The 144,179-nt window shown below is 41.0% G+C and overlaps 2 protein-coding genes and 1 pseudogene across 7 annotated transcripts; 1 reads left to right on the forward strand and 2 right to left on the reverse strand.

Moving 5' to 3' along the window:
• Window positions 1-2,306: 2,306 nt before the first annotated feature.
• On the forward strand, window positions 2,307-26,899 carry SRPX2 (sushi repeat containing protein X-linked 2). Of its 2 annotated transcripts, none has more exons than XM_007181454.3 (11): window positions 2,307-2,649; window positions 4,336-4,568; window positions 8,870-8,950; window positions 16,727-16,918; window positions 19,027-19,203; window positions 19,481-19,607; window positions 19,767-19,888; window positions 21,389-21,568; window positions 22,648-22,781; window positions 25,049-25,170; window positions 26,258-26,899. In XM_007181454.3, exons 2-11 carry the CDS (start codon window positions 4,487-4,489, stop codon window positions 26,436-26,438), a joined length of 1,398 nt encoding a protein of 465 aa, XP_007181516.1. In that variant the 5' UTR covers window positions 2,307-2,649; window positions 4,336-4,486; the 3' UTR covers window positions 26,439-26,899. The 2 variants fall into 2 exon arrangements, with proteins under 2 accessions (XP_007181516.1, XP_007181517.1); XM_007181455.3 differs by lacking the exon at window positions 2,307-2,649 and adding an exon at window positions 2,769-2,879.
• Window positions 26,900-29,692: 2,793 nt separating this feature from the next.
• Window positions 29,693-109,278, reverse strand: SYTL4 (synaptotagmin like 4). 5 transcript variants are annotated; one of them, XM_057538445.1, is made up of 18 exons: window positions 107,367-109,278; window positions 106,962-107,111; window positions 69,658-69,840; window positions 69,191-69,406; window positions 68,939-69,048; window positions 68,604-68,706; window positions 45,830-45,931; window positions 45,267-45,342; window positions 44,827-44,917; window positions 44,611-44,678; window positions 44,004-44,096; window positions 42,039-42,217; window positions 41,643-41,745; window positions 40,952-41,113; window positions 36,279-36,387; window positions 34,319-34,418; window positions 33,352-33,560; window positions 29,693-31,363 (listed from the first exon to the last, which is right to left on the reverse strand). In XM_057538445.1, exons 3-18 carry the CDS (start codon window positions 69,765-69,767, stop codon window positions 31,215-31,217), a joined length of 1,980 nt encoding a protein of 659 aa, XP_057394428.1. In that variant the 5' UTR covers window positions 69,768-69,840; window positions 106,962-107,111; window positions 107,367-109,278; the 3' UTR covers window positions 29,693-31,214. The 5 variants fall into 5 exon arrangements, with proteins under 5 accessions (XP_057394428.1, XP_007181512.2, XP_057394429.1 ...); XM_007181450.3 differs by having other exon boundaries at window positions 44,611-44,714; window positions 107,367-109,276; XM_057538446.1 differs by lacking the exon at window positions 40,952-41,113 and having other exon boundaries at window positions 44,611-44,714; window positions 107,367-109,277.
• Window positions 109,279-143,188: 33,910 nt separating this feature from the next.
• Window positions 143,189-144,179, reverse strand: part of LOC103015391 (uncharacterized) — a 5,818-nt pseudogene continuing 4,827 nt past the window's right edge.

Genomic DNA, 144,179 nt, shown 5'->3' on the forward strand with positions numbered 1-144,179 from the left:
CACACACACACACACACACACACACTCATTTAATAGATTCACTATTTCCTAACACATAACTTTAATGCAAACTACTATATCTGATTTCAAGGGCCTCACAATCTGGCCCTACTGTATTTATTCAACTTTGTTTCCTACTGCTCCCCTGAACCCATCTCCCCTCTGAGCTAACAATGAGCCCTTGTATATGTCATTTCCCTGGCCTGAGAGCAGACCACGGCCCATGTCTTCCCACAGAGACCTCACAGTGTATTCCGTAGCTTTTGGAAATTTATATGGTCTTGTACAATTTTCTAATTCTTTGTGTCCCCCTTCTCTCCCGTACTTAACATAAACCCTCTGGGAGCTGGAGAGTAAGCTCCATCAGATCAAGAATCAAACAGTTTTTACTCATCACTGTCCTCCGGTTCTTAGCTTATAGTAGATGTCCAATGAAGGTTGGTCCACTAAACACACACAATTGTAGTTCAGAATGTTTTTGTTACAGCCACTATGGAGAGCAGTATGGAGGTTCCTTTAAAAACTAAAACTAGAACTACCATACGACCCAGCAATCCCTATACTGGGCATATACCCTGAGAAAACCATAATTCAAAAAGAGTCATGTACCACAATGTTCATTGCAGCTCTATTTACAATAGCCAGGACATGGAAGCGATCTAAGTGTCCATCAACAGATGAATGGATAAAGTAGATGTGGCACATATATACAATGGAATATTACTCAGCCATAAAAAGAAACGAAATGGAGTTATTTGTAGTGAGGTGGATGGAGTTAGAGTCTGTCATACAGAGTGAAGTAAGTCAGAAAGAGAAAAACAAATACCGCCTGCTAACACATATATATGGAATCTAAAAAAAAAAATGGCTCTGAAGAACCTAGAGGCAGGACAGGAATAAAGACGCAGATGTAGAGAATGGACTTGAGGACACAGGGAGGGGGAAGGTCAAGCTGGGACGAAGCGAGAGAGTGGCATGGACATATATACACTACCAAATGTAAAATAGATAGCTAGTGGGAAGCAGCCGCATAGCACAGGGAGATCAGCTGGGTGCTTTGTGACCACCTAGAGGGGTGGGATAGGGAGGGTGGGAGGGAGACACAAGAGGGAGGGGATATGGGGGTATAAGTATACATATAGCTGATTCACTTTGCTATACAGCAGAAACTAACACAACAATGTAAAGCAACTATACTCCAATAAAGTTGTTAAAAAAAAAGAACATTTTTGTTGAATGTGTGTCTCCTCCAATCCATGAGGGCAAGGATTATCTCCAGTTTACACACTGATGTCTATCAAGTATTGATACCTCGAACAGTGTATGGCACATAATAGATGCTCAACAAATATTTGTTTAATTAATTATGGATTAGGATGTCAGGGATTTTGTCCACCATCCTTAACACAGTAGATGCTTGATAAACTTATTAAATGAATGAGGCCAAGACCATGTCTTTGCCTTCTTTATACAATGATCACACTGTTGAACACATGGTAAACACTCATTACATATTTTTGATCAGTGGATGGGAAATGAAATGGGCTTGCTAATGAACTTTTTATTATTGTAAACACAATTCTTCCCTTCATAACTGAGAAGGGGGTACCAATTTGCTTACACACACAAGGAAGAAATCATTTCTACAGCAGCTAAACACATTTCTTCCAGGACAGTGCATTTAAAAGGTTGGAAGTGAAACTGTAAGGGGAGGGAAAGTATCAGGAGCTGTTCTGCACTGTGGTAGAACAGTCTCATTATCAGATACTAAAGTGAACAAAGCTTGCTTAGTGAAGAGAAACACAGCCCTCCACAAGAGATCATCGGGAAACAGCTTAGCAATGGCTATAACCTTGCCATGCACAGATAGATCATCTCAATTGGCTTAAACAACCTTCCCCTAAAGCTTCTCTAAGCATGCTTTCTCTCCACTCTTATTACAGGAAATCAGTTTTGATTCTGCAGGCTAGAAGTGCATGGTATTTTTTTGTCAGCAACATAATCTTATCAGAAACTGAAGTCCATAGGAGTTAGGTCATCAGAGAGGGTTTCCAAGTGGATCTGACCCTGTGCATAGGGATGGCAGGGCAACTTGGGGATGGAGAGTACTAAGGAATTACAGGGGAAATCTGCAGGGAATGTCAAAATCAGCTCCACTCTTCCCCTCTCCTAGGAGTTTGTGGAATTCCTTTTCATTCAATCCTGAGGTCATGCTGAGTCATTTAAAAAAAAACAAAAAGTGTTCTTCAGTGCACCACATCTCTGGAAGCCCTTTAGCCAGCCTGTTAGTCATTACTATACTCACAGGCTTGGGGCCAGCGCCATTCACACTTTCCTCTGCTCTGCAGCAGACGGATTGAGCTCCTCTCATCCTTGAGTTCCTTCTCCCCCGCCTCTCTAAAACTCTTTTCTGAGGGAGGAACAGCTATAGCTTTGGGGATAATATAGCTTTAAGGAAACTTTTGGCAGATGCTGATGTCCTAACATCTGGGCAGTGTTAACAGAATCCCGGAGGCCCGGACAGACCAGGAGCCACTCGTTCTAGGAATGTAAAGAAGTAGAAGTTTTTCCGACTGATGAGAGAAGCAGAGAGGAAGGAGAAAGAGAAAGAGAAGGAGAGAGGGAGAACACAAAAAAACCGTACAACAGGTAAGATCTGCTGCTTCATCCATCCACACCACACTACCCCCATTTCACAACCCGGGAGGGTAACAAGACCCAGGTCTTGGGCAAAATGGCTTGGAGGTGGGGTGGGGGAGGAAGAAGTTCTTTTATGAAACTGGACCACATGCTGCTTTCCATTTGAGCCGTGACCTGGCTGCAGACACAAGTTCCCACTACCTTCCCGGCCTACAGCAGAGGGATGGCTGACCCCGGTGGTGAGTCAAGTTTTCAGTCTGAGATTGGGGAGAAGGGGGGGCAGGGAAGGGGTCACAGACTCAGAGCACTGGGTCTGCAAAGGAAAGCCCCTGCTCCCAAACCAAGGAACTGGATGGAAGCTGCATGTGGGAGAGGGGTCGATGATTAGGGCATCTAGCTGTTCATTTTCCTGAATCTTCTTGAATCTCCTCTCTCTCATCCTTTCGTTCCCTCTTTCTGCTTTTATCTCTTGCCTTCAGCTCTGGCAGATTGTCTTTTCTTGCTAAGTTTCCTTTCCACATCTTTCCATTTTCCTTGCCTCCCCCGCTTGCTCTTACTTCTTCTCTATCCTGCTTCCTTGCCACTCTCTAGACAAAATCTGAAGCCAGGGAGTAATGAACTGGAAAGTGAATTTTTGCCATTCTTGGACTTCTCACGCCCCTTAGGGAGCCTGGCCAGAATCTGCCATCTTTTTGTTCTTCCATTTCTGGGACTGACACCTCCCCCGAGCATGGTATTTCATTGAAAGCCTGTGGGTGCTTGCTGAGAAGTCCAGCGGCCAGTTTATACCAATGGGTAGCAAGTTTTAATACTGTCATTTATGAAGTATTTGCCTACTGGGAACCACACAACTCTCATCCCATTAGAGTGAGGACAGGACGGGAAGTAAGAGGGCAGTGGGAGCTTGCTTACCCTCTCCTCACGTACCTCAGTAGGTTCTTTCCAACCCCACTGACTTCCTGCTGGTTCAGCAGGGTAAAACTAGAAGGTTAGGCTGGACTTGAAAGCCAGAAGCCACTACTAAACCACTAAGCCTCAAAACCCAAAGCTAAGAACAGAGCCAGGGTATAGTCACCGACTGAGAGACTGCAGAAAGGAGACATCCAGTCCTGTTCAAGATGGAGTTGGTAATAATAATATCTAATATACATGGATTGCTTCCCTATGTGCCAGGCAATAGTCTATTCTGTAAGGTAGATACTATTATTATTCCCATTTTATAGATGAGGAAACTGAGGCTCAGAGAAGGTAAGGAATTTGTCCAAAGCCCCATAGCTAATAGGGACAGAATTGGATACACATGCAGATCTGTGTAACTCTAGAGTTCAAGTTCTTAGTCCATATATGCTAACACTTCCCCAGATTTGTGGTTAGGAAGTACTAGTTAAGTGGATAAAACCATCAACTGGTGCCTTTAGATTGCAGGATTCCCTCTTGGTTCTATATGACTTAATGTTAGCCCTTTCCTGGTCTTGGTACCTCACTGTCCCTCTCTGTAACTTGGACCATGGAACATTGGCATCAGATATCACCAGGGTCAATTGACAACTGGTTGTTTTATGTCCTCTTCCTCCTGGGAGGAAAAAAACAAAATTAACAAACAGAGTGTTGTTACTCTATAAAGTGGAAGATCCTTACAAGGGGGACCATATAACAGGCATTCATTAATTTAAAAATCTCTCTTCTTCCTTGCAGATCCTGCATTTCTGCTTTCTCTCACTTTTGGAAGTTCATTGATGGCTGATTTCTGAAAGTCATCCTCCTTTGCCCTGGTGCTTCTGGCCACACACCTCTATTCTTGTCTGCCTAAACCACCCTCCCACTCCCCCTTCTCCCCCTTTCAAGGATGGCCATTCAACTAACTCAAAGAGGAGCTCTCTCTCTGCTGCTCTTCCTCACTCCAGCAGTGACGCCAACATGGTATGCAGGTAAGCTCTAGGAGCTGTTGCCCATTATTTCCAGGAAGGGCAGGGCTTAGAGCAAGTGTTAGAGAAGGGAAGGGTTAGACCACAATAGGAGACACTTAAATTAGATACAGAGAAGAACTATCCTCAACAACAAAGATGGTTAAACATTGCAAAAGGCTACCGAGGGAGGTTTTTGAGGCAAACTGATAAGAGATTTTTGAAAACAGGCTGCACCAGCATAAAAATGATGTTGGTCAATATATCCTTGTAGCTTATTTGTACTACACAGGGAATATGGCAAATATTTTATCATAACTATAAATGGAGTATAACCTTTAAAAATTGTGAATCACTATATTGTACACCTGTAATTTATATAATATTATACACAACTATACTTCATAAATATAATAAATATAAATAAATATTAAAAAATAAGTTTGGTCAACATGGCTTTTGGGGCCACTATCCTACCTGCTTCTCCACTTACTTTCTCTCTCTTTCTCTCTCCCCTCCCAGACCTTGTTTATAGGATGAGATTTTTATAGCCCTTTTCTGCCAAAGATTGTTAATGACAATTCAGACCACATTCTCTTAAACAGGAATCCCTCAGTTTCTTCTGGCTTGTTTCTTATTTCAGAAGGGATGGGCATTTCTAGATCCCTGAGTGTTTCATCCTTTGCCCCTGGGGAGACATAGGGAGCTCAAGAGAACAGACCCAGCGAGGAGATGGGAGAGGGGAAGGGGAGGAATGAAGGAAGGATAATGAGGTGCCAGACAGGGGTTCTTGATGGGGCCCAGCTGGCATTCCAAGTGCTAAGAATATTCTGTGGCCTGCAGCGTGTGCCTTCACAGGGGCTGGGGGGGGAGTAGGGGCAGGAGACAGGCCCAACTAATGGAGTTAGAAAAACATCCAGAGATGAGTAAATAAGAAACTGCTTCCATCACAGCTGCAGTCATTGTAGCTAAAATTTTCCACATGCCCTTAGCTCCTGGTGGAGGCTTCTGGCAGTAGCTCTGTTTGGAACAGCTGCATCAAGCTTGCAAACAAATATGCGCACTTCTTCCCCTCCTTGGCTTAACCTGGCTCTGTAGGGGGTGAAGCATAAGGGCTGACACTGAGATGAAGAAATTCAAGTCAAGCCCTTGGCAGAGTGCACACTGCTTGGGGTTAAAGGAGCCCCAAGTCCCCAGGAGATACCATGTGCAGCCGTCCTCCCCAACCTCCCCCCAGCTTCAGTTCAAGTACATGAGACCAAAATCCGGCCAAAGACCATGAGGCTATGGAGTGGAGGTTAGATGGCTCAAGTCCCATTTTGAATAACTATAAGACGCCTCATGGCACACAAAGGCCTTGACCTTTCCCAAGGTGGAAGCCTGAGCTGTTGGAGTCTTAAGGACAGTGCAGTTTTTTAAAGACTTGGATTCATTTGAAACTCTCAAAGGGCTGTTTGCAAAGGTGTCTACTCCCCACTTCTCACAAGAATCACTATGGTCATCACTCCTTCTCAGGAGCCCAGGCTGGTGAGGTCTCTGACAGCCCTGCAAACCCACTCATTCTGCCTTTCTCTTTTCTTAGGAGGCTACGTGATGAGAGAAATTTGGAAATTTCCCAATAATCCTCCCCTACATCACTAGCTCCTCCCCACTCTCTATGCATTCAGCACTGTTTTGTTCATGACTATAGCCTTGTCCTCCAATGGGAATAGTACAAGGAAAGCAGCCAAGTGTGGATTCCTGGCTAATCAGAAAAAGGATCCAAGAATGATCAGCAGCGGGTGGGAAGCGTTAAGAATATAAATCAAGCCAACCGTGGGTTAAAAGTGCATATTGGCATATCTGTGCAGTTCAGGAAGTCAGAAAGTATTTCTTATCATAATCCAAGCATTAGGGGGGGATCTTAAAATTGTCATCAACTATCAGTTACATTTGCAACCGCACTTTTGTGAAGGGTAGTGCTTAGAGGGTCTGACTGTACTATGGAAGTTGGAGGAACCCAGTAACAGACAGAGTAACCACTGATCAGCATAAAGGAACCAAGGAATGCTGCCCAAAGCTCTCCCAACCAGGGCTGAAGAGGGACAAGCAGATAGAACAAGGTGGGAAGGGGGGACCCTCTGGTTTCCCTTATCTCATCTCAGTATCTCAATATTTGCCAAAAAATACCCAAAGACAGGCAAAGAGGGGAAATGGAAAGGCTTAAAGTGGTAAGGTGGCCCCAACTTATTCCTGTCACAAAGCAGACTTGGCACTGGGCCAGCCACCTCTGTATCCTGGTGAAGACTGTAATTATCTGACTGAGTCTTCCCCTCAGCTTTCCCACATCCCCTGTAATTCTGGAATGATGTGAAATGCTTGGTGGCCTTCGATCCCACATGCGTAGAGTGAAAAAAGGCTGAATTGCGAGAAAGATTTTGGATTTTTATCCCTGTTGGGCGTTGTCCAAAGCTCTCCCCTACCGCCATCTTTAGTGGAGTGTCTGAGTTTGGTCTCGAGGGGATCAAACCACCCTGGGCTGGAATGCCCATTCTGCTCCTTACTAGCTGGGAGACCTTGGGCTACTCCCTGAATTCCTCTGAGCCTGTTACCTCAACTGTATATGAAAGCAATATGGGTGTTTACCTCACTGAGATGTCAGGGTGATCTAATGAGATGACGCATGTAACGCGCTGAACCCAGAGTAGGTGTTGAGTGATGTTAGCCGTCGTTGTTGTTAATTGTGGCTGTTGTTATCCAGCCACAGGCCTTGGACACTCCTGTCTGCTCTTCTGGTAAACAGAGGCTTGCTCCCTGCTGCCCATTTCTTCACAAGCAAGCTCTGGAACAAGGGTAGGGGGACCAAAGCGTTTAGAGAATCGTGCACATCTGTCCTCCTGTTTACAGGCGCTGTAAGGCTTTGATACTAAACTGAAACAGCTGACAAGAATTCTGTTTCCCAGCCCCCCCAACAAAGAAATTTCCCAGGTGGGGAAAGAGGGAGCAAGGGAGAGGAGGCCTAAGGAGAAATAAAGGAAATCCAGGAGAAGACGCGAAATGGGAAACCAGGAAAAAATAAAGGGAAGCAGAAAAAATGAACTCTTTCCTCTGGAATGAGGGCAAACCAACGAGGACATGATTTCATAAGGCAAACTTTCAGTTTGATTCATTCGCTTGTTCATCAAGCTGGACTGGTTTCCCAACACCCCCGACCCGCAGCCTATGCCTGTGGGGACTGGAAGAGCCTCATCATCTGCGCTGTGCTCCACCCTTGAGTGCAGGGGGTCTTGTGCCTCTGCGCAGAGAGGAGGCAGGCGAGCTTGTGGTCGGAGTGTTGACACAGGCCGAAGGGCTTCAGCACTAAAACCCAGCCCTGTCCTGGAAGCAAACCCTCTCCTGGGAATGCAGAATTGTCTTCTGACTCCAGCACGGCTGGCTGCTCTATTCCTGTGTGTGCTTTAGGGCTCTGGGAGGCTGGAAAGAGAGCTTCCGGCAACTTCCCTCCGGAAAGGACCAAGTTGTATACCAATTAGTTCGTATTCATGACCCATTTCCTGCCGTCTGGTGGAACACACTGTTTAGTCTCCCGGACAGCCGTAGACTGGCCTCCACCGGGGAGTGGCCCACTTAACGGGATGGGGGTGGTTGTGGAATGTTCTCTAGCTCAGCAGCCCCCTACTAAGGCTCCTGCTGACTAGAGGAACTAGATATCTCTCCAAAGCAGGACAAACTGCTCAGGAAGTGAAACTCTTCTCGTGCCCCCTCGCCTTTTGAGCCCTCCCTCTTTGCCTTCGCATGCCACCCCTAGCCCTGGCAACCAGGTGGCAAAAGGCTGGTGCCCTGTGGGCTGGTGGGAGCTTGAGGAATTATTTCCCTCTGAGGATTGTGAGACGGCTCATCACTAGTGGAAAGACCCTTGTTCAGGCTCTATGTTCTCCTCCTACCTGGGACAACAACTGTCCATCCTCAGAGCCTGGTCATCAGCGTCTCACCAAAACTCATGTGTTACATCAAGGAAATGGGTCGTTTCTAGTCCAGATGGGCAGGATTGATGGCTGGTCAAGAATTTTGATTTTTTTCTTTTGAATGGAGGCTTCTAGTGCTACCAGTAAGCCACCCACCTCTGCCCCAACATGAGTTCACCCTCTGTGCACCTGAGGTGTGGACGTTTGCCCACAATAGTTCTGCTGCTTCACAAGGCAGGATTTTCCCCACTAAATAACCACCTAGCTCCCCACCTATGGAGTGTCATGTCCTCAGAAAGGGACCAAGTTGGAAAGGGGAAAAGGTTGGGAAGGACTTGCGTAAGAAACCAATATGTCATCTTGATGTATTCTTCATTCTAGGTTCAGGCTACTACCCAGATGAAAGCTACAATGAAGTATATGCTGAAGAGGTCCCACAGGCCCCTGCCCTAGACTACCGAGGTAATCCTCACTGCTTCTCAGGCTCAGGAAGGGCCTTATCTGGCCTAAGGCTTAGGCCCTGCCTGAAGCATCTTCACCCAGCTTGGCTCACTTGTGCCAAAGTTGCAGCTCAGGGAAGCAGGGGCTGTGGTTTCCAGTCATGAATTTGGTTACTGACTTGCTGTGTGATCTCACCTCTCTGGAATTAAGGTTACCCATCTATAATTAAGTATTGACTGAGTACCTACTGTATGCCTAATCCTGTGTAACAAAAGCCTTGGGTGATATAAAATCTAAGGTAGGGTTTTGTCCCCCTCAAGAAGCTTACATTCTGCTGGGGGATATGGGTGAGGGCGCAATAAAATTAGCAGGCATAGGGCAAGTAAGCGTGAAACTCTGTGCTAGCAGTAAATGCAACAGGAGTTAAGAAAAAGAAGTCAGGGGAGGGGTCATGAAAGATGACATTTAGACTAGGCCTTGAATGATGTGTGGATTTGAGAACTGGAAAGGGGATGGGAGGGCCTTCAGCAAAGCAGATGGCCACAGATATAGCGGTAAGAACAAACATGTAAGAGGAAGGAGCTAGGAAGAATCCAGCCTGACTAGAGGAGATGGGATGTGGAGGGAGTAGTAGGAGATAAAGTTAAATATAAAGAGTGAGACCAAATTTGGAAAGGCTCCATGATCTAGGGACCCTTCTAAGGAGAGGCAGGAGGACTATCTGTGAAAAATGCTGAATAGCGATTCCTGCATTAGAAGGAAATTTAGACCACGCAATGTCTGATATCCCTTCCACTTCTAAGATTCTTTGTTTCTGTGCTTTGCAAGCCATGCTGAAGAGTTTAGCTGTTGTGCTAGAAGCTATAAGGAGTCATCATATGTTTTTGCAGAGGGGAGTGAGATTGTAAATAGTAATTTCAGAATATCAACCTCATTACTGTGGACAGAAAGTAGGAGTTTGGGAGGGATAGAGCCTGGGTCAGGGAGATTCTCCAGGAATCAGTAACAGTGATGTTGGTTAGAGATGACTGAGGCTAGTGGAAAAGAAATGGAGAGCAAGGATGAGCCCCAGAGATGTCTCAAAGAAAGAGATGACAAGACCTAGTACAGATTTGATGTACCAAGAGGTTAAGAAACAAACGACTCTCTGAAAGCATCCAGTCTGAACACCTGGGAGAACTGTAAGACCCCTCTCGCAGAGACAAGGTTAGAAAAGAAAAGTGGTTTGTACCCTATAGACAGTGGGGAGTAGAAAGATGGAGCTTCGTGAGTCAAGTCGTTAGCTTAGATGGATGAGCTGTCTGAGGGAGCAGAGGGCCAAGGTCAGAGCCTTAGAAGACATCTACGAATGTGAGCAGGAGAAGAGGAACCAACAAGAAAAAAAGAGATCATTAGTGGTCAGCCATGTAGGAGGAGACTGGGGGTAGCACCTATCAAATTACAGAAGCTATGAGGGAAGAGAATTTTAAGGAAGGGGAAGGGATAAGAGATCTACTGTTTCAAATATTGGAAAGAAACAAATTGAGGGTATAAACAATATATTTGTCAATAGACAAATGATCGGAGTTTGGGGTTCCTCTCTGCTCCTTTCTAGCTACCTTCTACCTATCTTCTCACTGCCAAATTGTCCACACCCACTGCCTCTCTGTCCCAGCACCTGCTAACTCCCCAACTCCCTACAGTCTCTTTCCCACTCACCCACAGATTTCCATGCTGAAGTGACAGCCCTTGAAGATCAATCACAATTCTCTCCCCAAGCCCAAATCATATGGCCCCTTCTTGAGCTCAACCTCCCCCATCTCTCAGTAACAGTGAACACCATCCCTCTCTTCTCACCCCGCCCCCTTCCTTGGGCTCCACGACGTTTCACTCTTCTGGCCGTAGTTGAAGCCAAGAAAGGAGATGGGTTCTCCAGTGGTGACAAGAGGGAGTGTGAGGCATGGATCTGAACTTTGAGTGACCCTGACCTGTCCCCTGAGCTTCTGGACTACATCTCCAAACGCTGCTGGACACTTAAATTTGGAGATATCGAAAACTAAATTCTTTCCGCTTCCCTGAAAAAGGTTTGACATCTGGCCTTCAGACTTTTGATAATGATACCATCATTCTCTTAAAAATACCTTAATGGCACCTTTAATAGCCCCTTTTCCTCATCACCTCTCACCATTCACCAAGAATTGTCATTTGTTTATTAATCCATGGGATTAAAACTTTTATTACCTCACACATTGATAATGACAATTGCCTCCTAACTGGATTCTCTGACTCATGTTTCTCCCTTCCCCAAACCTAGTGGCCCACTGTGATCATTTCTAACAGAATTTGGTCTCAGTCTAGCTGCCTGGCCTAACAACTCATTACCCCTTCTCCCCACATGAAATCTATGAGTAGCCAGATTAGTGGAGCTCTACTCTGTTCCCTAACTGCTTTGGCCCACGCTGAACTCTCCCTCATCCATTCATTCTTTCATTCATTTATGCAATGACTATTTGTTGAGTACCTAGTGTATACCTCTTCTGAAATAAATGTTTATTGTCTGGACCACTCGTTCGGCATTCATTATGTACTGCCTCTTCGGTTTACTTTTTATTACCCTCAACAAAATAGTTACCTATTTAACAGAAGGAGCCACGTATGACACCCCATAGAGCTATGTCAAAAGTAGATGCTCAAGAAATGTTTACTGGCTGGTTGGCATTCTGGGAGCAGAAGCCAGACTGTAGGAGACTGTAAATGGGAGAAGTAGATAGGAAAAAGCAACAGGTGCAGAAGGTACTTTCGGGGGGGAGGGTCCAACAGCCCTATGATTAATATTAATCTGCCTCATTGGTTATTTTTAAATGTGTATAAAGCCATTTAAAAAAATAAGCCACATGGTGGCCTTTGGCCTTGGGGTCAAGTGTCTCACGGCTATCTTTGGGACTTAGTCTCAGGGCATAAAACTAATTCAGTACGGTTATCTATGTTGAGGGGGGAGGGGTGGCCAGGAAAGTACAACCTGAGGCCCCAGCATTCCTTGTAAGGTCTTGTGACCTCATAATCCACAGCTCTACAACCGTAGTGCTTAAGAGACTTTGTAATTTGGCATCTCCAGATGGCAGCAGCGTTTTGTTGCTTGAGACGGGATGAGCCAGTGGCTCAAACCCAGACACTGATTCAGGGAATATCATTCCCATTCCCAGGACTACATATATTTTACACACGCATTTTTATTTGATTCTCAAAACAGTCCTATGAAACTGGTTTATTATCCCCACTTTACAGATCAGGAAACTAAGCTCAGGGAAGTTCAGTTTAGAGAATCATAGAGCTCAGGGGTGGCAGAGCAGGAATTTAAGCCCAGGTCTGTCTGACTTCAAAGCCATGCTTATTCTATCATCTCTTTCATAAAAAAGGTAACCCTTTTTTTTTTTTTTTTTGCAAAGAAGGTTTAAAAAAAAACAAAAACAAGAGTTAACCAGTAAAAAGCAGATCAATATTTTAGAGCAAAGTGCACATGTACTTTGGTACCATTTTCACTAATCTTGAACTTTCTTTCATTCCCTTAAACTGACTCCCAGCTTGGAGTCAGAAACCCTTCTCTGAGGTATGTCCCAATCCTCTGGGCCACCGCTTGCTCCCAGATTTCTACAGCTCCGGGCAAGCTGGTAACTCTGCCTGAGTTATCTGAAGGTAATCACGAAGAAGGCGCTTTCAATCCTGTTGTCAGCACATTGTTTTCTTTATAATCTCTAGAAAGAGATAACGTGGATCACAGAGGCCACAGGCCTGAATTCAAATCCCAGCTCCTCCACCTTCCAGCAGTTTTGACCCTGGACAAACACGTATTATGTGCCAGTCACTGTGCTATGTATTTTATAAATGTTATTTCATTTAAATACATTACATGCTTGCTCTGGAGTGATAGGGGAAGACCTCTAAAACACATTGTTAAGTTTATTTTAAAAAGCATTGGTGGGAACAGTGGACGTAATATGCTACTCTATGTGATAAAGTGGAGGGGAAAATAAGATTCGCTTTATATGTGTAAAGAAACTATTAACAGTGTTTCCTGATGGGGGGACTTAGTGGGGGTAGGTGTGGGAGCAGGAGTGGGAGGGAGAATTTTACTGCATAACTTTTTATACTTTTGGGGTTTTGAAACATATGGCTATAGTACCTAATCAAAAATGTAAATGTATACTTCAAAACAGCAGCCTAACATGCTGCAACGACAGATATTGTAGTTAGAAAAAAAATGGCTTTTAGAGCCAGACAAACCTGGGGTTCAAATCCCAGCTCTGTCCCTTACTTGCTGAGGGATCCTGGGCAAGTTACTTCCTCATCTGCAAAATAGGGATAAACATCTACATATTGTACCTTACAGAGCTATCGGGAGAACTATATGAGATGATGGGAAAATGAAAATATAAAGCATGGTGACTAGCACACCATAGCTACTCCATAATGACTAACAATTTTCCTACCACGTTCTTAGTTTCAATTTCCCATCAGTACTCTTTTGTTCAGCCAGTTATGAATCTCCATAACTGTACTGTCACCTCTCCTATGTGGATGTATTTCTTCATCTCATCCAGATCAATGGCATGAAAGGCATTGTCACATGCCTCACTGACTTCCACATAATGTACCTACCATTTCCCCTGCTCTACTAGTCTGGTGACCATACCCAAAAAGGAAACAAGGTCAGTCTTGAATTACTTGTTTTGGGGGTCACTTGGAGGTCACCACTTCTTCTCCTAACTGCTCATAAGTCTATGTTTAACTGTTCTAGAACACTTTGCTATCAGTGCTGTCAGTCTCACCAGGCTATAGTTCCCAGAGGCTGCCTTCTTCTTCCTTCTGGGGCTCTAATGTACAGCATGGTGACTATAGTTAATAATTCTATGTTTCATAGTGGAAATCTACTGAGAATACATCTAAAGTGTTCTCACTACAAAAAAAATGGTAACTATGTGAGGTGATGGATGTGTTAATGAACTTGATTGCAGTAATCATTTCACAATGTATACATATATTAAAACATCACATTGTTCACCTTCAATATATACGATTTTATGTGTTGATTATACCTCAATAAATCTGGAAAAAAAGAAAATTGGGATAGTGTTTTTGCTCTTTCCAGCCTTCCAACATGTTCTTTTTTTTTTTTCTTTTGGTCAACTGCTGTGCCTCGTGGTTCAAGTCTTTTTTTTTTCTTCCAGTTTTATTGAGATATAATTGACATATAGCACTGTATAAGTTCCAGGTGTACAGCATAATGATTTGACTTACATACATCATGAAATGATTATCACAATAAATTTAGTGACCATCCATCATCTCGTATAGATACAGCATTAAGGAAATAGAAAAAAATACTTTTCCTTGTGATGAGAACTCAGGATTTACTCTCATAACAACTTTCACATATAACACACGGCACTGTTCATTGTATTTATCATGTTGTACATTACATCCCTAGCACTTATTCATCTTATAACTGGAAGTTTGTACCTTTTGACCACCTTCATCCAATTCCCCCTCCCCCCACCCCCTGCCTCTGGTAATCACAAATCTGACATGTTCTCTTTATGCCCGTATTCCTCAAGGCCAGCAAAGTTGGACTTATTTACAATAGCTAGACCCTCTATTACTGTCTCAGCATTTATCCTGAGGTATATATTTCCCTTTACTATTGCTTGCTTGTTCTATCCATTCCAATTTTATGTGTATTTTCCTTGACAGAATATGGGTGAAAAATAGGACGAGAGTGATTGTTGAGGTCCTGGCCTCAAATGTAAAGTCTTGATGATATGTGTTGTGACCATATAATCAACAGCTCTGCAACTGTAGTGCTTAAGAGATTTTCTGTCATTTGGAGATGGTGTCTCCAGATGGCAGCTGCGTGTCACAGCCACAGGCTCAAAGCTAATGCTAGAAGCCACAAGGCTGTTGTGGCTTAAAGGCTAGTTTTCTCACTGTCATCTGTCTCCATTCTCCAGCTGCCCTCAAACAGAGGCTCTAGCCTTTCTTTGTTCCTTTAGCTCCTGTTGAGCTTTTTTTCAAAGCCCCCCTTTTTTTGTCTCTTAGGATTTGGGAACCAAATTAGCTCATATGGGGCTTTAGCCTTCCCAGCCCCAGGCTAAGAAATCTGTGTCAGCCTATGTATGCATCCTTGGGCAGGTGGCCCTCTGCTTGTTTATACGTTCCCCTTTAAAATCTGAACCCACTGAAGAGTCATTTATTTTGTGTAGCAGATGAGGCATCTTTATGATAGCTTTATGATTTAACAGCCTTATTACCTTTTGTGCTCAGTATTGAACTGGGATCGGACTTTCATTCCTAAGCAGCCTACTTTGACATGGCATTCCCTTCCTCTCTCTAGCTTACATCTTTGTGTTATTTTTAACAGTTATTGTAAATGTACACACTGTAAAAATTCACTCTTTTTGGTGTTTTGACAAATGCAAAGAGTCAGGTCACCAGTACCACAGTACCAAAAATTTGCCCAGGGCTGCCCCTTTGAGGTTATCCACCCCTCTACCCCTGATCTCTGGCAATCATTGATCTATCCCAATATTTCTGCCTTATCCAGAATGTCACATACATGGAATCCTACAGCCTGCAGCCTTTTGATTCTGGCTTCTTTCATTTCACAAACTACATTGGAGATTCGTCCAAGTTGTTGCAAGTATCAGCACTGCCTTCTTTCGTATGGATAAACCACAATTAGTTTAAACATTCACCCTCAGAAGGACATTTGAGCTGTTTCCAGTGCTTGACAATTATGAATAGAATACTTTAAACATTTGTGTACAGGATTTTGTATGAACACGGGTTTTTATTTCACTTCGGTAAATACCTAAAGTGGGACTGTGGAGTCACCTGTCAAGTGTACATTTACCTTTCTAAGAAACTACCAAATAATTTCCCAAAGTAGCTGCATCATTTTGTATTTCCCCCAGCGATGTATGAGAGTTCTAGTTTCTCTCCATCTTCACCAACACTTAGAATTGCCTTTTTTTTTTAAGTTTAGTCATCCCAACAGGTGTATAATGGTATCTTTTTGTAGTTTTGATTTAGCATTTCTCTAATGACTAATGATGCTGAACATCTTTTCATGTGCTTATTTGCCATCACTATATCCTCTTCAGTGGCATATCCGTTCATATCTAAAGCTCATATTCTAACTGGATTGTTTGCTCTTTTTACTGTTGAGTTTTCCAAGTTCTTTATATAGTCTAGATACTAGTCATTTGTCCGATATATGGTTTGCAAATATTTTCCCCCAGTTTGTGGTTTGTCTTTCATCTATCAACAGTGCTTTCCACAGAACAAAAGTTTTTAACTTTGACAAGTTTCAGTTTCTTGATTTTTTTTCTTCTATGAATTGTGCTTTTGGTATCATGTCTAAGACCTCTTTGCCTAGCCCTAAATCCTAAAGACTTTTCTCCTATTTTTTTCTAAAAGTTTTATAATTTTACTTTTTTCTCTGAAGTCCATGAGCCATTTTGAGTTAATTTTTGTTTAAGGTATGAGACACTTAGGTCGAGGTTCTTTGCTTTGCTTTTCCTTTTTTTTTTTTTTTTTTTTGGCCTATGGAAGTTCAATTGCTCCAGCATCGTTTGTTCAAAAGGTTATCTTTCCTCTATTAAATTGCTTTTGTACCTTTGTCAAAAATCATTTCAGTATATTTGTGTGAGTCTGTTTCTGGGCTCTCTGTTCTGTTCCATTGATCTATGTGTCTGTCCTTTCACCAATACCACGCTGTCTTGATTACTGTACTTCTAGCTTACTTTTCTTCTATTGCTACAGTCCCCCGATGGTGTTATACATTAAATATCCAGGATGGAGAAGCCACATGCTACTCACCGAGAGGAGGAAATTATCACAGCAGCCTGGGCACTCGCTGTGAGCTCTCCTGTGACCGGGGCTTTCGACTGATTGGACGGAGGTCGGTGCAATGCCTGCCAAACCGCCGTTGGTCTGGAACTGCCTACTGCAGGCGTAAGTGGTGTCTGTGCGTGCATGTGTTGACATGTGCGTGTGAGAGAGGCTGGCCGGCCAGCCACCCATGGTATATGCCTGGAGGTGTTACTCTGACCTCTGTCAAGTGCAAATTGAGAATTTTCCACAGGCTCCCACCAGGGTCTTTCCCCATCCTAACATTCTAGCTCATTTTCTCTCCCTATGGTTATTGGTCAAGCAATAGGGTCATTAAGTAGCAACCAGCCTTTCTGGCTTAGGAGGTCAAGGAGTGCATGGAAGGCTTACGCCTGGGGCCTGATGTAGACTTGGGCCTTCCTCTGGAGCTCTGAGCACATGTGGTCTCAGACTCATTCCCACTTGTGGTAAACTGCTGTACTTCCTGACCTAAGGCCTTAGAAGGCCCTGGCAGTGAAACTATAAGACATCCACTAGTCTTCATTTTCTTCTAAAAGTCAAGAAGAATCCCTAAGGCTGGAATGTGGGCGTGCTAATATGCACGTTTCACATCATGTCCCCCTCAGCTCCCAAATCCCTACCTCTTATTCAAGCCCTACAGCCTACCCCATTTTGGCAGCTGAGCTTCGTCTGTCCCTATGTCCATCACTGAATGCCATTTGTAGAACACCCATGTGTGCGGGGCCCTGTATTGGTCACTTCAGGAGCCAATTCCTCAGTTACCAGGCTGCTTATAGACTAATGGGATGGAAACACAAATGTGTGCACGTGAATGGAGTGTAAGGGGATGCAGAATGCCGAGCATTCAGAGAGAAATGGGGTTGGTCGGAGAAGATGCTGTAGAGAAGCTTGATAGCCAGAAAGAGGGAAGCTACCACGCCCCCTAGGTGACTGTAATGCATTTGTTTTAGGACTTAGACACCATCATTTCCAAAATGAATTTGAATTGGCCTTACAAATAAGTCTACAATGAACATAAAACTTAAAATAAGTCTACAAATGAACATAAAACCAGTTAAAAAAAATGGAGATGTACATATTTCCAGGTGCCTAGAATGAGTTAATTACTATATTTAAACACTGAATCTGGCTGTGTCCTTCCTCATAAGAGACACAAGGGCAAACACTTTGGATCTATCATTTTCACTGTCATATAATACTAAGAAAACAAATTCAGCTGAAAAGACAAACCTTTTTTTTGGGCCTGATTTCAAGGAGATCATTTTTGCCTAGGTCTTTATATAAAGGAGACTGGAAAAAATAAAAGGCAATCATCCTCAAGTCTGGTTTGACCAAGAAGCAAAACAAACATAGCTCATAGAATCTTTATTCAAAGCTCCAGTAATTGAAGTTAAGGAGGGTTAGAACTTAGACAACCTAAAGGAAGATATGGCTGGCCTACTTCTTTCAGGTGTCAGGTATTTCAAACTAGACTTTGGCAAGCACAGGCTCACAATCAATTCATGGGAGCTGTCTCCGCTTCTGGCACACGTGATGTCTAAAGCACACGGACTCGTCTTTAAGCAAATGCCACCAAAGCTGGCCCTCCAGGCACTGGCCTGACTTGTAGTCTCACTGTCACAGAGGGCTAGCCTGCCTGTAAGTGAGCCTCAGCTGAGGAGTGCTTGTGGTAGTACCAACATTATACTCAAAAAAGGAGCCTTAAATTTGTTCAAGGGCGTCTAGCATTTGAGGAAGAAGAGAGGAAAATTATCAGCTGCTGAGGCTCTGAATAAGCCCAGAGGTTTATATGCATTGCCTCTTTAATCGGCACAACAATCCTACTTCATGGTATACACATTTTAGTGACGAAAACACTGAGGCTTGGAGAGATGAGGTAACTTGCTCAGGTCACAGAGCTAGTAAGTGGTGGAGCTGGGATCCAAACTCAGGTGCGCTTCTCAAATCCATGCACTTGGATGAGTAATTTGCTTCTTTGAGACCAGCACCCCACCCCCACCCACCAAGAGCAGTACCATACTTCATAATATCAAAATAAGAAGGCAATTAGGAAAAAGAGGCAATCAGGCACAAAAATGTCAGGGCAGTTTGGTGTAGGATTTTCTGTATTTTCTGCTGTTTCCGATACCATTCTCCCTGTGCTAGATGCCCAGGCATCACCTCCACATAACCCCACAGGCCACTGAACTTGCCACTTCATTCTCTCTTAGAGATGAGATGCCACGCGTTGCCATTCATCACGAGTGGCACCTACACGTGCACAAATGGGGTGCTTCTTGACTCTCGCTGTGACTACAGCTGTTCCAGTGGCTACCACCTGGAAGGTGACCGCAGCCGAATCTGCATGGAGGATGGGCGATGGAGTGGAGGCGAGCCCGTATGTGTAGGTAAATGCTGGTCGCTCCCAGCTGTCCTGCTGCAAAGAGCCAGCCTGGCATTATGTCCACCACAGAAGGCATTCCTGCTCGCTGCAAGGGTGGTACCCTGGGCATGAGCTTAACAAAGTGATCACTTCCCGTGGAGCTGGGCCTCCTCAGTTTTGTTGAGCATCTTGAACTGAGAGTGCATCTTTTACCTACCCAGTGGTGTGGTATTGTTTCTATGGGTTCCCTCGAGGGAAGGCAGGGGACCCACGAGTCAGCACTTGATTTCTGACCTTGGCAGACATAGATCCCCCCAAGATCCGTTGTCCCCACTCCCGTGAGAAGATGGCAGAGCCAGAGAAATTGACTGCTCGAGTGTACTGGGACCCACCCCTGGTGAAAGATTCTGCTGATGGCACTATCACCAGGTGAGTAATGGATGCGTCCTATGCTTCCCACCAGCTTCTCCCAGGCACTCAGGCTGCCCCCACTGAACCGCACAGACTGAGGGTACAGTGATAATGTGCCCCAGACCCCAGTTCTAAGAGTCACTTTCCTCAGTGGCTCTCTCACTTTGTCCCATGCAGGGTGACACTTCGGGGCCCTGAGCCTGGCTCTCACTTTCCCGAAGGAGAGCACGTGATTCGTTATACTGCCTACGACCGAGCCTACAATCGGGCCAGCTGCAAGTTCATTGTAAAAGTACAAGGTTAGACAGAAGTCTTCCATTTCTGCGTTGCTTATTATTCCTGCTCTTCCCTTACCCTCCAGATGCCCATCACAACCCTCTCCTCTCTATGCCTGAAACAGACACTGCATATATATTGGGAGATGGGAAAAATAAGTTCACTAAACAGGTCACTCAGGAAGCCTGCATGACATGTGCATACACATGTTTCAGAAACTCTGTTTCCCAGCAAGACTTTCTCACTCTCCTAAATCTACGTAAAATCCACAAAGGTACTCTTATCCATTTCTTTTCTTGGCCTTCAAATTAATGATTAAAGCTAATCAGCCTTCATTCTCCATCTTCCTCCTCTGCTGAAATTGGTGGTGTTGGCTGCCCGATTCTTGCTTTTTGTTTTGTTTTGTTTTCATCATAAAATTAATTCATGCTCACTGTTGAACATATGGGAACTAAAGAAATATATAAAGGGAAAAAAACCTATTACTCTATCATCATCCAGAGGCGATTGTTGTTAACCTTTTGGTATTTTCCTTCCAGTCTTTTATTCACACTTACTTTAAAAAATATATAATTGAGATCATACTGCGTATCCAATCTTCTGTCACCCTTTTTTACTTTTCATTATAACACAAGTAATTTTCTCATGTTCTTTAAAGTTTCTTCAGAAGTATTTTAATGACAGTATAATAATCTACTTCTAAGAATATATCATACTTTGCTTAACACTTCTCCCACTGATGGATATTTCAGTCTCCTCCAATTTCTTTTTGATATTAAAAGTAATTTGTAAGGTAGTCATCTTTATGCGGGGTGTCCCCAAAGTCTGAAAACAAAAATGGCAATTTCTTTTTACAGATTGATAGTCTTTTGATGACAATATGTATACTCACCTGTGCTTCCACATTTTATGAACACCTTTGTCTACATTTCAGATTTAATTCCGTAAGGAAGGAAACTTCTGGCTCTAGCTCTGGCCATGGGAAACACAGACAAGTCATTCATTCTGATCATTCTGGGTCTGCTGATCTAGCAAACCCAGGATAGGCATCCTCTTAGCCTTTTTGTTTTCTTTTCTTTTTTTTTTTTTAAATTAGTCTCCTCTACTTAAATTCAAACATTCTATATTCTTTTTTTTTTTTTTAATAGCTACTTTATTTATTTATTTATTTTATTTTTTTTTGGCTGTGTTGGGTCTTCGGTTCGTGCGAGGGCTTTCTCTAGTTGCGGCAAGTGGGGGCCACTCTTCATCGTGGTGCGGGGACCGCTCTTCATCGCGGTGCGCGGGCCTCTCACCATCGCGGCCCCTCCCGTTGCGGGGCACAGGCTCCAGACGCGCAGGCTCAGTAGTTGTGGCTCACGGGCCCAGCTGCTCCGTGGCATGCGGGATCCTCCCAGACCAGGGCTCGAACCCGTGTCCCCTGCATTAGCAGGCAGATTCTCAACCACTGCGCCACCAGGGAAGCCCCTTTTTGTTTTCTAAAAGAGATAACATAGCCCCTAACTTGAACTCCTCCCTGATAGTGAGACGCTGCCCAACTCTGAAACCACCACAGCATGGTTACCTCACCTGCACCTCAGCGGGGGACAACTATGGTGCCACCTGTGAATACCACTGTGATGGAGGGTATGAGCGCCAAGGGACCCCCTCCCGGGTCTGCCAATCCAGCCGCCAGTGGTCAGGATCGCCACCTATCTGTGCTCGTGAGTGAAACTAGGAAATGGGGAGAGTGGACATATTGATCAGGGCTACTTTGGGGGGATCTCCCAATGTCTATGACTCAGGGGCCAAGAGCAATGTGTCTGATGTGGGAATGGGGGATTCTGAGATGCTTCAGGGCCAGTGTTCCCCCTTAGCATACTCCACCTCCAAGAAAAAGGGTTTAAAATCTCCAAGTGTTCTTTGAGGATTTCCCCCAAGGAAAGTAGAGAATGGACTTGAGGACACGGGGAGGGGGAAGGGTAAGCTGGGACAAAGTGAGAGAGCGGCATGGACATATATACACTACCAAATGTAAAATAGCTAGTGGGAAGCAGCCGCATAGCACAGGGAGATCAGCTGGTGTTTTGTGACCACCTAGAGGGGTGGGATAGGGAGGGTGGGAGGGAGACACAAGAGGGAGGTGATATGGGGATATATGTACATGTATAGCTGATTCACTTTGTAATAAAGCAGAAACTAACACACCATTGTAAAGCAATTATACTCCAATAAAGATGTTAAAAAAAAGAGAAGGGGATATATATATATATATATATATATATATATATATATATATAATCTAAGAAAAAAAAAAGGTCATGAAGAACCTAGGGGTAAGACAGGAATAAAGACACAGACCTACTAGAGAATGGACTTGAGGATATGGGGAGGGGTAAGGGTAAGCTGTGACAAAGTGAGAGAGTGGCATGGACATATATACACTACCAAACGTAAAACAGATAGCTAGTGGGAAGCAGCCGCATAGCACAGGGAGATCAGCTGGGTGTTTTGTGACCACCTAGAGCGGTGGGATAGGGAGGGTGGGAGGGAGACGCAAGAGGGAGGAGATATGGGGATATATGTATATGTATGGCTGATTCACTTTGTGATACAGCAGAAACTAACAGACCATTGTAAAGCAATTATACTCCAATAAAGATGTTTAAAAAAAGAAAGAAAGAAAGGGAGAAACAACCAAAAAAAGGTTAACCCGAAAGGCTGGAACACCTCAGGATGCTGTTATCCATGCTGGGATGAAGGAGCAGGCCATACTCTGACTGGCCATGTGCTTCTGCCCTAGCTATGAAGATTAATGTCAATGTCAACTCGGCGGCTGGCCTTCTGGATCAGTTCTATGAGAAACGGCGACTCCTCATCATCTCAGCTCCTGATCCCTCCAACCGATACTATAAAATGCAGATCTCTATGCTACAGGTGAGAGCCACTCCTCTAATCAGGGCTTAGCTTCTTGGCATTCCCCCTACCCCACTCCGTTACTCCCCTACCTCTTCTCAAAGACTTGCTCTTTCTGCAGCACAAACGCTACTTCCTCAGACTCTGTGGACAACATTTGATCAGTTTTACTGTAGACAAATTGAACACATTTTAAAAACTGCTGTTTTCACTGAAAAGACAGTGAGGTCACTGGAATGGTGGGTTACAGGAGGCTTGGTGAAGCATGAGAAGGCTGTGTGGCAAAACACTCTGGAGAGACTTGTAAGATGGATGATCAAATGTAAATGTGGGGAATTAATTATGTTTATGTTTTCAAGGAATAATAGCACTAACAGACAGTAAGTGCTATATAAGGACCAGGTATACAAGTATGTGCTTTACACATATTCACTTAATTCTCACAGCAACCGTATGAAATAGGTACCATTACTATCCCCATTTTTAGGTAAGGAAACTGAGGCATAGAGCGGTTAATGATTTGCCCAAAATCACTAGCTAGTAAGTGGCCAAGCCGGGACCAAACCCAGGCAGTCTGACTCCAGGATCTGTGCTCTTAACCACGACTAATAGCAGACGAGAAGGAAAAGTGTTGTGATATTGCAAAGTAATATGAGGGAATTGCGTGAGGATTTTTAACATTCTACCAGATATCTAGTTAAAGCCACTTGTGGGGGAAGGAGAAGTGGAAAGGACAGAATAGATCTGACCATTGGGACTTGTGAAAGGAGTAGACCGGATTCTATCACTATGTTGTACACCTGAAACTTATATAATATTGTAAATCAACTATACCTCAATAAAAAAGAGAAAAATAATATAATGATAAAAATAAGGAATAGACTAGGCTCTTGAAGAGAGTTCAAGTTATGCTGACAAGACTTGGAGAACCAGCTCTGATAAGCTGAAAGGGGCTGGATACCCAGGTAAAAGAAGAAGTTATTTAGGGGGTTTCTAAAAGTTGAATCTTACAAGTTGCCAAGTCAGTATTCAGAGGCCCAGGATGAAAGCAGCTGTATCAAGAGAATGACCCTGGGTATCTAGACCAAAAAGGACCTAGTTCCTCCAGGGATCCCAAAAAGGCAGACAAAGGCAATACCTCAGCTTGAGCAGAAAGCAAGAACAAGAACAGAAACCAGCCAGGGAGGACTGTGGCTTTGAGGGCCAGGTCTAGAGGAGTAGCCCAAAGATTAAACAAGGGGTGGGCACCCGGCAGTGCTCCCTGCTGCTTTAAACCTCCCCCCAGGTAACTGGCTAAGAGGCACCCCTGCTGGATGAGGCAGGACAAAGAGCCGGGGTAGGGTTACAGGGTGTCCTGCCCAGTGCAGAGGAACGCGCGAGAAAGGGTAACGGAAAGAGCACTGGCGCCATTTTGGAGAAATTCTGGAGACTGAGAGAAGGCCATGGCCATGTAGCCTAGTGGTAAGGAGCACACACTTGGGGCAGGCAGCCTCGGCCCTCATTTTGAATTTTGGCTCAGCATCTTATTGTCATGCAAATGTGGGCAAGTTACTTTCTCCTCTACAGAATAAGAATGATACCACCTACCCTGTTAGGGGTGTTGTGAGGATTAAATTCAATTATTCCCGCGAAGCATTAGGTATGTGTGTTCGATGAACAATAGTCATTGTTATCCTATCACAATAGCTATCCATTAAGAACTTATGTAGCTTCCAGTTATAAAATAAATAAGTCCTGGGGATGTGATGTACAGCACGGTGACTATAGTTATATCGTATGTTTGAAAATTGCTAAGAAAGTAGATCTTAACAGTTCTCATTGCAAGAAAAAAAAATTGGGACTATGTGTGGTGATGAATGTTAACTAGACTTATTGTGGCGATCATGTTGCAACATAGACAAATATCAAATTATATTGTACACCTGAAACTAATATAATGTTATATGTCAAATAATATCTCAATTTAAAAAAACCTATGTATTTAAAAACGTATGCAAAACTAAGCAAGGAGAGATGATGTACCTGCAATTTATCAATTACATTTCTCTTTTCTACCCCACATGGTGTAACCAGTGTCCCACGCTTCATTAGAATAAAGGAAAGACTGTTAGGGCAGGTGCTTCAGGAACGACAGAGGGAAGAGGTCGTAGACCCCCTGGTGTGATGGTTGGGGATGAAGCCCCTCCTTCCCACACTGCCTCGACGTGGTCCCAGGAGGAATCAGCTAAGTAGCCTTAGGTTTGAGTCTGATAGCCTATTCCAGAAAACCTTCTTCTCTCCCCTCGCAGCAATCCATCTGCGGACTGGACCTGCGGCACGTGAGCATCATTGAGCTGGTGGGGCAGCCACCTCAGGAAGTGGGGCGCATCCGGGAGCAACAGCTGTCAGCCAGCATCATCGAGGAGCTCAGGTCCAGGCTGGGAGGCCACAGGGAAGGGCTGGGCGGAAACTCTAGGCAGGACATTGGCCACAGGAGGGTTGTGGGACAATCAGCAGACACTACTCTCTTGGGGAATTCCTTGTGTTTGAACTCTTTGGATGTATTAGGTAAGATCAGAGAGTGGCAGGGTGTCAGAATTAAATTGGGGATTGGGCAGTGCTTAAAATACAGATGACCACCCCAAACCACCTCAGGACTGTGCTTTTAGGAGGCACCTCAGGTGACTCTGAAGCACAGCCAGGGCTGAGACACAGACCCAAACATGACTCAGATAAGCCTCTGATCCTGTTGCCTTATGGCCTTATCCCTTTGCCCTCAGTCTCCAAAGGAGCAAAACGCATTTTAGGCACTGAAATCTGAATCATACCCATCTGCCCCTGGGGGGGAGAGAAGACCATAGGCAACAGGTGGTAGAAGTTGACTTTTCTCATTATCTATCTATTATCACCCTTCCAATGCCTCCACCTATACTCAGAGCCAATAAAGCCATCACTGATCTCTGTTCTATAAACAATACCTGCCCCTAGGGCTCAGTCTCAGTAGGGACAGAAAGATTCAGTCCCAGATAGAAGAGAGACTGGGAAACCCTCAGAGGAAGGAGACTGCAGACTTGGTGATATTGCTCAACTTCAAGGTTGACCAGGTGACATTCATCAACCTCAGGGCTGCCATGTTTGGCTGTGCAGGCTGTGCCCAGCCCAACTCTAGGAAACACTGGTCGCAGCATAGTGCGTGTGACCGGTGCTCCCTGGAGTTATTCCATGCAGCCCGCATTGCTGTATGTGATAGCCCTGCTTAAGGGGGCCTGTGAGGCAAACACAGCTTGGTAATAACAAAGCTGTTCCATCTGGGGTGAGGAAGGGACAGCTTAACAGAGCTAGACACGTAGGGGCAGCAAGACTCGGGCTTGAGACAGGTAGTGGAGGGGATGGGGCCAAGGGATTGGGTGGGGAAAAAATTAGTCCATCAGTGGAGCTGTGAAAGGTCAGAGGGTAGTAGAGCCTGGTGGGATGACGCCAAGACAAGGTCTCAGACCTCCCTGGGCTCTTCTCTCTAGGCAATTTCAGCACCTCACTCGCTCCTACTTCAACATGGTGTTGATTGACAAGCAGGGAATTGACCGGGAACGCTACATGGAACCTGTCACTCCCGAGGAAATCTTCACGTTCATTGATGACTATCTACTGAGCAACCAGGAGCTGATCCAGCGCCGGATGCAAAGGGACATATGCGAGTGAACTTGAGCCAGGGTATGGTTGAGGTCAAGGGGAAAGGTCCCATAGTCAGCCGAAACTGGGGCCTAATAAAAGGAGAAAATGCTTTTCCACAGCTCTAGGGACAGGACTCTGAGGTGGGTGAGGTTCCCTGATCCTGGGACATTTCCAGGCACCTTTTTACGGCTGTGGAATAGTTTCCTTAAGCAAGTCTCTGCTTTAGGTAGCACTGGAGGGGCATAAGAAGCTAGGGAGGGACTGAGGGCAGGCCCTGGGCAGCAGGTTGTGGACAGAAGGTCTTGCTTTCCTAACCTGGGCTTCTGCCCAGCTCTCCAAAGTCTTCCAGATAAGTAAATTTCTAAATTCATTCACTAACCGGCTGTGTTTTAAATGGTTTCTCTACCCTGAGGTGACAGCAGAGGGCAGCACCATCACAACAGACAACCAGGACACCAGCAAGTGTGGCTGATCTTCCTTACAGGTTAAGTGTGTGATTGGAGGTGGGGGGAGCGGCAAAACATTCTTGAACTTGTTTGTCCTTTCCCTTTTTAGGGTATTGGGCCACCAATGTTCTGTTAGCCATCGCTTCACCTAAGAGTTAGCAAACTGCTGCAGGGGGAGGGAGCTTGGGAAGAAAAATCAGGCCAGAGAAGAAGGCTTTCTCCTGCCCCTCCAACTAGCTCATGGGCAACAGTCTCTCTCCTCACTGAGCCTCCAGTTCTCAGAGCAAAAAGGGAGCCAATGCTGCCCCCTCCTCAGAGAAGCCCCCAGCTCATGATCTAGGAAACCTCAGAACCACCAACTAGAAACTAAATCAGGGAGAAGGAAAAAAGACAGCCTCAGCCTCATGTATTAATTTACTCAGACACCCACTTTGAAGAGATGGGCACAGAGCAGGTGAGAGCTACAGCAGCACAAAGGCTAGCCTTAAGGGCCAGGCCTGCAAGGAAATGTGGGCTATTTGAGCTCTTGGGAAGCAGAGCCACACTCAAGACTGCCTGCTCTGGCTTTGGCCGCACTCAAGCGTGCATCAGTGTTTGAAAGAAAAGCGCTCTTCCCCAGGCTGCTGGGAACCTTCTTTTCTACTCTCTTGGAACCCAGTGTCATGGTTAAGACTCAGCAGCCATTCACCTTCCACTTTCCCCAGGGGGTCACTGGTGGGAAATTAGAGGGGAGAAGGAAGCAGGCTAGGTGGAGAGGCAGAGCTAAAATGCTCGAGCACTCACTATGTGCCAGGTGCTGTTCTAAACACTCTCGATTGACTGAACTCTTCACAAGAACCCTGTAAGGTAGGTCCTGTAATGAGTCCCATTTCACAGATGCAGGGATGGAAGCACAGGGAGGTTAGGCAACTTGTCTAAGATCACACAGCTCAGAAGTGGCAGAGTCGGGATTTAAACCCCAGCAGCCTGGCTCCAGTCAGTGTTGCTAAACACGATGTTATACTGCCTCTACTTCTTTTTCTACTTTTCATTTAAAGACAGCTGACAGCTCTAAACAAGGAGAAAGGTTTTATCTTCTGTAATCCCACTCAGACAGAACACTCAAAGTGTGCCCAGGAGGAGAGAGGGAAAAGAAAAGCTCTCAACCCAAGAAAACACTCTCCCAAGCAGAGTGATGGGATGGAAATCGAGAGCCCAGGACCTATGGGGTAGTAGTGAGTCACAGAGAAGCTGTTATACTGGGCGGTTAGTGGAAATCTCGTTTGTAAAATGCAAAATTAAAAGGCAGTTTCTGGTTGGAATGGGACATGGAGGAAATGATCAAACTTGGAGCACAAAGGTCCCTTCTCCCCCTTCCCTCCAGGGAAATACAGGAGCTCTGAAAGGCAGGAAGCAAGTTATGGGCAGAAGGCAAAATACAATGAGTTAATGTGGAAAATCTCCCGTCAGACAGGGTCTGTGGTTCCAGAGGCAAAGATTGCACATCAGGCAAAATGAATGCCCTTCCTTGTCTTTATCACTAACACTTCACGTGGCAAGCCAGGGCACGCCAGAGGGTCAAAGGCCCAAGTGATAACACGAGGAGGCCCACTGCCTCTCAAGCAGAGTTCCCACCTGGGCCTGACTCTCGCATATAAATGCTCCTCTAGCTTAAAAAAATTGAGAAGCTTTTGTTTTGTTTCATTTTATTGAGTAGTCAAGACAAATCAATCTTGCTTTCTTTCTGTCAAGTTTTACGGCTATGAGTAAAGTCAGGATTATGAGTCAGGAAATCCCAACTCCTAAAATAGGGGAAGGAGACAGCAGTGGGATCAGTCTGACAGCCCGACCCAAAGGGCCTAGCCCGACCCGACCCTGTACTAGCTGTTTCTGTGTTTCTCTCTCTGCCCCTTCCTGCCCTCAACGCTCCTCCTTTCCCCCCTCCTTCCCTCCCCCTGCCCCCTCCCCCCATACAAGCTATTCCGTCAGTCAGCTGACTAGGTAACATCCAAAGCATTCTGATTGTCCTACCCCGTAAACGAAACTTATTTCTTTGAGATATTTTAGAAGAGAGGAGTCACCCCTTCCTTTGAATCTTGGCCCATGCCTCACAGGAAGCAGCATGGTCCTGTAGAGTCAGACCTTGATTCACTTCCCAACTTTATGCATGATAGTGGGCTTGACTTTCCTCACCTATAAAAAGGGAAGGTTTCCTACTTCATAAGGTGCTTGAGAAATGAGGGAAATAATATATGCCTAGCAGAAAGCTTTGTACACAAAAGGCATTCAATATATTTTAATACCCTTTTATACAAGAGGTCAAAAATCACTTGGGCTCTACCTAGAAACCCAGAGCCTTATTTCTGAGATGGTTACTTGGTATCTGGGTTATTTATCTCTCAAAACTAAATAGTGGTAGTAGGAGTGAAGGAAAAGGCCCTACCTCCTAGAGAAAGTGAAGGATCCAGAAAGAAACAGCAGGGGATGTCTTCCCTTCCCTGTGCACTTTTCTGTCCTTCCTGCAGTTGCAGACGTGGGATGGGGGTGGCTACAAAGGTAACGGAGGAGTTTCCCTTGGTACTTTAGAGAGAGAAAGAAAAGTGTTGGCACTTTTAAGATGGGTTCTCATTCTCTCCCTCAATAGCAAACACAGAGGTCAATGGATCAGAGCTCGGCAGAGGTATCAGGCACCAATGTGGGGACAGGGAAATTTTCTTCAAGTAAGCACAGTATGGTTAGGGAAGGGCATTTGTCACTTTGGTTCTTATCCTTCAAGCCACATGAAAAGCAACAACAGTAAGTCAGGACATCAGAGACGAAAGCATCTATAAAACTAACAAATGCAAACGCTTGACAAGGAAGAAAGCTTTATTGAAGCACACACACATTTCAGGGGGTGGAGAACAAAGGAGCAAGTGACAGTCCAGGATCCCAAGTTATGCCTTCCATTACAATATCAATCCACACCGAATAAACCTTTTTAAAACACTCTTCCGTTCACTTCACACATACAACAGAAACTGCAGTGGCCACCTTCAATCCAGTAGCCTTATAGGAGAGTCCACTAGCAGCCAAGTCTACTGAAAGGGATTTCTTCTCCGGTACAGACTCCTTTTACAAATGACTTTGTGCAGATAAAACTGTGAGAATAAGAAGGTCAGTTTGGGACAGTGAGTTTCAGAAAATGAACCTTAGATCGCTAGACCATTCTTAGAAAGATCTCAACCCAGCACACCCAGGTTACATCTAGGTCAACTTTAGGAAACAACAGAAAAAATAGGAACCAAAACCACTTCAAGAAGGAAGTCAGAAAACCTGGGAGATTCTCTGAACACACTCTCTTGGACACCAGCAGTGCCCAGCCTGGAGAAACACTGGACTGGTTTAGACCATACGTGGCCATTCTGGCTGACATAACAGCATGTAGACCCTATTCTGGGTGGTAACATATGGCGGACACAAACGCTAAGAAAAGTGTGGTACGTGAGAGTGAAGACGTCTTGTCTTTCATTAGAGAAATTAGGAACTCTTTAACAACCGCTGTATCAGTTTAAAATGCAAAGAATTCAGCTTGGGCTGGGAGACACTCAGTCACTGGTCCTCAGGGACCACTGAGAAGCCCTTACTGGGCATGCCCATGACCCAGTCCAAAGGCCATTATCTAATTAAAGTGCTCTTCTAAAGCAGCTCTGTTATAAGGGTTCCCCAAAGGTCTAGGGAAGGTGTTCAGAACTGGAAGCAACTTAAGACATTTTCTTAGCATTTCCAAGAAAACCATTCGACCCAAGCAAGGTGGAAACTGCTACAAACAAGAAGAGTTAAAAGCCAAGTTCCAGAAATGTGTCAAGGTAGAAATGGAGTTAAAAGCATACATTGGAGAAGAAAGGATGGACCTACTCACCTCTCTCCCATCTTGTCTTCCACCCCATCTTCTGTAACCCACCCCTGCTTCCCGGAGCCTTGGCCTCAGACCAGGCACACCTTGAAACACAGACCAGTATGAGTGCCAAAGGCAGCTGGGGCTTCCTGGGGAAGGAGGAACCAGGATAGCAAGACAGGTGATAAAAAGTTGTTTTAAAAGATAAGTTAATTAAATCTCATAAAGATATAAGAAACATGGACTCTGAAAATATATAGTTTATGCACAAATAAAAACATTTTGAAGAGACGCTTATCTTCAAGCCTGCTTTAAAAAGGGATGGAAGTCTACATCACTCTAGCATAATGAGATTTGTAGAAATACACGTTTATACACACACATATATCACACACACACACACACATACACACACACTAAATTATAAATCTTCACCCTTGGTTTCTTTGCTTCCTCTGACTTGCCCTAGACAGGGCTGGAGCTGCAGAGAAGGATAGGGGCTCACAAGCCCAGCTTCTGCTTGGCCATCGAGGAACGGAGCTGCAGAGTCCCTTCCGCCCAAGACCCTGGGTACTGCCGCATCTTCTGCCATAGGCTTACTTCTTCCCCAGTCGAGTCCATCCAGTCCACCACTTCCCCATTACTGATCCCTAAGGAGAAACACCAGAGGAGGCTGAACAGGGACCCCATTCCTCAGCCCACTGAGAAATATGGGTTACACATTAAGGGTAGCACCCCATAAAAGACAGTGCACTATGAAGATGGGCTGATGGGGACAGCGGTCTGAGAATGGCTCCCTGTTGATTTTGCACAGCTATTTCTGTGCTCTTGAGACTCCATCAAGAGACTTCAAGTTGATGAAATGAGACTCGAAACAGCACACGGTAGCTCGAGACTTCTTATTCTAAGGCTGTTACAGCTATAGCCCTTCTGTTATTGCCAACTTGACAAGGGAAGGGAAGGGAGGGGAAGGGAGGGGAGGGGAGGGAGGGAGGGAGGAAGAGAGGGGGGAGAGGGAGGAAGGAAGGAGGGAAAGAAGAAAGGAGGGAGGGAGGGAGGGAGGGAGGGAGGAAGGAAGGAAGGAAGGAAGCTGAACACCTTTATTTTCTGGCTGTAGACTCCAGGCTTGAAGTTCAGATCATATGGGGCCTCATTTCTATTCTCTTGTATATTCATTCATTCGACAAACATTTATCAAGTGCCTACTGTGTACCAAGTACTCTTCCAGGCTCTGGAGATACAGTAGTGAACAAAGCAGAAAAAGTCCTGCCTGCAGGTAGCTTACATTTGAATAGAGAAGACAGAAAATACACAAGTAAATCAACAAGAGTATTCCAGATAGTGAGGTAAGTGTCATGAAGCAAATAAACAGGGTGATTTGTAGTGCCTAGATCAAGGCCTCGCTTAGATTAAGTGATCTGAGGGCCCCTCTGAGAAGGAGATATATAGTCAGGAGCTGAAGGACTGGAAGGAACCAGCCTTCCCAGACAGAGGGAGCGTTAATTGCAGAGGTTATGAAGTGGGGAGAAGCTTGGTATACTTGGAGAACAGAAAGCAAGTCACTGTGTTTGGAGCATAGTGAGCAAGTAGTACTATATGATGGATCATAAAGGAACAGAGGGTCTAGATACAGGGGCCTACTGGCATGGTGAGAACTTTGGATTGCTTTCTAAGTGCAGTAGGAGCCCCTGAAGGGTTTTAAGTAGGGGACTGACATGAACTGGCTTACATCTGTAAGAACATCATTCTAGATGCTTTGTGTTAAATGCTTTGTATGAATTATTAATATACAAGTAATATTTACAGTCACAGGAATGCAGAGACTGTAGAGAAAGAAAGGAGAATTCAAGACTAAGCCTTGAGAGCACCAATATTTAGAATTTGGGTAGAGAATGAGGATGTCCCAAAGAAAGAGTGTGGTGTCAAGAGAAGCAAAGTATTTCAAGAAAAAGGGAGTGATCAGCTATGCTAAATAGCATGAAAATTCTAGGATGATGAAAACAATATTTTGGCATAAGCAGTTACTCAGTGGAGTGGTGGGACAGAAGTCAGATCACAGTGGATTGAAGACTAAAGGAGAGCTGAGGCCATGGAAACCACTCTTTTTAAGAAATCAGAGGGGAGACGTGGGATCAAGGGAAGGTTTGTTTCTGTTTATTAAGACTGGAAATACCAGAGTATATGTACTTTCTCCTCCAATAGGGAGGCAGAGAGAATAAAACTGATCAGACAGGAGAGATAGGAGATTCCAGAAGTAAGGTCACTGAGAAGGAGAGGGTGTGATCTAGAACACTTGGAAAGAGCTTGGCCCTTGCTAGGAAGGACCCTTCTTTCATGTAACAGGATGGAAGGTGGAAATCAGAGGTACAGATATATGTAGGTTTTTATATGTTTTTGGTGGGAAGATGATGGCATTCCTGGCAATCAGGGTCCCATTTACCTGTACACATGAAAGTGCAGGAGCTCAGCCTCCCCCCAGCCCTGCACATACTAGGCCCTCAGTAAACACTGGCTGAATGTTAACTGAAAGAAGACAACTCCTGACATAGTGGAGCTGTGTAGGGAGGGGGATGGGTCTATTCAGAGTGAAATATCTAAGAGGCCTTGGAGACAGTGAGGGTGGGGGAGAGGCTCTCACCAGTGCCAACACCCAGCCTGACCCCGCCCAGGAAGTCATTGCTGGCCAGGGGCTCCTGGTCCCACACAGTCAGTTCCAGGCACATGTGTTGGAGATCTTCCAGCCTCACACCATTGTAGACAAATGTATGGTTGTAGTGGGGATTCAGGGTCTTCTTCATCACAGGAGTTTTACGCTTACTGGCCTTGTTCCTCACGGGAAGGAGGTATCTGGCAGAGGGTGCGGAGGAATCAACAACCTACTCAAAGCTGGCAATATCTATCTAAATTCCCCTTTCCCCTCCCACAGGCCTAGCCCAGGAAGGTGAGTCAACACTCAGATCCGAGGACACACTCTCCCTCCTTTGAATCTGCTGAAGCATAGTTCCTACCACCTCCACTAGATCATTCACCCGATTCAATTCCTTTTACCTGGAGAGAAAATTAATACAATATTATTATGGAGCTATTGTCTATACGCCATCAAAAATGGGTTTTGAATATTTGGTTCCACTTCTATTGGGCAAAGTCCTGTTTAATAAAAACAACAGTAATAAGCATAAGCATAGCCAGACATGATTTGCTAGAGAACTTAAGTCAGTAGGTTGAGCTGTAACTTGGGGAAAGCTGCCATTGCTTAAATATTGTGGGGAACAAAGTCCTGAGTCCCCAGGTCTTGACAGTCAGGGAACACATATTTTTATTCAGGATTAATTAAGAGCATAAATCTATAACAAAGGAAAAGTCAGACCTAACTGTCTACCACCTTCCTTTCTGGAAATCAACACTACAGCCCAGTCCAAACTGAGCTCAGACCAGTGCCAACGTGGTAGTGGAGGTTGCGCCATTACCTAATTTCAGGAACAAGTTGGCTGCTGGAGGTGGCAGGACACACAGGGATAATATCTACAGAGAAAGGTTAAATTGGGTTCCTCTCTTAACTCTCGTGTCCTGAAACTGGTTAGTTTGGTGCTGGTCCAGGGACTCACCCCTTCACAAAGCTGTCTGAAGTCCCTCCTGATTTGGCGGCTGTCAGATTCTTGGCTTCTTTGATCCACACCTGGAGCTCTCCCCCTTCCCCACCTGTACCTGGAAGGGATGTCAGACATAGTAAGTGAGTTCCGACACCTCCACATTTCTCTCAAGCTTTATCTACATAGCACTTCCTCTCCTTGTTCCTGAAGACAGCAACTTCCATGATAAGTGGACCACACCTGCCTTGTATTCTCAGCACCTAGCACAGTGCCTAACAGCGAGAAATAGGCGCTCAAGTCATAACAATAGCAACAAAGGCTTATTGAAAACTGGCTATGTGCCTGATTCAACATTAAGCATTTATTCCTCAAAACAACCATATGAGATATATACTATCATTCTCCTCATTTTACAGATGAGAAAACTGAGGCATAGAGAAATAAAGTTGCCTGATGTTTGCTGAATGATTGAAAAAAGGGAACTCCTCCACTTGTGTTCTGGATCCCATCCCCACGTCAACAAGACTCATCAGGCATCATCAATTTCAACCCCCACCTCCCATTTTTAATATCTCATTCTCTACTGGTCCCATCCTCTCAGTCTAAATATATGCTAATCTCACCTCTGATTTTTAAAAATCCTTTTAAAAGTAAATTTCCCTTCAACCTTATCTCCTTTTCAAGCTGTCCTCCCTGGCTCTCCTTTCTTTCACCATCAATTATCCTGGAAAAAAAGACTTCACACTCACCGCCTCTACTTCTTTGCCTCATTCACTCAACCTAGTTTCTAGGGAAATCTGGCCTCTGCTTTCACTGATCCATTGAAAATGTAATCTAATGCCAATGAGCTGTGTCTTCTCATTGGGCCCGACATGCCAGTGGTATTTCAATACTGTTGACAACCCCCGCTCCCTTCTTCAAGCTCTCTCCCAGCATTGCTCTCCCCTGATAAGCCTCCACTTCACTGGCTTCTCTTCCCATCTTCATTCTTTAAAGTGTTCCCTCTGGTTCTATCCTTGCCTCTCTTCTCTAGTTATCCTGCACACCCTCCTTGGGGATCTCACTGACTTCCCCAAATCCTATACATTAGACTTTGCTGCAGGTAACTTTTTAAGAACTTGGCTTCCCGTTGCCAAAGTGTCAAGTTCAACTCCTTACCATTACATTCATGGCCCTTTTCAGCTAGGCTGCAGCCTCATCAACAATTCCAGCCCCACTTCCACATCTATATACTGTAACTCCAGCCCCACTCAACTAAGAAGTTCACTGCCTCACACTCACATACAACCCCCCCATTTACCAGGCCTTTTTCAAACCTTTGCTCATGCTATCGCCTCTTCTGGAAATGCTCTTCTCACCCCATCCTCTTCCTTTTCTGCCTAGTAAAGTCTTAAGTCCAGTATCATCATTACTTCCTCTTTAAAACTCTCCCAAATATAACCAGACAGAATTCATCACTCCCTTATCTGTGTTCTTTTAGCAGATGACTGTCTTTCTAAAATAAACTGTGCAAGGGAGGGCAAATATCGTGTCTTATTCACCTACATATCCACATTCACTAGCACAATGCCTGGTGTGTTGATTTACCCTTCCTCAGCCTTCAACTTTCTGTCTCTTATACTTATACACCACCCTTTCCAACCACCCTCTCTCGGTCCTGAAGTTTCTGTTCTGTTCTGACCTCTTAGTAGCCTGTCAGAGCTGGACCAAGACCAAGTTAGTTTAATGGCATCAAAAACAAAACAAAACAACAACATAAAAACAAAAACAAAAAAGGGAATCCAACTCTTAAGGCATTCCCTTCTGGTTGCAAAACAGAAATGGCTTACTTAGTAAAGGAATCTTCCCTAGAAAACGATCCAGTGTGCATCGTAATCTGGTCTCTCCAATAGCGCTAGCCACTAGCCAGCACCACCTCGCACAGATCTTGTGCAGAAAACTAAGAGCTAAATCCAGGGCCCCAAAGAAAACTCACTCTTTTTCCGGTCACCTCCAACAGGGAGTTTGGAGGCTGGGATGTATTTCAATGAAACCACCAACTCGCCTTTGTGTGATGGCAAGCCAGTCGAGGACTCAGCACTGATCTGAAACACAGGGAAACCCAATAGGTCAAGCTGGGCTGTTCAGGAGTTGTTGAGACCTCTCGCTGAGGAGATTCTAAAATTACCCCCAAGAACAGTTTCACAGCATAAAAGGATCCTTCTCCTTATGAATACCATCCACGATCCCTAGGCCATGGCAGCCACAGGATTCTAAGGCAGTTTCTTCCGAAGGAGCTGCAGAAGAACTAACAAAGAGTCTTCCGCAATGCCTACTATTTTGCTACTTTGGGGATACCATTACTAGATTCCAAATACCCTCAAAGGTCTGCCAGCAAGGTTGCCATACAAACTGACAGGGGACTGACACCATGACGAAGAATCTTGTTACCAACATTGTTAGTGATAGCCCCAAAGTGGAAACAACCTAAATGTCAATCAATACAGGAAAGGTTAAATGAGCGATTTTAATGCCATCGTATGGCATATGGCGTGCAATCATCAAAAAGGATGCAGTGAATCTCTACACACTGACATAGAAAGATATCCAAGGGCTTCCCTGGTGGCGCAGTGGTTGAGAATCTGCCTGCTAATGCAGGGGACACGGGTTCGAGCCCTGGTCTGGGAAGATCCCACATTCTGCGGAGCAACTAGGCCCGTGAGCCACAACTACTGAGCCTGTGCGTCTGGAGCCTGTGCTCCGCAACAAGAGAGGCCACGATAGTGAGAGGCTCACGCACCGTGATGAAGAGTGGCCCCCACTTGCCGCAACTAGAGAAAGCCCTCGCACAGAAACGAAGACCCAACACAGCCAAATATAAATAAGTAAATAAATAAATAAATAAAATTAAAAAAAAAAGATATCCAAGATGTACTGTTAAGTCAACAAGGCAAGATGCAGAAAAAGCATATAATTATAATATATTAAAATATATTCATATTTGTATATGTGAATATATATGTATGTAAATAATGATTATTATCATTATCACTCATATAGTACTTACTATGTGTCAGGTACTGTTATAGAATATAACTATATATTTATTTTATCATTTTGTTTAATCCTCAAGATAGTCCCTATGACATGAGTACAATTATCCCCATTTTACAGATTATGAAACAGAGGAACAGAGAAGTTAGGTAACTTGCCCAAGGTCACCCAGTAATTGGCAGAGCCAGGATTCAAATTCAGACAGACTGGTTCCAGAATCCACGTTTTTAAGCACTATACTACACTGCATAGAAAAACCCAGAAGCATACAGACATAATTAACACCTGTATCTTCTAAGAAGGGGAGTAGAATGGGGAAAGGAAAGAGGGCTTTCACTTTTTACTCTGTCTATATCTATAGTGTCTTTTTAATGAGAATGGCATGTATCACTTATATGATTTTCAAAGATAAAAAGTGTTTTTTAAAAGAGAGCTTGCAAAGATTTGAGGGCTAGGTGAAACTCTGTTACAAGGATTTGAATATGCCACAATTTTTAATTTTACATTTGTTTAGGTTACTTCTGATTAATGACTGCCTCTACCACTAGAATCTAAATGCCAGGAGGACAGGAATCAAGCCTTTTTGTTGTTGTTCATCCTAGTATGCCCAACACTTAGCAATGTACCTGGCACATAGTAGGTGCTCCACAAATATTTCCTGAATGAATGCAAGAGTGAATGAGTGAAAAAAAAAAAAAAAAAAGAGTGAATGAGTGGATATCTGGGATGAGCAACAAGTGGCCGTGGGCAGCAGGACTGCTTCACTCTACTGGCTCTCTCAGCGTGGCTCTGTCCCTTATGCCTTGGTACCCAGAGCATGAGCTGGTGCAGATCAGAGGTGCTCTTTCACTGCCCGTGTTCACCGGGGCTCCTCTAACCTAAGGCCTCAACTCTGAGCATGGCAATGCAAGGAAGGTATAATCCCCACTGGTTTGGAAAAATGTACCACATACCCAGAATGCACGGAAGTGTAGTGTATGGGAGAGACACAAAAGAATAGGGAGGTGGATGCCAGGAAGAGAAAACTGAATGGGAGCAAACGGATCACTAGGGCAAAAAAAGAAAAATCAGAGACAATAAATGTAGAATGTTTTCAGTTAAAATAGATATGTAATACTGGAGTGGTCTTTTTGTTGTTTATAAAATGTCTACACAATTTATTAGTCTCTAGATTGTGAACTTCAGTGGACTCTTAAAAATTGGAGTTTAGCCTTAGCTGGAAATTGGCATAATTGGCGTATTTGTTTCAGTAACATATTTTCATTCTGGCTCAAAATAATTGCAAAGAGCAAACAGCTCCAATTCAGTGCAGGTTTTTCTTTTTATGTAAGACATTTTTTATTGGCAGTAGTTCATGATGGCTTACAGTGACATTTCCAATATAATTATATCAACTGTAGGCCCCAGAGAGAATATCTTACATGCCAAATGCTTCAGAAATTCTAAATTTCTAATAATATGCTATAGTTTGGTGATAACTGCTTTCCTAGGGACATTTTTAATATTGTTACTATTTTTTGGAGGGCAGTAGCTATCAAAATACTGGATGTACATTTCCTTTGACTCAGCAATTTCACCACCAGAAATTTCTCCTACAGTTACACTCACAAAAGAAGGCCAAGATATATTATAGCATAGTTTTAATAGCAAAAAAAGAGGCAAACAATTTAAATACCCATTGGTGAGGGGATTGTAAATAAATTATAATATAGGTACATGAAGAATACTATCCAGCAGTTAAAATGAGATAAATCTGTAAGTGATGGCATAGAAAAATGTCCATGGTAAATGACAAATTGTTAAATGAAAAATCAAGATATATATACACAATGATAAGAGCCCATTTGTGTAAAAAGGAAAAATGTAGGGGCTTCCCTGGTAGCGCAGGGGTTGAGAGTCTGCCTGCCAATGCAGGGGACACGGGTTCGAGCCCTGGTCTGGGAGGATCCCACATGCCGCGGAGCAACTGGGCCCGTGAGCCACAACTACTGAGCCTGCGCGTCTGGAGCCCGTGCTCCGCAACAAGAGAGGCCGCGATAGTGAGAGGCCCGCGCACCGCGATGAAGAGTGGCCCTCGCTTGCCGCAGCTAGGGAAAGCCCTCGCACAGAAACGAAGACCCAACACAGCCAAAAATAAATAAATAAGTGAATAAATAAATTTAAAAAAAAAAAGGAAAAATGTAAATCCATATGTATATATCTGTGCTGCTTAATACAAAATTTCTATAAAGATATCCAAGTAGTTGATAACAGTAGTATTTCTAGGGGATGGAAATAACCTACTTTTCTTTTTATACACTTCCATGTTGTTTTAATTTTGAATCGTGCACATAAATCCTTTTATTCTTAATGTTCTTGATAAGCAATATATGTAGACCTGATAAAAAGTTCAAACGTTATAAAAGGGCATATAGAGAAAACTAAACCCTCCCACCCCAGTCTCTCTTCCTAGAGGCAGCCACTACTACTAGTTTCATGTCCATCTTTCCAAAGGCATTCTATGTAACATGTACTATTTTTAGCATTGAAAATGCTAGTGTAAAAAAAGTTTTACAGAAGAACCTTGCCATTGAACAGTTCTGATAATCAAGAAGTCCTAACTCTGTTTTAGCATTTCATCTTAACCAGAGTGACAGTAACCTATTGAATGTCTTTTATGTGCCAGGCACTGATTGGTACTCTGTATATGATCCTGCAGAAGGGGAATATTATTATCATTTCCATTTTATAAGTGAAGGAACTAAGGCCCACAGAAGTTAGGTGACTTACCTAAGTTATCCTTTTCTTCTTTTTCTTAAATATTTATTTATTTATTTAGGCTGCACTGGGTCTTAGTTGTGGCACTCGGAATCTTCACTGCGGCATGTGGGATCTTTTAGTTGTGGCATGCAGGCTCATAGTTGCGGCATGCGGACTCTTAGTTGCAGCAGGTAACCTCTTAGTTGCGGCATGCATGTGGGATCTTGTTCCCCGACCAGGATCGAACCCAGGCCCCATGAATTGGGAGCATGGAGTCTTACCCACTGGACCACCAGGGAAGTCCTGTAAGTTACCTTTAAGTTAGGTGATTTACCTAGCTGGTAAATCACAGGGCCTGGATTCAAATCCAGGTCTGCACTCAGATCCCAGGTACTATTATGCACACTGCCACACTCTCACCGAGATGCCATCTCCAAAGTAAAACTGTCCCTGGCTTGTGTGACCAAGAGCACAGCAATTGGAACTCTGTGAATTGCTTTACTTCCCACTTCTTTAGTGAAAAGGGTAGTTTGGAAAACCAGTGCAGATTAGGATACACCCAAAAAGTTAGCTTGGAGAAGAGGCACAAGTTAGGATGTTAGGATACGCCCAGACTCTGGAAGATCAGGAGGCAAAGCTTGGCACACATATGAAAGACTTCAAAGGAAAACCATGGCTTCATCTTCGTCTGGCCTACACAGAAGAGATTACTCACACTTGCCATCCAAGTGCATCTGAAATTACTGTTAAACTCAGTAACCCCAGCAGGGGGCGCTAGAACTCCACAGACTGCATTCAAAACTGTCCCAGCAGAAGTCACTGCAGGCAATTCTACCTCAGATCCAAACTCTGTAAGGAGTTGTTAAAGCAGACTACCTTTCCATGTAAAGGGAGGCAATGATCCAGTTTTTTATCAAGCTTCCAGGAATCCATCTGGACCTCTGCCTCTCCAAGGAAAGTGTTTCTGCCAAAACGACCATGATGCCAAACCGAGAACTGCAAAGTCCTCTGGGCCAGGAGAGATTCTGGGATCTCATACTGTGAAAGGAAAGGAGAGGCCCAAGATGATTAGTTCACGGTAATTCCTCAGAAAAAGATTACTCCAAAATCTGAGCAACCATACTCAAAGTCCATAGTCCTGAATATCAAATCACTTTAGTCCCTAAGCACTTTGAGTTTCCTCCCTCAAAGCCTCCACTTACCCCGTTTCACAAAAACCTACCATATTCCATCAGAGGACCTGGAATATGAATTTTTCCTTCAGTGGGTGAGAGAACACTGGAATATTCAAAAAGAACTGCCAGGGAGACTCCTGATCGCAAATGACTCTTTAAAATGAGATTTGTGGCCATGTGGACCTCCAACTTCACAATAATCCAAGCAAGTCAGATCAGCTTTGTTCTCTTCTCTGGGAGGTCAGGACGTGAAGAGATGCCCATAGTATATCCTCAAACACAGACATGGCCACTGAAAACCATGTCGACCACCCACGTAGCAGAGGAATAGCTACAGCTTAGCACACAAGACAGAACAAATTCTCATACCCTCTCGGGCTCTAGATACTTACTTTGAGGATCTCATCATATAGCGGATTAATGGTGTCCCGCTTGATGCTGGTTTTTCTTTTTCCTTGGCGGGATTTGTCAGGCAGAAGATAAGTCTTCACATATCTAAAAACCAAGGAGAATACTAAGTAATTTGCTGTCTTTTTGGAAGCCCATTCCTTACTTTCTTCCTCTCCATATACATATGCCATGATGAAATGAAAATGTCACATCGAGCCCTCTTAGACCTGCCATTCTTGCATTTTCCCAATCCTGGTCCCTTTCCCACATCTCCCCTAACTACTCTCAATCACACCTCCCTGTCTGCCCAGGAAGTGAGAGCCTCGGTTCAAGGGTGCCCAGAGAGATGCTGGGGTCTGATCATCTCCAAGCACCGCTCAGGGTCCAGAAGCACTCACGGGTTCGAGCGCTTCTTGGCTTCGTCAGCATAGGCCAGATGGTGGCACTCCTTCACGTGAATGACCAGAGCCTGTGTTTGCTGCTCATACTTCAGGGAAAAGGCAATCTTGCCGGTCACAAAGATGTTCCCGAAATCGCCAGCTTCGCTATAAATGCTCATCATGCTGCCAATCGTACTCTGAAGATAAAGCACCCACATGGCAGATGGTAACTAGACTTACCATGGTGATCGTTTTGAAATTTACAGAAATATCGAATCATTATGTTGTGTAACAGGAACTAACATAGTGTTGTAGGTCAATTATACTTAAAACACAAACAAACAAACAAAACTCAGAAAAAGAGATCAGATTTGTGGTTATAAGAGGCAAGGGGTCAGGGGAGAAGGAATTGTATGAAAGTGGTCAAAAGGTATGAACTTCCAGTTATAGGATAAATAAGTACTAGGGATATAATGTGTAACATGATAAATATAATTATCACTGCTGTGTGTTATATATGAAAGTTGTTAAGAGACTAAATACTAAGAGTCCTCATCACAAGGAAAAAATTTTTTTCTATTTCTTTAATTTTGTATCTATATAAGATGATGGATGTTCACTAAACTTACTGCAGTAAACTTTTCATGACGTATGTAAGTCACATCATTATGCTGTATACCTTAAACTTATACAGTGCTGTATGTCAGTTATATCTCTGTAAAACTGGAAGAAAAAAACAAGCAGGGACTTCCCTGGTTGTCCAGTGGTTAAGACTCCGTGCTTTCAATGCAGAGGGCACGGGTTCAATCCCTGGTGGGAGAACTAAGATCCTATATGCCGTGTGGCGTGGCAAAAAACAAAACAAAAAACCAACCAAACAAAAAAAGATAAAGCACCCACAAACATCTGGCGAAGGCACACTCCCTCTGCCACACTGCTAACATTTTCCCTCATGAGAAAGCCATAGTCACTGAAGAAAACAAAAGCCCCCTGCAACCAACCAGCCAGTACTGCCAGTCGTCTTGTACCCAGAGTATAAGAGACAGCTAAGAGCACACGCACAACTGCTCAGGTTCATCAATCAGCTCATGGCTCACCTAGGCTCCGAGCTGCTCTTCTCCCCTCTTTTTACACATTTTATTGTTAATTTTCAACTGCCCCAGAAGGTGGGCAAGGAGTAGAGGCAAGACGCAGCTCAGTCCGATTTTGGTGTATGTTATATATGCTACAATGCTGGCTAGAAGGGGTCAGTTACTAATTAAAACAAGGGGCCTTAATTATCTGTGAGTTTCTTTTATCCACCTTATGTCTCTCAAGACCTGTAGAGAAAAGTGATTGCATCAGAATTGGGGGGAAAACCCCAACAGAGGTGAAAAGATACCTTCCTCTCAGGTAATAATTGACTCTGCAAGCCCACCGTTCTCTTCCTATGTGTGAGTGGGACCATCTAATCACCCTGCTTTCTGATTCTGTTTCCCCTAAACATCAATCTTCACACTTATGACAGAACTAGGCCCTGATTCTTAAATGTCCCTTTAACTTCATGATTCTGATTGATGCTGTTGTTCCTCAATCATATCCTGATGCCAATTAACCCTGCCAAGGCCCTTCTCATGGCACTCACTGCCCTTGAATGTGAGACTTGGTACGTGCTCTGATGAAGAAACCTGATCTTGTTCACTTCATGGCCTGGGTACCTTTTTAAGGGAGAAGTTATGGGTTACCGTTCACAAAGCTATGATGAACATCTCTAGCTCTAACTACCTGATGTAAGAATCTCCAGGGCAGAGGCTGAGAAAGCCACCTAACTGTGCACTAAGCAACTATGGTCTAAACTGAGGAAAGGAACAAACAAATGCATCTCACTTACCTAGAAAGAGTGACTAGGAGAACTTCCCCAGGTCCTGATCCTGCTCTAGGGAGGCACTTCCATCCTTCCTGGTATCCCAACATGTCCATAGCCACAGAACTAATAGAACTTACCATGGAAGAGCCACTTCGCATGCTGCTTCTGGCTAGCTTCTGGCGATGCAACTTCACCAGGTGGTCAATGTCTTCTTCTTCCTCTTCCTCTTCCTTGAAAAATAAATATAGATTCAGAGTTAATAAAAATAAGAAAAAGTTCAAAGACGAATATCATTCCTTCAGTAGGGACCATAATTGTTGATAAGCTCTGAGGTGTCATATGCACACGTACATACTTATCTTTATGTTTCCCCATTTCAGGCTTCCAAACTATATTCCAACTACCCTTCTCAAATCAAAAAATAATAAGATAAGAATATCTCTTTCTCATTTGACTGCCCCAACCCAGCCATCTCTTTACATTATATTCAAGATAAGTATTTATTTGAGCCCCCAACCATATATCAAGCAATGTTTAGAAAATAAAAGAGACAGTGAAAGATAGTCTTTTTCTTTAAGCAATTCAGCAACCAGATTTACTTTAGAAATTGAGAGGGAAGTCAAGATTCATATGTTACCTTTTCCTAAAGAATTAAACAGGTGAATTGAGAGTATCAGGCAGTAAAGTCAACTTTAGATATATAAAATTTCATATAGTGACCAAGTGAAATACAAGGGTACTTACCATATCCACACTGAGACCTGGGACAGATTTGCTTCTGTCTCCCAAGGAGCCACTTTCATGCCCCACATCTTCCGGGCGAAGATCAATCACAGATTTAGTGTACTCTGAGTGGAAGGCCGAAAACCAAATCAAAAGAAACCTACTCTTCTCCCTACGAATAACCCACCAAGTACTCAGAACTTCAATCTCAAAAGGCCATGAAGGGAAACCAGCTACCTGAAGGCCTGAGGATTTTTCTGGTGTTCTTCTTGAATATCATTTCACCCTCATCCACAGATACTACATTTTGACCCCCAGGCTGAGCTTCCTAGGAAGAGATGAGGGCAAGGAAATGGAAAAAGACAGTTGAGTAGGTGGAAGAGTGGAGTAAGGAAGAAGGCTCAGATTTTCACTAAACTATGACAAACTTAAAGGAAAGATTAATTTAATCTTAGGACTTTAACTTAATCCTAGGAAATTGTACGAAACCTATTTTCTCACATGTTTCAACCAAAACCTTAGAAAACGCTCCCAAGGGAATCTGAACTAAAATTTGTTTGTTTGAACTCTTGATTTAAATTCTTCCTGAGGAAGGGAAAAGAAAGAGAGAGAGACATACATAGACAAAGACAGACAAAAGAGAGACAGAGATAGACCAACCAATAAATAAAGCTTACCTTTTCTACTTGAGATTTGGGGGTAGACATCTTCTTCCATTCTGGAAAGAGGCCAGATTTATCCTGAGAGTCTCTCCTGGAGGCAGATACAGAAGCTATAATAAAATCACCTTCTCCCCTTCCCCTTCTGTCTAGCGACCCAAGCTCTATGGAAAGAAAGCCACTGGCTTGAGGCCACTGCAGTAACCAAATCCAGAAGGTAAACTTCACATCTGATTTACTTTGAAGGAATGCAGACGATTAGATAAGCAACTCTGTACAAACACAAACGCTCACACCCCCATGCCTAAGGGATAGCAGCATCCATTGCTGCTGGTCCAGGAAGACTCCTCCAAGGTGCAGCAGCCTGTGGAAGTTCACATGCTCCAGAAGGCTGTGCTCAGAGCCAACAGTAGAAGTGCTACTGGAAGACTTGCGGCAACGTCAGAGAAAATACTTCATTCGCCTTGCCGAGGACAGACAGAAGTCAGGAACACTGAAGGCAGTGGATTCCCGCACCCTGGCGCTAGAGAACAAAATGGGAGCTCGGCTGAGCAGAGCAGCAGGGACTGGGGGCATCTCACCTGGACGTGCTATCCGAGTCAGCCATGTAGCTATCCAGACTCTCACTCTCGGCCTCCAGAGCACTCTTTCCACTTTTCAGCTTGGGGACTTCAAATGGCACACTAGAATAAAAACCAAGAGCCAACACATAAAGGAAGTGGGCTCTCTTGCCGGGAGGCAGGCTTCCTTCCTACCTTTCACAATGGTAGCCTAAGTGATCTTTCTAAGAGCCGAGTATGCTTTTAAAACTGCCCAGTGGTTCCCCATTGCTGTTGGGATTGAGTTCAAACTCCTTAGCATGGCAAGAAGATCCTTATGAGTTGACCCCTGCTCACGTCTGCAGACTCATCTTTCACCCTCCACCTCTCCTTATACTTTACATTCCAGAATGATGAAGCTCTTTTGGTTCCCTGAATGTGCCAACGCTCTTCTTCTTCCCTCTTTTCTCTGCCTGGGATGGCCACAATGGCCATTTTTCTTGTTTACTTGAAACTTCTGGCTAAATCTATTGCTTCTTCTGGTCTCTCCTTATATGTCAGTTCCTGGAGATCTCTCTGACCATGCCCCCACCCCAAGTCTGGATTAGTAACCTTCCTATATGCTCCTAAAGCACCCTGATGCCTTGGTAGCAGTCATCATATGCATAACTTTTTATGTCTTTTATATAAATTATTTAATTTGTTCAATAATTTAAACAAATGATTTGTTTAATGTCTTTCTCCTCCATTAGAGTAAGTTCCGGGAGATCAGTGACCACATATTTTGTTCACTGCTGCACTCCCAATGCCTAGAAGAAAGACTAGCATAGAGTGGGCACTCAATTATTTTTTGACTGAATTTTTGACTAAATGCCCTCAGTGGGGCATAAAGTGTATACATAAATAAACAGTATGCTTTGAAGATATTATTCAGAAGACCAGAATTCCTTTTCAGCTTAATGAAGGATGACCCTGGGCACTCAAAACAGCAGTCCTCATCTCTAAAGGGAAGGACACAATTCCTGGACCCCTTACCTCAAGGAATTTGTGAGAACAAGAAAAGGAAAAAAAAATCATTCTTCCTGAAGTGTCTCAAGTAATTTCACTTGGCCTCCAGGATACCATACTCTCCTGGTCCTCTGACCTCACTGGCTGCTCCTTCTCAATCTCCTTTGTTGGTCTCTCCTCACCTCCTAGACCTCTAATCTTTGGATTGTGTCCAGACTTATTCCTTGGGCTGCTTCTCTTCACTATCTAGAATTATCCCTAAAAGATCTCATCTAGTCTCATGGCTTTAAATATGCTCTATAAACTAACAATTCCCAAATTTCTCTCTTACTCAAACGCCAGACTTCTATTTCCAACATCCTACTTGACATCTCTGCTGGGATGTCTCAAACACAGCAAGTCCAAAACCAAAGCCCTAATCCTCCCCCAAACCTGCTCTTCCCTCAATTTCATCAAATGGCAACTCTGTCCTTTCATTTCTCAGGTCAAAAATCTTAAGAATCACCCTTGACTCCGCTCATTCTCTCAAAATACATATCCAATGTGTTAGCAAATCCTCTTGGCTCTATCTTCAAAGTATATCTAGAATATGACTAGTTCTCCCCACCTCCACTGCCATTACTCTGGTCTAAACCACCATCACCTAGCTCCTGGATGGTTGCAGTAGCCTCTTAACTGAACTCCCTACTTCTGCCCTTGTCCTCATACAATCTATCCTCAACACAGCAGCCAAAATGAGTTTTTAAAATATAAATCCAGGGAATTCCCTGGTGGTCCAGTGGTTAGGACTCTGCGCTTCCACTGCCGGGGGCTTGGGTTCAATCCCTGGTCAAGGAACTAAGATCCTGCAAGCCTCACGATGCAGCCAAACATCCATCCATCAATCAATCATATATATATATATATATATATATATACATCCCCAATACAGAATTACCACACAACCCAGCAATTCCACTCATAGGTATCTACCCAGGAGAACTGAAAACACGTGTCCACACAAAAACTTGTACACAAATGTTCATAGCAGCATTATTCACAATAGCTAACAGGTGGAAATAGTCCAAATGTCCATCAACAGATGAACAGATAAAGGAAATGTGGTACAGCCATATAATGAAATATTATTGACAATAAAAAGGAATGAAGTTCTGACACATGCTACAACATGGATGAACCTTGAAAATATTGTGCTAAGTAAAATGCCAAACACAAATGGCCACATTCTGTATGATTCCATTTACAGGAAATGTCCAGAATAGGCAAATCCATAGACTCGGAAGGCAGATTAGGGGCTGAGGGAAATGGAGACTGACTGCTTAATGGGCACGGGGCTTCTTTTTGGAGTGATGAAAATGTTCTGAAATTAGACAGTGGTGATGGTTGCACAACATTCTGAAAGTATTAAAAGTTACTTAATTGTATACTTTAAAACTGTTAAAATGATTAATCTCATGTTATGTAAATTTTACCCCAATTTAAAAAAAGAAAAAATAATATCCTGTCACTCAGAGCCCTCCTTCTCACTCGGAGTAAAAGACAGAGTCCTTACAAGTGCCAACAATATCTTACATGATCTGCTTCTCACCTCACCTCTGTCTTTATCCCCTACCCTCCCCACTTGCTCACCAGTTCCAGATGACTCACACGTGCCAAACACAAACTCACCTTAGGGTCTTTATACCTGCTGCTTTCTCTGCCTAGAAAGTATCTCTTTCCCCCAGATACTCTAAGGGTTTGTGCCTCTTTGCTTCCTGTCTTCTCTCAAATGTCATCTTATTATTAAGACTTTTCCCCTGCTGGCCTAGATAAAACAGCTTATATACACATATGCTTTCCTGACACTCCCTCCCTTTAATCTACTTCATTTTTCTCCATAGCACTTGTCAACATCTGATATACAACATATTTACTTGATTATTCCCTTATTGTCTGTGCCCCCCACTCCCAAATTTAAGCTCCTCAAGCAAGGGACTTTGTTGTCTTCACCAGTTTATCCCACTGCCTAAAACAGTGCCTGGAAAATAGTAGGCATTCATAGACATTTGTCAAACAAATGAAGGAACTAATAACAAATGAGCAAAGAATGAAGTAACCAAAATGTATAACGTCTTAGGCAGTAGAGACTAAACTTTCCAATTTAACATGACATGATGTCTGAGATAGCTTTATGAAAACAGACAGCTGGGGTTGAAATCCTAAGGCATGCCAGAGGTGAAATAGCGGTCATTTCTTGAGAGATGCATTAGCTTTATAGGTGAAGACACAGCAGGGAGTTTGATTGCATTTTTACTTTAGAACCATTTTTTTTCCCCATTTGCTACAAAGAATAAAGAACCTAAAGCAGAACCATTCCTCTAGAGAGGTAGTTTAATAATGACCCATGGAGAGTGTTTTCTGCTTGTATTTTTTCCTAAAGATTAATACGTACTGATCCAAAGCTGATACAAACCACCGTAGGGCAAAAAAGCAATTATTTGACATCTGTGCAGTAGAAAAATAGACTAAGAGACGGGAGTCCTGGGCTCTAACTATCTGTATGATCTCAGGTAAATCACTTATCCTGCTTTCTTTTCTGTAAAAATAAGGGGGTTGAATTAGATTATCTCTGAGGCTCCATAATTTTATGGAAAAGATCATTTATGGCCACTTAATCTGTTTCCATGTTTAGGATAAATAAGAGTCTTCTGAGCCCAATGAGACAAGAGATCATAGACAGCCAGAAGCAATGGGCTTCAGAAATTACATTCTGACCAGTGATGCCAGATGTGTTAATCAGGTTCAGGAAATAAAAGCCATCCTTATCCGCAAAGGAAAAAGGGGGGCCTCATCACCTAAAACAGATGAGTCACCCACCCAAGGTTGTGTGGATAAAATCATAGTACATACATACAATGAAACACCATACAGAGACCAAAAAGAATGAGGCAGACCCTTGGTGCTGACATGGAAAGATGTCAATGTTGTATTTTTCTGTCATTTTTTCCCATTTGCACCTTGAGTTATAACTGACATAAATAAATTGCACATGTTTAAGTGTGCAGTTTGATGAGTTTTGACATATGTATACATTGGTGAAACCATCACCACAGTTAAGCTATCGAACATATCTATCACTCCCCAAAGTTTCCTTGTGTCCCTTCATAATCCATCTCTCCCTCCTCACCCCATCTCCAAGTAAGTGCTGATCTGCTGTCACTGAAATTTAGCTTGCTTTTTCTAGAATTTTACATAAACAGAATCATACAGTATGTCCTCTTTTTTGTTTGGCTTCTTTCACTCAGTGTGATTATTTTGAGATTCATCCATGTTGTTGCATGTATCAGTGGTCCATTCCTTTCCACTGCTGAGTAGTATTCCACTGTATAAACAAAGCACAGTTCATCCCTTCACCTGTTGATAGACACTGGGGTTGTCTCTACGTTTTGGTGATCACAAATAAAGCCACTATGAACATTCATGTACAAGTCTTTGTATGGACATATTCTTTTATTTTTTTTCTAATACGTTTTTTTAACACCTTTATTGGAGTATAATTGCTTTACAATGGTGTGTGAGTTTCTGCTTTATAACAAAGTGAATCAGCTTTACATATACGTATATCCCCATATACCCTCCCTCCTGTGTCTCCCTCCCACCCTCCCTATCCCACCCCTCTAGGTGGTCACAAAGCACCGAGCTGATCTCCCTGTGCTATGCGGCCGCTTCCCACTAGCTATCTATTTTACATTTGGTAGTGTATATATGTCCATGCCGCTCTCTCACTTTGTCCCAGCTTACCCTTCCCCCTCCCTGTGTCCTCAAGTCCATTCTCTACATCTGTGTCTTTATTCCTGTCCTGCCCCTAGGTTCTTCAAAACCTTTTTTTTTTAGATTCCATATATATGTGTTAGCATACGGTATTTGTTTTTCTCTTTCTGACTTACTTCACTCTGTATGACAGACTCTAGGCCCATCCACCTCACTACAAATAACTCAATCTCGTTTCTTTTTATGGCTGAGTAATATTCCATTGTATATATGTGCCACATCTTCTTTATCCATTCATCTGTCGATGGACACTTAGGTTGCTTCCATGTCCTGGCTATTGTAAGTAGAGCTGCAATGAACATTGTGGTACATGACTCTTTTTGATTTATGGTTTTCTCAGGGTATATGCCCAGTAGTGGGATGGCTGGGTCGTATGGTAGTTCTATTTTTAGTTTTTTAAGGAACCCCTATACTGTTCTCCATAGTGGCTGTATCAATTTACATTCCCACCAACAGTGCAGGAGGGTTCCCTTTCCTCCACACCCTCTCCAGCATTTATTGTTTGTAGATTTTTTGATGATGGCCATTCTGATTGGTGTGAGGTGATATCTCATTGTAGTTTTGATTTGCATTTCTCTAATGATTAATGATGTTGAGCATTCTTTCATGTGTTTGTTGGCAATCTGTATATCTTCTACGACATATTCTTTTGCTTCTCTTGAGTGAATACCTAGAAATTTAAAGGCTGACTCACAGGTAGGTGCACATTTAACTTAAGACACTACTAAACTGTTTTTCAAAGTGGCTGCACCATTGTACATTCCTACCAGCACTGTATGAGAATTCCAGTTGCTCTATATCCTTGTCAAAAATTGGTATGGTCAGGGGATCGGATCAAGATGGCGGAGGAGCAGGAAGTGGAGCTCACCTCCTCCCACAAATACATCAAAAATACACCTACATGTGGAACGATTCTCACAGAACATCTACTGAACACTGGCAGAAGACCTCAGACTTCCAAAAGGGCAAGAAAATCTCTACGTAACAGGGTAGGACAAAAGAAAAAAAAGAAAGAAAGGAATAGGGATGGGACCTGTGCCCCTGGGAAGGAGTTGCAAAAGAGGAAAGGTCTCCACACACTGGTAAGTCCCCTCACTGGTGGGGAGATCAAGCCAGGACAGATGGTGAGCTTCGGAGCCTCGGAGGAGAGTGAAACAACTGGTTTATGGAGGGCAAAGTGGAGAAAGACCTGCACAGAAGGTCAGTGCCGCCATCTGGCACTACCCAGCCTGAGACGCTCAGCCGCTGGGGCGGGTGGGGGCTGGGTGCTGAGCCTCGGGCTTCAGAGGTCATATCCAGGGAGAGGACTGGGGTTGGCTACATGGAGACAGCCTGAGGGGGCTAAGGTGTGGTGCACCACAATCAAGGGAATACAGGAATAAGCCTGGGCCCGCAGGAGAGGCAAGGCGCCATTGTTGGGGGGTGTGCTAGGAGAGGAGTGAGCTCACCATAGGAGCTTCTTTCTCCGAGCACACACTCTCAAGCAGCAAGGCACTGCCTACACAAGCTCCAAGGGTGGGCGTGAGCCACCACTGCCATCTCAGACCCCGGAGATGGGCACAGACTGCTGCCACCATCAAGCATCCCAAGATTGAGTGCCAACCGCTGCCCCTGCCTCCCCAGGAAGGTGTGCAGCCCACTGCCACCAAGGATCCCGTGACCAGGCGCCAGCCACTGCCCCCACTTCCCTGGGAGTGTGCAAGACCCGCCACTGCTGAGGGTGCTGTGACCAGTCACCAACCTCTGCCCCCCCACCCCTGCCGTCTCCCCTGGAGCATGCACTGCCAACACACGCTGAGGAAAGAGATGGCAAGCAACCAAACCAAAAACAGCCCTCACGCCAAAAAAATATTAAACCCAAACGACCTACGCAGGAACACTCCTGCATATAAATAGCCCTCCAAGACTACAGTAGATAACTGTTTCTCCTAAACTCACAGGGCAAGAGAAATATAAGCAAAATGAAGAAGCAGAGGAACCACTCCCAGTTAAAAGACCAAGAAAATTGTCCTGAAAGAACAAACAATGAAACAGACCACTTCAGTTTAATAGACATGGATTTCAAATAGGAGATAATGAAAATACTAAAGGAATTAAGAAAGGCTATTGACAGAAATGCAGATTACTATAAAAAGGAACAAGAAACTATAAGAAGGAACCAAGAAAAATTAGAAAATTCATTTGCCGAGACAAAAGCTGAGCTAAAGGCAATGAACAGCAGAATGAATAATGCAGAAGAAAGAATAAGTGATCTGGAAGATAGAATAATGAAAATTACCCAATCAAAAGAGCAGGCAGAAAGCCAAATGAAAAAGAAAAAAAGTGAAAGCAATATAAGAGACCTATGGGATAATATAAAGCGTGCCAATCTATGCATAATGGGGATTCCAGAAGGAGAAGAAAGAGAAAAGGGGATTGAAAATGTATTTAAAGGGGACTTCCCTGGTGGCGCGGTGGTTAAGAATCCACCTGCCAATGCAGGGGACACAGGTTCGAGCCCCGGTCTTGGAAGATCCCACATGCCGTGGAGCAACTAAGCCCGTGCACCACAACTACTGAGCCTGCATGCCACAACTACTGAAGCCCACACACCTAGAGCCCACGTTCCGCAACAAGAGAAGCCACCACAGTGAGAATCCCACGCACCGCAACGAAGAGTAGCCCCGCTCGCTGCAACTAGAGAAAGCCAGTGTGCAGCAACAAAGACCCAATGCAGCCAAAAATAAATAAATAAATAAATTTAAAAGAAAAAAGAAAGGAAATGTATTTGAAGAAATTATGGCTGAAAACTTCCCAAACCTAAGAACGAAACAGATATCCAGATACAAGAAGCACAGAGGGTCCCAAACAAGATGATCCCAAACAGACCTACACTAAGACATATTATAATAAAATGGAAAAAGTTAAAGAGAGGATTCTAAAGGCAGCAACAGAAAAACAGAGTTAATTACAAGAGAACCCCCATAAGGCTATCAGCTGATTTCTCTACAGAAATGCTGCAGGACAGAAGGGAGTGGCAAAATATATTCAAAGTCTTGAAGGAGAAAAATCTGCAACCTAGAATGCTCTACCCAGCAAGATTATCATTTAGAATGGGAGGAGAAATAAAGAATTTCTCAGACAAGCAAAAACTAAAAGAATACAGCAATACTAAAGCTATCCTAAAAGAAATATTGAAAGGTCTTCTCTAAATTGAAAAGAAGCAAGAAGATATAGGAAGGAGGAAATCACAATTGGAAAGTAAATCACTAAAATTAGCCAGTATACAGATCAAAAAGAGAAAAAAAAAACTATTTGTGAAAGCGATGATAAACACAAGGAACAGCAAAAGGATAAACATGAAGATGTAAAAGAGGACATCAAAATCATAAAATGTAGGGAAGGAGAGTAAGAAAATGTAGATTATTTTTTTTTAGAATGTGTTTGAGCCTATATGTCTATCAGTCAAAAGCAAGCAGATATAGGTAGAGGTTAACATACTTGAAAAACAGGGCAACCACAAATCAAAAATATACAACAGATTCACAAAAAACAAAAAGAAGAGACCACAAGCATAAAATAAAAGGAAATTACCAAGCCACAAAAAGAAAAAGAAAGGAACAAAGAAGAAACATAGAATCAACTGGAAAACAAGGTTTAAAATGGCAATAAATACATATGCATCAGTAATTACCTAAAATGTCAATTGACTGAATGCTCCAATCAAAAGACATAGAGTGGGGTTTCCCTGGTGGTGCAGTGGTTGAGAATCTGCCTGCCAATGCAGAGGACACGGGTTCGAGCCCTGGTCTGGTAAGATCCCACATGCCGCGGAGCAACTGGGCCCGTGAGCCACAACTACTGAGCCTGCGCGTCTGGAGCCTGTGCTCCGCAACAAGAGAGGCCGCGATAGTGAGAGGCCTGCGCACCGCGATGAAGAGTGGCCCCCGCTCGCCGCAACTAGAGAAAGCCCTCACGCAGAAACAAAGATCCAACACAGCCAAAAATAAATTAATTAATTAATTTAAAAAAAGACATAGAGTGGCAGCCTGGATACAAAAAAATAAGAGCCTACAATATGCTGCCTACAAGAGACCCACCTTAGGGCAAAGGACATACACAGACTGAAACTGAGGGGATGGAAAAAGTTATTTCATGTAAATGGAAATGACAAGAAAGCAGGAGTTGCAATACTCATATCAGACAAAATAGACTTTAAAACACAGGCCATAAAGAAAGAAAAAGAAGGACACTATATAATGGTAAAAGGATCAATACAAGAGAATTTTACACTTATCAACATATATGCACCTAATATAGGAGAACCCAAACACATAAAACAAACACTAACCGACATTAAGGGAGAAACTGATGGGAATATAGTAACAGTAGGAAACTTTAACACCACACTCACATCAATGGGCAGATCTTCTAGACAAAAAATCAGTAAGGCAAGAGAGATCCTAAATGATACAATAGAACAGTTAGACTTAATTGATATTTTCAGGATATTACATCTAAAAAAAACAGAATACACATTCTTTTCAACTGCACATGGAACATTGTCTAGGATTGACCACATACTAGGGCACAAAATTAACCTCAACAAATTTAAGAGTATAGAAATTATTTCAAGAATCTTCTCTGACCACAATGGCATGAAACTAGAAATAAACCACAGGAAAAGAAATGACAGAAAAATGATTACACGGAGACTAAGCAACATGCTACTAAAAAACCAATGGGTCAACGAGGAAATCAAAATGGAAATTAAAAAATACTTTGAGAAAACAACAAATGAAAACACAACCATACAAAATCTATGGGATGCAGCAATAGCAGTTCTTAGAGGGAAGTTCATAGCAATACAGGTCTTCCTAAAAAAACAAGAAAAATCTCAAATAAACAACCTAACATACCACCTAAAGGAATTAGAAAAAAAAGAACAAACAAAACCTGAAGTCAGCAGAAGGAAGGAAGTAATAAAGATCAGGGAGGAAATAAACAAAATAGAGATTTTAAAAGACAATAGAAAAAGTAAATAAAACCAAGAGCAGGTTCTTTGAAAGGGTAAACAAAATTGACAAACCTCTGGCCAGGCTCACCAAGAAGAAAAGAGAGAGAACCCAAATAAAATAACAAATGAAAAAGGAGAAATCTCAACTGATACTGCAGAAATACAAAAAAAAACCCATAAGAGAATAATATGAACAATTTTATGACAACAAATTTGACAACCTAGAAGAAACAGACAACTTTCTAGAAACATAAAGCCCACCAGACTGATCACTAGAACTGAAATAGAATCTGTAATTTTAAAAAACTCCCTACAGAGAACACACGGCGTGCCTCAGGCTGCTGCAATGTCATGGTGGCCTCTGCTGCCGCAGGCTTGCCCCACATTCCATACCCCTCCCTCCCCCCAGCCTGAGTGAGCCAGAGCCCCCTAATCAGCTGCTCCTTTAACCCTGTCCTGTCTGAGCAAACAGCAGACGACCTCAGGTGACCTACATGCAGAGGCAGGGCCAAATCCAAAGCTGAACCCCAGGAGCTGTGCAAACAAAGAAGAGAAGGGGAAATTTCTCCCAGCAGCCTCAGGAACAGCGGATTAAATCTCCACAATCAACCTGATGTACCCTGCAACTCTGGAATACCTGAATAGACAACGAATCATCCCAAAATTGAGGTGGTGGACTTTGGGAGCAACTGCAGACTTGGGGTTTGCTTTCTGAATCTAATTTGTTTCTGGTTTTATGTTGATCATAGTTTAGTATTTAGAGTATATTATCACTGGTAGATTTGTTTATTGATTTGACTGCTCTCTTCCTCTTTTTTATATATATAGATAAATATTCTTTTTTCCTTTTTCTCTTTTTGTGAGTGTGCATGTGTATGCTTCTTTGTGTGATTTTTTCTGTATAGCTTTGCTTTTACCATTTGTCCTAGGGTTCTGTCCATTTCTTTTTTTTTTTTTCTTAGTATAGTTTTTAGTGGTTCTTATCATTGGTGGATTTCTTTTTTGTTTTGGTTGCTCTCTTCTTTCTTTCTTTTCTATTTTTTTACTACGTTTTAGTTTTTCATATTTTTTTATTTTAATAACTTTATTTTATCTTATTATTATTTTTTCTTCCTTTCTTTCTTTTTTTCTCCCTTTTCTTCTGAGCCGTGTGGCTGACAGGGTCTTGGTGCTCCAGCCAGGTGTCGGGCCTGTGCCTCTGAGGCGGGAGAGCCGAGTTCAGGGCATTGGTCCACCAGAGACCTCCCAGCTCCATGTAATATCAAACGGCAAAAGCTTTCCCAGAGATCTCCACCTCAACGCTAAGACACAGCTCCACTCAACGACCAGCAAGCTACAGTGCTGGACAGCCTATGCCAAACAACTAGCAAGACAGGAACACAACCCCACCCATTAGCAGAGAGGCTGCCTAAAATCACTATAAGGTCAAAGACACCCCAAAACACACCACCGGATGTGCTCCTGCACACCAGAAAGACAAGATCCAGTCTCATCCACCAGAACACAGGCACCACTCCCCTCCACCAGGAACCCTACACACCCCAATGAACCAACCTTACCCACTGGGGGCAGAAACCAAAAGCAACAGGAACTACGAACCTGCAGCCTGCGAATAGGAGACCCCAAACACAGTAAGTTAAGCAAAATGAGAAGACAGAGAAACACACAGCAGATGAAGGAGCAAGGTTAAAAGGATCATACACCAAGATCAAGTGGGGTTTATTCCAGGAATGCAAGTATTCTTCAATATACGCAAATCAATCTATGTGATAAGCCACACTAACAAACTGAAGGAGAAAAACCATATGATCATCTCAATAGATGCAGGAAAAGCTTTCAACAAAATTCAACACCCACTTATAATAAAAACCCTCCAGAAAGTAGGCATCAAGGGAACTTACCTCAACATAATAAAGGCTATATATGACAAACCCACAGCCAAGATCGTTCTCAATGGTGAAAAACTGAAACCATTTCCTCTAAGATCAGGAACAAGACAAGGTTGTCCACTCTCACCACTATTATTCAACATAGTTTTGGAAGTTTTAGCCACAGGAATCAGAGAAGAAGAAGAACGAAAAGGAATCCAAATCAGAAAAGAAGAAGTAAAGCTGTCACTGTTTGCAGATGACAGGATAGTATACATAGAATCCTAAAGATGCTACCAGAAAACTACTAGAGCTAATCAATGAATTTGGTAAAGTAGCAGGATAAAAAATTAATGCACAGAAGTCTCTTGCATTCCTATACACTAATGATAAATAATCTGAAAGAGAAAATAAGGAAACACTCCCATTTACCACTGCAACAAAAAGAAAAAAATGCCTAGGCATAAACCTACCTAAGGAGACAAAAGATCTGTATGCAGAAAACTATTAAGACACTGATGAAAGAAATAAAAGATGACACAAACAGACGGGGTGATATACCATGTTCCTGGACTGGAAGAAACAACATTGTGAAAATGACTATACTACCCAAAGCAATCTACAGATTCAGTGCAATCCCTATCAAACTACCACTGGCATTTTTCACAGAACTAGAACAAAAGTTTTCACAATTTGTATGGAAACACAAAAGACCCCGAATAGCCAAAGCAATCTTGAGAAAGAAAAACGGAGCTGGAGGAATCAGGCTCCCTGACTTCAGACTATACTACAAAGCTACAGTAATCAAGAAAGTACGGTACTGGCACAAAGACAGAAATATAGATCAATGGAACAGGATAGAAAGCCCAGAGATAAACCCACGCACATATGGTCACCTTATCTTTGATAAAGGAGGCAAGCATATACAATGGAGAAAAGACAGCCTCTTCAATAAGTGGTGCTGGGAAAACTGGACAGCTACAAGTAAAAGAATGAAATTAGAACACTCCCTAACACCATACATAAAAATAAACTCAAAATGGATTAAAGACCTAAATGTAAGGCCAGACACTATAAAACTCTTAGAGGAAAACATAGGCAGAACACTCTATGACATAAATCACAGCAAGATCCTTTTTGACCCACCTCCTAGAGAAAAACAAAAATAAACAAATGGGACCTAATGAAACTTAAAAGCTTTTGCACAGGAAAGGAAACCATAAACAAGACGAAAAGACAACCCTCAGAATGGGAGAAAATATTTGCAAATGAAGCAACTGACAAAGGATTAATCTCCAAGATTTACAAGCAGCTCATGCAGCTCAATAACAAAAAAACGAACAACCCAATCCAAAAATGGGTGGAAGACCTAAATAGACATTTCTCCAAAGAAGATATACAGATTGCCAACATACACATGAAAGAATGCTCAACATCACTTATCATTAGAGAAATGCAAATCGAAACTACAATGAGGTATCACCTCACACCAGTCAGAATGGCCATCATCAAACAATCTACAAACAATAAATGCTGGAGAGGGTGTGGAGAAAAGGGAACTCTCTTGCACTGCTGGTAGGAATGTAAATTCATACAGCCACTATGGAAAACAGTATGGAGGTTCCTTAAAAAACTAAAAATAAAACTACCGTATGACCCAGCAATCCCACTACTTGGCATATACCCCGAGAAAACAATAATTCAAAAAGAGTCATGTATCACAATGTTCATTGCAATTCTATTTACAATAGCCAGGACATGGAAGCAACCTAAAGTGTCCACCGACAGATGAATGGATAAAGAAAATGTGGCACATATGTAAAATGGAATATTACTCAGCCATAAAAACAAATGAAGTTGAGTTATTTGTAGTGAGGTAGATGGACCTAGAGTCTGTCATACAGAGTGAAGTAAGTCAGAAAGAGAAAAACAAATACCGTATGCTAACATATATATATGGAATCTAAAAAAAAATGGTTCTGAAGAACCTAGGGGCAGGACAGGAATAAAGACGCAGATGTAGAGAATGGACTTGAGGACACGGGGAGGGGGAAGAGTAAGCTGGGACGAAGTGATAGAGTGGCATGGACATATATACACTACCAAATGTAAAACCGATAACTAGTGGGAAGCAGCCGCATAGCACAGGGAGATCAGCTCGGTGTTTTGTGACCACCTAGAGGGGTGGGATAGGGAGGGTGGGAGGGAGACGCAAGAGAGAGGAGATATGGGGATATATGTATATGTATAGCTGATTCACTTTGTTATAAAGCAGAAACTAACACACCATTGTAAAGCAATTATACTCCAATAAAGATGTTAAAAAAAAAAACTCCCTACAAACAAAAGGCCAGAACCAGATCGCTTCACAGGCGAATTCTAGCAAACACACAAAGAAGAACTTATACTGATCCTTCTCAAACTTTTCCAAAAGATTGAAGAGGAGCGATCACTCCCAAAGACATTCTGTGAAGCCAGCATCACCCTGATACCAAAACCAGACAAAGATACCATGAAAAAAAGAAAATTATAGGCCAATACCTTTGATGAATATAGATGCAAAACTTCTCAACAAAATATTAGCAAACCGAATCCAACAACACATTAAAAATGTTCATATGCCACAACCAGTGGGATTCATCCCAAGTTCACAAGGATGGTTCAACATATGCAAAACAATCAATGTAATACACCACATAAACAAAAGAAAAGTCAAAAACCACATGATCCTCTCAGTAGATGCAGAAAAAGCCAAAATTCAACATCCATTGATGATAAAAACTCTTACCAAAATGGGTATAGAGGGAACATACCTCAACATAATAAAAGCCATTTATGACAAACCCACAGCCATTGTAATACTCAATGGTGAAAAGCTGAAAGCCTTCGTGCTCAACTCTGGAACAAGAAAAGTATGCCCACTCTCACCTCCTCTATTCAACATAGTACTGGAAGTCCTAGCCACAGACAAGAAAAAGAGATAAAAGGTATCCATATTGGAAGGGAAGAGGAAAAATTGTCACTATATGCAGATGACATGATACTATACATAGAAAACCCTAAGGACTCCACACAAAAACTATTAGATCTAATAAATGAGTTCAGCAAAGTAGCAGGATACAAGATTGACACACAGAATCGACTGCATCTTTACACTGACAATGAAATATCAGAAAGAGAATGTAAAAAAAAAATACCTTCTAGAATTGCACCAAAAAAAATACCTACAAATAAACCTGACCAAGGAGATGAAAGACTAATATGATGAGAACTATAAAACATTAATAAAGGAAATTAAAGAGGATTCAAAGAAATGGAAAGATACCCCATGCTCTTGGATTGGAAGATTTAATATTGTTGAAATGGCAATACTACCCAAAGCAATCTACAGATTTAATGTGATCCCTATCAAATTACCCATGACATTTTTCACAGAACTAGAACAAATAATCCAAAAATTTACATGGAACCATAAAAGACCCAGAACTGTCAAAGTAATTCTGAGGGAAAAAAAAACACCTGCCTGCAGGTGACATAACTCTCGCAGACTTCAGAAAATACTACAAAGCTACAGTAATCAAAACAGAGTGGTACTGGTACAAAAAGAGACATATGGATCAATGGAACAGAATAGACAGCCAGGGCTTCCCTGGTGGCGCAGTGGTTGGGAGTCTGCCTGCTGGTGCAGGGGACACGGGTTTGAGCCCTGGTCTGGGAGGATCCCGCATGCCGCGGAGCAACTGGGCCCGTGAGCCACGGCTGCTGAGCCTGCGTGTCTGGAGACTATGCTCCGCGGCGGGAGGGGCCGCAATGGTGAGAGGCCTGCGCACCGCGATGGGGAGTGGACCCCGCTTGCCGCAACTAGAGAAAGCCCTAGTGCAGATACAAAGACCCAACATAGCAATCAATCAATCAAATAAATAAATCTTTAAAAAAAAAAAAAAAGAATAGACAGCCAAGAAATAAACCTACACACCTACAGTCAATCTTTGACAAAGGAGGCAAGAATCTAAAATAGTAAAAAGACAGTCTCTTTAGCAAGTGGTGCTGGGAAAGTTGGACAGCTGCATATAAATCAATGAAGTTAGAACACACCTTCACACCATGCACAAAAATAAACTCAAAATGGCTTAAAGACTTAAATATAAGACATGACACCGGGCTTCCCTGGTGGCGCAGTGGTTGAGAGTCTGCCTGCCAATGCAGGGGACACGGGTTCGAGCCCTGGTCTGGGAAGATCCCACATGCCATGGAGCAACTAAGCCCGTGAGCCACAATTGCTGAGCCTGTGCGTCTGGAGCTTGTGCTCCGCAACAAGAGAGGCCGCGATAATGAGAGGCCTGCGTACCGCGATGAAGAGTGGCCCCCACTTGCCGTAACTAGAGAAAGCCCTCGCACAGAAACGAAGACCCAACACAGCCATCCATAAATAAATAAATAAATAAATAAATAAATAAATAAATAAATAAATAAAATGGATCATCACATTAAAAAAAAAAAAAAGACAGGACACCATAAAACTAGAAGAGAACCTAAGCAAAACATTCTCAGACATAAACTGTAGTAATATTTTCTTAGGTCAGTCTCCCAAGGCAATAGACATAAAAACAAACAAATGGGACCTAATCAAACTTACAAGCTTTTGCACAGCAAATGAAACCATAAACAAAACGAAAAGACAACCTACAGAATGGGAGAAAATATTTGCAAATGATGCAACCGACGAGGGCTTAATCTCCAAAATATACAAACAGCTCATACAACTCAACAACAAAAAAACAAACAACCCAATTGAAAAATAGGCAGAAGACTTTAACAGACATTTCTCCAAAGAAGACATGCAGATGGCCAACAGGCACATGAAAAGATGCTCAACATCACTAATTAGAGAAATGCAAATCAAAACTATAATGAGGTACCACCTCACACTGGCCATCATCAAAAAGTCTACAAGTAACAAATGCTGGAGAGGGTGTGGGGAAAAGGGAATCCTCCTACACTGTTGGTGGGAATGTAAATTGGTGCAGCCACTATGCAAAACAGTATGGAGGTTCCTCAGAAAACTACAAGTAGAGTTACCATATGATCTAGCAATCCCACTCCTGGGCATATACCCAGACAAAACTATAATTCAAAAAGATACATGCAACCCTGTGTTCAAAGCAGCACTGTTCACAATAACCAAGACATAGAAACAACCTAAATGTCCATCGACAGATAAATGGATAAAGAAGATATGGTACACACATACAATGGAATACTACTCAGCCATAAAAAAGAATGAAATAATGCCATTGGCAGCAACATAGATGCAACTAGAGATTATCTTACTAAGTGAAGTCAGAAAGAGAAAGACAAATATCATATGATATCACTTATATGTGGAATCTAAACTATGGTACAAATGAACCTAGTTACAAAACAGAAATAGACTCACAGACATAGAGAACAGACTTGTGGTTGCCAAGGGGGATAGGAGGAGAGAGAGGGATGGACAGGGAGTTTGGGGTTAATGGATGCAAACTATTACTTTTAGAATGGATAACAAGGTCCTACCGTATAGCACAGGGAACTATATCCAATCTCCTGGGATAATTCATAACAGAAAAAAATATTTGAAAATAATGTATATATGTGCATAACTGAGTCACTTTGCTATACAGCAGAAATTAGCACAAGATTGTAAATTGACTATACTTCAATAAAAAATTTAAATTAAAAAAAACTGGTATAGTCAGTCTTTTATAATTTTAGCCATTCTAGTGGGTACACAGTAGCATCGTATAATGATTTTAATTTGCATTTCCCTTATGACTAATGATGTTGAGCATCTTTTCATGTGTTTATTTGACATCTGTATATTGTCTTTGGTAAAATGTTCAAATCTTTTGCCCATTTTCCATATTATGTGTATTCTTGAGTTTTTTAAATTCTGTCTCATTTTTTTCACTTAACATGTATACAGTACGATCCTTTTGTAAAAAGAAATTAAAACTTGAAAAACCCAACCCATATTTGTACATTTAGACAGTCTGGTAGTCCATATATCAAAATTATTAATGACTGGTAACAAGAACTGTCTGGGGCAGAGGAAGTGAGCTTACTGGGGACTCATTTGATATATTTCTATATTGCTTTTCATCAATCATATAAAACATGATAAAGTCATTTCTCTTTGGCCGAGGGAAAGTTAGGGGAAAAAAACACAAATAAAAAGTCAAAAATTCACCAGCAGCAGCCAAATGGGGAAAGGAAAAAAGCCTCAAGTCATAAAGTTGAAAAAGTCATGGCTAAGAAGACAGAAGAAAGATCTAGCTCAGCAAAACTCCTTCCAATGCGGAGACGTACAGATTAAGTGAGCAGGTAGTCCTGAGGTAAGACAAGGAAAACAAAAATCCTCAAGATTTGCAGCCCCAGGTATCACTGAGAGATCCCAACAGAGGCAGACAAGCCTGCTGGGGCATGTCATCTCTCAGGGTCACTGGTATGAGCTAGAGGATGCATCCAGAGCTGGATTGAGTGAGCCCAGACATTTAAGAGAATTTCAGGAGACTGAAACCCAGACCCCCAAGCTGTCTTTTGCCCCTCCCCTCGGGTTACAGAAAAGAAGTATATAGAAAGCAATTTCTTTTTTCCCAAGTATTGTATTTTATTTTATTTACTTTTTATTGAAGTATAGTTGATTTACAATGTTTCAGGTGTACAGCAAAGTGATTCAGTTATATGCATATATATATATATTCTTTTTCAGATTTTTTTTCCATTATGGGTTATTACAAGATATTGAATATAGTTCCCTGTGCTATACAGTAGGTCCTTGTTGTTTATCTGTTTTGTATATAGTAGTGTATATCTGCTAATCCCAAATTCCCAGTTTATCCCTCCCTACCCCTTTCCCCTTTGGTAACCATAAATTTGTTTTCCATGTCTGTGAGTCTATTTCTGTTTTGCAAATAAGTTTATTTGTATCATATTCTAGATTCCACATATAAGTGATATCATATGGTATTTGTCTTTCTCTGTCTGACTTACTTCACTTAGTATGATAATCTCTAAGTCCATCCATGTTGCTCCAAATGGCATTCTTTCTTTTTTTATGGCTGAGTAGTATTCCATTGTATATATGTACCACATCTTCTTTGTCCATTCATCTGTTGATGGACACTTAAATTGCTTCCATGTCTTGGCTACTGTGAATAGTGCTGCTATGAACCTTGGGGTGCATGTATCTTTTCGAATTAGGGTTTGTGTCTTTTCCATATATATGCCCAGGAGTGGGATTGTTGGATCATATGGCAACTCCATTTTTAATTTTTTAAGGAACCTCCATACTATTTTGCATAGTGGCTGCACCAATTTACATTCCCACCAACAGCGTAGGAGGGTTCTCTTTGATCCACACCCTCTCCAGAATTTATCATTTGTAGACTTTTTGATGATGGCCATTCTGACCAGTGTGAGGTGGTACCATATTATCATTTTGATTTGTTTTTTTCTAGTAATTAGCAATGTTGAGCATCTTTTCATGTGCCTGTTGGCCATCTGTATGTCTTCTTTGGAGAAATGTCTATTAAAAGTCTTCTGCCCATTTTTTGTTTGGGTTGTTTGGTTTTTTGATATTGAGCTGTATGAACTGTTTGTTTAGTTTGGAAATTAATCCCTTGTCAGCCACATCATTTGCAAATATTTTCTCCCATTTTGTAGGTTGTCTTTTCATTTTGTTTATGATTTCCTTTGCTGTGCAAAAGCTTTCAAGTTTAACTAGGTCTCATCTGTTTATTTTTGCTTTTGTTTCCATTACTCTAGGAGACAGGTCCAAAAAAATATTGCTGCAATTTATATCAAAGAGTGTCCTGCCTACATTTTCCTCTAGGAGTTTTATAGTATCTGGTCTTATAGTTAGGTCTTTAATCCATTTTGAGTTTATTTTTGTATATGGTGTTAGAGAATGCTCTAATTTCACTCTTTTACATGTAACTGTCCAGTTTTCCCCACACCACTGACTGAAGAGACTGTCTTTTCTCCGTTGTATATTCTTGCCTCTTTTGTCATAGATTAATTGACCATAAGTGTGTGGGTTTATTTCTGGGCTTTCTATCCTGTTCCATTGATCTATGTGTCTGTTTTTGTGCTGGTACCATACTATTTTGATTACTGTAGCTGTGTAGTATAGTCTGAAGTCAGGGCACTTGATTCCTCCAGCTCCATTCATCTTTCTCAAGATTGTTTTGGTTACTCAGGGTCTTTTGTGTTTCCATACAAATTTTTAAATTTCTTGTTCCAGTTCTATGAAAAATACCATTGGTAATTTGATAGGGACTGCATTGAATCTGTAGATTGCCTTGGGTAGTATGGTCATTTTAACAATATTGATTCGTCCAGCTGAAGAACATAGTATGTTTGTGTGGTCTTTAATTTCTTTCATCAGCCTCTTATAGTTTTTGGAGTACAGGTCTTTTGTAGAAAGTAACTTCTATCCTTAAACTAAAGTATAATTGAGTGTGGAGAAGAGATAAATTGTGTCAAGTTGAGATGAAAAGCCTGTCAAGAAGAATTCACACACTATATCAGAGCAAACAAAAAATACAGACAGAACCTCCCATGTTAAACATGAGTAGAATGAAAAGAAGTGGTCTAGAAGATACATAAATATGACATGGGGTGGGGAGAAATAGAAAGAACTTGCATGATGAACAAAGAACCCATTGTGGAGAAGAATATAACCATAGGAAAATAAGTAGCTTTTTTGTGAATGCTTTAGATTTACACAGGAACTTAATAAGAATATAGATTTGATAAGGCACAAGAGCTCAATACAAGATGATGAAACAACAAAATTAGAGAAAAAGGAAAACTGAGAGCAAAGAATAAATTAAAACCTAAACAAGATCATTCATTCAAATCAGTAAATTAGATACAGCAAAAAGGAAGGGGGGAGGGAAGAAGGGAGGAAATGGAAGAAAGAAAATGGCTGAAAATCAAAGTAATAGCACAGAAGAAAGGGTTGGGTTATTATGATTAATTGCTTTCAGCTTTCTCTTTTTCTTTTACATTTGATAGTAAAAGGACAGAAATGGAAGATGAAGAAATCCAATGTCCCTGAAGTGGAGAACTCAACTAGTGAAATAGAAAGAGTTCACAGGATACAATGCAGAAAAATTTTCCATCAATGAAGAAAGAATTCATCAAGCGTACACTGTGTATTAGGGAAAAATGAAACAGGATGATCACTACTGAGATCTATCCTTGTTAAGTTACTAAACTTCAAGAAAAATACAAGGAAATTTTCAGGCATATTCAGACACACACACATGTGTGCATGCATGTATGTGTGCATGCACACACACCACACACACACACACACACACACAGAGTGTGTGTTACCTACAAGGGAGAAAAACAAAAGGCTAGCTGGCCTAAGACTTCTTCAGTTACATTCAGTGACAGAAGACAATGGAGTAATGTCTACAATATTCTAAGGGAAAGAAAGTGTAACCCAAGAATATAATATCCAGCCAAGACATCATTCAAATTCATAAAGGGACTAGGCAGACATTCTTAACATGAAAGAGTGAAATGAATATAGCACCCACAACCTCTTCTTGAAGGAACTTCTCAATGATAAAATCCTGACAATCAAGAAATAAGTCAAAGTAAAGGATTCAGAAATATAGATGAACCATGGGCCAAAGCCTGGTTGTAAGCATAAGAATCTTTTAAATATGAACTAAAACTAAACAAACAGATAAAACAAGCAGATGGTTTATGATTGCATAACAGAATGTAAATGTTGTAAGCCCTGACAAAGTAAAAATAATTTGATTAATAAAAAGTGGGAGTAGGGGAAAGTGTTAGGAGGAAGTGTAAGGAAGCTAATCTCCTCCTCCTTCTTCATAGTAGAGTCCACTGATAATGTTTAATATTGAAAAAGGTAGATTTACAAATGACTAAATGATCATTTGACCTAGCAACTCCACTCTTAGGTATCTTTCTAAGAGAAATGAAAACATATGTCCCCACAAAAACTCAATACAAATGTTCATAATAGCATTAGTCCAAAAAGTGGAAACAATCCAAATGTCCATCAACAGATGAATGGATAAACAAATGGGGGTATATACATATAATGGAATATTATTTGGCAATAAAAAGAAATGAAGTACTGATACATGCTTCAACATGGATGAACCTTGAAAACATTATGTTAAGTGAGACAAGACAGTCACAAAGGACCACATACTGTACGATTCTAATTAAATAAAATGTCCAAAATAGGCAAATATATAGAAATTAAAAGTAGATCAGTGACTGTTTAGGGATGGGAAAGATATGGAGGTTGGGGAGTCACTGATAGCTAAAGGGTACAGGGTTTCTTTTTAAGGTGACAAAAAGTTCTAAAATCAATTGAGGTGATGGTTGCACCATTCTGTGTATATACTAAAAACCATTGCATTGTACACTATTAATAGGTGAATGATATGGTGTATGAATTATAGCTTGATAAGGCTGTTACCAAAAAGACACTACAAAAAAATGACTAACTGCTCAATGGTTTTCATAATATTTTTTCTTAAGCTTAAATGGATATTAATGACTAATATATTTTATGGTAAAGAAACATTCATCTGAAGATTAGCAATTCCTGTATTTTATTTCAGTGTTTTATTCTGTCAAATTCAAGTAAAATTAAACAAAGCTTTTAATTTAATATATTATGACCCAATATTATAAAGGTTTTTCAGTCTATCCATCCACCCATCCCTCTATTTACATATATGCACAAAAGATATCTGAAATAATTTTCACATAATATGAATACTGGGGTAGTAAGAATTTGTGTGATTTGTTGATTTCTTTATTGTTTCCTATACTGGTTAAATGTTTAATAATGAGTATGTGTTATCTGTATTTGTCTTCAAATTGTTCTTATAAAGCACAAAGTAAATATACCAAAATGTTAATGTTTATATGTGGGTTGCAGGATTAGGAAGCTTTTTTTTCTTCCTTCTTTATTCTTTTCTGTACTTTCCAAATTTTCCTACAATGAGCATCTATTATTTTACAAATAGAAGTAAAAAAATAAAAGAATTAAAGGAATGTGTAGCAGTTCTTTAAATGATTGCTTGGTTCTTACCTGGGTTCCTTCTGTTGCTCCTGAATGATCTTTCTTCCTGGCCAGATATTGCCCATCTGTGACTGATGAAGGAAGGACTGTCCCACTGTCTCTCTTTTATTCACTTCAAGACAAACAAAAGCATGGCAGAGGGGTGGTGATGAGGGGGGGAAGGGAAACACAGCACGCTTGCAGAAAGGATGGCAACACAATCTTCATGTTCCCTACAAACAGGCTGAGCTCATGGAGTGAAGACACCACCAATAAGAATACACTAAGATTCCACAGCAGAGGGTCTATCACCCACAGCAGAGGGTCAAGCACCTCAAGGAACCATTTCCCGACAGGTCCGGTACCTGCAGGTTTGCGGCGCAGGGACATCCTGATTATCTCACTGCCGGTGCGGTAAGCAAAGCGATTCACTTTCTGGTCATAAAACCAGTCTCCAGTTGCCTTCTTCAGCTCTCTGCAAAGGAATAAAAGAAAATGACATACGGATTAAAAAAAAATGGCCCTTGACATTCAACCAACAAAGGATGAGGGGAGAAATTCTAACCACAACTGGGGCCCCATTTCTTCTCTCTACTCAGCCATAAGTTAACACTCACATTTCCTTGGCGCACACCTTGCATCTCCAAGTACCATTGCTTTCCTGGATGCGGCAGTCCCGACACACCAGGTGATTACAACCCCGACAAGTGTTGGTCTTGGGAGTCAAACGGCCCAGGCTCTCCTGGCACCGGGCACAGGTCCGATCACTATAGTGTTGGCTGCCCCTTTTGGCCCCTTTCCTTTTTATCTCCAGTAACTCATTCTTCAGTCGCCTGCCAAGACCCAAAAGAGAAACACAAGTGATTTGAAATCTGCATAGGCTGGATGGAGAGGGGTTGAGGGGTAGAGACAGTAAGACTATTTGGTTCTGTGAAAGCAACAACCTCAGAGCCCAACCTGACTCACTAAGGAGTTGTAAACCTCATACACAAGTTCCTCTGAAAGTCAGATGAGAAGTATAAGGAAAAGTCCAGGTATCATTGGTTAAAGGCCTGGGAGCCCTTGATTTTTCTGGGACTCTTACCTAATCCTTTTCTCATCTGCTTTTCGGAGCTCCTCATCTCGTTGTAGAACACTGAGGATCAAATCCCTTTCCACCTCAGACAGAAAAGAGAGGTCAAGTATCTCCGACATGACTTATTCTAGTTTTTCCTTCTACTCTTCTTTCTTCAAAGCTACCAGGCCAGGAGAGCTACCCCAGAGTTGCCTGAAATAAGATAAGAAATAATTTCGCACAGGTAATTTACTCCAGAAGAGGCCCACAGCCCTAGAGCCTTTCGGTGGGCTACCTCCACCTTGAGCCAGGCTAGAGATAACATAGAAGTATGTGACCAATTTACCATTCCTACTCCCAGGTGAATCCTACCCTGAAAATGAAGAGGCTTTGATTTTTCAAGAAGAAAAACTTATTCACGACTCTGGCAAAGGGTTGGGTCTTTCAACATAAGTCTGGAAAGAGCACAGAACAGCTGAGTCAAATTCCCCCTCCAACAAAGTGTATCCTCAATCATCCCATTTTCAATTTTTTTAATGTTCTCAAGTAACAAGTCTATTAAGCCAAATAATCAGACAGCTGGTCTCTGTAGTGGAGAAAACCACACAGGGATCTCTGCCAGTTGAAACCCATTTCCCCTTTCCTGACCGGCATCCATGTTCCCAGGATGCAGTCAGCTTTCTGCTACACTTCAAAACTGCTGTCACCTACTCCCAAAGTCCTTATTGCTAACACTACCTCAAGAATACCTTCACCTATTTCATGCACATTTGTTGAGAACACAATCACAGGTATTGGGCAAAGTGCTGGGGATACAGAGATGAGTAAGGCACAGTTCTTGTCTTTAAGGTCACAGAGTAGTAGGGGGAGACAGACACACACAGTACAGTGTACTAAGTGCTATTAAAGGGATAATAAATTGTTATGGGAACTTAGAGAAGGGAGTAACTAGTTCTATCTTGCCTAGGGAGGGAAGAGAGAGAACTATACATGTGGAAGGTTTTACAGAGCAGGTGGATTTTACCTTATAGAACAGAGTATATGTTTGTTGGTTGGGGAGAATGGTAGGAAATACAGGTTGGAACCAGATTATGTAGCTCCTGAATACTCTTAAAAATTAAGAATTTTAAAACTGATGACATAGACAATAGAAATCCATCAAGCATCTTTGTTGTTGCTTTGTTTTTGATATTGGGAAATCACATACTCAAATTTGTTTTACAAAGATCGCTCCAGCTATAGTATGGAAGACTGATTCAAAAGACAAATTGAAGTACAGTTAGTAACACATTGTAAAATATGCATACTCCTTAGGCAAGCAATACCACATCTAAGAACGTACCTAATAGAAATATTCACATAAATGTGTATGCAAGGTATACATACAAGAAAGTTACTGCAATATTATTTGTAAGAGCAAAAACAAGTTCTTTAACAGAGAAATCATTAAACAATACTTCCATATGATGGCATACTATGTATCCATTTAAAAAATGTGGTAGATCTGTATGAAAATATGTTCCTGAGTGGGGAAAAAAAGTCATTTCAGAACTGCACTTGAATGATCTCTTTGGTAAAGTATTTATCTATACATTTGTATATGCAAAGAAAATGATCAAGAACAAAACCCATTATTATTGGTTTCTCTTGGGAAGCAGAACTGCAAGGGGGCAACTTTTACTTTTTACTTTACATAGTTCTGATTTTTTTTTACAAACGTGTCTTACTTTTTTTTTAAATTTATTTATTTATTTATTTATTTATTTTTGGCTGTGTTGGGTCTCCGTTTCTGTGCGAGGGCTTTCTCCAGTTGCGGCGAGCGGGGGCCACTCTTCATCGCGGTGCGTGGGAATCCTCTCACTGTCACGGCCTCTCCCATTGCGGAGCACAGGCTCCAGATGCGCAGGCTCAGTAGTTGTGCCTCACGGGCTTAGTTGCTCTGCGGCATGTGGGATCTTCCCAGACCAGGGCTCGAACCCATGTCCCCTGCATTGGCAGGCAGATTCCCAACCACTGCACCACCAGGGAAGCCCAAACGTGTCTTACTTTTAAATTTCAAAAAAGAAAACAATTCCAAGGAGACAGAGGGATTATTATAATAAGCCAGACAGAAAGACAACCTAGGTTTACTTAACTATGCTTCTAACCAACTAGGCAAAGTCATTGTATTTCTGTCATCCTCTGGTTTCTCATCTACGAAATGACCTACCTCTCAAATTTGTCAAGAAAATTAAATAATGTGTGTTAAAGGTCCCATCACAATGTTTGGAACACACGTTTGGAGTACACGTACTCGCTGAATCTGCTGCAGGGCAGGCCTAAACCAGAACAGGAAGACAAAAGAACACAGAATAGGTTTGAGAAGTAGAACTGATAGAATGGAGTGACTGATTGAGTGGAGAGGATGAAGAAGGTGAAGGCAAAGATGCCTACTGTGTATGTCAAGGTTAAACAACTGACTAGTAACAGTCCTGACAGTGATAAGGGCTGTAAGAGAAGAAACAGGTGTGGAAATAAGGCAAGAAGTTTCATTTCAGTCATATTGAGTTTGTGCTGCATACTGGATATCCCGATAATTAGGTTCTGGAAGTAATTGGAGGCATAAAGCTGTACCTCAGGAAGAGAGACTGCATCTGAAAATATAGATTTGGTTGTCATGAGAGTCAAACAGCCCAGGATGGACAGAGCATGAGAAAGGAAATGAGGATCATACTTACCTTCTCTGCTCTCCCTTGAAACTACACAACAAGTGCTTTTCACTTTTTTTAACTAATTACCAACAACACAATAGAGAGTATAAACAACACAGCAAAGCGACACGGGTTCCAGAAATCTCAATATTTTCTTGACTTCACTATTTCTTGGTCTTTATTGAACTATAAGATGCTAAGCCTCTTTCATAGGCCCTTTCTTAGGTAGTCTTGAGGAAATATTCTTAATTCTTATCCCCAAGGAGAATATATACTCTCCATGAAAGCAAGGACTTTTTCACTATTCTTCTATATATCTGGCCCAGCACCTAACACTGTATTTGGCACATTGTGTTGCATATGCCACCACTACTGTTGATCATCATCACTGTCATCATCACCCCAACAGTTCCATTTATTGAGAATTTATTACATGCCAGGCAACAAGTACTTTACATATATTAACTATATTAACATATAGCTCTACTGGCTCTGTCCAGGCAGGATCACGGCCAAAGCGATTATAAAATATTGAACAGAGCAATCAAAAGCATTGTGGAAATGAATTCCCATATGTGTGATTATGGCTGAAGAACTGGCAAAAAATCAGCGGCTCCTAGATAAAATAGGTATCACCAATTGCCTGGCAATTAAAGACCAAGAATGGCACAGGCGTACTGGAAATGAGAGCAAAACCAGATTTATTCGAAAATTGATGTTTGTGGAGAGGCAGCAGAGTTCTGTGATGAGACAAGCACATTGGCACAATAATGAGACCAAGTAATAGTAAAAGCCAAGGAAGTAACAGCATCATTGAGGAAACAAAGACAGCACCATAACAAAATGGAACTGCTAATACTGTACATCTTCCCTTTATTTTTCACTCATGGACTTGACCAACCAGAATTGACCCCTCTGAAATCTTAAATTCAAGAATCCCTGGGGCTTCCCTGGTGGTGCAGTGGTTGAGAATCTGCCTGCCAATGCAGGGGACACGGGTTCGAGCCCTGGTCTGGGAAGATCCCACATGCCACGGAGCAACTGGGCCCGTGAGCCACAACTACTGAGCCTGCGCGTCTGGAGCCTGTGCCCCGCAACGGGAGGGGCCGCGATAGTGAAAGGCCCGCGCACCGCGATGAAGAGCGGCCCCCGCACCGCGATGAAGAGTGGCCCCCACTTGCCGCAACTAGAGAAAGCCCTCACACGAAAGAAATAAAAAAAAAAAAAATTTAAGAATCCCTACTTTTCAATTACAGCTTACTCCCACTACACCTGTTCTTCAACCTCATCAAGACCACAGTCTCTTGAGCCCATCCTCCATTTTCTCTTGGTCTACTTGCCTTCTGTTGATCTATCTTCCTTCGCTACCCATCCTGGACTCCAGATGGCTCAACATTTGAACCACTCCCAACAGTATCTTCCATATCCATGCACCTTCATCTCTCTGCAGCAACTGTCCATCAAAATTCCAAACCTGTACCAATGCTATAGTCTGCCTTGTCTGCTCCTATACCCAGGTCCTACATAATTCCTGGTCTACAATCTCAGCTGGACCCTCACTGTCACCCATAAGTCTTTTTACGTGCCTTTAGTTCAGTGCCCTTACCTAGTCCTTTCAGGTTCTATTTTAAGCCCTCATTCATCTCACACTCCCACTTCCCTTTCCCCTAGTTCCCATCAGACATCCTTGTTTCACCCTTGTAAAAAAAAAAAACGTTTTTAGAATCCATCAGCCATGACCTCCATCAGCTCCCTGCCTCCTCTCCCCCATCACTTGCCAATGTGACTCCTTTTAGAAAAGCCACATCCCACCCCCAACCCCACCTTAGACCATAGGTTGCTATTTCCAATGTTAACCCTGTTACTAGCCAGCTCACTTGAGATGCAATCTTGCAGAGTCAGTAGTGGGGAAAATAAAACAGAATAAGAAAAAAATTTTAAAGGCAAGGAGAAAAAGCATAGAAAAACTGAAACAAATAGAAAGCAAAACATAAGATGGTAAAAACAAGCTCCAATATATCAACAAACAAAAAAATATGTGAGTAAAATTCATCCTTTAAAATACAGAGGTTAACAGACTATATAAAATTTAAAAATCCAGCTATGTGCCATTTCACGAGGGACACATCTAAAACATAAAGATCAGGAAGGACTGAAAGTAAAAAAGATGGAAAAAATATACCAGATAAATGTAAACCTAAATAAAGTTGAGGTAGTTATATTAATATCTAAAAAATAAAACTTCAAAATAATAAAAGCATTATAAAAGATAAGACCACTACATAGAGTAAAAAACCCTAGTATGTTTTATTAATAGGCACTAATAAAACACCTCCAAATATATAAAGGAAGATTATGTACAACTAGAGAGAGAAATTGAAAAATGGACCATCAAAATGGGAGATTATATAAAATAAGCTACAAGGATACAACACAGGGAATATAGCTAATATTTTACAATAACTATAAATGTAACCTTTAATAATTGTGAATCATTATAGTGTACACCTGTAACTTACATAATATTGTACATTATACTTCAATTAAAAAAGGAAAAAAAATGATGTAATCTATGTAAATTATCTAGCACTATACCGATAATTGTAGTCAACAAATAAAATAGTCTAGAATTTGTTTAAAAAAAGGGAGGGGAGATTAACATACTTCTTTCAATTATTAATAGTACAAGCAGATAAAAAATTACTAAATATATAGACAAGTTGAACAAAATAAGCTTGATTTAATGGCCATATGTAGAATTCTATATCCAATTGGAAATCATATTCTTTTCAAGCACATATGGAACATTTACCAACCCTCCACCACCAAATGACCATGTACTAGGTTATAATGCAAGTCTCAGTAAATTTCAAAGAAGCCATTCTCATACAGACCATGGTCTCTGACCTCAAGGAAATTAAATATGAAATCAATAACAAAAGATAATTTTTAATCCTGATACTTTTGGAAATTTAAAGATACTTCTTAATAACTCATATGCCAAAGAAGAAATAATAACTTCATAATTGTACTAAATCTATCATTAACATCTTAAAGAAGAAACCTGCTGCCTGCCTCACCACCACCACCACCATGCCCATATCATACGGTAGAATGTTTTCTAGAAATTCAAAAAGGAAAACATGGGATAGAAACACTGCTTTTATATGCAATGAGTTAAGTGATATATTTTTATGGTAAATAGCACAGCACGTTTTGAAAAATGTAACTCAGAAAAATAATAGGGGCACAAATAAGAAAACCAGACAGATTTGTGGTTAGAAAACCTGTCACTTTTCATATTCTCCCAATTGACAGATACAGCACTAGGATTTAATGGCAAAACCAAAGCCCAAGAAAACTTGTTAAGGCCCTTCACTGAAATTCAGTCAGAGGTATATAGTCAAAAGGGTAAGGATTATCTACTGAGAAGACCACAGCTCAGATAACATGAAAGTCCGAACCCAAGCTCTGATGGACAATTTGTTCCATGTTAGTCGTGGGGTGTCAAGACTCGAATGAAATGTCTTAATATAGCATCCTTGTGGGGCCTCATGGCCACTAGAAGATATTTTAGAAAAGATGGTTTGTTGAGTTAGAAAATTACATATATTTATTGCTCAGGATAATATTTTAATGCAAATACTTACAAAGGCAAGAGGGAACTGAAAAATCTACCATCAGAATGGGAGGTTAATATACCTCTGTCAACTACTGATAGCACAAGCAGATAAAAACTTAGTATATATACAGACAACTTGAACAACACAATAATCTTGATATAATTGTAGAACACATGCACATATGTAGAATTATTTATCCAAATGGATATATCCATTTTATACCCTAATCTTGTAGATTAAGAGATAATAATAATTAATAAATGAACATTAACACCAACACTAACAGCTAGTTTTCAAGAAGGGGTGAGGGGAGCTCTCTCAAATTATCTTAAATTCTGAAGACCAGTTCAACAGAGCAGCCATATTTATTAGTTATATGACCTTGGGCAAGGGCCTAAAATATAAAAAAGATTATCAAAGATATAGTAGTCCTTGTAAGAACAGTACTTGACTTTAAAATCATTGTGGTGTCCCCAAAATGGAAACTGGTGTGAATTAGAAAAACATCAAATAATGTCCCTGCACCGGGCAGCAAATAAAACATATTTTTCCATGTTTAATTTGCTGGGCACACTGGTACCCTTCCCTCTCCCAAACATGCAATGCGCATATAAATGTGAAGATGGTAATACTTATGCTCAAACTAGAAACTTCCACCAGATGTGGCCTTCTTGAAGGGAGGCACTGTATATGGACTTCATACCCCCAAGAGCTTACTTGGCATAGTGTCTGATACACAATATGAGTTCAATAAATGCTTACTGAATGTCTTCACCCAGAAATCTATTTGTATTTATATGTTTAAACTTAAACTCACAGAAACTGAAGAGTGGTACTAGAGCTGAGAGCAAAGTGTTTTTATTTTCCTGAGACAGTCTGGTGTCATGGTTAAAAGCATGGCCTCTGGACTCAGACTGCCTGAATTTGAATCTCAGCTTCATCAATTACTAGCTGAGTGACCTTGGGCAAGTGACTAAACCTCTCAGTGCTTCAATTTCCTCATTTGTAAAAGGAAGATAATAACTATACCTACCATCTTGGGCTTGCTATAAAGATTCAATGAGTTTTTTAAATATGTAGTGTTTAAAGTAATGTAAACACAGAGAGTACACTCTAAGTTTTAGCTATTTTTATTTTTGTCAGTTTTTATATGTGCATTTGTGTTTTAAGATGTGACTGGGTCTTACAAAGTGACGTTTATTTTCTATTAAAGAATACAGATGAAGTGTGAGGTAAAAATGGTGCATCTAGACACCATTTAAAGTTTCAGGCATTTTTTTTAAGTGAGAAACTATGCTGGTAACTTTAGAGATGACAGTGAATTCCAGAAAAATTGACCCGTGCTCAAGGGCAAAAAGGCTGAATTGGTATTAAATTATTCCTCTAAACCCACAAGTAATAATTATGTGCTGGTTTTGCACATAAATTCTCTTCCATTATCAGTAATGTCCCACTTAAGTGATATGACAAAAGCATTTTGCTGTTTGGACCAAGGGCAATGGACAATTTTGGTAAAATTTATACCTCACTGAAAATGAAAAAGTAAACCAGTGTCTTTCAAAGGATATTAGTTTAACCAAGAAACCCTGAATCAAACTGCTATTATTAAGCAAATGATAGTATGTTTTACACAGAAACTGATTAGTGATATGAAAAGATCTGCATCACTGCATGTCAGATTCTGTATACATTTGAACAGATATTTAGAACTGATCTACTTATGTCAAGAAACATGATGGTATATACACTTTTGAAAAATTAGAATTGAAATTGGGCTACAAATTATAATTGGTCATGAAAATTTGGGATTATAAAATGTCAGTGGCCTTCTATTTCTGGCCAAGAATGGATTTTTACCCTGCCTGGACCCCCCCACCCCCCAAAATGGATAAAACACATAAAACAATGGTGATTTTCAAGACACTGAATATCAGGCAATGGAGGACTGTGATCCCTGGGAAATAGGAAACAAATAGGGTGAGCCCTCTGATTTTCCAGGCTCACTGTCTTGAGAGAGTTTCCAGGCCATGGTGCAGGGAGGACGAATACAGGCAGAGCGTGGTGAACTCCCTGAGTGGAGGTGACAGAGCTAAGAGTCTGGCTAGGGTTCATAGGACAGAGTACCTGAGAGAACCACACAGAGTGAGGTCTTCAGAGACCTGCAGAGGGTCTCCCTCAAGTATTCAGCAAAGGACTGATCAGCACATGGCATGCCTGTGAGGAAATTACCCTAGGCCAGAGAAAGAACCCCAGCTGAAAGGATTCAAAAGAACAGTGCCTGTCACTCACACATGACCAGGAGTAGTGCCTGTTCCACCAGTCAAACTGGAAAACCTCATGATTCACAGGGCACTGGGCAGAGTACTCAGAAGGGTCTTGCCTACATAATGGGAAATAATAAGCCCTAGACTGTGCACTGCTTTGGTCCTAACAAATCTAAACAGAAGAACCTGAAAGGATCAATCTGTTTCAAGTAATTCAAGTGCATCCCAGAACAGAGCTCGAGCATATTTCTAGTAATATAAAAATATGCAGCACCCAACAAGGTAAAATTTACAACATCTAGTACCCAATAAAAAATAAACAGGCATGCAAAAAAGCAAGAAAATACATGCACGATGAGAAGAAAAATTAATCAAAAACTGACCAAGAACTAACACAAATGTTAGAATTAGCAAAGTCATTAAAACAGTTATTATAACTGTATTCCATATTTCAAAAAGTTCAATAAAGACATGAAAGGTGTTAAAAAAAGACCCAAATCAAACCTAGAGATTAAAAAAACAATGTCTGAGATGAAAAATACACAGAATTGGATTAACAGCAGATTACACATTGCAGTAGAAAACGTTATTGAACTTGAAGACAGCAATAGAAGCTATCCAAATGAAACAGAAAGAAAAAAACACTGAAGAAAAAGAACAGAGCATTAATGAGCTATGGAACAACTTTAAGCAGCCTAATATGCATGTCATTGGAGTCACCAAAGGAAATGGGGGCACTGAAAAAATATTTGAGAAAACACTGGCCCAAATTTTTTTCTAAATTTGATGAACACTATGAATTCACAGATCCAAGAAGCTCAATGAACTTCACGCACAAGAAATAGAAAGAAAACTGCAGCACATGGCACAGCAGTCAAATTTTTTAAAACCAGAGATAATGAGAAAATCTTAAAAGCAGCCAGCAGGTGGGGGGCGGGAGGGAAACAACACATTAGATACAGAAGAACAAAGAAAATGATGAAAGCAAATTTACCATTGGAAACAATGCAAATGAGAAGACAGTGGAACATCTCTAAAATACTGAAAGAAAAATACCTGTCAACCTAGAATTCTAAACCCAGTGTCATTCAAAAACAGAGGTGAAATAAAGACTTTTTCAAACATGCAAAAATTGAAAGAATTAATCATGAGCAGACCTGCAACTATAAAAAATGTTAAAGGAAGTCCTTCAGGCAGAAGAAAAATAATACCAGATAGAAATAATAGAAATATGGGTCTATAAAAAGTAATGAAGAACACATGCTATAGTAAATATGTGGGTAAAATATTATTTAAATTTCCTTTAAAAATATAATTGACTCCTTAAAGCAAAAAATTAAAAAACAATATATTGTGAGGTTCAAAACATATGCAGAATCAAGTTAGAAGACTTACACAATCTGTTTTCAAGACATTATAAATCTACAGTAATCAAGGGAGTGTGGTAGTGGCATACAGATAGACACTGGAAGAGAATAGGGTCCAGAAATAAATTCTTATGTTTATAGTCATTTGATTTTTATAAAGATGCAAGGGAATTCAGTGGAGAACTGATAGTCTTTTCAACAAATGGTGCTGGGAAAACTGGATATCCATATGCAAAAAAATGTAAAGATTTCTTAGATATGACACCTAAAACATGATCCAGAACTTGCTAAAATAGACTTTATTAAAACTAAAAACTCTGTGCTTTGAAAGATGTTAATAAGAAAATAAAAAGACAAACTATATAGACTGGAAGAAAATATTTGCAAATAGTACATCTGACAAAGACTTGTATCCAGAACATATAAAGAACTCTCAAAACTCTATAATTTAAAAAAAACCTAAATTTTTTAAATGAACCAAAAATTTAAGCAAATGTATCATCAAAGAAGATATATAAACAGCAAATAAGCACCTGAAAAAATGTTCAACATCATTAATCATTAGGGAGATGCAAACTAAAATCACAATGAAATACCACTATGCTCTTATCAGAACGGCTAAAATTAAAAGTGTAACAAATGTTGGCCAAGATTTGAAGCAACTGGAACTCTTGCACACTGCAGTGGGAATGTAAAATGATACAACCACACTGGAAAACATTTTAGTAGTTTCTCAAAAAGTTAAACATATATCTCCCATATGACCTAGACTTTCCATTTCTATGTATTAACCCAAGAAAAGCAAGAGCATATGTCCATGCAAAGACTTGCATGTGAATGATAGTAATAGCATTATTTATAATAGCCAAAAACTGGAAACAACCCAAATGCCCATTAAGAGGTGACTGGATTTTTTTTTAATTGTGGTATATCCATATAATGGAATACTGCTCAGTAATAGAAAGGAATGAACTACCGACACACACAGCAATATGGATGAATCTCAAAATAATTACGCTGACTGAAAAAAATCAGACAAAAAAGAACACACAGTAGTACATGATTTCATTTATATAAAACTCTAGAAAATGCAAATTAATCTATAGTGACAGAAAACAGATCAGTGGTTGTGGGAAAAGAGGGATATAATACAAACAGGAAGGAAGGATTACAAAATGGCATAAGGAAACTTTTGAAGGTAATAGATATGTTTACTTTCTTGATTTTGGTAATAGTTTCATGGGTATACAGAGATGTCAAAATTTATCAACTTGTATACTTTAAATATGCACAGTTTATTGTATGCAAATTATAACTCAGTAAAGTTGCTTTTTAAAGTTTTAAGATTAAATGTAACTAAACCTTGTAATCAGCAGTTTTACACTCCTAGAATACCTCAAGGCAGTAGCAGACTTTAAATTCATTCAAACAGTAAAATGTTTTACATCAAAGGGGCCTTTTATAAAGAATAAATAATACAGAGTAGATATGAAAATGTTTCTATTACTATTTAATTTTGTTTCTTAAAAGATGTATTTCATCGTCTAACTCTTCCAAATGAAGAAGTTTCATGAGTTTTGAACCATTTGTTAAAAATGGGAAAAGACAGCATGCTGAGAGCTAAGAAGATGGAACAGCAACAAAACGTTTGTATAATTGTTACCTGAAACTACAATATGTGTACTGTTATTTAGTAAGTGCATCCAACAATGCACTTTTTTATTTTTAGATTTATATGTTTTGTGAGGTATCCTTTACTCAGCTACAACAGTCATTAAAATCAAGTATAAAAATAAACAACTTAGAATCAGACCTTCAGGTAGCTGTATCATAAACCAAGATTTTGTTTAAACGAAGCGCACAATGTCACTGCTCTCATTGAAATGAGAGCAAAGGTTGTCACACTATTAATAAATATTTAAATTAATCTAAAAAGCGTTCATTTCATCTCATATCCTTCTTTATTTCTATTTTTGTAAATGCTTTATAATATATAATATTAGGACAGTGGTAAATATATAGTTTGTAAATAAATATATGTATATTAGGGGTGATCGAAATTTTTGGTAGTAAGGGAGAGTGATCAAAAAAGTTGGGAAATGCTTTGCTTAAAGAAGGGTGAAGGGAAATCATTCTTATGAATTGACATGTATTATTGTGATTCTGCTTGCATATAGTTATGATATATGTTAATTAGGAAAGAATAAATCATTCTGATGACTGTAATATAGTTGCCCTGATGTAAGTAGGGTAGCTTAATGAATAAGTATTTGTGCTGCCATAAGGTACATTCCAAAGTGGACTCTATTAACTAATTGTGACCAAGGCAATTATAGTGTCTGAAGCAGACCAATCTAGCACTGTCAGAATTAATACCTATTACGTGTGTGGGTTTCCAAAACATGAGTGAAGCATAGCTAGCAAAATCCAGCCCACTTTGGGAAAAAAAAAACGAATTATTTGAAAATCTAAAGGTAAAAGAGAGTGGATCTTAGAGCATAGAAAAATGAAACCAAAACAGGTTATGTGGTGAGTCTGCAGAACTCAAAAAAACAAACAAACAAAAGAACTCCATGTAGTAAAGAAAGCTTCCAGGGATGCAGGGCTTCCCTAAATCCCCTTGTTTGGATCCAGCCACCTATGCACAAAGGCACCAACTGAGAACATCGTTTTGGATGGTAACAGCTGAGTGAGCATGCAACATTGCTTATAGTCAACAAAATGTTTACATTGGGATACTGTGTTGGTTATTTTATCAATTGTCCCTTTCAACTCCCATCCCCTCAAGCCCCTTCTGGATCCTAGATTAAATAATGTAAATGTATCTGGTCCCAAAGATTCTTCTGTGAGACCTCCCTCTCCTGTGCTGGTAGTTATCTCTGAATGTCTGTGTGATTTCAGGCCTTCAAAATCCTACTTCTTTCCCTGACCTGAAGCTCTGCATTCTGCACTGTTTACAGAATGCTCACTAGTTAAGAGGGCCAACTATGTACTAAGTGCTGTGCTAGCTGGCTAAAGACAAAACAATGCAGAGTACCTGCCCACAAAGAACACACAGTCTATCGAAGGAGATACTTAAATAGATAATAATAAAAGAACATGGTAATCAAAGAAATATACACACTGGGTATTATGGGAATGCTAAGGTGGGGCACCTATTCCAGCTTGGGGAAAGGGGACTAGAAAGAAACACCAACAGTGGCACATGAACTAGCTGTAAATAACGTCTACCAGTTAGTTAACCAGGTAGAGGGCACAACATTTACAAAAGCAAAAGCAAAAGCATGGAGGCACAAAGCAATGTGGTATAGGCAAGGAGTGCAGTGATACTGTATAGCAAATTGTAAGGAAGGATGTGGAAGAGTTAGGTGGGGATCAAAGGAGGAGCTTGATATGCTATGCTCAGAAACATGGATAATTAGCCTTTGACAATGGGAACGACTGAAGACTTTTAGGGAAGGCAAGGACTCATTAGATCACTCTGACAGTTTTGCACAATATAGATTTGAGGAGGCTCTGGTATAAATCCAGGGGGAAGATAATGAGAGCCCTAAGTAGAGGGCAATGGCAGTAGAGATGAAAAGGGGCATATTGAAGAATTAACACTGATGTAAAATCTGCAGGAACTGTGAATGTTCTGTAACACAGAACAGTCTCTTCTACTAGGACTTGGAGTTCTGATGTGCTAGATTTTTTTAAATTAATTATTTATTTATTTATTTTTGGCTGCATTGGGTCTTCACTGCTGCACGCGGGCTTTCTCTAGTTGCAACAAGTGGGGGCTACTCTTCATTGCAGTGCGCGGGCTTCTCATTGCGGTGACATCTCTTGTTGCGGAGCAGAGGCTCTAGGCACACGGGCTTCAGTAGTTGTGGCACGTGGGCTCTAGAGCTCAGGCTCAGTAGTTGTGGCACACGGGCTTAGTTGCTCCGCGGCATGTGGGATCTTCCCGGACCAAGGCTCGAACCCGTGTCCCCTGCACTGGCAGGAGGATTCTTAACCACTGCACCACCAGGGAAGTTCCAATGATGTGCTACATTTCTAATTAAGAGCAGTATGGCATAGAAAAGTGCCTACAAGCACTGGGTCTGGAGCCAGGTTCAAAGCATAGCTTCACTACTTTTTAGCTGTGTGACCTTGGGCCAGTTACTCGACCTCCCTGAGTCTCAGTTTCCCAATCTGTAAAAACGGTGATTAATAATAACAGCTCCTGCTTAAGGCTGTGAGGATTCAAATATACGTCATGAGTAAAGGGCATAGCATAGTGCCTGGTCTAGAATAAGCAATCAATTTTGTAGCTGTTTAATTTTATTATTATTAACCATATGCTTTAGAAAATATATGAGCAAATTGCAGTTTTGACATCTTACTATGAAATTTGAGAAATCGAATCAGTATTCTTGCCCAGATGGAAAGTCACCATACCTCTCTGCAGGGAGGTAGCTGACAAGCATAAATATTAAGCAAATGTTAGTAATTAGATATGATCAGTTTAAAAGATATTTATTTATACACTGTTCCAGACAGAGTTTAAAGTGACTCACAAAGATGCATAAAACATAACAAAATAGCAGAAATTTAAAAAATAGGATCAAAAAGAAGAAAAGCAAGAGTGGAGACAAAATAGAGGAGTGAGAATCAAGGCTCCAAAACAAAAGGGCAACTGAGGCTTCCCAGTGGTCGGCTGGGGTCCAGGCCCCCGCAAGCCCACCCATGGAGCAAATCTACAACTCAGACAACGTACCCAGGCCTGCCCGCACTGGGGTCCATTCTCAAAAGCGTTATGGTAGCCAAGGTGTTTTTCATTTTCCCCTAACAATGAGAAATGTATAATAGCTCTCAATTTTACAAGATTCTGATTTTGGGTTTGCAGTAAGGTTCTCTTGCCCCCCACAATCCTTTCCAAAATAGGTTCTGCAAATGTGGAGTTTGCATGAACTGAGGCATTTTGCAGTTTTACCTCCTTTTTATATATCTACCAACTGATGAAGATGAAGAAGAAGAAGAAAGGAAGAAGAAAGCAGCTAACACTTCTATAATGTTTCCTATGTACCAAGCACTTTGCTAAGCACTTTACATACATGGAGTCATTTAGTCTCACAATCATATTATGAGGTAGGTACTATATTATCATTCTTTGCAAATGAGGAAAGTGAGACACCCATCGAGCAAATAACTTGCCCAAGGTCATATGCCCTATAAGGAACAGTCTGGTTTTTGAGCCCAGGCAGTCTGATTCCAGAGTCTGAGTTCTTTATGCTATAGGGTCTCTTCGTATTCTGATAATATTGCTTGTACATGGTAATATTTGGAAAAGGGGACATCCTTCCCACAGGAGCTGGAGGTAGAGTTTTTTAAAAGTCCTCAGCTAATATCAGATGAATGTTTGAAAGGCCAGTGGTCCAGCTTACCTTCTCAGTCCCCTGACCTCCCCACACAATAATGTGCGCCAGGCTCAGAGCAACTCTACACATGGGAAAGGACCCATTCTCCTCATCCAGGACACCCCTTCTAAATGATGGTAGGAGTATATACGGGGGGAGTAACTAAAATATAATCTCTTTTGTTAGCTCTTAGAAACACAGGTGGGGACAATTTCCTCCAGATTGAATCCACATGGTTACCTTTCAATACCACCAAATTCTGTTCATAAACAGTTTGAAGAAATTCCCACTTAAAATAATATATATTAATACTTCTCTAAAGTAAGTGCCAGAGGGAAGTGGGACGTCTTAAAATATATATATTTCTCCTGCAGAGTGGTTATTTCGATACATGGAAATGTGGTCTTATTTTCATGATTTCACACTTTTCCTGCTCCTCAGCAATTCCAGGCGTCTTAAACCTACCACCAATCCTAGAAGGCAGATCTCCATAAACATGGTACATAGAAGTAAGTAGAAAACAAGACCATGTGTCCAAACACTCCCCTCAGCAACAGGGTAAATGCATTTATTAAGACAAACCCCATTTGGCTTTCCAGCTTGCAAGATGTACACTAGAAGCTTCCTCTCACAGGAGCCAGACAGGCTCACTAGAACCCCATGAGGTTAATGGGGTGAAGGATGGCCAGTTCATCCCCTCCTCTGCCAAAGTCACTTTCCTTAACAGCCCAAAAGCTTTTTTAAAAAGATAAAAAATCCACAACTAAAAGAACAGAATGCTTTAAAATCCAGGTTTATATGCATAAAACACTTTATTTTTAAGTCTGGTGAGAGCCGACACATTGTCATTTTTCAATAAGCCTCATCACTGTGTGAAACTCCATTATCTTTCCTTAGTCAACAAGCTTTGATAAACCAGCACCCCCCCCCAGGGAAGACCCTCTTCTCCTGCCTGGGTCACAGATGGTGGGGATTTCTAAACTGAACTCTAGCTAGCATCTAATTCTTTCTTGTAGGCCACATCACCTAAAAATCACTCACGCAGTCCCCTTAAATGAGAACTCACGATGGTTCATGACTAATCCAGCCCATGTTCACACATAACTGTGATTTCATGCATTTGGTTTCTTTTTTAATTTTAGGGATGCTGTGATCTAGCTATGGCCACAGAAACCTTAAACACAGTGAAATAACCTGTAGTTGAACTTAAACTGAACTATATATGTGGCAGATAATTTTAAGGTGTTATTTAAGGCCTGTAAGACATAAAATAAATGCTAATTTCTTTCAAATAAAACATTAATAAATGTATACATGAGTATATGTACACAAAAGAGTAGGTAAAAATTGGAGAATATAAAATAAAGATAAAATATTAACATACAAGCTCTCTTTCCCTCCTAAGCTGCTTAACCATAATTACTTTACACATTACATCAAATCCCTAGAACAAGGTTAGTACATGTATTATCAATATCTGGTCTACAGCTAGAAGCAATGTCCTAATATTAAAAAAAATACTGAAGTATAAAAAATTTAAAACTGCTAAAATGTTCAAATTGCATGTATTATATATTTGTTTTGTCTTCAATTCTGACATAGCATATAAAAGTACCTTTAAAAGTTCTAAGCGGGGAGGATATATGAATTTTCGTAATTCAGTTAATATAACTTACAATAAATCAAGGCACTCAAAATGTCTAGATGGACTTTCCTAGCCCCACATGCATAAACATGTGACCTTAGTATTACACATTCAGTAATCAGCATATCAATGAGGATGCCCTTTTATTTTATAAAAATTAATAATCTCCCCCACTAGATAATAAATTGCATGAGAGAAGGGACTTTGTTTTGTTCACTTCTGTACCCTTCAGTGCCAAGAGTGCTGTCTGGCACATAATATGCACACAATAAATATTTGTTGAATGAATGATCTGGCATCAAAAATACCATATATCATATTCAGCCACACCCAAGAACTTATCACCCAGGACTTCTCCACATTTGATATCATTAATTCAAATACCCCACTCTTAACTACAATCCCCTGTCCTTCTGGCCTGTTCACTCAATGACCTCCCCCAGCCCTACACCAGTTCTCAGACCTCATGGCAGGGAGGTAGTCCTCCATAGACCTTTCTCTCCCGCCCTGTCAGCTCCTTCCTGTCTTCACTTCCTTTCCTAGACGGTTTGGATTCTATTGTTTCAACAGCACTCTTGTCAATATCCTCAATAACCCATTTTCATCGCAAATATCTAATAAAAACGTAACCCTAGAAGAGCCTAACTGTTGTGCGTTATGCCTGCACTGGGACTACTGAGATCTACTGGAGAAAATAATCACAATCTGGTTGATTATGATCAATATGAATTTTTGGTCGCCAAGCTCACTTCAACACTGCCTGACACTCCAGCTATGCTTCCCTAGTCCTAGCTTGTTCTCCTGCTCACCACAATATTTCAAACCTTCCTCAAGCACCTCAGTACTCCAATCCAAACCCTGCTCCACTTCAACCCCTGCTCTAAGAGGATGATCTTTCCTCTTCCATCATAGGGAAATATAAACGCTCTCAGACAAGTTCCTGCCACCAAATCTATAAACCTATTTTCATCTATATCTATTCACTTTTTGTTCTTCCCAACTGTAATGTCCTTCCTCTTGTTTAAGGGTAATCTCTCCATTTCATACTGGATCCTCTCCCATCTGGCATGAGGACTTTACTCGGTAAGGACTTTGCTCTATCAATTATCTCTTTCTTCCCATCAGCCTTTAAAGACATCTAAGTCCTCCTAAATTTAAAAAAAAAAGAAGAAGAAAAGAAAAAATTTCTCTGGATCTCAACCCTTCCTCTACTACCACCCTTTCTTTGCTCTTCAGAGCCAAATTTCTCTAAGGAATTGTCCATATCCACTGCCTCCACTTCTTCATATCCCCAAACATTTCTCAACCCACCAAAGTCTAGCATTCCTCCCCCCACTCCCCTGAAAGGAGAGGCAACAAGGTCAACAAGGTCAACAAGAACCTCCTAAATCCAATGGACAGTAGTCAGTTTTTATCGTCGTAGACCTCTCTGAATCTTTAGCAACACTGGCCATTTTTCAATGGAGCCATTCCATTTTGAAAAACTTCTCCTATTGATATTCAAGTAGATGCACAAACATATATCATAAGGATGCTCAACGTTTAAACCAGCAAACAAAATTATACAATTTAAGCATCAGTAAGAAACTGATTAAATAAACTATGGTACATACATATAATGGAATACTATGTCACTGTTAAAAAGAAAGAGGTAGAAGACTTCCCTGGCAGTCCAGTGGTTAAGACCCCAAGCTTACACTGCAGCACTGCAGCAGGCACGGGTTTGATCCCTGGTTGGGGAACTAAGATCCTGCATGCCGGGGGACACAGCCAAAAAAAAAAAAGAGGTAGTTACATATATATTGACATTGAAAGCATGCCACAAATATTAAGTAAAAAATACACTGCAAAACATATATACTATAATTCCATTTGTATTTTGTAACATATAATTGCAGACAGGATGGATGGATGGATGAACAGATGGATGGAAGAAAGAAAGGAAATATTTCATATGGGCATGGAAAATGTCTGAAAGGGGATACAAATTTAATATTGTTACCCCTGGTGAATGGGATGGGATGCAGAGAAGAGAATGGAAGACTTATATGTTATCTTTTATTGGGTCAAGTAATAAAAATGTAGTCAGATCCCTAAGCACACCAACATTTCCAAAGTAGGTAAGAAAGAAGTCCAAAGGAGATCAAAAGGGAATGGCCAGAGAGACTGGGTAAGATATATTTTAGTGTTCCAGAAATAAGGGAGTAGAGAGAGAAAGGTGGTTAATGGTTTCAAACATGGAAAAATAAAAAGAAGAGGTAAAAAATAAGAAGAGGTAAGTGTCCAATAAAGAGCATGAACAGATAATTCTTGAAGGAGGAAGATCAAATGGCCAATAGATGTAAAAAAGAAAAAGTTTCACTCTTACTGGTAACAAATATTTTTTTATCTTTGCCTATCAATTAAGCAAAATTTTAAAGACAATATTTAATTTTAAAAGGGAAGATGTAAGAAGTACTCGCATACTTTGTTGGCAAATGCAAATCAGTTTTGAACTAATAAGGACCTACTGTATAGCACAGGGAACTCTACTCAATATTCTGTAATAACCTATATGGGAAAAGAACCTTAAAAAGAGCGGATATTTATATATGTATAACTGATTAACTTTGCTGTACAGTAGAAACTAACACAACATTTTAAATCAACTATATTCCAATAAAAATTAAAATAAATAAATAAATTTAAATTTGATTTCTAAAAAGCCAAACTTCAACTTCTCACAATTGCCATTAAATCACTGATTATATAATATGCTCTTTTTTTTAAAACACATACCTCCCCTGCTGAAATAAGTTCTACCAAAAAAAAGGCCATCGTCTACCTTCTTCTCCACTATATCTCAAGCACCTAGCCTACAAACTGGCACACTGTTGGCTCTCAGTAAATCAACCCATACTATCTAAGAAATTACAGACAATAGTTTAAAGACACTGATACTAAAGCTATTCTGATGCCTGAGTTGACAGAAATACAAACAAGAAACAGTGTAGAGGTCATGGAAATTTTCCATCTCTTAGGAATTACTCAAGTTCAAGGTAGGTTTAGATAAACACAGATATGAAAGCCACAGTGGTCCATCATTTCAACTATTCTGGCAGCACTGTCCAGTCTTCTACCCTCTTATATCTCTGTCACAGCACCCAGAAAAATCCCCCAAACTAGATTGACTCCACTCTGTTTCTACACCTGGGCTGATGAGTGCTGTTGGAGAGAATGGATACAGGGTTCTGTGACTTGGGGAGAGACAAACTCAAGTTATCCAAGCCTTTCTAGGCTCACTATGATGTGGCCATCTGGATAGTTTGCCTCTAAAGAGCTCCTCTATTCATCCCTCTCAAATGCTGTTCCAACCCCTCACTGCTCTCATCAGCTGGGACCTCCCTCAAAATCCTGTCCTTCCACAGCTCCTTCCTCCTCCACAGCTTTACCAATCCTGCCCTCTTGCCCTCCTGTCTCAATGGAAGAGCTACCTCCCTTTCTCTAAACCCGTCTTTTCACCTCTTTCACTCTGAAGTCCCCACCCTCCTGCTTCCTCAGCGACCTTGCATGGATCAGGCTCTGTGCCATCTACACATAAATGGGCTCATCTCTCTCCTATATTTAAAAGGGAACGAAATTAACATTTTCTTCTCCCCTGTGCCCCACTGTCTATAGGAAACACTGTCCTTCCTATCATAGCCAAGCCTCTTCCAAATGTATACTGTATTCCTTATCAGTCCCTCTAAGTACTCTCTCCCCAACCCTCTACAATCTGCCTCTCTCCTCCTACCGCACTGATGTCATCATTGAGATCCTAATTGCCAAATCTAATGAGCATGTTTTTTAAATGTTTTATAGTATGTTTTATCTGATTACGAAAGGGGTACACATCATGAACAAAGTTACGACATACAGCAGACTAAAGAGAAAAAAAATTGCATTGTATAATAGGCAATGGTTAAATATCCCTAATAAATATAGTGTTCTTATAAACAAATGAAATATATAACCCAAAAGAAAAATGTGCAAAGGATATTAAGGAGCAAGTCTCAGGAAAAATACAAATAGCTAACACACATGAAGATACTCAGCCTTACTAGTGACCAGATAAATGAAAGTTAAATCAGTTAGATACTATTTTTCACCTATCAGATTGGCAAAAATTAAAGACTGTCCATTCAAGGGCATGAGGAAAAGCACTCTCAATGGTGAGATTGTAAATCCTCTTGGATGACACTTTTGTGATGCCTATTCACATTTTTTAAATGTGCATATCCTTTGACCCAACAATTCTTCTACTAGAAAGCTATCCCACAGAAATATTTCTGTGTGTCTATCTAGATCTACATACATCATTGAGTATTGTGCAAAGATGCTTATTGCAGCATGTCGTGGCTTGGACTAGGGTGACAGAGGAAATGGAGATGTGACAGAATATAATGACATGGGGCTTCCCCTGTGGCACAGTGGTTAAGAATCCTCCCGCCAATGCAGGGGACACGGGTTCAAGCCCTGGTCTGGGAAGATCCCACATGTCGTGGAGCAACTGAGCCCATGCGCCACAACTACTGAGCCTGTGCTCTAGAGCCCATGAGCCACTACTGAGGCCACGTGCCACAACTACTGAAGCCCGCACGCTGGGAGCCCGTGCTCCGCAACAAGCCACCGCAATGAGAAGCCCACACACCACAACAAAGAGTAGCCCCCTCTTGCCACAACTAGAGAAAGCCCGCACACAGCAACGAAGACCCAAAGCAGCCAAAAATAAATAAAATAAATTTTTTTAAAAATGAAAAAAAAAGAATATAATGACATGGTTGGAAGTTCAGGTCAACAGGACTTACTGATGAATTGGGTGTGGGGAGGGGGTTGAGAGAAAGACAGGAATCAAGGGTGACCCTAGGTTCTTGGTTTGAGCAACTGAATAGATAGATGATGGTGCCATTTTACTGAGACAGGGGAGGCTGAGGGGAGGGGCTGGGGATTTGAGAGGACTCAAGAGTCCTGTTTTGGAAACAAAATCGTGGACATAGAGAACAGACTACTGGTTGCCAAGGGGGAGGCAGTTGGGGAAGGGATGGATTAGGAGTTTGGGTTTAGCAGATGCAAAGTAGTATATAGAGGATGGCTAAACAACAAGTCCTACTATACAGCACAGAGAACTATATTCAATTATCCTATGATAAATCATAATGGAAAAGAATATTTAAAAAAAAGAAAGTATAGGGAATTCCCTGGTGGTCCAGTGGTTAGGACTCTACACTTTCACTGCTGACGGCGTGGGTTCAATCCCTGGTTGGGGAACTAAGATCCTGCAAGCCCCGTGGTGTGGCCAAAAAATATGTGTGTGTGTATATATATGTGTATGTATGTGTGTCTATATATATATATATATATATATATATATATATATATATAAATATACACGCAAACACACATATATACACACATATATATAATTGAATCACTTTGCTATACAGCAGAAATAAACACAACATTGTAAATCAACTATACTTCAATTAAAAAAAGAAAGAAAAAAAAAGAGTCCTGTTTTGGCCAAGTTATGTTTAAGATGTCTATTTGATATCCAAGTAGGAATGTTGAATAGGCCAACGGATATATGAGGCTGTAGCTTAGAAGAAAGGCTTGGGACAGAGACATAAATTTGGGAATGATGAGTGTACAGACAGACGGCATTTAAAGCCATGGGGCTAAGACACTATAAAACTCTTAGAGAAAAACATAGGCAGAACACTCTATGACATAAATCACAGCAAGATCCTTTTTGACTCACCTCCGAGAGAAATGGAAATAAAAACAAAAATAAACAAATTTGGACCTAATGAAACTTAAAAGCTTTTGCACAGGAAAGGAAACCATAAACAAGATGAAAAGACAACCCTCAGAATGGGAGAAAATATTTGCAAATGAAGCAACTGACAAAGGATTAATCTCCAAGACTTACAAGCAGCTCATGCAACTCAATATCAAAAAAACAAAGAACCCAATCCAAAAATGGGCAGAAGACCTAAACAGACATTTCTCCAAACAAGATATACAGATTGCCAACAAACACATGAAAGAATGCTCAACATCAGTAATCATTAGAGAAATGCCAATCAAGGCTACAGCGAGATATCACCTCACACCAGTCAGAATGCCTATCCTCAAAAAATCTACAAACAATAAATGCTGGAGAGGGTGTGGAGAAAAGGGAACCCTCTTTCACTGTTGGTGGGAATGTAAATTGATACAGCCACTATGGAGAACAGTATGGAGGTTCCTTAAAAAACTAAAAATAGAACTACCATAGGACCCAGCAATCCCACTACTTGGCATATACCCAGAGAAAACCATAATTCAAAAAGAGTCATGTATCACAATGTTCATTGCAATTCTATTTACAAGAGCCAGGACACGGAAGCAACCTAAGTGTCCATCGACAGATGAATGGATAAAGAAAATGTGGCACATATATACAATGGAATATTACTCAGCCATAAAAAGAAATGAAGTTGAGTTATTTGTAGTGAGGTGGATGGACCTAGAGTCTGTCATACAGAGTGAAGTAAGTCAGAAAGAGAAAAACAAATACCGTATGCTAACACATATATATGGAATCTTAAAAAAAAAAAGGTTTTGAAGAACCTAGGGGTAGGACAGGAATAAAGACACAGATGTAGAGAACGGACTTGAGGACACAGGGAGGGGCTGGGACAAAGTGAGAGAGTGGCATGGACATATATACACTACCAAATGTAAAATAGATAGCTAGTGGGAAGCAGCTGCATAGCACAGGGAGATCAGCTCGGTGCTTTGTGACCACCTAGAGGGGTGGGATAGGGAGGGTGGGAGGGAGACGCAAGAGGGAAGAGATATGGGGATATAAGTATATGTATAGCTGATTCACTTTGTTATAAAGCAGAAACTAACACACCATTGTAAAGCAATTATACTCCAATAAAGATGTTAAAAAAAAAAAGAGTCATGTACCACAATGTTCATTGCAGCTCTACTTACAATAGCCAGGACATGGAAGCAGCCTAAGTGTCCATCGACAGATGAATAGATAAAGAAGATGTGGCACATATATACAATGGAATATTACTCAGCCATAAAAAGAAACGAAATTGAGTTATTTGTAGTGAGGTGGATGGACCTAGAGTCTGTCATACAGAGTGAAGTAAGTCAGAAAGAGAAAAACAAATACCGTATGCTAACACATATATATGGAATCTTAAAAAAAAAAAGGTTTTGAAGAACCTAGGGGCAGGACAGGAATAAAGACACAGATGTAGAGAATGGACTTGAGGACACGGGGAGGGGCAAGGGTAAGCTGGGACGAAGTGAGAGAGTGGCATGGACTTATAAATACTACGAAATGTAAAATAGCTAGTGGGAAGCAGCCGCATAGCACAGGGAGATCAGTTCGGTGCTTTGTGAACACCTAGAGGAGTGGGATAGGGAGGGTTGGAGGGAGACGCAAGAGGGAAGAGATATGGGGATATAAGTATATGTATAGCTGATTCACTTTGTTATAAAGCAGAAACTAACACATCATTGTAAAGCAATTATACTCCAATAAAGATGTTAAAAAAATTAAAAAAGAAAATAAAGCCATGCGGCTGGATGAATGCATCTAGAAAGATTCTGGATAGAGAAAAGTCAATGGACCGAGCTCTGCGTCACTCCACTGTCGAGAGGTTGGGGAGATAAACTGAGTAGAAGAGGAGGCTGGGTAGAAGTTTTTTGTACAAACTTCAGTTTCAGAGAAGTTACGATACATCAAATGGTGGAAAATCACATATTTACCACTGTATCAAGGGTCCAACTCCTTCCAAGCCTGTCTTTTAAAAGATTCTAGCCTTATTTTTCTTTCTGAATACTTCAAAGCATTTAAATAGAACAGTACTTTTTTTTTCTTTTCTGTTACACAGTGGTTTCCTCACATTGTATAATTCTCCTAGTATAAAACTCGTCAAGTACTACACCAGTAGTAACCAGCAATGGCTTTTCCATAAAGTTCATAATATCATAACTACCTCATGCCTAAAAGGCTGAGTGACTTGAGGCCAGAAGCTTAATTTGGTTGGCATCTTTTATTCGTTTGGGCTGTTCACTTCCCTATCACACAGGAACTTTCTCCAGCTTCTATGAGCTCACTGAACAAACGCCTCAAGACATCTGACAAGCCATACTCCCTCTTCTAAGTGCAACCCCCCTTCCTACCCACAAGAAGTACAGCATCTTCACATTTCCACTTTAAACTTTAGAAGTTTCCATCCAGAGACTCATGCCTTAAAAAGAGAGGAAGTACTTCCAACTAGGTCAAAGTTGCCATCAGGCATGCACTCTCAAAGCAAAGCTGTGTGAGAACTGGGCCTGGGGCAGACTGGGGACACTTAGTTTCAGGTCCAGGAGAACACAAAAGAGTGCCAATTCCTAGCATGGTAATGTCATTCATTAATTCAATTAACAAATATTAGCAGGCACCTAGGATGTGCCAGGCTCTGTTATGGATGCTGGGGTCCACTGGTGAATAAGACAGACGGCAATCCCTGCCCACATGGAACTTCCATCATGGAGGGGGGAGAGGGACAGACAATAAGAAAGAAAAATGAATAAAGTACATAATATATTACATTAGAGTAATAAGGTAGGGAAGGGGCATATAGAATGTTCAGGGAAGGGGTTATAAGCTTAAATAGGGTGGTTAAGAACGGCCTCACTAAGGTGACATTTAATTACAAACTCCGAGCTGTCGGATTTCAAGTGCCTCAAAAAGGTGTCTTCTGTACTTCAATTCCACCGTCACCTGACCTCAGGCCCTTGAAGGCATGGTATCCCCAGTTCCTAGCACAAATATTTGTTAATCTCTTGTGCTCAAGACAAAGGGAGCTCCAAGATCTAGACCTTGTACTCAGAGAGGTACCTTCCAGGTGGAAAACCAACTGAGAGAGGTGTTAAGGAATTTTCCTGAGGTGTAAACAAAATGCTTTAGGACACAGAATAACTGGTAATTCTGCTTAGGGGAAGGAACTGTGTGTTCAGTAAGGCTGTCCCAAAGGAGGTGACTTTAGAGCTAAATCTTGGGATGAATAGGAATTAATGGCAGGAGAGTGGTCATGGGTGGGAAAGTCTCTCTTCAGGGAAAAAAAAAAAAGGAGTAACTTGAGCAAAGACCCAGAGATGGAATCAGAAAGGACATTTTCTTGTGGACTGTCCCTCCCTAAGGTACTCCATCCATCCCACGATAAAACAAGCACACACTCACCCTCAGCCTCTCTGGCCTGGCTGTTGGGAAATCCTTATCACTTTCCACACCCTCATTTCTCCCCTAGCCAGCAGGAAAGGAAAAAGTTGAGTCAGGCGCACATCCCTAGAATCCAGGGTCACCCTCTCTAACTTCAAGACAATTCCTTCTGAGTTGAGATCCCCGAAGGTTTCATTCAACTAGGTACACCCAGGGGTGTGCACTTATAGTGGCAACGTGGCAACCAGCCTCATGTTGGAAGTGAAGTGGGTAAGACATCAGTGAGGTAAGTGGTCCAAAGTCTCTGCAGTGCCTCTGAGGTGGAGTCAAGGACCAAAACTTAGGCTTCAGCTTGGAAGGGAAATTTTTAATCACTTAGTCCTCACCTGTGAGCTATTTAGTGTTCCTAACATCCAAGACAGCAGAGGCGGTGTGATAGGGGATAAGAACACAGTTCGGCAGTCACATGGCCCAGCTCTGCCCCTCATCAGTTGGGTGATTTGAGACAAGGCACTTAAACTCTCAGAGTCTCCCTTTCATCATAGCATGCTTATAATTGTAGTGCCTAGCACATACACTTATCATTAGGATTATGTGAGATAATTATGTAAAGAATTTATTACAGTGCCTGGCTCAATGAATTCTAACAACCATGATTAGTAGCAGCCTTTAAGGGGAAAAGCTCAGAGAGTGTCAATCAGAACGCCACAGGGAGGAATTGGGACATCGGGATTGACACATATACACTATTGATACCATGTATAAAATAGACAACTGATGGGAACCTACTGTATAGCACAGGGAACTCTACTTAATGCACTGTGGGGTCCTAAATGGGAGGGAAATCCAAAAGGAAGGGGATATATGTATAAGTACGGCTGATTCATGTTGCTGTGCAGTAGAAGCTAACACAACATTGTAAAGCAACTATACTCCAATAAAAATTAATTAAAAATAACAATAAACAATGTTTTTATTTAAAAAAATCAGAATGCCACATACACAGACCAATTATCCCTGAACAGGCCTCCAAACTTCATTTCACTGCTCTAGCCTAGTGAGAGACACCTGAAATTGTGCTACCAGAAATGTTCATCCCCTGCCAGGAAAAGTCTCACAAGCCAAGTTGGTGGTCTTTTTCTACTAGGATTTCCAGCAGGTGCTTCAAAACAAAAAACAAAAAAACACCAACAGCTACAACTACAGCAGAAAACTTCACTAGGGCCTCAACTCTTTGCATTAAACATTGTTCTCTCTCCACAGACCAGCGGGTAAACACATAAGGTCATTAACACCTTAATATTAATGGATTTATGAGGGGTGGGGATGGGGAGCTGAAAGCAGAAAAGAAGCCAGTTAAAAATAGAAGGTACAAGATGTACTGAAGACTAATTTCTAGCACAAATGTACAAGGCCTAGGATCAACCCTGCCTAAAGCAGTACTCTGGAATGCTAGGTCCTCTGGTCCTGAAGAAGCTGGCAGGCTACTGGGGGAAGAAAACTTTGGTTAATGAGAAACATCACCTGTTCGAGTCACCAAAATTCTCACCAAATGATTTCACCATCAAAAAACCCAACCATTTTATTCAACGTTAAGGGCTGGAGGAACATCTTTTCTGCCCCTTTACAAACCATCACAGAAGATGGAAGCGTTCTGTGTCCCTTCTGAGGGTTGTGGGGACCCTCCTCCAGAAGCGTACCCCTGCTGCCTGCTGGAAGGGTGGCAAGATAAAGCGGCTCAGCTCCAGAGCACACAGCTGGGTCCCCAGCCCAAGCGCAGAGGGTGTCCACTGAGGCAGGGCTCGGGGCCAACCGGCCTCCAGCCTTTTAACCTGCGGCGGATCCACCGAGGGCAGGGAAGCGGACGCCGCGAGGTCAGAGGTCCGGAAAGAGTGCGGGGCCCAGACCCCGCGCGACCGCCGGGCGCTGCGAGAGACACCCCCGAAAAGGTGACTCGACGCCCCGGAGGGCGCAGTTCCCGCTAGGAGCTCGGCCCCACCCCCGCCCCCAGGGCCAGCTCCTGGGAGGGGCCCCCGGCTCCGGAGGGCGGGAAAAGTCGGCCACTCTGGAGGAAGCAGAGCCCCAAGGGGCACAGCCCGTGGCGGCGACGGATGGGCCGGGGAAATGGCCAGGGGCGGCCGGGAGAAAGCAGAGTGGTGGGGAGGGACCGCCCCAACAGACGGGAGTCAAAGCGTGGGGGGTGCGGTCCGCACAGGCGGACGGGAGTGGGAACAGGGGGTCAGCTAGGGACAAGGAGAGACTGGGAGAGCGGAAAGGGGTAAGGAAGCGCGCAGGTCCCCGAGATGGGGGTGGCGGCGCTTAGGCAGCGAAAAGGTACTGGGGGCCCAGGAGGTGTCCCGGACCGAGGGCGGAGGGGCGGTTGCGGGCCACGGACCTACCTGTCACCTGCAACAGGTGCCGCGAGAAGGCGAGACGTCCCAGTATCGGATTCAGGGGAGGGTCTCCGAGTCCGGGAAGACTGCAACCCCACTCTGGCGGCTGGCCCTTCTTACCCTCCCGGGAGGCGGAAAAAGCTGCAACTTTCCCTGGAGCGGGGGAGGAGCTGGACTCTTAAAGGGGCCGCACAGCGCTCCGGGCTCCTTGGTAGGGGGCCGCGCCTACTGAAGGGGAGCTCTGAGAGCCAAAGCCTTAAGGCACTGGAGGGATGCCGGCCCCGGTTAGCAAAGGGTGCTTAAAGACTGTTGGTAGCAGTCTAAGACTAGACCTGGGTTCCATTGGTGGTCACTCTCTCAGACGATACATCATCTTTCTCTTTCAATCAGCCTGAGCCAAAAGTTGTCAAATTGTTGTGTACTTCTAAGAAGATGAAGGCTCTAGACCGTATAATTTGGGGAGATAATGATACTATTCTGATCCTTTGACTTTCAGCTTTTTATAGCAAATAAAAGTGTCTGTCTAAAATAGAAACGTTTTGAGGGAAGGACATAGACTAAATTCACACATGGACACAACTGGTTAAACTCACTAGTAATCAAAGAAGAGCAAATTAGGACCATAATGAAACTCTTTGGCAAAGGTTTTGTTTGTTTGTTTTTAAAACACTTAATGAAGACAAAGTGGCCACCAAACAAGCTCTTTCATAATTGCTAATAGGAGTATATGTTGGTTTAAAACCCTTTTAGAAAGCATGTGAGCAATATATATCAATAGACTTTAAAATGTTTATATTTACCCAGTAATTACAGATTCCTCTCCCCCCTCTCCCTCCCTCCCTCTCTCTCTCTCCATTCTTCTCATCAGCCATTAACCACGCTCAAGTCCCTCTCATCTATCATAAGCAATTAAACATGCTCAAGTCTCTGCCATCTTAAAAAAAAAATCCTCCCTACACACTAGGTACCTCTCCAGCTCCTCTTTACGGGCAATTTCTATTCCCTTACTTCTTACTCAGCAATTTGGCTTCCTTCCCCCAACACTCCACTGAAACTGTGCTCAACAAGATACCCAACCAATGACCTCCGTGTCAAAAAAACTATATTAAATAAATAAATAGGGCATTTTTCCCTTTTTATCTACCTTGATCTCTCCCCTACATTTAACGCTGTTAACCATTTCCTCCTCCTTGAAAGTCTTCCTGTGGCATCTATGATGCCATACTCTTTTGCTTTTCCTCCTATCCCTTTGCCTTCTCCTCAGTCTCCTTTGCATATTCCACTTCTGCTATCTAACCTCTGAAAGCCAGACATTCTCAGGACTAGGCTACATATACTCTTTCCCTAAATGATCTTTCACTCACTTGGCATGAATTACACCATCTATATGGCCACAACTGTAATTTTATAGTTCTATCCAGACCTCTTCACTGAGCTCTGCTTTCTTGGCAACTCCACTTGGACATCTCAAACTCAACACATCCAGTCAAACATTTTCTCTTAAATTTGCTCTTCCTCCAGTGTTTCTTACCTCAGTAGGTGACAACATGCCACCCAAGGCAAAAATTTTGCACCTAGCATAGTGCCTGGCATATAGTAAGTCCTCACTAATATTTGTATAATGAATGAATGAATGTTTCCTAAGGAAACAGAAATGTACACAAACTTTTTGTACAATGATGTTAATCACAGTATTACTTAGAATAATAAAATACTAGGAAAAAAACCCCTAATGGGTCAATGGTTAAATATAGTATAGTCATATAATAGAATATTATCTAGACAATAAAATGATATTTACATAGTTCATAACGACAGGATAATGCTTATGCTCTAGTATTAGTTGAAAGTAAGATACATTAATATAAAATATGATCACAACAATTAGTGGATATGAGTAGATATGTGTGGAAAAAAGCCTAAAAAGAAATATGGAAAATATTAACAGTGGCTATCTCTAGGTGGTGAAACTAAATGAAGTTTCTGTTTTCCTCCTACTTTTTTGTATTTTTCAACTTTCTTATAATAAGCAAGTATGGCTTTGATAATATAGATTTTTTTGGAAAAATCTTAAAGGAGAAAGAAAAAAATCATTTTAATTCTAACAGATAAAACAGTAAAATTCAGCCTCCAGGCTCTCTCCACAGTTTTCTTCCATACTTTAGCCCTTCAGTACCCCGCCCACAGCCTGAAGTGTGAAGAAGCCACTTCAAAAAGGAAATCCTTTTGTTCTGTCTAGCTTTGCCAGCTCAGCCCTCAGGGGCCCTCTGCTCAGCTCTGGGCTTTGAATGTGTTCACCTCCCTAACCTGGCCTGTGGGAACTCAGACCAAGCACTTCTCTGCTCCTTCTTTGCAGGTTGTCCTTGGTGGAGCTGGAAACACCCTCAGCCAGAAGGGACTTCAGAAAATATTTAGTCCAATCCCCTTATTCCTCAGCAAAATTTCCAGATATTATTTTATGTTTTTACTTCTTTCTACGTGTGCAGTTTCTAACTCTCCAAGGTCCACCTCATTAAGGAGAATGTGAGGATCTGACTCCTTTACTGTAAGACAGTCTCACTGAACCAGCTACAAATACACAGAGACAAACATAAACGATGAACCAAAACAAAGTTAGTCAGTGGCCTGTTTATACAGATTCTGTGCTTTGCAAACTGCTGTCAATTTCTGTTTGATCCTCCTTGTTTGCCACGAGGATACTGTGCTCTAATTCTTATGCCAAATATTTTGAGGGGTCCAATGCAAGCAAACTCAGACACTAACCCACTGCAACAATGTCAACAGGAACTTATGATTATCCTATGTAGAGTATGTAAGCTCCTGTCCCATAGTGAATAACGGATTCAATGAGTTGTTTGATTTTACCATGTTGAGGAAGTTCTGGCTGGTGCTAACTAATAAGACGGAGATTTTCCTCAGCCTTGGGTAACAGGATGCCTCAGTATTGAGCAATTACTCTCTTTTAAAAGCATTAAATATTTCAACTATCACATTTTGAGTGACGTAAGACTAACCTATATAAAAATTTCTATCACAGGAAGGGAAATCCCTGGCAGTCCAGTGGTTAGGACTCTGCGTCCACTGCAGGGGGCACGGGTTCGATCCCTGGTCTGGGAACTAAGATCCTGCATGACTTGCAGTGCGGCCAAAAAAAGAAAAAAAATTAATATTAAAAAATTTTAATAAAAAAATAATAAATAAAAATTTCTATCATAAGAATATAAATTCTCTCAGTTAATCTATATACTTTTATGTAATTCCAGTCACAACTCTAAATTTTCTAGGATTAAGATGACAACTGAGGGCTTCCCTGGTGGCGCAGTGGTTGAGAGTCTGCCTGCTAATGCAGGGGACACGGGTTCGCGCCCTGGTCTGGGAAGATCCCACATGCCACGGAGCAACTAGGCCCGTGAACCACAATTACTGAGCCTGCACGTCTGGAGCCTGTGCTCTGCAACAAGAGAGGCCGCGATAGTGAGAGGCCCGCGCACCGCGATGAAGAGTGGCCCCCGCTTGCCGCAACTAGGGAAGGCCCTAGCACGGAGACGAAGACCCAACATAGCAATCAATCAATCAATCAATAAAAAAATAAATCTTTAAAAAAAAAAGATGACAACTGAGTAATTCCCAATAACATTTGGAATAATTAACAGTAAAGAATGGACAATACATTTTTATGAATAAAGGATGAGGGAAGACATTCTATCAGATTGTAAAGACAATTCAATGGAGAAAGTCTTTTAAAAATGATGCTGGAACAAGAAAACATTTTTTTTCCATATGAAAAAAAATGAACCTGTACTTATACCTCACACTGTATACAGAATTTAAACTCAAAATTAATCATAATGTAAATGTAAATTATAAATGTAAAATGTAAATGTATAATTTTTTTAGGGAAAAAAGCCATGGCAGAAAATCTTTATGACCTTGAGTCAGACAAAGTGTTCTTAGGTATGGCACACAAAACACAATCTATAAATGAAAAGACTGATAAATTGCATTTCATTAAAAACTTTTGCTCTGCAACAGACAAGTCACAGACTGAGAGAGCATATCTTCCAACCACAAATTAGAGAACTCATACCTTGAAAATTTTTAAAAATTAAAAGCAACAATAATGAAACAATCAATGTTTTAAAAAAATAGATATCATATTTGAACAGACTCCTAACCAAAAAAGATATATGATGGCAAATGAGGACAGGAAAAGAAGCTCAACGCCATTAGTAACTAGGGAAATGCAAATTAAACAAAGGGCAGCATGAAGAAATTTTGGGTGACATCGGGATTTTCTGTATCCTGTCTTTGGTTATGATTATCAGAACGTATCCATGTCTAAATCTCATAGAACTGTATACCAAAAAAAGGTTAATTTTATTTTATGTAATTATATTTTATTTTAATTATAATAAAGAAATGAATGGATGAATAAAAAAATTTATATCCAAAAAAAGTATTAAATATTTCAATGTATAAAAATAATATAACAAGCATATGCCAACTACCCAGCTTAAGAAATAGGGCATTATCAATACAACAAAAGCCCTCTGTATCCACCTCGATCCCAAGGTTTTCACTGTCCCAGATTTCATCTTGATCGTTTCCATGTATATCTTTATACATTTTTTGCATATTTGTCAATCCCTAAACAATATGTAGTACTGTACATAAGTAGTATCACTCTGTATGTACCTTCTGCAATTTGCTGTCCTCATTCAACAGTATGCTTAGGAGATTTACCCCTGTAGCTTTAAGTCATTCATTTTCACTGCTAGAGAGCATTCCAGGCATAAAAGTATTCTATCTTATATATGTGTTCTCCTATTGATCAGGTACTTTCAAATTGCCAAAGTCTTAATTCTTAGGATTCTAGGACACTCCCTCTATTTCTGGTTGGATAATAATTTACTTTTGTAAAAAACAACAACAACAAAGAAAAAGCAGGCTTCCTGACAAAGCAAATTTAATGCACTAGTGAGTATAGGTTGTAAAAAGTAGACTCAGTCTCTTATTCAGGCAAGATCAGGGTTTCTCCACCTCCACACTGTCGAGCTTTGGACCAGCTAATGCTTTGTTGCTGGGAGGTGTCCTGTGCATTGTAGGTTGTTTAGTAGCATCTCTGGCCTCTACCCACTAGATGCCAGTAGTGATAACCAAAAACGTCTCCAGATATTGCAAAACGTCCTCAGTTGAGGACCACAGGTCAAGATGTACTGAGTACCCATTACATGAGAAGCACATTAGCAGGTGCTATGGAAAGAAAGATGAATAAACATTGAGAAAAAGTCCCTTTATTCAAAGATACATATTGAGCATCTACTACATGCCAAGTATACTGTGCTAGGCATGGAGATTTTGGTGACCCTTTCCTCAAGGAGTTCACAGTTTATTGCATAGGTGAAGGGAAGGAGACAAACCATAAACATAAAATTATAATACAATGTGGAAAGTGCAAAGCTGGGGAGATGCACAGGATATGTGGGAGCACCTAGGAAGGCCACTTACACCAGACTGGTAGGGAGTGGTCAGTGAAGGGTCCCTACAAAAAGTAATACCTTCTCTGAAACTTAAAAAAATGAGTAGGCATTAGCTAGACCAAAAAGGGAATTTCAGGCAAAAGAACAGCATAGGCAAAAACAAAAAGGCGAGAAACACTAGGTCTATGCAAAGGAAGTACAAGAAAATTGGTGTTGGCTGGAGCAGAAAATGTAAGGGAAAAGTGATCATAGATGAGGCTAGAAAGATGGCATATTAGTTTTCTAGGGCTGCCGTAACAAAGTACCACAAAGTGAGTGGCTTAAACAACAGAAACTTATTGCCTCAGTTCTAGAGGCTAGAAATCTGAGATCAAGGTGTCTGCAGGATTAGTTCTTTCTGAGAACTGTGAGAAAAAAAAAAGCAGTTCCACTTTCCCAGCCTCTGGTGGTCTGTTGGCAATCTTAAGTGTTTCTTGGCTTATAGAAGCATCACCCTGATCCCTGCCTTCATCTTCACATGGCATTCTCTTGGTTTATGTGTCCCTATGTCCAAAATTTCCCTTTTCATAAAGACAGTAGTCATATTGCATTAGGGCCTACCCTAATGACCTCATCTCAACTAATTACATCTGCAATGACCCAGTTTCTAAATTAGAACACATTCTAAGGTACTGGGGCTTAGGACTTCAACATATGAATGTTGGGAGGGATACAATTCAACCCATAACAGATGGGTAGGGATTAGAACTTCAGAGGCCTTGTAAGTCATGTTAAGGAATTTGGACTTTATTCAGTAGCTGATTACGGCCATTCAAGGAGCCCTGGAGTTCTCTATCATTTTTGGTGACGCCACTCAAATTATTTTTCATTCTTTTTATGGCTGAATAATATTCCACTGTATGGGGTGGGAGGGAGGGAGACGCAAGAGGGAAGAGATATGGGAACATATGTATATGTATAACTGATTCACTTTGTTATAAAGCAGAAACTAACACCATTGTAAAGCAATTATACTCCAATAAAGATGTTAAAAAAAATATTCCACTGTATGGATAAGCCAGGTTTTTCTTATCCATTCATCAGTTGATGGATATTTGGGTTGTTTCAACATTTTGGCTATTATGAATAATGCTGATATAAACATTCATGTATGAGGTTTTTTTGAACATATGTTTTCAAACCTCTTGTGTACATACCTAGGAGTGGAGTTACTGGGTCATAGTAACTATGTTTAACCTTTCAAGGAATAGCCAGATTTCTTTTCAAAGTGGCTGTACCATTTTACATCCCCACCAGCAATGTATGAGGGTTCCAATTTATCCACATCCTTGGTAACAGTGATTATTATTGGTTTTTTGATTAGACGTCCCAGTGGGTGTGAAGTGATATCTCACTGTAGTTTTGATTTGCATTTCCCTAATAACTAATGATGTTGACCACCTTTTCATGTACTTACTAGCCATTAGTATATCTTCTTTGAAGAAATGCCTATTCAAACCCTTTGTCCATTTCTAAATTGGGTTGTCTTTTATTATTGAATTGTAAGTGTTCTTTATATTCACTACTTATACTCTTGAAAAGAGAGAACAGGCTGGGGGAACGGAGAAGGGAGAAGAACATTGTTAGAAGAAGTGGCATGGAGTTGTATGCAGATGTTAACAGCTGGTTTTGCTGTTTGATTCAAGAGGAGAGTCCAGGTCAGGGGAAAATGTACTGAATTGTATTGAGGATGGGTCGTTTGTGGTTATGGCCAAAATAAATAAGTGCAGAACTGGTTTGTTCTTTGGAGGTTGATAACTTTTTTTTAATTTTTATTTTAATGAAACAATTTTATTTAGTTTTTTTTAAAATTAATTAATTAATTATTTATTTATGGCTGTGTTGGGTCTTCGTTTCTGTGCGAGGGCTTTCTCTAGTTGCGGCAAGTGGGGGCCACTCTTCATCACGGTGTGCAGGCCTCTCACCACCGTGGCCTCTCCCTTTGCGGAGTACAGGCTCCACATGTGCAGGCTCAGTAATTGTGGCTCACAGGCCCAGCCGCTCCACGGCATGCGGGATCCTCCCAGACCAGGGCTCGAACCCGTGTCCCCTGCATTGGCAGGCAGACTCTCAACCACTGCGCCACCAGGGAAGCCCAGAGGTTGATAACTTTTAAGACCTGTTCAAAGATTTATTCTGAGTGGTCATTCATTCTAATAAAAGCATCTCTGAAGGAAGGAAAACAATTACTTACCAGGATATGAAAGCAAAAGACAGGGGTGCCTTGTTACAAAATGTAATGACCACATGTGTTCTATTTTCCTTTGCCACTCTAGCAATGTTTGATGCTACTGCCCGCTCCTTCCTTATTAAAGTCTCCTATGGTTTCTGGAATATCATAGCCTCCTGGTTCTCCTATCTCTCACTGTCTTTCTTACTCTTCTCAGACCCCACTTTCTCTGCCCACACCTTAACATTTAAGACTTAACCATCACATTAATTTATTCAGGAGAAGTCTGAGGGCACTAACATTTACTAGTGCCTGTTAAATGCACTGTTTTTAGGACCTGGAAATGCAGTGCTAAACAAACAAACAAACAAAAAGATCTTGCACACATGGAGCTTACATTCTAAGTCAAAGAAAAATAAACAGTAGCACAGTAGCAAACACACATAGCACTTACTATTATTCTAATTACTGTTCTAAGATATTAGTCTAAGACACACACACATTTAGTCCTCACAAAAATCCTATGATGTAGATATCATTACTACTCCAATTTTACAAATAAAGAAACTGAGGCACAGAGAGGTCAAATGGTTAAGTTGGGATTTGAAGCCAGACAGTATGGCTCCAGCGTCCATGTTCTTAACTAGTACTTTATATTGCTTCTCAGTAATAAATAAACACATCAAATAAGACTTACTAAGAGGTAGCTAAACTGGTATTTTAATTATCATTACTCACCAGTCACCTCCATTCCATACAGGAGAATTCTAGAAATTAATTGGAGGAAGAGAAAGAGAATTTTTTGCAGAGAATTAATGGGAGTAGAAGGCACTATCATTCCCCTGTTCAAGCCAAGCAAAAAGGTCTCAGTTAAACCTTTCAAGAGGGGAGACTGGTATCTTAATCCCAGGCTGAAGGCTTGCTGCACTACAGAAATTTTTAGGCCTGCCTATGTAGACACTGAAGCAGGGAAGAGTTCATGGGAGAACTTCACATGTGTCCTGTGGTGTCTGAATAAGATAGAAACTTGTCCTTGACTTTTACCTGAAGAAATCTGAAGGCAGAAGGCTGATTAAAGTTGTTCACAGCAGCAGGACAAAGAAAGAGGTCTAGACTTCCTAGGGACCATGTTGTCTATGGGCCAGGTGGTTTCCTCAGAGTGTATCTGGCAACTCCAGCAGAAGAATGAGGATCCTATGAGAATAAAGTTGTATGGGCAAGAGCCACGGGGGGGAAGACAGTCAGAGTGTACATTGTTCCCATCAGGAATGGTGCAGGGAGGAGGTCCACTGGGGGAATGGGAAGTGAAGGAGTCTCTGAAGAAACCACAGAAGCACATTACAAGAAAAGGCAGTATTGGGGCATTACAAAGGGCACTGATAGCCAGATTAAACCAGCCCCAGTCAGTTAAGCCTCACTGTCCCTTTAAGACTCTCTCTTCCTACCTACCTCAACACTGGAGGAGCCAGAAGCTGCAGAGCAAGTGGGGGAGGAAGTGGAGCCAGGAGAGTGAAAGAACAGACCAAGTCACTTTTCTTCATTGGAGATCTGTGGGATCTTTAGTCAAGCTGCACTGGAGGTTGAAGGCTGAAAGAGAAGCTTTAAATTGAATGTGAAATAGAATTTTTAATTTTGAATGGTTGAACTTTTTAATGCCTGTTGATTAAACTATTGTAAATATCTGAGAGTAGCCAAAAAGTCAATGGGTTATATACCTAACACAGTATGGGATAGTAATGTGTTACCAAATAAAAGCAGGGTAAATGAATAGAGAGTGATGGGGTGATATTTTACATATGTTAGTCAAGGAAAGCTTCTCAGAAGATGTGATACAAATGAAGTGAAGAACCAGGCCATAGGAATATCCTTAGCCCTTAGCCCTTTTCAGTATACACATTCTCCTTGGGCTATCTCATCCATTCCCATGGCTTAAATTCCCCTGCTGACTCTCAATCTTGTATCTCTACCCTAAATTTTCTCCTGATCTTCAGACTCATATATTTAATGTCTACCAGATATCCCTACCTCAATGATCACAACTACTTCAAATTCAACTTCTCCAAACTTAAACTTCACCTTCCTTCCAAACCTCTTCTGTCCCCAGTGTTTTCCATCCTAGTGAATAGCACAAGTAGCACAAGCCAGAAACTGTCCCCATATCTAACCAGTCCCAGATCCTACTGTTCTCATCACATAAACAGATCTTGAATTCCCTCCCACTGCCACTACCCTAACTCAAGTCATAATCATCTCTCACCTGGACTACAATAATAGCCTCCTGACTGGTCACCCTACTTCCAATCTATCTTCCACACTGCAGCTAAAGTAATCTTCCCTAAATCCAAACAGGACAATAGAGAAACTCAATACCTCTGGATAGTTCTCAGAGTTGAGTCTTTCATGTGGCTTAGAGGGACTTTTATGATCTGCTTCCTATCTATCTTACAAGCCATCTCTTCCACCACTCCTTGTTTTTGAGCGCTCCTCTCCCAGCTAAATGATTTGCACTTCCCTCGAAACCCCAAATTCTCTTATGTCTCTTCCATCTTCCTTTATCTTTGCCATGCTAATCCTTACTCATTCTTCAGCTCACATGTGATGTCTTCTAGAAAGCCTTTCCTGCACCCCACTAAGATGGGTACCTATGCTCTGTGTTCCCCCTGTCCCATAGCACCTTCTATATATTTCTGACATAGCAGTCACTCCACGGTATTCTCACTGTTCAAGTGGTGGCCCTTCCCATTAAAATGTGAGCTCCTCAAGAGCAGGATCTATGTCTTATTAATCTCTGTATCAATAAGACCTGACATATAACACAGGTTCTCTTTCAAAATCCAGACTGTTCCTCTGCCTGAACTCCTCCTTACTCACCCTTGCCCTTTAAATTTCCAATCATTCCTTAAGAATTCATTAGCTTATCCTACTGGATGTTTGTGTGCTACATAGCTAGCAGATTGTTCCTCCTAGGGCTGTTTCTCAACTGGGAACAAAGTTGTCCCCCTCCCCAGGGGACATTTGGCAATGTCTGGGGATACTTGTGATTGGCACAACTCGGAGAAGGGATAGTGTGCTACTGGCATCTAGTGGGTAGAGGCCAGGGATGCTTCTAAACATCCTGTAGTACACAGTACGGTGCGCCCCTCCAACAAAGAAGTATCCAGACGCAAACATCAATAGTATGGAGGCTAAGAAACGCCCAGCCCGACCCCCACGCCGAGGGCAAGCAAAGCCCTGCAGCTCTGGTGGACTTTTCTAGCCTTGTTTCTCTTGTGCTGAATTAGCTGCCTGTGAAATCCAGTCCTGTCTTCTGAGGTCTAAGATAATAATGAGGAGGAAAAACAAGTCATAAAGATAAAGTTCTTGTGGTCTGGGGTTTTCCTGGATGAGCAAAACCATATTTGAATGTATGCTAAAACCCATATTTGGGAAAATACTTACAGAGAGATGAGCCATTCAACAAATGGCCCAAAGGGCTTTAACTAGATTCAGAGAGCTCTTTAGAGCTACTATTTTTTACTCAAGTTAAGTGCACTAGACAAACTCCTGTACAAGTGGAAAAGGAAAGAGTAATGAACATTTGTTGAGCTATTTCTATATGCCAAACACTATGTAAAGTACTTTACATACATTATCTCTTTTAAAATCTTCACAATAGCACTATAAATTAGGCACTGTTACTATCTTCACTTTACAGGTGAGGAAACTGTGGCTCAGAGAAGCTAAGTAACCCATTAATGATAAATGAAGAAATAAGCACTTAAATCCAATGCCTTTCTATTACACCATGCTAGGATGATTCAGTGCTAAAGGCACATAAAAATCAAGTTCTCAAGGCAGAAGATATCTTCTCTTTCAACATTTTGTTTGCTTCTGTCAAACTTAAAAAAGAAAAAGTAGTTTGGCATCCACTCTAAGTCCAGTTAACCCTTTGTTTGATTCTTCACACTTGAGTAGGACCCATCTTCCTTTGGTACATTTCCATTAGGGGCACTGTAGTCCAATAGGATCAGGCCTAGGCTGTGAATCAAAAGATATAAACACATTCAATTAATCACATGTACTCAAAAAAATTGACTGGCATTTTACCTCACTATTCCTTGATTTCTCACCTGCAAAATGATAAAGTTTGATTATGATAACAATAGGATGTGATAAATGTGATATATCCCACATACAGGCTTTTCTAATATATTTTTCTTAACCATATTTGATTATTTATTTATTTATTTTTATTTTTGGCTGTGTTGGGTCTTCGTTTCTGTGCGAGGGCTTTCTCCAGTTGTGGCAAGTGGGGGCCACTCTTCATTGCGGTGCGCGGGCCTCTCACTATCGCGGCCTCTCCTGTTGCGGAGCACAGGCTCCAGACGCGCAGGCTCAGTAATTGTGGCTCACGGGCCTAGTTGCTCTGCGGCATGTGGGATCCTCCCAGACCAGGGCTCGAACCCGTGTCCCCTGCATTGGCAGGCAGATTCTCAACCACTGCGCCACCAGGGAAGCCCCAGGCTTTTCTAATATGCAACTTTAGGGTCCTTTCTCAGGCCCAGACCCACTCCCTAGCCAAAATTCCCTAGGATTCAGTCTGCTTTTCCCTCTTTGCAAAACTACTACTGCCCTTTCTATCCCTTTGGGGTTCTCATCAATATTCCCCCTCCATCATTCTGTAGAGCGGGAAACAATCTCAATACGCTAGATGACAATCACAGGAGTTCTTTTTATGTAACCTGCTATATCATCATGAAACTAATCCTTCCAAAGGAAGTGACTATCGCATGAGCAAGTATCAGAGGAAAGCATGGATCGTACAATTTTTCTGTTGTTGATAACAACACCATTGAAGACTGTTCTAGCATCATATATAATGCTTCATAGGAATGGTGGTCATTGTAATACGATTGTGCCTGCTGCCTTATAATGCCTCAATTACTCAAGCATCGACATGCCTCAATGCAAAGGACAGTTTTGGGTGATGTGGTAGCATATAGTCTAACCACTTCACACCACAACCTGCATTACTAGCCTCTCCCCCACTCTGCTTATACCTACTCTACTATCACAAGCTTCATCTTCAAGGATTTGGAGGTCACATCTCCACCTACCTTGCTGCTGCCATTCCTCTCTGATAGTGCAATTCAAAATTTCTCTCTTCATACTTACAAGGAAGGACTGCACATCTCTTCTCCTGGGTTTAATCTCTGCTTCTTTCTCTTAAAATTCTCTTTGTGGTTCTTCTTACACTCCTGCTTGATAATCTTGGGGCTGTTTTTAATGTGTAGCCAAAGATATGTGAGAATGAAACCTGATGAAAATAAACTGCAATTACCTGTGCAGGCAGTAACTAGGAAGCTTCAGCAAATTTGTTGAGTCCCGGCACCCATTTTGAGTAAACAAACAAGTTTTCTGAGAGTCCACCCTTCCCAGATACCGTTCTATTTGAAGTTCAGTAAACTTACATCTCACCTCCACATGAACTGAAAAGTTGCAACAAGATTTCCAAAAGAAAGATACATGACTAGCACAGTTAAAGTGAAAAGCGGTCTTTTTTCAATAAGAAGATTGGTTCCCTCTGTGGTCTAAGTCCTATGATCGGCCTGTGTCAAATTTTTTGCACGGTATCTCTTTCTTCAGGTCTCCAAAAAATCACAGCAGGAGCTTTTTAGAGTGAAACTTGGGCCTTGAAGAATAGAACAGGAAAGAAAGAACAAGCAAGGATGATGTCAAAATTCCATCCTTCCATTGCTACTGCTGTCAGAGGAGGAAACTGGTAGAAAGTTGATGCTTCTGTTGCTCTGAAGCAGTGAGATAAATAATCAAATGGGACATACCCAGGGGGAAAAAAAAACTGTGCATCGGCACCAATCAGCTAGCTCAGAGTCGCCTCAACTCTGTATACATCTCTGCCTGGGCAGATTCCGCCACTCTGGGGTCTATTTTAGCAGCCTAATTTATAAACTTGATGACAAAGGGGTTGATTATTTGGGGTCAGCATAACACTGGGCAGTGGAAAAGCAAATACAGGGGAATGAGAACAAGATGTTCTATACATACATAATAGTGTCATTTCTTTTGAGGACACATAGGAATCATATAACAGGAATTTTTGGCTCTTCGGATTCTGAGGGAAAACAAAATGACCTTGGCATCTAGAAAATAAGCTACAGTTCCGAAGATTGAAGTTATTACCCACAATAAGATTAGATTCTGCCCTGTGGGAACACATTTGTGTTCTGCAGTCAGTTTGGGATTAACCTTTTCAGGGCCGCTGGAGAATTAATTGGTTCTTTTTTTTTTTTAATAAATTTATTTATTTATTTATCTACTTTTGGCTGTGTCGGGTCTTCGTTTCTGTGCGAGGGCTTTCTCCAGTTGCGGAGAGCGGGGGCCACTCTTCATCACGGTGCGCGGGCCTCTCACTATCGCAGCCTCTCGTTGCGGAGCACAGGCTCCAGACGCGCAGGTTCAGTGGTTGTGGCACACGGGGCCTAGTTGCTCCGCGGCATGTGGGATCTTCCCAGACCAGGGCTCGAACCCGTGTCCCCTGCATTGGCAGGCAGACTCCCAACCACTGTGCCACCAGGGAAGCCCGAATTAATTGGTTCTTAACTTCTCTCTCTGGGCTGCCTTAGGCTCTAGAGGGTTCCCTGTATGGCAAAGGAGCTTTGTGCAGAGCAGCCAGCTGTGCAACTGTGGCTTATTTACCCATGCTTCTGGCTTAGATTCCTCTAAATGTGAGACTGGAGAAGGCAGCCCCTCCCAGAGAGCACACAAGCCCAGCCCAGCACAGCAGGACTTAGTGTGGGTGGGGTTCATACAGTACATCAAATATGACAGTCCAGAAAGGGGTTGAACTATGAAACCACCCCAGGTCTGCTTCCTCCTCCACCGTGCTTCTCTTTTCTTCAATTGCTCCTGCTTTATACACCCTACTACAGATGGGGCAGTTGTGAAAATTCCAAAAGCCCAAAAATTCAGGCTGGCACTGCTTCAGGAATTGTGGATTTTTTTTTAAAGAAGTGTACAACTTAGTTTAAAAGGATATTCATCAAAATGTTAATAGTGGTTATTTCTCTGGCATGGGATTACTGGAGATTTTTCTTTTCTCTTTGTGGTTTCCTAAATTTTCCATCATGACCATGTATTACTTGCATAGATGTTTTTAAATGTCTTGTTTAAAAAGGTAACCTTCCTAGATGATACATTTTTATTTCCCTGGTGCTCTATCTCCAAGCACTGGAGAACAGCCCAGAAAGTATACAGAAAAACACCCAAGTGGGGAGTTTTCCACTACCAGCATTATTATTCTATAAAATCATGGAGATAAGGCAAAGGATGAATATATGAACAGACTATCAGCAGGGCCTTGGAAGGAAAATAATTCACTCCAGATGGTTCAGATGAATAGACTGTGAAAAAACTGTTTACAGTGAGTGGTCAGGGTTACAGGAAGAAATAAGGAGGAGTGAAGTATGAGTGGGAGGGTCAAAGGAAGTAATAGCGTTGCCAGAGCCCAGTGAGTGCTGGACCCATGGAGGAGGAGGAGCCCAGTAGGTACTCCAGCTGTGCAGGGATGCAACTACTGCCAGAAATGCAGTGCCAGCGCAGGGAGGGAGTTGGGGAGAAATACTCTGAACTCCCTTTCTTCCCACTAACTGATCTCTTACCATTTCTACCCCTCTACCAAACCCAACTACAAGCCAGCAGGCAAGGGAGCCAAGAATATACAGTCCGCAGGGGTAAACCTAGAAAACAGAGCAGGACTATGAAGAATAGAAATTGGATGGGGGTAGGGGGCAAAGAATAATCGGCATGGTCTACCCCTTTTGTCGCTCAGAAGCCACTCCTGTCCTTTATGCAAAAGAAGAACTATCATTTCCAACACAGACGAGACACAAAATCTATAAGCCTATCATCATGAGGTGGTATTGATTCAGTTATATTCTTATCTGGAACCTAAATTATAAGAGTTGTCACCACCTGTACCCTTCATCAAGGAAGCAAGGAAAGGGAAGTGAGAAAAAGATAATTGATTAACATAAAATATGTATAGTTCTTAGAGTCCCCACTTGCTGAGAAACTAAGCCAACACTCCCTCATTCCCCCCCCAACACCCCCTCCCCCCAGGGAACAAGGCCTCCTCTGCATACAGTCCTTTCAACAAATGCCCTTGGGGAAGTTGCCTGACAAGCTAGTGCTTGACCTCCTCTGGATGCACATTCTCATCAGCTCCAAGTCCATAAGGCGTTAGATTGCCAACACAGCACAAATTGGAGCAGTACTGATCTCAGAGAGACAGTAGTGAGCAGTTCTGAAGAGAGATCTTAGTTTCCTGCACAGGAATTGAACCTGGGTAGCCTGGATGAAAACCAGGAATCCTAGACACTAGACCACCAGGGGCTAGAGGCTAGAAGCAAAGTGGCCCTGGCTCTTTCCCCTGTTTGAAAGCAAGACTGTTTCAAGCAGGCAGAAACTGTAAAAACAGGTACAAAGTTTATTATTAGAGATGCAGCACAACAGTATGGGAGAGCACACAGAGAAGCAGTTTGTTTATTTAAGACAGAAACAAGGCAGAAAAACACACCCAGAAAGAAAGGGTGTGGGTATCCCCCCTAATGAGGGAGCACAGTGAAGAGGTGGTTTAAATCACTTATCTAGGACAGTCCTTCCGGGTCTTTGTTTACATTTGGCCAATTATCTTGTTTCTTTTTTCACACCTGACTGGTCCCAGGACCCTCCCCAACATGCGTGCTCAATTTTTGCTAAGATGGATCCCACCCCAGAGGCCTGTGGGTGCATGTCCACACTTATTATGGGGTGGCACCCCCTCTCTTTTTGACCCCCAAGGAGCCTTCCTGCACATGTGCAGACAGGGAAGTTTTCCTTGACCTCAGGAGTGGTTATCTTATCTCTTCAGCAGAGCTCAGCTTCTGCCACTAGCTTTGTCCTTGGAGTGTCTGGGGGGAAACAAAGCTTCAATTTTACTCCACTTGACAAACACCAGCTGTCCAGCCCAGGGGCCCATCTATCTCCTACCTCAGTACAAGGCTTGATCCAAGAGGGAGAGCCTATTCCCCAAGAGACTCATAAGACCTCAGCAGTCTATATTGACAGGAGCATAGGAAGCATGTATGGCAGTGAGTTCTAAGGGTGTTGACTAAGGGGGAAGAAGTGTAAGATGTGATAGGGTCGAATTCACTGATGTACTCACCCAGAATTGAAAATTTAAAGTGTTGGCTGAAGCATTGAGGTGTGTTGTAATGGTCTATTAAATTGGCCAATCAAAGCCTGGACTCAGTGACAGCCTGCAGTCATTGAAGTCAAAATGCCTGAACTTCTCTGACATCTTATAGAAGGAGTCCAGAGGTTCTGGGAAATGGATATAACAGAATAGATTTACTTGCAAACTGCTTAGCTACCCCTAATCACACCTCCTCGAGGACACAGAGGACACGCCCTTCACCAAGGCATTAAAACATGTATTGATGCCCTTTCTCTTCCCTCCCATTCCTGAGTAATTCAGTCTAAAAGCCATTAGGTGGGGGCAGAGAAAAGCAGGCAGCTAGAGGGCAAGGCGTTAGAGCCTGAGTGGGGTAAAGAAATGTGAATAAAAAATGTTGCCTGCCATATCAGCAAACAAAGGATGCTGTGGCCATTAAGCCCTCAGCCACTGGAGCCACCCTCAATGGTGCACCCTGAGGGGAGTGAGGATGGGAAAGAAGAGGATTCTGGCCCCAGACTGCTGAGGTACATATCAAAGGAATGATTTCACTGAGCCCAGACTCTTGCATCTTCCTATACACAAAAAAGCACTAAATTCATTAACTTGAGATGTCTGGTTTTCTTTAATTAACAGTAACCTTTTGATGTTCTGACTACCTGGTCTTTGTTGCAAAACTCCTATGTAACCTGCTTCCTCCCTTACTTCTTCGTCCCAGGCTTGAGTCCTCAGAAAGTCCGCCAAATAAAACATAATTCTCAACTTTTAGGTTGTGCATTTTTTCAGTCGACAGAAGGCATGGCATAGGGTTATGAAGCCCAAGCAGGGTGTGGAGGGCACCTATGCTGGTATGCAGGGCATCACACATGGAGGCAGTCTGGCATGGAATGTCAAAGCCAAATTGAAGAAAGGAGGGAGTTCATGCAGAGAGGCGGCCTGGCATGGGGTTCTGGTACCCAAATAGGGTTAGGAGACTGTTCATTCTAGAGGGCAGTCCAACATAGGGAGTTACAGCTAGGGCAGGGTGAGAAGGGCATCCCCAAGGAGAGGTGTTCTGGCATGGACTATCAGAGTCCAAGGACAGTGAGGAAAGCAAACACACAGAGAGAGGAGAGCTGCGTGGCATGGGGAATCAGAGCCCCTCGCAGAGGGGGTGACCTGATGACTGGGTGTCAGGGCCCAAGTGGAATGAGAAAGGCATCAGTGGGGAGAGGTGGCCTGGCATGGGATGTCCCAGCCTAAGTGGGCTGAGGAGGGTGTCCACACCGGAGCACAAGTCAGCATGTAAAGTCAGAGCTGAGCAGTGAGGAAGGCATTCACACAGAGATGCAATTTGGCATGCAATATCAGAACCCAAGTGGAGTAAGAAAGGTGTCCATAATGGCAGGGAGCCCCATACAGGACGTCAGATCCTGAGCAAGGGGAAGAGTGCATCCATGAAGTAAAGTGGCAGGCTAAAGCAAGGTGTCAGAGCCTGAGCAGGACGAGGAAGGCATACACGCAGGGGTAAGGCCTGGCATGGGCTGTCAGATCCAAGAAGAGTGAAAAGCATGTCCATGAAGGGAAGAGACTTCCTGCTGCAGGATGTAAGAGTCCACGTTGGAGGAGGATGGTTTCCATACAGGTGAGGAAGCAGCCTAGAGAGGGGTGTTTGAGCCCAAACAGAGTGAAGATGTCTCCAGAAAGAGGCTGCCTGATGTGGGCTGTCAGAACCCAAGCAGTGTAAAAAAAGCATCCATGTGGGAAGAGGGGCAGCCTGGCACTGAACGGTCAGAGCCTGAGCAAGGCAGGGTGACGAAGGCATCCCTGCAGAGAAATGGCCTTGCATGGAATGTTAAAACCCATGTGGAGTTAACAGAACATCCACACAGTGGAGTAGGAGTGGGATGGGCAGTGTGCAACATCAGAGACTTAATGGGATGGAATGGGTATCCCCACAAAAGGATAGCCTGGTATGGGGTGTCAGCAGCCAAGAAGGATGAGGAGAGCATCCATGCAGAGGGATGGCCTGATATCAGGTGTTGAAGCCAAAGTGGGATTAGGAAGGCATCTCCAAAGGATAAGTGGTAGTGGAGGAAATGCAGATTAATTACATACAGGGGGCCTAATCAAATTATTACGGATAACTGAAGCCAGGTTTTTGCACTGTCAGAGAAGAGAGTTACCAATTTGGTAAGGGAAAAAAACTATAATGAACCTTGTGGTATTGGACTGGAATTGGAGGTATCAATGAGAAGTCATGGTTTTCAATACAAAATACATATAGATGTAAATGTATGTAAGTGTATTTATACACATTTAGATAGACAGCTAGAGAGATAAATATACACATGCATACACATATGTGCACTTCTACATATATTTCCTAACTCTGTCTGCTGAGAGGACCTAGGAGCAATGACACATCAGTAGCAATGATCATACATAGTACCCAGATATTGTTTTCTATTTTTTTGGCTATTTTTAAAATTTTTATTTTATATTATAGTTAATTAACAATGTTGGGTTAGTTTCAGGTGTATAGCAAAGTGACTCAGTTAATACATATACACGTATCTATTCTTTTCCAATTCTTTTCCCATTTAGGTTACTACGGAGTATTGAGCAGAGTTCCCTGTGCTACACAGTAGGTCCTTGTTGGTTATCTATTTTAAATATAGCAGTGTGCACATGTCAATCCCAAATTCCCAGTCTATCCCTCCCCCGACCCTTTTCCCCGGTAACCACAGTTCGTTCTCTAAGTCTGTGAGTCTGTTTCTGTTTTAAAAATAAGTTCATTTGTATCATTTTTGTTTAGATTCTGCATATAAGCAATATCATATGATATTTGTCTTTCTCTGACTTATTTCACTTAGTATGATAATCTCCAGGTCCATCCATGTTGCTGCAAATGGCATTATTTCATTCTTTTTAGTGGCTGAGCAATATTCCATTGTAAATATGAACCACATCTTCTTTATCCATATACCTGTCGATGGATATTTAGGTTGCTTCCATACCTTGGCTATGGTAAATAGCGCTGCAATGAACATTGGGGTGCATGCACTCTTTCAAACCATGTTTTTCTCCAGATATATGACTAGGAGTGGGATTGCTGGTCATGTGGTAGTTCTATTTTTAGATTCTTATGGAACCTCCATACTGTTCTCCATAGTGGCTGTATCAATTTACATTCCCACCAACAGTGTAGGAGGGTTCCCTTTTCTCCACACCCTCTCCAGCATTTATTGTTTGTAGACTTTTTGATGATGACCATTCTGACTGGTGTGAGGTGATATCTCATTGTAGTTTCGACTTGCATTTCTCTAATGATTAGCGATGTTGAGCATCTTTTCATGTGCCTCTTGGCCATCTGTATGTCTTCTTTAGAGAAATGTCTATTTAGGTCTTCCACCCATTTTTCGATTGGGTTGTTTGTTTTTTTGATATTGAGGCACATGAGCCGTTTGTAAATTTTGGATATTAAATACTTGTCAGTTGCATTGTTTGCAAATATTTTCTCCCATTCTGTGGGTTGCCTTTTTTGTTTTGTTTATGGTTTTCTTTGCTGTGCAAAAGCTTTTGAGCTTAATTAGGTCCCATTTGTTTACTTTTGTTTTTATTTCCATTACTCTAGCAGACGGATTGAAAAAGCTATTGCTGCGATTTATGTCAAAGAGTGTTCTGCCTATGTTTTCCTCTAAGAGTTTTATAGTAACCAGTCTTACATTTAGGTCTTTAATCTATTTTGAGTTTATTTTTGTGTATGGTGTTAAAGAATGTCCTAATTTCATTTTTTATATGTAGCTATCCAGTTTACCCAGCACCATTTATTGAAGAGACTGTCTTTCCTCCATTGTATAGTCTTGCCTCCTTTGTCATAGATTAATTGACCATAGGTGTGTGGGTTTATTTCTGGGCTTTCTATCCTGTTCCATTGATCTACATTTCTGTTTTTGTGCCAGTACCATACTGTTTTAATGACTGTAGCTTTGTAGTATAGTCTGAAGTTAGAGAGCCTGATTCCTCCAGCTCCATTTTTCTTTCTCACGGTTGCTTTGGCTATGTGAAGTCTTTTGTGTCTCCATACAAATTTTAAGATTTTTGTTCTAGTTCTGTGAAAAATGCCATTGGTAATTTGATAGGGATTGCATTGAGTCTGTAGGTTGCCTTGGGTAGTATAGTAATTTTGACAATACTGATTCTTCCAGTCCAAGAATGTGGTATATCTTTCCATCTGTTTGTGTCATCTTCGATTTCTTTCATCAGTGTCTTATAATTTTAGCAAACCAAATCCAACAATTAAAAGGATCATACACCATGATCAAGTGGGATTTATCTCAGCGATGCAAGGATTTTTCAATATCCACAAATCAAACAGTGTGATACACCACATCAACATATTGAAGAATAAAAAGCATATGATCATCTCAATAGATGCAGAAAAAGCTTTTGGCAAAATTCAATGCCCATTTATGATCAAAACTCTCCAGAAAGTGGGCATATAGGGAACATACCTCAACATAACAAAGGCCATATATGACAAACCTACAGCTAACATCATACTCAACTGTGAAAAGCTGAAAGCACTTCCTCTAAGATCAGGAACAAGACAAGGATGCCCACTCTCTCCACTTTTATTCAACATAGTTTTGGAAGTCCTAGCCACAGCAATCAGAGAAGAAAAAGAAACAAAAGGAATCCAAATTGGAAAAGAAGAAGTAAAACTGTCACTGTTTGCAGATGACATGATACTACACATAGAAAATCCTAAAGATGCAACCAGAAAACTACTAGAGCTCATCAATGAATTCAGTAAAGTTTCAGGATACAAAACAAATAACAGAAATCTGTTGCATTTCTATACGCTAGCAACGAAAGATCAGAAAGAGAAATTAAAGAAACAGGGATGAACATACACACACTACTATATATAAGATAGATAACCAACAAGGACGTACTGTATAGCACAGGGAACTCTACTCAATATTCTGTGATAACCTATATGAGAAAAGAGTCTAAAAAAGAATGAATATATGTATATTATAACTGAATCACTTTGCTGTACATCTGAAACTAACACAGCATTGTAAATCAACTATACTCCAATAAAATTAAAATTAAAAAAATATATCCCATCAAACTGCTTTCCACTCCCTTGCAGTGCTGCCTTCTCTAAGCCTTCACCAACATTGGGAATTATTAATCTTCCTTTCTTTACCAATGTACAGGCAAGGAATAATAGTTTTTGTTTCTAAATGTACTTTCATTTGCATTTTGACTATTTGTATTTCTACATTTATAAATTGCTGATATTCTACTTAGATATTGTTTTCTTATGAATTTATAAGTGCTTTCTATTTTAGAGGTATTGATCCACTATCTAGTTTGTATCGCAAATAATTTTTCAAATTAAAAAATTCTTTTTGAAAAAAAAAAAGAAACAATCTCATTTACCACCACATCAAAAAGAATAAAATACCTAGGATTAAACCTACCTAAGGAGGCAAAAGACCTGTACTCCAGATCTTGTTTTCTTTTTTAAAAAAATTTATTTATTTTTTATTTATTAATTTTTGGCTGCATTGGGTCTTTGTTGCTGCGTGCGGGCTTTCTCTAGTTGCGGCGAGCGGGGGCTACTCTTCATTGTGGTGTGTGGGCTTCTCACTGAGGTGGCTTCTCTTGTTGCAAAGCACAGGCTCTAGGTGCATGGGTTTCAGTAGTTGTGACACGCGTGCTCAGTAGTTGTGGCTCACGGGCCTAGTTGCTCCGCGGCATGTGGGACCTTCCCAGACCAGGGCTCGAACCTGTGTCCCCTGCATTGGCAGGTGGATTCTTAACCACTGTGCCACCAGGGAAGTCCCAGATCTTGTTTTCTAAATACCATTTTCTGCTAAAAGAAATCAGAGCTCCTTGGAGAATTAGCTTATTACAAGGGCTAGACCAGGAAATGATAAGATGAGCCTGGAACCCCTTTTTGTGCCAGAAACTAAGTAAGGAAGGAAGGAAGTGCTTGAAGAATGGGTTATTTATGTAGTTTCTAAGTATCTCCTCACAAAATACTTATCAGTTACAAAAGACAAAACGAGTAACTTTACAATCGAGAAGCCTGGAAGATACCACCTTAATCAAGTGATCAAAATGAACATCATTAGTAATTGGACAAACAGAAATTATTCACCACCCAGTAGGACATGATAAGAAGAATGCAGCATCACTTCTGTGATGTTCCTACTAAAGATGCTCTATCAGTCAGGGTTCAATAAGAGAAACAGAACCACAAGGAATCTGTCACAGAAATTTTACCTCATGCAATTGTGGGATTTGGTTAAGAAGTGTATGCAAGGCTATTGTCTTTGTGTCTAATGCTGGAGCTTGCAATCCACAGGTCAGGCAGTTGGAAAGGTAAGATAGATGGAAGGCAGCGGGAAAGCAAAGACAAGTTGGAACCCACAAGCATTAGCTGGCAGTTCTTGTTGTCTCTGCCTTTAGTGGTATGTGTATCCCACAGAAGCTGGGCCCTTCATTGTGAAGCTAAACCTACCCGACCCAGAGAAGCTGAAGGGAGATCTAGGGGAAGGTGGGGCAGTTGCGGGCCCAGCTGGTGCCCCACACCAACACGCTAAGCCAACAGATAAGCAATAATGTGTGTAAACTACAAAATGGCCGTTGTTTCACTTCTACCCTCCAAATTTCCCATGAGAATGTCTTTCGTGGTGCACCTCAGCAAGAAACATACAGAAAAGGGGTTCTGGAAAATGCAGGTCACCCTAACCAGTTGACACATTATAAAGCCACAAGAGATACATAACATGAACCTAGTTATGAGGAAATGTCAGAATAATCCAAATTGAGGGACAGTCTACAAAATAACTGTAATCTTCAAAAGTTTCAAGATCATAAAAATTAAGGAAAGACTGAAGAATCATTTCAGACTAAAGGAAACTAAAGGTACATTACAATTTAATGCAATGCACAATTCCTGAATCCCTTTGCACTGAAGGACAATTGGCACAACTTGAATGGGGTCTGAGGATTAGATGATAATAATGTATCAGTGTTAATCTCCTGATACTGATGTTTGTTGTGTGGTTATATAGAAGAACATCCTTGTTTATCAGAAATACACACTTAAGTATCTGGCGAAATTCATACTTTAGTATTTTGAGGTGGAAGGGCAATAATTTGGCAACTAACCCTCTAAAGGTTCCAGGAAAAGTTACTTGTATTTGCCACTTTTCTATACATTTTCTGTACACCTGTGATTGTCTCCCAAAAAATTTATAAAAATATGCATTGGGTAATGGGAGCACCTGCATCCTTAACAAGCTAAGTAATGGCCATACTCTGAAGGCCCAAGATGATGATGGGAGATTCCACGATGGAATTGGGTTCCCTGATCTCTGATGGGACCTAATGGGATCCCAAAGTGATAAAGGTCAGGTGGCAGCCTAACCACAAAATAAGAACATTTACCACAATAACACACAAGGACAGAATGGTAATCTCAGTGTTTTGACCCATGTTTTGACCCACAAAGATCTGTGGCAATGGCTAATTTTTCATAGAGTCCCTGAAAATGAAATATATGGCTAGCCTACGAAAGTGCTGCTTTACATACATAGAAGGAAAAATTATAGGTCTTCTGGGCAGAAACCTAACTTCCTTTGGTCATCATAAAGAAAATTCATGGCATCTTCCCCAGTTTCCAGTCGTAAGCCAGTTCACAGGCACAGAGTCCTCTGACGGAGGAGGGATCCTGCAATGCAGCCACAGATATGTATCATGAATCTTCCCCCAAAGGTTTTGTGGCAATTTATTAGGGTAACTGCACTCAGGGAAAGGAAATACTCAGACCTTCTGGGGATTATTAGATACTGGCTCTGAAGGTATGCTGATCCCTAAACAACTGGAATAAACACTATTATCCTCTGATAATAGGGAACCTATGGAGTTTAGGTGATAGATGGAGTCTTGGCTTGAACATGTCTTACATTGGGACTAAGGACGCATCCTATGGTTATTTCCCAAGACTCATAATATATAATGAGAATAGATATTAACTGACAGAATTCCCAAATTGATCCTCTGACCAATGGAGTGAGAATTATTATGGGAGGAAAATCCAAGTGGAAGCCCCTGGAACAACCCTTACCCCTACCATGATAGTTAAACCTAAAGGAATATCGTTTCCCTGGGGGAACTGCAGAGATAACCTATATCAAAAATTGAGAGATGCTATAAAGGCACTTTCTACCAAATTCCCATTTGACTTACCTGCTTGGCTACTGTAAGTCAGATGATTTGTGGAAAATTAGAGTAAATTATCACAAATTTAATCAAGTGATACCAATTGCAGCTGAGGTTCCATATGAGCCATCTCTACTGGTATGCAGTTATTGACCTGGAAAATGTATACTTTTTCATTTCAGTCAACAAGCAAAATCAGAAACAGATTACATTTACAGGGCAAGGACAACAGATTAGCTGTATACCTTTACTGTTGCCCCAGGGCTATGTCAACTCTTCTGCAAACTGTCATAGACCAGAGGATGCTTGATCATCTTGATATCCCAGAGAACATAACACTGGTCCATTATATTGATGATATTATGCTAAGCAAACACAGTGAATAGGAAATAGCAAATAAATAAATAAATACCTTAGCAAGACATATGTATGCCAGAGTATAGGGGATGAACCTTGGAGAAGTTCAAGGGCGTGCCACATTGGTGAAGTTTCTAAGGGTCCAGTGGTATGGGGCATTTCTGAATATTCCTTATAAAATAGGATATAAGCTCCTGCACTTGTACCATTTACCATGAAGACGAGGCACAAAGTGTGGTGAGCCTCTTTGGATTTTGAAGGTAACATTTACCATATTTGATTATGCCCCTCTGACTCATTTATCAGGAACCTTGTAAGGCTCCACTTTCTTGAGTGAATCTCAGAGAAAGTAGTGACTTTGCAGCAGGTGCTGGTTGCAATGAAAGCTGATCTGCCACTTGGGTCTTAGGACCCAACAGATCCAATGGTATTCAAAATATGTCTGTGGCAGGCAGAGAAGTAGTATGAAACCTCTGGCAAAGCCCCAATAAGAAATCACCGTGAAGATCACTATGGCTCATGAGGAAGGCCATGCCCTCCTTTGTTGACAACTATTCTTCATTTGAAAAATCACTACTGGTTTATTACTGGGCCCTGATAGAGACTGAACATCTGACTATAGGACACAAAGGGATTATACAAACCAAACTTGTCTTCATGAACTGAGTGCTACCTGATCCACCAAACCATAAAATTTCCCACACAAAGCAGCATTTTATTGAAGATAGAAATGAAGGACTTCCACATCCATAATGACATGCGAGGAGCACTGTAGATCTACTCCAGAGTGAAACAAGCGTAACTGATGAAAAACATTTAAAGAGCCAATGGTTTAAAGTCCCTTGATATTGTCCTAGGGCAAAGAGCAAATGCAGAAACATTTCTTCAAGAAAATCTACTAAAACTCAGTAAGAATAGCAAGGATCTGTGACAGTTTAGCCAAGACCCATTCCCTCCTTCCCCATCACCCACCTGGGTTTAATGGAAGCTTCCCTCCAGGAGGGTGTGGCCAAGAAGACAGGTCTCTCTTACCCCTCAGCTCCAAACCAAGGGTTACCGTATCTCATTGGGAGAGGCAAGCCACCAGCACTTCTCATTCCCTACCACTCCAAGTTGAAGAAGCCAAATTCCTGGTGAATATGGCCGAGAAGTTGGGACACCCTTCCTTACCCAGCTTCCACTCACAGGGCAGACATTCTACATCAAGCATGGCATGCCAGAACACTGGGGCCCCAATCACCCCTGCTCTAGCTCACTCTAAAAGTAAGGGCTCCATGTCAGGAAAAGCAAGCTGAGAAGACCAGAGGGTACTACACCCACACAGTGCCCAAAGAATGACTCAGAGAATTTTCCCAAGGGAAGAGACCATCCATAATAACTGAGAGTTCCAAAGTACTCCTTAAAGAAACTGATTTAATTTGAAAAAGTATGTGGAAAGACTAAGGGTGCTCCTAGAAACAATGGCCATTTTGGTAGCAAGCAATTAAGAAGAGACTGATAACTCCATGAGAGCAAGGTAAACCATAGGCCAATAAATTTGCCAGAAAGAAGCAGGAAAAAAGAAGGCTAAGACTAACCTTCCAGGGATCAGAGCAGACCTCAAACATGTGCCTCAAAACTATCCCTACACAAGAGCCCAAATTTATTTGGATTGAACTATAGAGCAATTTAAGCCCCACAGCTAACATCATACTTAATGATGAGAGACTGCATGCTTTCCCTCTAAAATCAGGAACAAGACAAGGATGTTGCTCTTGCCACTTCTACTCAACATTGTACTGGAGGTTCTAGCTGGGGCAATTAGGCTAGATGAAGAAACAAACGGTATACAGTTTGAAATGAAGAACTAAAACACTCTATTTGTAGATGGCATGATCTTGTATATAAAAAACTCTAAGGAATCCACACACCAAAAAAAACCTATAAATGAGTTCAACAAGGTTTCAGGATACAAGAGCAATATACAAAATCAATTGTATTTCTGTAAATATAATTGTATTTCTGTATATCCAAAAATCAATTATATTTCTGCAATAAATGGTTTGAAAATGAAACTAAGAAAACAATTCTGTTTACAAAAACAACCAGAAGAATAAACTATTTGGGGATAATTTTAACAAAAGAAGTGCAAAACCTAGTCTCTAAAAACTGTAAAACATTGTGAAAAGAAATTAAAGAAGATCTAAATAAATGGAAAGATATCTGTAGTAGGCAGAATAATGGCCCCCAAGGATGTCCACATCTTAATCCTCAAAACCGGTGAATATGTTACCTTACATGAAAAAAGGGGCTTTGCAGATGTGATTAACTTAAGGATTTTGAGATGGAAAGGTTATCCTGGATATCTGGTTGGGTCCAATGTGATTCAAAGTTTTCTTTATAAGATAAAGGCAAGAGTGTAAGAGTTAGAGAGAGGGATTAAAACATGCTACATTGCTGGCTTTCAAGATGGCGTAAGGGCCATAAGCCATGAGCCATGAGCAATGCAAGTAGCTTCTAGAAGCTAGAAAATGCAAGAAAATGTATCCCCCGCCCCCTCCATCTAACATCGTGAAACCCATTTCAAATTTCTGACCTGCAGAACTGTAAGATAATTAATTTGTGTTGTTTTATGTTACTAAATTTGTGGAAATTTGTTATACCAGCAATAGGAAACCAATGTAACAACCCATGTTCATGGATCAGAAGACTTAATATTGTTAATATGGCAACACTTCCCAAACTGATCTACAAATTCAATACAATTCCTGTCAAAATCTAAGCTGCCTTCTTGGAGGAAATTGACAAGCTGACTCTACAATTCATATGGAAATTCAAAGGACTCAGAATAGCCAAAATAATCTTGGAAAAGAAGAACAAAATTGAACGACTCATATTTACTGATTTTAAAACTCATTACAAGCCTACAGAATCAAGACGGTATTGTACTAGCATAAAGACAGACATATAGACCAATGGATGGCAAGAAAATGTAATGAAAAAAGAATAGTCTTTTTAACAAATGGTGCTGGTACAATTGGATATCCACATGCAAAACAATGAAGTCAGACCCCCCCTACCTCACACCATTTATACAAATTAATTCAAAATGGGTCGAATATCTAAATGTAAGAACTAAAATTTTTAAGCTCTTAGAAGTCATAGTCATACATCTTCATGGCCTTGGATCATGTCATGGTCTCTTGGATATGACACCAAAAAGCAACAAAAAACAATAGATAAATAAGAATTCATCAAAATTTAAAAATTTGTGGTTCAAAGGACAATGTCAAGAAAGTGAAATGAAAATATACAGAACAGGAGAAAATATTTGCAAATCATATCTCTGATAAAAGACTTGCATCTAGAATATATAAAGAGCTATTACAACTCAACAACAAAAAGACAAATAACTGGGCTTCCCTGGTGGTGCAGTGGTTGAGAATCTGCCTGCCAATGCAGGGGACACAGGTTTGAGCCCTGATCTGGGAAGATCCCACATGCCGCGGAGCAACTGGGCCCATGAGCCACAACTACTGAGCCTGCACATCTGGAGCCTGTGCTCCGCAACAAGAGAGGCCGCAATAGTGAGAGGCCTGCGCACCGCGATGAAGAGTGGCCCCTGCTCGCCGCAACTACAGAAAGCCCTCGCACAGAAACGAAGACCCAACATAGCCAAAAATAATAAATAAATAAATAAACAAAAACAAAACAAAGACAAATAACTAAGAAATAATAGGTGAAAGATCTGAATAGGCCTTTCTTCAAAAAGGTATACAAATGGTCAATAAACACAAATAAATGCTCAATATCATTAGTCATTAAGGAAATTCCAATCAAAACCACAAAGAGATACTACTTCATACCCACTGAAGTATCTACAATAAAAAAGACAGATAATAACAAGTGCCAGTGAGGATATAGAGAAATTGGAACCCTCATACATTGCTGGTGGGTATATAAAATGGTGCAGCCACTTTGGAAAACAGTTCAACAGTTTCTCAAAAAGTTAAACATAGAGTTACCAGATGACCCAGCGATTGCACTCCTAGGTATATACATAAGAGATTTGGAAACATACGTTCACACAAAAACTCATACATGAATGTTCATAGCACCATTATTCACAATAACTAAAAAGTGGAAAAAACACAAACATTTATCAACTGTTGAATGGATAAAGTGTTGTATAGTCATACAAAGGAATATTACTCAGCAAAAAAAAACAAAAAAAAGGAATGAAGAATAAATTGAGCAATGTTATTGAAAATGTGGTATAGGAAACTCCAGGGCTCCATCCCTTCCACAAAAACAATTTATAAGCTGGCAAAAACTGTCAGAATCAATTTTGTAAAATTCTGGAATCTAGTGTAAAACTTACAAGAACCAGGAGAGTACTTATTGAAGAAAGGAGCTTTTGCATTGCAGTCAGAGAGCACTGCAGCTTTTTTTTGCCTACCTACCACCTCCCCACTCATCAGTTTGGTGGCTGTGAAGGCAGCAGCCCACACTCCTGGTGCAGGTTGCTAGTGCCAGAGAGAGCAGTATGAACCTTATTCACAAAGAATTATGGTTGTGTATTTCAGTCCATCTGATGGCTTCCTCAAGGACTGGTGCAAAGGTTTGCCTTTGTTCCTCTTGACTCAGAACATTCCCAGGCCTTGTGTGGCTTATAGGGTGGCTTTCATAGAAAGCATTTAATGGCAAAAGTATTGGACACAGCAGCCTGGGGCAAGGAAGAACAGTCAGGACAAGCAATAGACACTTCAAAAAGACTAGCAAAGAATGTGGAGGAGATACATGGTGGGCTAGGTAGATGAGGCTTTTTAAAACTGCTGTGCATACTGTGGAATTGAGAAGTCCACAAGGATGACCAAGTGTAGACACAAGCTCAGAAAAGGGCCTAAGAAGACTCTAAGATTTCACCTCAGGGTGACCTTCAGTTTCCACAGAAGCAAGACATGAAGGCTAAGAAAGAGTTGTAAATGGTCCAGCTAAGCATTGAAGGAGTGCCCAAAAACAGTACCAATTTGCAAAGACTGGGAGAGTATTTTTTTTCTTTTTTTTTCTTTTCTAGGCTCCAGACATTTAGTGAAACCCTGTCAAAACACCAGCTTACCACCTAACAAAACAAAGACTTCACTGGCCACACAGGACAAACAATACAGTCATTAAAAAAACAGCTTAGAAAAGAATGTCAGCAAGACAGCAGAATAGGAGGTTCCAGCCATCAACCCCCCCACAGAAACATTAATTTTAGCAACCAACTACAGACAAAAACACCTTTATACGAGTCTAGGAGGCCAGTGGAGAAGTTTTAGCACCATGGTGAAGCAAAAAATCAGAACAGATGCATTGAAGAGGGTAAGAACAGTTTCACTTTATTCACATCACCCTTCCCTCAGTGTGGCACAGCTCAGTGCCAAGAGAGACCTCCTTGGCCCTCGATTTTTCCCTCAAAGGAAAGTAAGGGAAAAATGAGTGCCCAATTTCCACAGCCTGTGGCACTATGCCCAGGAGGCCCACTTTTTCTCTTCCCACCAAGAACACTGAGGGGGATCAGCACAGCTGAAGCATCTGGGGGCAACTAGGAGCAAGAAAAAGTGAGGGCTGTCAGCAGCCAGCGCAGAGAACTCAACAACTGACAGATCCTACTAGCCAGCTCATGGACTCCACCAGGAGCCCCATCCGCGAGCCCCAAGTGGTGTGTCACCTACAGAACACCCCACTAGGTGACACATGCCCCCAGCACTCTGTGCACCACCACCACCACCACCACCCCACACCCCATAGCTGGGAGAGAGAATAATGTACTAGGTGAGAGCCTTGTGATATGGGCCCCACAATAAAATCCAAAGGCAGAAGTTCCCAGTGTAAAGTATTCATCAGAACCTCCCGCGAGAAACCCAGGCATTTGTACCCATTCATGGGCTATCTCTGCTATATGAGTCCTAGTGGTGTGGTTAAAGGCATCTGTGAGCCAAGAGCTGATTGTCCCTGGGCACAGAATAACCAAGGTGGCCTTGAAGGCTACTCCAAAATCACTCCTTGAGGAGCAATTAGGGCAGAAATATGGGCGGGGCATCCAACTGAAGGGAAGCCCTGGGGCAAAGATGTTGTTGTTACCTGGAGTTGGCTGAAATTGAATATATCAGCAGAGTAAGCATTTAAGGTGGGGTACAGCAATTGAAGACCATATGACAAGTCCAGCAATTTCTGATTCCCAGTGTGTGGGTAGCCCATTGAATAAAAATGTTGGTGGTCTTTGTGAAGCATTTCTCTGATGATTAATGATATTGGGCATCTTTTCATGTGCCTGTTGGCCTTCTGTATGTCTTTTTTGGAAAAATGTCTATTCAGATCTTCTGCCCATTTTTTAACCAGGTTGTTTGATTTTTTGATGTTGCGTTGTATGAGCTGTTTGTACATTTTGGATATTAACCCTTTGTTGGTCATATTATTTGCAAATATTTTCTCCCATTCAGTAGGTTGTCTTTTCATTTTGTTGATGGTTTCCTTTGCTGTGCAAAAGCTTTTAAGTTTAATTAGGTCCCAATTGTTTATTTTTGCTTTTATTTCCTTTGCTTTAAGAGACAGATCCAAAAAAATATTGCTACAATTTACGTCTCTTTGGTAAGAGTGTTCTCTTTGGAAAGAGTGTTCCACCTATGTTTTCCCATTCTTTTTTCTTCATTCTCCTCTGAGTGGATAATTTCATATAACTTGCCTTTGACTTCACAGATTCTTGTTTTTGATCAAATCTGCTTTTAATGCTCTGTATTGCATTTTTCATTTCATTCACTGTATTCTTCAGCTCATAATTTCTGTTTGGCTCTTTTCTGTGATTTCTCTCTGTGTGAAACTTATCATTTACCTCCTATATTTTTTTCCTGGTTTCTTTTGTCTTTCTGTGTTTTCTTATGGGTTATTGAGCTTCCTTAAAACAACTATTTTGAATTCCTTATTGGGCAAATCACAGATCTCCATTTTTGGGGGGGGTCAGTTACTGGAAAACTATTGTGTCCCTTTGGTGGTGTCATTATTTCCTTGATTTTTCATGTTCCTTGAAGGCTTATGTTGCTGTCTTCATATTTGAAGAAGCAGTCACATCCTCCAGTCTTTACCGACTGGCTTCAGGTGACAAATACTATCTGTCATCTGTGCTAGTGATTCTGAGACTTTCTCAGACCTTTTCTGTAAATATGCCTACTCCACACTTCTTGTTCCCTGGTGCGGGCGAGGAGGGGTAATTATTAAGATTGTATGCCTTCCATCAATCCTACAAAGCCAGGCTGGGTGCTGACAGCTTCCCATTTGCTTTCCCTATGGCAATGCCAAATGTTCAATTTTGTATGCTTTCTCACAGTCCCACAGAGACAGGACAGATTTCTGTGTGTGTTCATTAACCATTTGCAAAACTCATATGTGTTTCCCTCGGGGGTACATGCAGGGAGCCAGTCACACTGGGCGAGGGTGTGTGTGCATGAGGAGCATGGAACATTGAGGGTGACTGTGGACCAGTTGGGGAGATCCACAAGTGAGGCATCCCCAGCAGCTTGTGGGTGGGCTTCGTGATGGAATCAGTGGAAGTGTTAGTAGGATCTGTGTCCTTTTGATGCCCTCCAAGAACCCTGGCTGCTGTTCTGCCAGCCCTTCCCTACTGTCCAAACATGCAGCACACTTCAGTATTCTGGATGGGGTAAGAAAGAAGTGGGCTTCTTAGGCAGCATTCCACACAGCTGAGGAATCTTGTCTTTCACTCACTCTTACTTTCCCCATGGGAGAAATAACAGGTGGAGAGGGTCTTGGTACTAAGCTGTTCCACCTTAGGGAAAGGGTTATGCAAGTGAAGTGAAGCTTTTCCTCTTACCCTTTTCAATGTGTCCAATTTAGATTATTTTTGCTCCAGTGGTGTGCTGGAACTTCTCGCTGGACTCCTGGACTTCCACAAAGGCACTCTCATCTGCGGAAGATTGGAAAAATTGGTGTTCGGGGTTGGGGGGGGAAGATGGTATAAAATGCCCATTCTATCATTTTGCTGATGTCATTCTGAATCCCATAAGTTCTGTTATTTTGTGGGTTTGTTTTCATTTGTCTCAGATACTTTCTAAATTCTTTTGTGATTTCTTTTGATTATTTGATTGTTTAAGAGTGAGTAGTTTAATTTCCACCTATTTGTGGACTTTCCTGTTTTCATTCTGCTATTGATTTCTGGTTTCATTCCATTGTGGTCAGAGAAGATACTTTGTATGATTTCAGTCTTCTTAAATTTGTTTTGTGACCTGACATGAGAATGTTCTTGTGTGCTTGAGAAGAATGTGTATTATGCTGCTGTTAGATGGAATGTTCTGTATATGTCTGTGTATGGTTAGGCCATTCAAGACGGCTGCTCTCTTGCTCTCCGTACATCTCCTGCTTGACCAGTCCCTGCTTCACTCACATGACTATCCAATCCTCTTAATTATAAGGCTTAGTTAGCCCCTGGTAACCGATGAGCCAACCTGATGTCAATTCCCCCTATAAATGGTAGCCTCCTTCTCCCCTGAGTAGTGAAGACTGCTACCACGTTCTGCCTGCAGTCTGCTGCACACAGTGGGTTGTCACTCCAGGACCCTCTGTGTAAGATCCCCTTGTCCAATAAACTGTTGATGTCTCTGTCGCAGTCTCTGGGCTGTTTCTTCAGTCTCGAGGATGGGCAACTACAAGACTTTGTAGGCCTTCGGGGTGCAGCCCAGCAGTCTGTTAGGTCCACTTGTTCTATGGTGGTGTTCAAGTCCTCTGTTTCCTTGATCTTCCCTCTGGTTCTTCTATCCATAACTGAAATTGAAGTATTGAAGTCCTCTATTATTATTGTATTACTGTCTATTTCTCTCTTCAGCTCTCAGTGTTTCCTTCATATATTGGGGAGCTCAAATGTAGATACACATATATTTATAATCATTACATCCTCCTGATGAATTGACCCTTTTATCATTATATAATGTCCTTTTTTGTCTCTTTTAACAATTTTTGTCTTAAAATATTTTGTCTAAGTATGGCCACCTGCATTCTCTTTATGTTCCTGTTTGCATGGAATATCCTTTCCATCCTTTCATTTTTAGTCTACGTGTGTCCTTAGACCTAACATGAGTGTCTTGTAAACAACATCTTGTTAGATCTTGTTTTTCACTCCATTCTGCCAATCCATGTCTTTTAATTGGTGTGTTTAATTTATTTACATTTAAAGTAATTACTGATAGTGAAAAACAGACTATGGCCATTTTGTTCATTGTTTTCTGTATGTCTTATAGTTTTTGTCATTCTTTCATCCCTTGCTTCCTTCTTTTGTGTTTGTTGATTTTTTTGTACTAACATGTTTTGATTCCCTTCTTACTTCCATTTGTGTATATTCTTTTTTTTTCTCACATAGAGTATGATTTATTACAAAAGATTCACATTTTAATATTATCCTTTGGGATATATACATATAATATATATTTTTACAATAAAATTTCTATATAATGATTGTAAAATAGTTTAATTTTGCTATTTCTCATCTTTTCATTTCAAAACACTTAAATGATTTGCAAAAACTTGCCTCTCAAATTGATTTCTCTGTGGGGTTTTTCATAGTTTTCAAGAGTTTGAATATTTCATCAATTTTATCTTCAGCTAATTTTTAAAACCATTTTAGAGATATGGTTTCTCTTTTCATCATCAGAGGCTATTCTATCTGCAAGATAGAAAGATGTTTTAAAAGAGCAGAAGAAAATTATTTGAATTCCTACTATTTTGATCCTGTGAAGTAACAACTGGCAACCTTTTTTCTTTTCTAGGAGAGAAAAGCTCTGTATAAATATTATTTCACTCTATTTCAATGGATTCATGAGATGAGCCATTTGTGTATATTCTATAGATACATTTTGTTTGTGATTACCATTGCATTTACATAAATCATAAAATTATAACAATGTATTTTAAACTGATAACAACTTAATTCCCAATCATACATAGAAACTCTAAATCTTAAATCTCTGTCCCCCCCCAACTTCACATTATTGATGACACAAATGATCTTTTATACTGCACATCCATTAACATAGATTTATAATTACTTTTTATGCTTTTGTTTTTTAACTTGCATATTAGTTTTAAAAATGATTTATGCATTTACATTACTATTAAGATTCTCTATCTATGTATTTACTTTTACCTGGGAGTTTTATATTTTCATATGTGTTTGTGTTATTGTTTATCATTTTTTCACCTCAACCTGAAGGGACTGCCTTCAGCATTTTTTTTTTTTTTTTGGCCGCACCACACGGCTTGAGGGATCTCAGTTCCCTGACGAGGGATTGAACCCAGGCCCCAGCAGTGAAAGCACCAAGTCCTAATCACTGGACAGCCAGGGAATTCCCTGTCTTCAGCATTTCCTGTAGGGCAGGTGTAGTGGTGATAAACTTCCTCAGCTTTTATCTGGGAGAGTCTTAATTTCTCCTTCATTTTTGAAGGACTGTTTGCTGGATATAGTATTCTTAGATGGAAGGGTTTTTTTTTTCCTAGCACATTGCATGTATCATCCCACTTCCTTCTAGCATGCAAGTTCTCTGCTAAGAAATCCACTGATAATATAATAACAGCTCACTTTTACAGGCATACATTGGAGATATTGCAGATTTGGTTCCAGGCCACCACATGAAAGTGAATATCACAAGACAGCAATTCACACAAATTTTTTTGTTTCCCAGTGCATATAAAAGTTATGTTTACACTATACCGTAGTCTATTAAGTGTGCAATAGCATCATGTCTAAGAAAACAATGTACATACCTTAATTTTAAAATACTTTATTGCTAAAAATTTCTAACCATCATCTGAGCCTTCAGCAACTCAATCTTTTTGCTGGTGGAAGATCTTGCCTTGATGTTGATGGCTGCTGACTGATCAGGGTGGTGCTTGCTGAAGGTTGGGGTGGCTGCGGCAATTTCTTAAAATAAGACAACAATGAAGTGTGCTACATCGATGGACTCTTCCTTTCATGAACGATTTCTCTGTAACATGCAATGCTGTTAGACAGCATTTTACCCACAGTGGAATTTCTTTCAAAATCGGAGTCAATCCTCTCAAACCGTGCTGCAGCTTTATCAACTAAGTTTTATGTAATATTCTAAATCCATTGTTGTCAATTCAATGATCCTCACAGCATCTTCACCAGGAATAGATTCCATCTCAAGAAATCGCTTTCTTTGCTCATCCGTAAGAAGCAACTCCTCATCTGTTCAAGTTTTATCATGAGATTGTAGCAATTCAGTCACATCTTCAGGCTCCATTTCTTTTTTTTTATTTTTTTATTTTGGTTGTGCGAGGTCTTAGTTGTGGCAGGTGGGCTCCTTAGTTGTGGCATATGAACTCTTGGTTGTGGCATGCATGTGGGATCTAGTTCCCTGACCAGGGACCGAAAATGCACCCCCTGCATTGGAAGATGGATTCTTAAGCACTGCGCCAGCAGGGAAGTCCCCAGGCTCCATTTCTAATTCTAGTTCTCTTGCTATTTCCACCACATCTGCAAGGACTTCCTCCACTTAGGTCTTGAACTTCTCCAAGTTATCCATGAGGGTTGGAATCAACTTCTTCCAAACTGCTAATGTTGATATTTTGACCTCTTCCCATGAATCATAAATGTTCGTAATGGCAAATCCTTCCCAGAAGGTTTTCAATTTCATTTGCCCATCAGAGGAATCACTATCTATGGCAGCTATAACCTTACAAAATGTACTTCTTAAATAATAAAATCTGAAAGCCAAAATTACTACTTGATCCATGGGCTGTAGAATGGATGCTGTATTAGCAGGCATGAAAATATGAATCTTGTTGTACATCTCCACCTGAGCTCTTGGGTGACCAGGTGTATAGTCAAATGAGCAGTATATTTTGAAAGGAATCTTTTGTTCTGAACAGTAGGTCTCAACAATGGGCTTAAAATATTCGGTAAATCATGCTGGAAACAGATGTGCTATCACCTAGGCTTTGTTGTTTCATTTATAGAGCATAGTCAGAGTCGATTTAACATAATTCTTAAGGGCCCTAGGATTTTCAGGATGGTAATGAGCATTGGCTTCAACCAAAAGTCACCAGCTGCATTAGTCCCTAACAAGAGAGTCAGCCTGTCCTTTGAAGTTTTGAAGCCAGGCATTGGCTTCTCCTCTCTAGCTATGAAAGTCCTAAATGGCATCTTCTTCCAATAGAAGTCTGTTTAGTCTACATTTAAAATCTGTTGTTTATCGTAGCTACCTTCATTAATGATCTTAGCTCGATCTTCTGGATAACTTGCTGCTTTGCCTTGCATTTTTAAATTATGGAGACAGCTTCTTTTCCTAAACCTCATGAACCAACCTCTGCCAAGCTTCAAACTTTTATTCTGCAGTTTCCTCACCTCTCTCAGGTTCATAGAATTAGAGTTAGGGCCTTACTCAGGATTCGATTTCGGCTTAAGGGAATTTTGTGGCTGGTTTGATCTTCTGTCCAGATCACTGTGGACACTATCACAACTTTCTCTATGTCAGCAATAAGTCTGTTTTGCCTTCACTGGAGTAGCATTTTTAATTTCCTTCAAGAACTTTTCCTTTGCATTCATAACTTGGTTAACTGTTTGGCACAAGAGGTCTAGGTTTTGGTCCCTCTTGGCTTTCAACATACTTTCCTCATTAAGATTAACCATTTCTAGCTTTTGATTTAAAGTGAGAGACATGCAACTCTTCCTTTCACTTGAACACTTATTGTAGGCTTATTAGGCTTAATTTAAATACTGTTGTGTCTCAGGTGATAGGGAGGCCTGAGGAGAGGGAGAGAAACTGGGGAACAGCTGGGCAATGGAACAATCGGAACACACACAACATTTATCAATTAAGTTTGCCATCTTATACGGGCATGGTTTATGGTGCCTGAAAACAATTACGATAGTAGCATCAAAGATCACTGATCACAGATCACCATAATAAATAAAATAATAACGAAAAAGTTTGAAATATTGCGAGAATTACCAAAATGTGACACAGGGACACAAAGTAAGCAGATGCTGTTGGGAAAATGGTGGCAATAGACTTGCTCAATGCAGGGTTGCCACAAACCTTCAATTTGTAAAAAATGCAATTATCTGTGAAGCACAATAAAACAAAGTGCAATAAAACAAGGAAGGCCTGTATGTCATAAGCTGCTCTTCTCTTTCTTCTTTCAAGATTCTCTCTTTGTGATTTTTGACAGTTCAATTAGATATGTCATGATGTAGTTTGCTTTATATTTATCCTAGCTGTTGTTTTTTTGAGCTTCTTGAATTTGTATGTCCATTTCTCCTCAGACTGGGGAAGTTTTCGGCCATTAGCTCTTCAAATAGGCTCTCTGTCCCATTTTCTTTTTCTTCTCTTTCTGTGACTCCCATAATGCATATGTTGTTCTACTTAATGGTGTCTCTTAGACTCTGTTCACGTTCTTCTTTTTTCTTCCCCCTCCTTTGCCTGGGTAATTTTAAAGTCCTTCTTTAATTTCACTGATTCTTCCTTCTGACTGGTCAAATCTACTGCTTAATATCTCTGGTGAAGTTTTCAGTTAAGTAATTGTATTGTTTAGTTCCCCAATTTTATTTGTTGTTTCTTCATAATTTCTAACTCTTTGTTGTTATTCTATTTACTTCATGCATTTTTTCCTGATTTTGTTTTAGCTATCTATCCATGCTCTCGTTTAATTTGTTGAGCATCCTTATGGCAGTTTTTAAAAAATAAATTTATTTATTTATTTATTTTTGGCTGCATTGGGTCTTCGTTGCTGCACACGGGCTTTCTCTAGTTATGGCAAGCGGGGGCTACTCTTCGTTGCGGTGTGTGGGCTTCTCATTGCGGTGGCGTCTCTTGTTGCAGAGCACAGGCTCTAGGCACGTGGGCTTCAGTAGTTGTAGCACGCGGGCTCAGTAGTTGTGGTTCGTGGGCTCTAGAACGCAGGCTCAGTAGTTGTGGTGCATGGGCTTAGTTGCTCCGTCGCATGTGGGATCTTCCTTGGCCAGAGCTCGAACCCATCTCCCCTGCATTGGTAGGTGGATTCTTTACAACTGTGCCACCAAGGAAGCCTGTTATGGCAGTTTTTTAAAAAAAAAATATTTGTCTGGAAATTCATATATCTGTTTCTTTAGGGTTAGTTTCAGGATGTTTAATTTGTTCTTTTGAGTGGACCATGTTTCCCTGTTTCTTTGTATACCTTGTTATGTCCCATTAGGACTTTGGTGTTTGAAAAATCAGCCACCTCTCCCAGTCTTTGTGATCTGGTTTTGTACATGGAAGACTTTCCTCAATCACCCAGGTAGAGATTCAGGAGACCTTCTAAAACTTTTTTGGGGATACATTTTCTCTGGGCTTGTGTGTGTAATCTCCTAATTGAAATTTGACGGGTTTTACCCACAAGCACCACCTGGTGTCAATATATGGTACTGCAGCCTCTTTGGTAGTATACTAAGCCACTGTGCTGGAGTGACATCTAGCGTCTGTTTGTGGTACTGCATGTTGATCTCTTGTTCTGAGAGTCTCCCAACCTGGTACCCTTTTCTTGTCAGAGCTTAGATTCAGTCAAGATAAAAACCAGTCTCTTGGTAGCCCCCTCAAAAGTCAGAACATTGGATATGTTCTACTCTTCTCTTTCTCTCCCCAGGGAGATGTAGGGAGTTGGGAGTTTTCTCCGAATAATGCCTACTGTGCTGGGAGGAGGGGCTCTAGTGAGTGTGCGCCATGAATTTCTCTACCAGTCCTTGATGCAGTTGGCTTCATGCTTGCCGAGCTGCAGGAAACTTCTAACTGATTTCTTCATTTCTTACAAAGGCAATTGGTCTGTGTATTGTTGTTAAGTTGGTGTTTCTGTGGAGGAAGCAGGTTCTGGGGCTTTCTATTCTGACATCTTGCTGATGACATTCCCCATGATTCTAGTCATTCTTTTTTAAATAGCTTTATTGGATTATAATTTACATACCATACAATTTACCCATATAAAGTGTACAACTCAATGGTTTTTAATATACTCATAGATATGTACAGTCACCATCACTATCAATTTTAGAACATTTTCATCACCTCAAAAAGAAACCCGGTACAATTTAGCTAGTACTGCCCCCACTTACTGCCATCTTTCCAATCCCTAAGTAAACACCAATCTACTTGGTCTTTACAGCTTTCCTTATTCTGGACATTTCATATGAATAGACTCATATAATATGTGGTTTTTTAAGACTTGCTTGTTTCACTTACCATAATGTTTTCAAGCTTCATCCATGTTGTATCAGTACATCATAACTTTTTATGGCTGAATAATATTCCACTGTGTGGTTATACTACATACACAAAAAAATGAAATCTACATACAAATATTTCTCATTTAATTAAAGTATTCAACAAAATAACAAATTGAACCCAGGAATATATAAAAATAATGATATACCAGGAGCAGTTTCTTCCAACTACGCAAGGTTTATTCAGTACTTGAATATCAATGTAATCCATTATATTAACAGGCTAAAGAAAACAACTCACATATCAATTCATGCTGAAAAAGCACTTGAGAAAATTCAACACCCATATGCAAATTTCAATAAAGCCATTTTTTTAAAGTCTTAGTAAACTAAGAATAGAAGGTGACTATTATTTTGTTAAGGATTTCCCCGTCTATATTCATAAGGAATGCTTTTCTCTAGTTTTATGTTTTGTCTGTGATGTGCTTGGAAACGTTTGGCATCAAGTTAATACTGGTACCATAAAATAAAGTTGGAACTGCTCCCTCCTATTTTTTGAAGAATTTATATAGAATTGATATTAATTCTTCTTTAAATGACTGGTAGGATTCACCAGTTAAGTGATGTGATCCTGGGCTTCTCATTACGGGGATAAATTTTATTGAGATATAATTCACATACCATAAAATCCAACCTTATAAAGCGTACAACTGTGAATTAGTATGTTTACAGAGTTGTGCAACCATCACCACAAGTAATTTTAGAACATATTCATCTCCCTTAAAAGAAAGTCCATGCCAATTGGTATTCTCCTGCCCACCCCATCCCCTCATCCCTATGCAATCAATATTCTACTTTGTAGTTCTATGTTTTTGTCAATTATGGACATTTCATATAAATGGAATCATAAAATATTTGGTCCTTTGTGACTGGCTTCTTTCACATAGCATAATGTTGTTAAGGTTCATCCATGTTGTGTCATGTGCTGAGAAACTTCACTGCTTTTAACATTTGAATAATATTCCATTATATGGATATGTCACATTTTGTTTATATATTCATCAGTTGATGGACATTAGGTTGTTACCACTTTTGGGCTACTATCAGTAATGCTGCTACGAACATTCATGTACAAGTTTTTGTGCGAACACATGTTTTCAATTCTCTTCGGTATATACCTACAAGTGGAATTCCTCTATGTTAACTCTATGCTTAACCTTTTGAGGTTTTGTTTTATACAGAGGTTACACCATTTTCCATCCCTACCAGCAGCAATGTATGAGGATTCTAATTTCTTCATATCCTCATCAACATTTGTCTTTTTCATTATAGCCATACTGATGTGTGCGAAGTGGAACCTCACTGTTGTTTTGATTTGTATTTCTCTAATGACTGAGGATGTTGAGCAATTTTCAAGTGCTTATTGGCCATTTATCTATCTTCTTTGGAGAAATGTCTACTCAAATCCGTTGTCCATTTTTAAATTGCCTCATATGTCTTTTTACTTTGAGTTGTAAGAACTCTTACACTCATGTAAGAGTTCATATATTCTGGATACTAGACTCATCAAATATATGACACAAATATTTTCTCCCTTTTGTGAATTTATTTTTCACTTTATTGATAGTGTCATTTGAAGCAACTTTTTAAAATTTTTGATGAAGTATACTTTATCTCTATTTCCTTTTGTTGCTTGTAAGTATCATATATTTTTTTAAATGGCCTAATCTGAGTACAGGAAGATGTACACCTATGCTTTCTTGTCATAATTTTATAGTTCTAGCTCTTACATATAGGTCTCTGATACACTTTGAGTTAATTTTTACATATGGTATGAGACAGGGGTCCAGTTGTTCCAGCAAGATTTGTTGACAAAACTTTTTCCATTGAATTGTCTTAGCACACTTATTGAAAGTCAAATGACCATAGGTGTACTGATTTATTTCTGTACTCTCAATTTTATTTCATTAATCTATATACCTATCTTCATGCCAGTATCACACTGCTCTAATTACTGTAGCTTTGTAGTAAGTCATGAAATAGGGAAATGTGAGTCCTTCAACTTTGTTGCTCTTTTTCCAAGATTCTTTTGGCTATTCTGGGTCCCTTGAATTTTCATATGAATTTTAAGTTTAGATTATTAATGTTGGAGAAAAAAAAGCAGCTGGAATTTGGATTGGGATTGAATTGAATTTGTAGATTATTCTGGAAAGTATTATCATTTTAACAATATTAAGCCCTCTAATCCATAAACATGGAATGCCTTTCCATTTATTTAATTTCATTCAAAGATATTTTGTAATTTTCAGTATACAAGACATGCATTTCTTTGGTTAAATTTATTGTTAAGTATTTTATTCTTTTTGATGTTATTCTAAGTAAAGTTATTAATTTATTTTTGGATTGTTCATTGCTAGCGTATAAAATTTAACTGATTTTTTACACTGATCATGTTTCCTGAAATGTTTCTGAATTCATTTATTAGTTCTAATTGTGTGTGGGGGTGTATATAAGAAATACAATATATATATATTTTTACTTCTTTCCATCCAATCTGGACATTTTTATTTCTGTTTGTTTGTTTCAGCTTTAATGAGGTATAATTCACAAATAAAAATTATATATATTTAAGGCATACAATTTGATGTTTATATATATATATATACACACACACATTGTGCAATTATCACCACAATTAAGCTAATTAACATATCCATCATCTAATATAATTACTTTTTTATGTGTGTGGTGAGAACACCTCTTAGCAAATTTCAAGTTTACAATACAGTATTGCTAACTATAGTCTTCATGCCATACATTAGTTCTCTAAGACTTATTTATCTTGCATAACTGAAACTTTGTACCCTTTTCCCAGCTCCCTATTTCCCCCTTACCCTAGCCCCTGGCAACCACCATACTATTCTCTGCTTCTATGACTTTGACTATTTTAGATTCCATATTGCATTAGACAGGGTTCTTCAGAGGAACAGAATCAATAACATGGATATAGACATAGATATAAGTAAGAGGAGACTTACAGGAATTGGCCAACGTGATTAAGGAGGCCAAGAAATCCCAAGATCTGCCACTGCAAGCTGGAGAACCAGGAAAGGTCATGGTGTAATTCAGTCTGAGTCCAAAGGCCTGACATTTGGGGGACGGATGGTGTAAGTTCCAGTCTGAGTCTATAAAGGCCCAAGAACTAGGAATGCCTGTGTACAAGGGCAGGAGAAGATGGATGTCCAAGGTCAAGTAAAGAGTAAATTTGCCCTTCTCCTGCCTGGTTGTTCTATTCAGGCTTTCAATGGATTGGATGATGTCCACCCACATTAGTGAGGGTGATCCTCTTTACTCAATCTACCAATTCAAATGTTAATCTCTTCTGGGAACACCCTGTTAAAAAAGAAACAATAGGCCTCAAATGGAGTCACCTGTGCTAAGCCCCACATCAGCAAACCAAGACTTAATACCTAATCTAATTGCAATTTCAGCCTCTCCCAAGAATGTGACCTGTAACAAGTCAATCTGGAATTACCTGGTCAGCACCAGTGAGGTAATCCACTCGATAGACCATTTTTGTCCCCCATAGGAAGGTGATTTTGCCTGAGACAGTCCACTCTTGGCTAGAAACTTCCTTTTCCTGTCCCCTTTTGTCTATAAAAGCCTTCCATTTGGTGCAGCTCCTCAGAGCTCCTTTCTGTTTGCTAGATGAGATGCTGCTTGATTCATGAATCTTTGAAAAGGTACAATTAGATCTTCAGATTTACTCAGTTGAATTTTATTTTTTAACAACCCTCACAGACATACCCAGAAATAATGTTTTACCAGCTTTCTGGACAGCCCTTAGCCCAATCATGTTGACACATAAAATTAACTATCATAACTCCGCCCCTTGTCAGCTTGGTACCCATACATATCTCCTTAAACCATACTGGATCTCCAAATAAAGACAATAACAAGGTCATAGTTCCAACTGACATGATACAGCTATCCTACAAACAACTGAAAATGTACTAATCCCTTCCCCAGAAGAGGAGGAAGAGTACTTGAGTGATGCTTACTCTTCTCCTGATATCCTATAACTTAAATACTATGATGTAAAATTAGCAATACTCAATTACCGATGTAAAGTCAATACAGCTTATCTTATATGATGAGAATAATAAAGGAAATAAAACAAAAATATTTGCTTAGTTTATGTATATATACACACACAAACACATGTATAACAAAATGAGGAAATACTCATGACAATTATAGTCCTCATTTCTGTAACTGGTGGTGTGATTGTAGCTGGTATTTATAATTACCTTCTTCTACTACACATCCTGTATTCCCTTTGCCTTCAGCAAGCACCTCAGCTGGTCATTGTTCTTTAGCTGGCAGAGTAACCCTAACTTTCACTCCTGAAGGGTCTGGCCCATTAGTAGTCTTGCTTGGATTGGTTTGTTGTAGTTTTCCATTGACTTTGACCACAAGACATGGTAATACTAAGGCATCTCCTGTATTCCAGACACACTCTTCCTCACTTCCACCATGTAGTAGTAGTCCAATTTCTCCTTGATAGTCAGGATCAATCACCCCAGATAACACCATAACTCCTTTTTTTGCCTGTTGACTCAGAGGCATGAAGAGCCCAAAGTGGCAGGGTGGCAGTCTTAACTTCCAGTTCAATGGAATCATTGTTATGTCTCCTGATAGAAGCTTTCCTCCCTCTGACACTAAGAGACCTCTAGGCCAGCAGAAAATAAAGTCATAAAAACAGGAAGCTAGTGGGTCAACTATGGATAATAGTGACTGGTGCACTTTCATTTCCACCTGCTTGATTCCTGGTCCTGTAAATCCTGGCTACTTGAGAAACAGCACCATATAGTGGATACTAATTAAGTGCATATACAGCTTTCTGGAGAAACTTGCCCCAGCCCTGCAAGGTACTGCCACCTAGCTGGTGCTGTAACTATATCTTCAAAAGGTCATACCACTGTTCTATTAAGCAAGCTGCTTTAGGATGGTGGGAGACATGGTAAGACCAGTGAATTCCATGAGCTTGGGTCCACCGTCACACTTCTTTTATTGTAAAGGGTTGCTCTTGATCAGAAGCAATGCTCTGTGAAATATCATGACGGGGGAATAAGACATTCTATTAAGTCCACAGATGGTAGTTTTGGAAAAAGCACTGCATGCAGGGAAGGCAAATCTATATCCAGAGTAAGTGTCTATTCCAATAAGGACAAACACTGCCTTC

Source organism: Balaenoptera acutorostrata, chromosome X (assembly GCF_949987535.1).
Source record: "Balaenoptera acutorostrata chromosome X, mBalAcu1.1, whole genome shotgun sequence".
In the NCBI taxonomy this organism is placed as follows: domain Eukaryota; kingdom Metazoa; phylum Chordata; class Mammalia; order Artiodactyla; family Balaenopteridae; genus Balaenoptera; species Balaenoptera acutorostrata.

Bases quoted from the DNA above. Each gene is read 5' to 3' on its own strand.
- SRPX2 (XM_007181454.3), top strand. From the start codon at position 4,487: ATGGCCATTCAACTAACTCAAAGAGGAGCTCTCTCTCTGCTGCTCTTC. The intron at 4,569-8,869 runs GTAAGCTCTAGG...TCTTCATTCTAG, and splicing joins GACGCCAACATGGTATGCAG to GTTCAGGCTACTACCCAGAT. The intron at 19,204-19,480 runs GTAAATGCTGGT...TGACCTTGGCAG, and splicing joins AGGCGAGCCCGTATGTGTAG to ACATAGATCCCCCCAAGATC.
- SYTL4 (XM_007181450.3), bottom strand. From the start codon at position 69,767: ATGTCGGAGATACTTGACCTCTCTTTTCTGTCTGAGGTGGAAAGGGAT. The intron at 45,932-68,603 runs GTAAGAACCAAG...TTTTTATTCTAG, and splicing joins GAGCAACAGAAGGAACCCAG to TGTGCCATTTGAAGTCCCCA. The intron at 34,419-36,278 runs GTGAGTTTTCTT...CATCCCTTCCAG, and splicing joins TGGAGGTGACCGGAAAAAGA to GTACAGGTGGGGAAGGGGGA.